The sequence below is a fragment of the Sylvia atricapilla genome, chromosome 8 (genome assembly GCF_009819655.1).
Source record: "Sylvia atricapilla isolate bSylAtr1 chromosome 8, bSylAtr1.pri, whole genome shotgun sequence".
Lineage (NCBI taxonomy): Eukaryota > Metazoa > Chordata > Aves > Passeriformes > Sylviidae > Sylvia > Sylvia atricapilla.
This window is the reverse complement of record NC_089147.1, coordinates 3,825,843-3,929,924: the sequence shown is the minus strand read 5'-3', so window position 1 is coordinate 3,929,924 and position 104,082 is coordinate 3,825,843. Positions and strand designations below refer to the sequence as shown.

The following is a 104,082-nucleotide window of genomic DNA, read 5'->3' as shown; positions in this document are numbered from 1 at the left end:
CATGGGCAGGGACACCTTCCACTGTCCCAGGCTGCTCCAAGCCCCAGTGTCCAGCCTGGCCTTGGACATTCCAGGGATCCAGGGGCAGCCACAGCTGCTCTGGGCACCCTGTGCCAGCCCTGCCCACCCTCACAGGCAATAATTCTTTCCTAATATCCCATCTAACCCTGTCCTCTGGCAGTGGAAAGCCATTCCCTGTGTCCTGTCTCTCCAGGCCCCTGTCCAAAGTCCCTCTCCAGCTCTCCTGGAGCCCCTTTAGGTGCTGGAAAGGGGCTCTGAGCTCTCCTCAGGGTCTCTGAGCTCTCCTCAGAGTCACCATCTGAATTAAGGAATAAAGGTTAGGCAAAGTATTTTACCTCCTCTGCCTCTATTTTCTTCTCTTTCCCATGCTCTGGTTAAAATGGTTTAATTACAGAAGCCAGGAGAATTTTTCCACTGGGCAAAAGAAGGGAGAATGGATCTCAGGTTCAGAAATGAGGGGAGGAATCACAGCTGCCTTTTCAGAGAGTGCTGTGTTTGAACTGCAATCTCCTGCTTTCCCTGGCAGTGAAAATCCCCCTCAGTAGAGGGTGGGAAAGACTGCTGCTGAAAAAGGCTCAGTGAGATGCTGACTTCAGTCTCTCAGCAGAACATTCAGACTTTTATGCAAAAAAAAAAAAAAACCCAACCAAAATGAGCGTGCTTTGAAACTGCTGAATGCAAATCCTCACCAACTTTGGCTTTTACCCAGGCGAAATGGGGAGAAACTTTTCCTTTCAGTCTGGTCATTGTTCTTTAGCCTGGGTGACTTGTCATCTGATTTTTTGTTTTTTCTTCAGAAACATCAAAATCAAGATCTTTTGGGCTGTCTGTACCTTATATTCTAATATAAATTCTTCGCTGGAATAATAAGCTGGCAGAACTCTGTCTTGGGACAAAGCCCATGCAGCCCACAAGCAGAGTTGCCTTTACAGTCTTTGAGCCAACTGTAAAAAGAGAGAAGAAAATAAAAAAAAAAAAAAATTGAATGGAAACACCCATTTTAAATAAAAATAGTATTTTAATTGAGTAAGAGATTATTCACATGATTCCACTTTCAGAGTGGATCAAAAGCATATTTAAAAATTACAGAATTTGAATTAAATAGTCAAAGGCTGATTATATCACCTTTTTGAAAAAATCTGTAGAAAATCACTGTGTAACAAAATTGTCCTCTGAGTTTAAGCAGACAGTAATTCAGGAAGTTATTGTGGATCGACTGTCAAAGTCTCCTTCCCTGAAAAATGTTTATTCCATATTTGGCTGCTTTTCACTCTTTGTCTGATTTCAGTCTCACAAAACCAAGAACAGAAAGTTGAGGGATGTTGTCTGGGACTTGGACAAGAAAAATAGATGCCAGAGCGTTTTTCGATCTGCTCCAGTTAGAAATGAAATGGATTGTTCTCTAATTTTTGGTTTTTTAATTAATGCATCTGAACAGTTTCAACTTTATGGGAAAACACCAAGCCAGAAGTATTCAAAATATTGCCAAGATCCCACAGGGGAATTCACGTTGGGGTGTCCTATTTACTGTTCTCCTGGAGGAGCTGGAATTTCCTGACTTTTCTTTACCCTCCCCACCAAGAGGTAGAGGACAAGGCTGAAATGTGTCTGGCAGATCCCAGCCAGGATGGGAACACAAATATGTGCTCCAGGGAGTGTTTAAAAGCAAAAATATCACAATTCACCAGGAAAGTGTCACCAGTACATTGAGTGCAGAGTTTTTTTCAATGGCACAGGGTGCCCAGAGCAGCTGTGGCTGTCCCTGGATCCCTGGAATTGTCCAAAACCAGGTTGGACTTTGGTGTTGGAGCCACCTGGGACAGTGGAAGGTGTCCCTGGCCATGGCAGGGGGTGGCACTGGATCTTTAAGATCCCTTCCAACTCAAACCATCCTGTGATTCTCTATCTAGAACTGTCAAATGGAGGAAGATTTGTGTGGGAATATCCCTGAATTCAAACACTCCTGGTGTGGATACAAAAACACAGCGAATCAATAACTCCCCCAGAACACACTCAAGGGGATAAACAGTAATTAAACTTGCTTTTCTTCAAGATCCCTGGTCATATTTTAGAAGGTAAATCCATGGTGGCTTCATTGCACAATATATCCAAGGAAGGCAGAGGGTTTTTTTACGTTAGAAAATGTATTTTGCTCAACCTGGGTATTCTCAGGGTAAAGATTACCCTGGATCTGTTTGTTGTACTTTCTGCTGTACAGGCTGGTCTCTGGTGGCTTCCTGAGGAGTATGTTTTGTGAAACAAAAAGCTTTTTCTTTAAACAAACTGTGGCATGGCTTTTCATCCAGCTGACAAAACAAAACACAGAATGTTTTCGGCAGAGTGTGGGAGTGGGTTTGGGGGGCTTCTGTTTACATGCAAGAATTACTTGAGGCAATGAATCAAATTGCTGGCAGCTTGTGTTGTCAGGACCCCACAATTTCTTTTTCTTTGTGTAATAATATTTACTCTCAAAGGACCTCCAACTACAGCCTCAAAATGTCAGTGTAGCAGATAAATTTCACTTACAAGATACAACAGACACTTCCTTTTTTCTTTTACCACGTGGCTGTGGTTTCTGCTTCAGATTCCTTTCCTTTGTTCATTTTTCTCCATCAACTTCCATGAGGTTATTCCTCATATCTATCAGCATGGAAAACATGCACATTCTGAGACAGAAATATTATTAAAGGGCTTTTGCAAATCTCAACCCCGGCTCGTTTATTTTGTTTAAATAAGAACAGATTTTGCTGAATTTTGCTAGCATTTCTTGGTAATAACCCATGGTACATTAATAAAATAGGGTTTGCTGCTTGCAGTCAGTGTAGGCTTTCCAGAGGTTGTCCCAGTAACAAAAAGCACATCCAGAGATGTTCTTTAAGTGAAGTAATGAAAAATAAGAAAGTTCAGCCCAGCAGAAAGGTTTCAGTGGCATTCCTCAATGTGTACAGGTTTGAATCCTGATCATGGTTGGTTCCCCTCAAAAAAGGAACCAAAACCTTCCTCAGTTTGACCCCTGCAGCCTCTGAGGGGCCCAGCAGAAGATGCTGCTGCCTGTGGAGACCAAGCCCATGGTGTGACACAGCATCCTGTGGTGTCACAGTGCTGCAACCAGTGACGTATGTGCCACTGATTTCATCTGGATTTTCGTCAGAAAGAAGTAAAATTACTCCAATTTTCTGATTAGAAAACAAAAATGAAGATGATTAACCTTGAACTCTAACAAAAAAAGCTGATTATAAAGTGCCTTGTGGGGTCCAGGCAAGCTAAATAAAGTCTTTATGTTGCAACCAAGGAAACACATTCAGTTTTTAAAATGGTAGAACCTGTGTTGTTGTTATTGCTATTATTGTTATCCCTGAAGGAAAGAGGGAACAAAAAGTAGAAAAGAACATTATTTCTTAATGTTCTCATGTGTCCTGAGTCACAGGTTTTTTTCTTCTTGGGTTAGAGCTTTAATAAGAGGATAATTTCCAAGTTGGCTGCGTGTCAGGGGTATAATCTTTATCCTGATTATTAGAACAATTAACACTTGGAAAGCTGTGATTATATTATGTGCTGTTCCACAGTAACTACTGCAGGAATTCCCAAAGAAAATATCCTCAAAACCCCTCTGTTCTGTTTAGCTAACTCATGTTCTATTTAATTAACTTAGAGCGAAACCATGGACTCAAAACTCAGGCCATTGTGGCTGTAGTTCTGGTCCCAAACAGTTGAAAACTTCAAGTACTTTATTTGCAGTTATTTGTGATTTTGTGGTGACTTAAATAAACAATTTCTCAGTTATAAGGTCTCAGTCTGTAGCACTGTCCGGCATGAGGAGGAGTGGTATCAAGCCTTAAAGTGCTTTTCATTAGAACAGAGATTTCAGTTCGGATTTTTATTTAAATTTTCCATTTTTTCTTAAAAAAAAGATGTAGAAGTCACACAGTGCTTGGGTAACACCTTGGAAATCAGTGAAACTGGTCCTATATTCAAAATCAACACAAACTGCTGTTTCTCTGCTTGTTTCCAGCTGTAAAATGCAAGCTCTGCATAAAAAGTAGATCCACAGATCATTTTGTTGGGGGTTTTGACAGTTCAACCATAGCAAGCAGACAGGAGATTTCAGGAGGGTGTGTACAAATGTTGATTTCTTCATTTTTTTTAAATTCATGTACTCTTCCTCTAATTTTTAAACCTAACTTTGAAATTTCCAACCATCTGACTTTATTGCTTTTGTTCTTCACTTAAGCTAAAATTTAGAGAAGGATATGGCATTTTATATAGAAAATAGATGGAAATGTATCTTCTGAGATTTTATGTACAATACAAACCCCAAAATAATATGATGTAACTGATTATGGGAATTGGTATTTAAAAGGCAGTAGAAGTGGCAACAAGAGGTTGGGATAAATAAGGAAGAGTTGGAGGAAATAAGAAGAGAAGGGCAGGAGCAAAATGAGCTCTCTCATAATCTTAGGCTTTGGGAACATTCCCAAGCCTGAATCTCCAGCTGACACAAATCTATGGCTGCACTTTGATATCAGCTCCTCAATGTCAACATTGATAACTCAGGATTTCCCTCCCAGACTCTCAGCACGTCCCTCCACCATCTCCACCACCTTCCAGGAGGTTGCCTTGAGGAACTGGGAGGGAGAAATGATAAAAATTAGGGTTTGGGCTTTAAAGGTTTTAAGCCCCTTGGCTTTAAAGGATTTAAGTCCCTTGGCTCCCTGAGGAGCTGTAGAGTCACTTGATTTATATATTTGTCCCACTTTCTTCAGGAATAGTGTCCAACCCAATGGGATGGCACCTGGAATTGTACATTTCACCTCTCTGCACGTTTCACTTCACCCATACAATCACTATTTGACAAAATTCCTGCCTGTTTTCTTCCAAACTATCAGTGTCAGCCTCATTCTGCTTCCTTGGGCTTAGCAAAAGTAAAGAGTAACTTTCCTTGGAATAATGAACCAAAATAATATCAGATTTCATAAAGACGGTTCCAGTCCTGCCATCCAGAAAATGATAGCTTTATGTAACTGGGCAAAGGCTGGGTTTTGAGTAGAAACCATAATAAATGCATTAAATGAAACCATGTGGTGCTAATTGATTCAAGACCTGCTCTATTTTCCTGTGTTGGCACTTCCTCCTCCTTTAGCTCAGCATACATTTGGTATTTCCTGAGAGTCTCAGGTGTTAGGATAGAAAATGCATTTTTTATTTTATTTATATAGTGTTTGTCGTGGTAAAAGCACAGAAATGTGTTGGTTTAGGGTCAAAGCCTGAGCAGAACCTTGTGAAAATAAACGAATGCAAAGGCTTGGCTTTCCAGGGACTCTACCTGAGTAACACAATTACCTGCAGCAATAATGGGGTAAATAATGAGGCCAATCCATGGAGTTTGGTCACTGTTTGCCTTGAGCTGGCAGAGGGCTGGAGATCAGGAGAACCAGGAGAAGCATCCAGCACTCCCAGGAGCCAGCCCAGAGAACAGCCTGTGCCAGCCATGGGAGATTCTCTTACAGCTCACCTGGTAATGAATATTTTCTTTAGGGCTCTGTCCGCTGTATTTATTTAATGTGTAAGAGTCTCCACTTTCTTTTAAAAAGAGGTTCATTCCTAGCCTATTTGGCTGGGAAGGGAAAAATGTAAATGAAGCAGGAAACAGGGAAATGCAAGTTTCAGAAAAATCACTGACGTTTTATTTTAATTAATCTCATATTTCGTGGGTTTGGACTTGGCATTTTTCAATACATGGCATTAGCAGCAGTTCACATGCTTTATACAATTTTTTTTTTCATTTAATTAAATGGGAATGATCTGAAAGTATAGAATTTCTTATGTGACCAAATGGTTTTTAGAGATTTTAGAGATTTTCTTTTGCCTTGTAGACACACCACGGTCCAAGAACAAAGAACCTTGTGCAGGAGTGCTCAGTAAAACTGACATTTGTGGGCTCCTGAACAGAATGAATGTCCTAAGGATGGTTTGGCTGAACCCCACCATTTGCAGAATGGTGCAGAGCAGAGCCCAGGTCTGATCAGAACTGGTGATGAGCGAGATAAGGAAGGAGGCAAACCCTGGGAGACAGGAGCTCGTTCTTTGTCCTTATCAGTGAACTCAGCTGTGGTAAATTCACACATGGCCTCCTGAAGGTGTTCCCTTCTGCTGGTGGGCCACGATGGGCCACCATTGACTCAACTGCACTGCTGTGATATCAGCTGGGTCACCTTCAAAGGCATCAAAGTCTCCTGAGGTGTCTGATCCACACCATTCCATCATCCAGGGGAACCTCCCTGCCCCAGAGGAGGCACCTGGGCATTCCCATTTAACCTGAGTGATCTAAACCAAACGGATGTGGTGCCTTAAGTTTGAGCTTTCATGGTTTTCAGGTTCTGTGGTGCCCAGGGCTCAGCTCTGAGCTCACAGTCAGTGTCACTCAGCTCTGCACACAGCAGGGACACAAAACAAATCCTTCTCCTGCTGCACACCAAGGACAACTTTCAGCCCCAAAGCACAAACAAGGGTGGGCTGGAGGGAGGGACAAGAAGGATGGGACCTCACAGCCTGGAGCTGGAATTGGGCAATTAAACCTCAATATGGAAATGGACCAAAACTTATAAAAATGTGAGACCTCGTGACTGGTTAGACATTTTGTGACCATTTTGGGTCCACCCTGGGTGTAGCCCTGGCCAGGCTCTTGTCCTGCCCAAGGTGTTCCCTTAAAGGCCTTTTAATAAATACCTACTTTATTCTCTGGCTCTGTCCAGTCTCTGTTCCAGCTCAGCCTTCCCCAGGCATCAGATGCTCCTGGGCCTTTTCTGCCCACTGCTTCTTTAGGCTTTTCCCCACCACCCTGCAACCATGGCTTTGACCAGCACTCATCAAAATTTCACCAAGTCTCATCACAAGGCTTACAGCTGGTGAGATCTTTCTATTCTCATACTTTCCTTCTTCTACATTTTCCCAAGTGATGTTTTTTATGCTTTTATTTCGTCAGATTCCTTTGGATAACAACAACCCAAACACCTCTGTGCCTGTTTTCCTACAAACCAAATTTTTCTACAATAAACCCTCCATTTTCAAACACTGATCATTCAGTGTCATCTCAATCCACACCAAGGGATCTACTGCCAGGAACCTGGGTTATTCTTCTCTTCTGGGGTGAGGTAACAACCCTGCAGTTGTTAACGCCTCTCTGCCATTCTGTGTTAGCCCAACAAGCAGGGCCATGAGAATCTGAATAACTTCAAGGATATTTGGGAAGGGTGGAAAAGAATCCACAGGGATAAATGCAGTGTTTGAGAGACCCTACTTGAGTACTTTTGCTGCCCAAATCTCTCTTGCTCTTTTAAAAAAAGCTCGAAACACAGTTTGTAATTTTGGAGAATAACCTTTTTTTATGGAATCACGGAATGGTTTGGGATGTGAGGGACATTAAAGCTCATCTTGTTCCAACCCCCTGCCATGAGCAGGCAAAACACCCACTAGATCAGGTTCTCAGGACAATATCCAACCTGGCCTTGGACACTTCCAGGGATGGGGAATTGTATAAGTGGACTTTCTGTATAGCTGGACTGGAAAAAACCTCACTACAAACAGTAATTTTTGTCTATTGTTCTTGTATAGAAAAAACTTGTTATTTTCACTAGGGAGGTAGATGATGAGTACAAAGAGATCAAACCTTCTTTTACATTATTATGACCAATTAAAATATTCTCTTTATTATATTAGAGCTTCATTCTGGCAATTAAAAAGAGCCCCAGAACAGCAAACATTTCTTTCAGTGATTTTATTAAATAAGATGCTAGAAAAGACCATTTGGGTCATCAACCCCCATCCCATTAAATGCAAGGTTGCCATGTAAATGGATGCTCAGTTTAGAAGGGTCCCTAAAACCCCATCTGAGGTGACTTATCCCCTACAGCCCACAGCACTTATCCCAGAAACACATCCAGGAGCTCAGCTCAAAGGTCCTGTTATGAAGTAACAGGAGAGAAACGAAGAGTGATTTAGGAAATTCCCAGTTCTTTTCATTCCCTGCAAGAGCAACAGTATTGATGTTGGATAAAACTCCCAAATGGGTATGTAAATGTCCATAAATTTTGAGTAAATGCTTGATTTTTTTTTTTTCCTTTTTTAATCTACTTTTCATTTTTCCTCTGGACAAGCAACTTGTGATATTCCAGTCTTTTCTTATTTATGCATCTGGAAAGGCCTCGTGGATGAAACACCAAGATCCCAAGGCCCCTATAAAACTTTGATGAGACATTTATTTTCTTCCAGGAGTGAGAAGATTGAACATTTCACCCCAAAGTGACTAAAACTAGGCCACTCCAGCCTTGTGACTCACACAGCCAAGACAGCAGCCCACGCTTGGAGCTTGGATTTGCTGGTCAGAACAAATTCCTGGTGTGAGAAATGCCCCTCCAGCAGCAGCCAAGCCCCTTCCCAGCCTCCAGCTGCTTCCCAGCAGGTGTGTTGGATGCACATCTGTTTGCCCAGGTCCTGCTGAGCTGTGACCTGCCAGGGGTGGAACAAACACTGGAGAAAAGCCTCCTCCAGCTGGGACTGGCTGCTCCTGCAAAAGCGGCATTTGTGCTCATGGAGAAGAAAGGAAATGTCTTTTCACCAAAAAGGAGCACCCAGAGGAGGCCCAGTGCTTTGGGGAACGGGTGTTGTTCTCTCCACGGGTGATTTTGGTGTTGTCCCACCCTCTCCAGCCTTCCCACACTCCCTGCAGGGCACACCTGTGTGGTAAATGTAATGGATAAATCCATGTATCAAAGATTTGGTCTATTAAAAAGCTACTCCAGGGCATCTCTGAGATTCCAAGCTGTGAAACCACAACATTTGCAACAGAAATGACATAGCTGGGCTGGAGATGGCCCATTTATCAATGATGGGCCTCCACTTCAAGGCTGCTCAACATCTGATATCAATCTTCGTGGGGGATCCAGAGGATGACCAAATCAGCACCCCAAAGATGAGATCCAAGAAGACTATCAACGTCTTTTCATACATATGGGAACCCCTTTCAAGACCTCACTTGGAAATAAAGAGATACATGAATATTTGGACTTTCAGTGGACTTAGCCTCAGGACAAATAAACTAAAAAAACCTTACATAAAACCTTAAAAAGACCTTGTAAAAACCTTACACCGAGACCCAGTGTGTGTGGTTGAGGTTGGACGGTACCATTGTTACTGTCACTCTGCCCACCCAGCATTCGATCGATGTTGTCCCATTTTATTGTGGCTTTTTAATTTGGTGGGGTTTTTTTTGGTTTTTTTTGTTTTTTGGGGGTTTTTTTTTTGGGGGGGGGGGGGGTTTGGGGTTTTTTGTTTTGTTTTGTTTTGTTTTGTTTTAATTTGCTAAATAAATTCTGTTATTTTGAATTGGCTTCTTATCATTTATAACACCTGGATGGATGTCCATGCTGATGAGAATGTGGTGGCACCATCTCCTGCCCAACATGAGGCTTGTGAGCAGCCAGGCTTTGACTCTGCTGAGTGTCAGCTCATCTTCATGCTGGAGCAAAGGGAAAGCAATTCTCTTCCCAAATATATTCAATAAAATACAAAACCAAAATCACAGATGCTGGGAATTGGTGCTGCTGCTTCTTACAGTCATATTCAAATCAACTTTAAACGTGTAAAATGATTTCTCAACTGCAATGAACAGCACTGCATGTACATTTTGGGCATCTGCATTTCCTATTGTGACTCACCTAGAGATGCTTTTCTTGAATAATATTCTCAGGGCTTTGCATCTCAATGTGTGCATTTTCCTTATCCTTAAGATGGAGTAATTTGAGAGTTTGCAGTTCAGGGGGAAAAAAAATATTTATACTTCAGTATTCTTCCTAATGGGTTTTAAAATGCTTGTGTCCATGGGCAGTGTCCCTGGTCATGGTGGGGGTTTGGAACTTGATGGTTTTTCTGGTCTTTTCCACTCTGTGATTCCATGAAAAAAACTTTGGCATTATGCAAGTGTTTGCAGCTACCTGACCTGCAAACCTGAGCCCTTTGTGCTCCTCTGCTCATTAAAACTGGGCTGGTGTGGAAACACTTCAAGGAAAACCAGGAACCAGCCCAGCTTATTCTGGGAAACGGTTTCAATGGCAAAGCAGAAAATCTGCAGCATGTGTGTGGAAATTGGTTGCTTTGGGGAAAAGCAGGATAAATATGTTAGGAAACCCAGGCCTGGATGGGGCTAAATACCAATGTGCATGTTTCTAAGTATATATAATAATTTTAATTAAAAATATCTAATGAATAAATAATAATAAAAAAAATCGGTATTTTCTTGGTTCTTGGACTTAATGACAACCAGCTTTTGGCTACCCTCACAAAGCTTTGTGAACAGCTCCATGTATCAAAACAATCTCAGGATATTGTTCAAGCTACTTATTCTAATCAGTTACATTCCACATATCCCCTTTTGCCTTGTCCTTCTAAAGCAACCAGAAAGAAAACACTGGATTGGTTCCTAGCAGCAGAGGAATTTCTCCCCATGCCTGGATTCAAACTTGACCAAATTCTCTCTACTGTCCTTCAGTCTTCTCACCTGGAGCCTCGTGTGGGGTAGGTTGGATTGCCTAAATTACCTTTTATTTTTAATCCCAGGTTATCTCATGAGACAAGGAACTTTTGGTGTTATTTTTGCTCCCAGGGGAACATTAGTTTAGGTGTAAAAGCTGGTTTGCCTCCTGAGGTTTGCCAGTCTTTAAGGGAAGGCAAGGAGAGCCCAGGATTGCTGTTAGAGGCTTCCTTGAGGTTTGAGGAGGATATGGACATGAAAAGGTCCTTAAACCTCCTGAATCCCAAGGAAGCAGGGGACAGCTGCAAGATCTTCTTCCTTTCCTTCAGGTTTGATGACTACAACCACGAGCTGGGTGTATTATTGTCTGTGGGAGAAATCCAGCCTTCCTGGAAGCAAAGAAAATACAGAAGATACGCAAAATGAAGAATACGTGGATCTTTAAAAAAAAGTAGTCCTTGGAGCAGTCACAGAATTTTGAACACCCGTTTAAATTTTAAAGAATTAAAATGTCTGAGATACCAGCAGTGAACAGTGAGCAAACATCTCCTCTTGGCTTCTTCTCTTTGCAGCTGGAGGACCAAATCACTCTGGCACAAGCCTCAATCTCCCTGAGGTGAATCAGCCTCACCCTCAGCAGGGCTGCACCTGGAGCCTTTCATCCCTCTCTGCCCTGAGTTCTTCAGCTCTCCACAACATCAGTTCCTCAGCTGAAGTGTTAAAATTCCCAATTTCCTGGCTCTGGCAGCTTTTAACTTCAGCAAACCTTGTCTCCTGCAGTGCTGGGCACCTACAGCTCCTTCCTCCTGGGGTTTTATCAGCTCACAAACCATTCACTTCTGCTAGTCCGAGTGCTTTGAACCTCCTGGATTCAGAAGCTCAGGGGTTTGATTTCTTGCTGAATTGTTCTGTTTTAAACACCTGCCTCAGCTCCTGCTGTGCTGCCTTCACCTCCCAGCCTGTAATTCCAGAGCAAGAGGAACCTCCTGGGGTGTTCATTGGGTAATATTCACTTCTGCAGCACGTACAGAAGAAAGGGAAACTATTGAGAGCAGCCCAATGTAAATGCATAAATTCTTCTCAAATGCAGCAGGACAAAAGCTCAGGCATGGTTACAATGACAGGACTGCTCTGCAGCACCACCTGCTGAAGGAAAAAATGTTATGATCCAGTTTTAGGAAGGCAATTCCATGATTCTACCACTGGAAATGGCCAGGCATTCTGCTCATTTGGCTTTGGACTGGGGACAAATATTCCAGGATTCATCCTGAGTTGTATGACACAGCACTGTCAAGGACTGACTCATATTTGCCAGTTTGGTAGGTGTTATTTACATTTTTTTTTTCTATCCAAGAAACTTTTTTTTTTTTTTTTTTTTTTTTTTTTTTTTTTAAATGGATTAATAGTACTACTGAAGCTAAAAAAAAAAAAAAAAAAAAAAAAAAAAAAAAAAAAAAAAAAGCTTTAGCAGTGCTTGGTTTGGTAATATCACTGTTAATGATTCAATGAATGGTGAGTATGCCACTGTCACATGAGGAATTTTCAGTGGGGATGAATTGTCCATGTGTCCTTCTCCTGATATACCCTGTCACGGGATAACTGAATATTGCACTGAAATTGTAAACTCAGAGGGGCTGGGCCTGTGTTTGCCACCCACAGCAAGGAAGAAGGATTTTTATTCGGTACCTTCAAAATTGCACTGAGGCTCGAGAAAGGATTTACATTCAGCAGATCAGAGGGAGTTTAAGTTCCCCCAGTTATGGTTGGCTCCTGCAGGAGAAAGAAGTGGGATTATGATGCCAGTGGCTCTGTGTGAGGAGCACCAATGCTGGGAGGGTGGATTTGGTGACCTGAGAGGTTTTTTTCCAACGTGAACAATGCCATGATTCTGCACTGTCTAACTCCCCCAGTTAGGTTTTGCATTAATTGAGTCATGCACGAGTTACACTGTGTTAAGTGTGTGTTTATGTTCCATAGCACGAGAACCAATTTCTCTCCACCATTTGCTGCAATTCTGGTGACATCTCTGGGGATTTTGCCCACCAGACACACACACTATCAGACATTCTCCTTCTTTTCCTCCTTTTCCCACCTTCCAGGTGTCCTCTGGTGCAGCTGTGATGCAGGACAAGGAGCTGGCTCTGGCTGTGGCACTGGATTTCCAGCTGCAGCTGAATTTCCAGCTATGCTCTGCCCTCTCGTGGTGTGCTGCTGGCCCACTCACGCTTATTTCTTGCTGCTCTTACATCACAGGAAAATAAAAAATGCCCTGAGAGCTGCAGCTGGAGAGTTGGGGTGGCCAAGGGCTGCACCCCACCCCGCCTCTGTCAGCAGCAGCACACCCCAGCACCTAAAATCAACGAGTTTTCCTCCAGAGAGAGCCCAAAATAAATTTTTGCCACCTGTTATACATCCTGCTCTTTTATGGGTCCTCTCATCTAAAGCCTGCACTCAGGGACAGATGATACCTGACAAACCTCTAATGCCAGTCCTTTCCTCTTTTTTAGCCAGAAATGCAGCTTTTAGCCTCTCTTTCATACTCTTAATCCAGTCAAGAACCTCTTGTTCTTTTTTCAGACCTTCCCTTCAACAATTGTTCTATTCCCTTTCACAGTGTTTGCTCCTTCCCCAGCTTAGATGAAGCATTTGAGTCTTGCACAAGCCAGGCAGAGGAACTGAGGAACCCACATTTCTATGGATGCCATCCCTGATGCTGAATTTAAACCTCTCAGTGCAATAAACAACAAAAGCAAAGGCTGCACTGAGTTCAGCTGATGCCTTTCCAGTCAAGCCAACACATTTTCCCAGGTGATACGATTATTTTCCTTTCCTAAAGACTTTTCAGATGGTTAAAAAAAAAAAAAATCCACCTTTTCATCTTACAGCCACACATTCACTTTCTGCTCATTTCTCTGTTTTATTTCTTCTGGGTTTTTTGGCTGCCTTGCTTGGCTTTACTTTCTTCCATGAAATTTTGCATCATCAATTTGTTCTCAGCATTCCAGGGCTTCACTAGACACAGCTGCAGGACTTTTTTCTTCTTTTTCCCCCTTTCTCTATTCCTTTCCTGTAGCTGTTTAAGGAGCCTTTGACTCCTTGCCCTGTAGGAGTGCCCAGCTTGTATTGATGGGCAGAAGTTTCCATTGCTTTCTATCTCTGATTTCAACAGTCTACAGGAGGAAATATGTGTCCACCCAATTCCCCACCCAGGCAGTGCAGCACCAGCCCCAAATCCGTGGTCTCTGAGACACCCAATGTGTTCAACAACCAGGATGTACTGGCTTTAGCTTCTTTAAAAGCCAAACTCCAAGTTATTTGCAAGTCATCCGTGGCTTAGGTCTCTGTAGCCTAAATTAAATGAAGCTTTGGGAGCTGCTCTGAGGCTGTTCACGTACTGTAATGTTCTGAGTAGCAGCAGAGCCTTTTTCCCTTTCCTCATTCCCATTCATTCATGGAGGAAGAAATCATTTAAGTGTGTGAGACTGAGGAAATAACTGGAGATCTGCCCCATTTTCCTCAAGGAAGGTGCTCTGTGCAGCTGCCCAGTGTCACGCAGCAACTGCTCCTTCAGTGACTAAACTGCAATTTGAAGCTCCTGGAGTTGTACTTTTAGCATTTTTTCAGTAGATCTTCCACACCTCTGCCAGTGCCGCTGAGGCACCATCACATCAGCACCTGCTGGAAGGGGAAGTTTTTCACCCAGCAAAGGGAAGTTCAGAAATGATGAGGGTGAGGGAAAAGTGTCTCTCCTCTGAACTGCAGTGATTATTATTTGTGCCTCTTTCAGATCTTATTTTCTGCTAATTGTGCCTTAATATATACACAGCAGGTTTCTAATTTTAATGGCAGCTTCCAGCCTGGCAGCCCATTAAACCCCTGCCATGCTGGCAATCATTTGGAGGGTCTTTCTATTGATTGGGGCAGTGCAGAGTTTTCACAGGAGCTGCGACTTAAAAGCATCTGTCCCCAGCAGGACACGGATGAGTTCAGCAGAGGTGAGCAGCTCTCAGCTCAGCTGCTGGTGACATCTTCCCCTGCATCAGGTGGGGGTCAGTGTCTTCTCCCAAGTAACAAGGGAGAGGCCTCATCTTGCACCAGGGGAGGTTTAGATTGGACTTTTGGGGAAAATTCTTCATGGAAAAGGCTGTCACAGCCACCCAGGGCAGTGGTGGAGTCCCCATCCCTGCAGGGATTGAAAAGCTCTGTAGATGTGACCCTTGGGGACATGGTTCAGTGTGGCCTTGGCAGTACTGGGGTCACTGACTCAATGATCTGAGGTCTTTCCCAACCTAAATGATCCTGTGATTCCGCCGTGCTGAGGCTGTGCCAAGCCAGCACTTCTCCACATGCTCACCAGCTCCTGAGCTGCACTGGAAATTTAATTCCTGTGAGCATCTGAAAAGAAGTAGAAATCATTTTTTTTTTTTTCCCTTTTGCATCTGCCTCTTCTTTTTCCAGAGGAGAAAAAACCCGTGTTCATGGCATAAAGCAGCTTTGGCCACAAGATGGTACTGCAAGACAGGAATTCCTGTTGGAAACACGCTGCTCATGGAATTAAGGTTGGAAAAGACCTCCGAGATCTCAGACTGCCAAAGCCACCACTTGGCCATGTCCCCAAGCTCCACACCCACAGGTCTTTTAAATCCCTCTAAAGTGGTGACTTCACTGCACTGCACAGCCTGGTCCATGCTTGACAATCCTTTCAGTGAAGAAATTTCTCCTAAAATCCACCCTGAACCTCCCCTGATACAAATTGAGGCTGTGTCCTCTCGTTTCCCCTCGGCTGTGTGAGGGACATCAAGCAGGAATGACTTTTTATGACTCTGCTGCGCCTTGTCTTTAACAAAAGAGCATTTTGGCTTAATTGGAAAATGGATTAATTTCTTGGCAGAAAGGTACATTGAGAACTGCAACAACTTCACCATTTCTCCTCAGTTTGCTAAGCTGAAGCCCAGGGTCTGCAGCCTGGACTCAGGAGATAACAACACTCCCTTTGCCATGTCAACCAGAGCCTGTTTTCCTTCGCAGGAGATCCTTTGTTTTTATTGTACTTCTTCCAGCCAGCCAAGATGCTTGGCCCAAACACTCAAGGTCTTACAGAAAACACATTTCACATTCCTCTGCAGTAGCAGCGAGAACATTTGGAAACAACCCTTTCCTCAGTGCCTTTGCACTCAGGAAAGCTGCATCTTTGATTAGTTTTGTTCAGCAGAGATAAGAGCAAAAGCACAGTATGAGACACTGATTTTCTGAGGTCTCTGCAAGGAGCCACTGCTATGCCTTGGCACAGAACACCAAAAATGAAAACATATTGTCTGATATTAATTCCATCTTCTTGGTAAATTGCTCTTTCGGGGATGTGGGTCACCTCAGCACTACAGTGACTAATAACAACAAAATTGAGTATTTTCACAGCTAGAATTGTCAGCAGAAAGGTAAAGGGAACTGGAAGAACTTGGGTGAGCCTTGTCCTGTGTAGGGATTTGCTGTGAAGCCACTCACTGGCTGTGGTTGAAGAAGAGGGGCTCCGACACCCAGCACTGCCACATCATTTGAGGAAATGCTCTTTTGTTTCATTCTGAGTCACCAGATCAAAGATCAGAGCTAGAAAGTGAGATCCTTACCTCCAAAATGACTGCTTGACCAGTATTTGCTGCTGTTTGATTCTTAGTCATGCCACAAGCCAAGACCAAAAGGTGGCAATGTGCTAAAATCAGGAGATTCTGTTTTGGAGCTCACGAAGGAGATGGAGACATAAAAGCAGCCTCATTGAAGACTTCACTTCCAGAAGGACCACAAGCACAAAACAGAGTGTGTGAGTTCAGTTAATGACAAGGACAGATGCATTAATTAGCTTTTAGGGCTGGTAAAATAATATCATTAGGCCATTGCTGTAGTTGACAACTAAATGGAAATATTTGACCGTGGCAGACCAGGTTAGGAAACATCTGTACAGAGTTATCCTGACCACACAGTGTTGATTCCAAATCAAAGCACAGCTGGGTGAACTCTTTGGTGTAAATAAGTTGTTGATTAATTTTTTTTACATCTGTAAATGGTGCCAAATTCATTCTGTTTCATGGTCCCATGACACTTTTTGTTTTTACTGCTGAAGTAGTCCATTCTCAGCTCTCCAACCATTTCTGGTCTGTGAGCATTTCTGAACTAGAACTAATCTGTTCTGGTTGTCTAAAATACTTCACTAAATTACTTATTTTAGGCTTTTCAAACCCCAGACTGAATCCTTTTTTTAAGCAGCACATTACCAGTTGGCAAAGAACCTAAGAACGGTCTCCTGTTGCAAAACATCTCACATGTCACCAATCATATTCCCGTGTGAAATGCTCAGGATCCATCAAGTTTTCAGCATTAATTCTCAGTTTAGAAACACATGAAGTGAATAATATGTCCCCATGGGGCGGGGGGGGGGGTGGATAGGGAAGAGTTCCTTTTAATATTTGTAAATGTACTTGTGAATCTGTCAGTAAAGCTGCATGTGGGGTCCAGCATCAAGGTTGAAAGGACACAGGAAGCCAATCAGAGAGGATTCTCTGGGGTTTTGATAGCTGTGAGCTGGACAGGAGCTGCCTTTGACCCACTCAACACACATTCAGGGAGGAAACTGTTTAGCCCATGAGAGGAAATGATCAATAGGTATCATTTATATTTGTCTCTTAAAAAAAAAAATCTCTTACTTAGGTGAAATTTCTGCCTGCAGAAGGCTGCAGATTGTAGCTGACAGTGACCCAACCAGGTGTGCTTGAAATCAGAAATGGAATTACTGCACATCTGTTGAAAAATCTGATCTTTTTTTGTCAAATAAGAACTTTCAGGTAGTCCCAAGTTTCTCCCCAACTTCCAAAACGTTGTGGTTTTTTTCCTCAAGTCTGCATATCTCAACTTCTTTAACAAAATATAGATGTTTTTCCTGAGGAGGGAAACACATAACCTAACTCCTCAGGCAACACATTCATTCTGTAAGGTGCTGAGAATCCTGCTCATTTATGATTTTAAAAGCAAAATTTCATATGACTATTAAAATGCATATTCCTTCACAAGGGAGGAGAGTAATCCTGCAGAATTCAGCAGAAATATCCATAAAGCCCTCCATGGCCAGGAATGGACTTTTATGGAAAGTGGTTTCCTGGGAAAATGCATGAGTGATATGAATAAATTAAATTATACATATTCATACTCACATGAGCAAAATATGGAAGGCAATGAATTTGTTAGGCTAAACACCAAATTGGCCTGTTTAGGCTTCAGCCATCCAATCTTACCTGGACTATAAAATTTTCTTTTACAAGAACCGTGGCTAGGAAACTCCATTTATCTTGAAGATATAAATGAGATTTGGAAATTTATATGAATGCACTTTATCTTCCTTTCAGAACTGAGGAAACACACTCAGTGTTAGTGAAGACCATTTGTAAACAGGCTGACAAAAAGAAACAGAAATTTAGGTTGAATTCAATTAAAAATTTTAATGAGTAAATGACACTGATTGCTTGAAAAAAAGAAATGAGTGAATAACATATCTTGAAAATGAGAGATTATAAGTGTAATCGTAGGAAACTGATGCTAAATCTGTGTTGCAGCATCTCAGAGAAGGTTACACTTCAACACCCCTGTGGGAGAGTGTGAGACATCATTGTCCTAATGCTTGTCCACTCCTTTGCTGGGGTGAAAGAAGTTGCAATAATCTGAATTAAAGCAAGATGCTTTCCATTCTCTGAAGGAAGGAAAACGTGGTCGAGCTGTTGAGACATGTGCTGGCTGAAGGTGAGACTCTCAGCTCATCCATCGGCTGCTCTTTGGAATGGGAAAAAAAGAAAAAAAAGTAAAATATCCACGCACAAAAATAGAATTTAAAAAAATAAAAACTCCTTTGAGCACTGTAGTCGCGGCAAGAAATTTACACCTTATGTCCTCTTCCATAAAAAAGCATCATCAAAAAGAACTTGTGCCAGTTTTGTATTAAAAGGCCTATAGAAATCTCTTAAAATTGCCTTGGTGGTTGGCAGCATGGGGCCCAGGCTTCTGTCTTCAGGTCTTCGGGTGTTGGATGCAGGACTCTTGGTAATCAGAGCTTCTTGTTTCTCACTCAGAGGTCCTGTGGAAAAAAAAAATACAGAACATTATCTTCAAATATTCCCCCCAAAAATGCCCATCCCAAAGAAATCTACTGACAAAATCGGAAGGTTTGCCATGGGGAGAAAAATATGATTTTTTTTTATTAGCAGCCACAATGTTTCAGAATATTGAATTATAGACTTAGATCAGTGAAATAAATCACTGCTGGTAAATATGGGAATAATACATGTTCCTCTCCCATTAGTTAATCATCTCTCTAAAAAGCAACATGAATCACTCTTGGAGGAAAATACCTGTTTTCAGAAAAAAAAAAAAAAAACACCAAAAAAAAAACCAAAACACCAATGACTGAAGACAACTTCTCATCCATTGTGGAGCTGCAGGTATTTTAAGCTGTTATTTCATTCCATGGCATGGGTTGACTAATCCCCAACAGAAACCCTACGAGCTTCACTTCAGCCCTCAAGAAACAAAACCTTGTTTTGTTCATTTTTGGAGGCTGGCAGTGGGATCCAAGTGGACACAGGTGTAGTGATGCCCCCACTGTGGGAATAAATGTGCATCAGCAGGATAAAAACCTACGGAGTTTTCCAGCACAAACCATATTCAGGAAGCAGATGCCAAGCTTTTCATCTGTTCAGCCTGCTACATCCAAGCTTTCTCATCATCTAGACCAATCTTTGGACCAGACAGACGATTTTTCAGCCACATTTTCATTCTCTCGCTACTGTCAAATCAACATTGGGCAACGTTTTGTCTGCCGGCGTTTCTCCGAGGATTAGCAACAGATGTCTCAATCAACACAGTAAAAACACAATTTCCCTTTCTCCTGGGCTACAAACACAACCTTTCATCATGCTCAGATTTAGGTTCTGGGCTGGTAGCACCTCAGTTTGTTAAAATTGTGGGGGATAACTTTCATCTCTGTGAGCCCATGGCAAACAAGCCCTGAGTGCCTTCAGAAGCAGGGCTGGCTTCTGGATGGGAAGATAAATCCCTGCATTCTGAGTGGTCTGCATTTTTTTTTCCTTTATATACTCTTACTAAGATCTTCTAACACCAGGCATTTGAGAATTTAATTTTGCTTGACTCCAGGCAATGAGATTTAATGCATACTTCCAGCTAAATTCCTTTGCTTCTCTTTTTGTCTCTTAATAAAGCAAAAACCAACCTAAAAGGAGGAGGATCATAATGATTTTGCACACAGAAACCAGCCAGCAAGCACCTACCCAGATCCAGGAACTGGAACACCATGTGCATGGTGTACCTCATGTTTGATGCATGGTCCTCCAGGCGAAGAACAAGGATCTGATCTTTGTTAAAAACTGTCAGCCAGTCCAGGAGATACACAACATAGAGCCCTACCTGTAACCTCACCTGTAAGCACAAAAAAACCTCAAATTAGTTCACCTGACAACACTTCTAGCTGTAAAAAACAACAAAAAAACCCACATCATCCCTGTCATCTGGGCAAAAAAATCCCCAAAATGTGCTTTTAAGGAATGACAGAAAGAAAGTTATGTGAATTTTTTTCAATCTTCCTCTTGTTTTCTGAGCAGCTTGAAGAAATCTTTGCCAACAGCTTTTCTGCTGGTGAGAGATGCCATTTTACCAAGCTGCAGCAGCCACAGGTCTGTGTAAAAGCGTTGCACAGACACAGTTACCTGCAGAAGGATGCTCAGGCACCTCAGATCCAAGCTGCTCCACGCTTGGAGCCTCCATGGACACACTGAGGGCTCTCAGCCCCCGGATGAACAGCAGTTCAAGGGAAAATGCTCAGCCCTGTCACCTTCTCCAGACCCTAAGGCTGCTTATTGCAGTTTGATTTCACCTTGGGGACATAGTTTAGGGGTGGGTTTGGCAGTGCCGTGTTTAAACTTGAACTCAATGACCTTAAAGGTCTTGTCCAACCTAAATGATTCCATGATTTCTGGCTGCTCCAGGTCACTGCCATGAGCAGGACAAACATTCTGCCTCTCTATCAGGTGTCGGATTGGGGTGCATTTTGCTGCCTCCTCTGATTGCAATAATTAGGTTGAGATCTCAGCTGCAGCAGCGTTGATGGTGCCTTGTGTGAGTACCCAGAGAGCCAGACTCTGTCAGACCAGAGAGGGGGAAAGGCAGATCTCAGCCTCTCCTGCCCTTATCTCTGTTTTTCTTCCCTCCTCAATTTTACATAACAAGTTGAAAGATAAAAAAGAGTAGCCTTGGTGTTCTTAAAAAGTCCAGCCTCCGACTGTGCTTATAAATATTTTTCTAAATCCCTTCAGGCTCAGAGGAGAGGAACATGAATCCCAAGTCTTAAGCATCTTTCATAAAAGCGACTTAACATCTTCAGCTCACATTACCACAGAACCCACAAAGGCAGACAACAGCCCCTTTCACATCTGACACTGCCCCATGACCTATCCTGATGCCTAAATTCCACTAAAAACCCCATATTTTGAATTATTGCTGAATTATTACAATCCTGTGTCATTCTGGTGGCTGCTTGTCAGTCGCTGTATTTAGCAGATTTCTTTATCGATGTGCTACACCAGAATCTGAACCCTCTTATTTGATTAAGACAGCAGGCTAAGATGGGCTAATTCTGGCAGGGCAGCACTCCAGCCCTCAGTCAGTGCCTCACTGCACTCAGCACTGGGGCAAACCTGTGGTTAAATTTTTTTTTCTTATTCCAGGCTCTTGTAAATAGTTTCTCCACCTTCCTTGTACACGCCTTCAGGTGCTGGGATCACCCTGGTCACTGTGCCTTATTCTCTGGGTAATGTTCTTTCCACTGATTCCGGGTGCCAAACACTCCTTTCACCCCCCATAGCATCCATCAGCAGCCATGGGACACCCCTCTGCTTTCAGAAACACGTTAACAAATAGCAAACCCCTTTTTTTCCTGGCACAGTCACAGAATTAGCAACCTAATGAGCTTGTCAGGGGTAACAATCCTCACTCCTTCAACGCACAGCAAACCACGAACACAACAGATTTAGCAACTCGGCTGAAGAAGCAGCTAAAAAAGGCCATTGAGGAGCACAGTTGGCATGTGGGTTTTATTACAAGCACCTGCTTGTGGCTCTGTGGAAGGGAAGAGGCCTCCTCTGCTCGTTTCCAAAAGCATCTTCTTCAACAGGGCTGCTGAAGACAACAAATGGGGATGGGTTCTGCACCCTGAGGATGAACATCAGAGGAAAATCTTTCCTTCTGGTTCTCTCTCTGCCTTTCTCTGCCGCACTGGAAGGAATACATTTGTGCAAGCAGATGGCTGGAAAATTCTGTGATGCTGCCCAGCAGCAACTGGTGTGTGAGCAAGTCCTGGGGGCTGCAGTCAGGGATGAGCAGCTCCAGTCTCCCTGGTGAGTGAGAGCAGTGTCCTGTTGGCTCTGCTGCTTCAGCCCAGAGGCAAAGGAGGGAACTATTCCCTCTGAATCCTTTACAGCCTGAGCAAATAAAAGAGGATTGAACGGCAAACTGACCAGATGTGATACTTCAAGTCAATCTCTTCCGTATTATTCTATGCCCTCGAGCAAAATCTGAAGTCAGTTCTATGCTAAAACTGTGAATTTTGGAATCCTAAGCCTGTAATACTTACTTATCCATTCCCCTGCCAGCAGTTTCTGTGTTTTCTTGTTTAATTTTTTGGCATGCACAATTAAAAAAAAAAAAGAAAAAAAAGAAAAAGATTTTATCTAGTTATTGATAGCCTTTTCTTACAAAAGAACCCATAATTTATTCTGATTTGGAGGCAATTTGGTGCTACAGAGATTTTTGCCAGAGCTACTTTTTTGGAGACATCTGCACAAAGCTTGCACATTAAATTGTAATCCTCGCTCAATGTGCTCTCCATGCACTCACACAATGGGAAGGCTGTGTCATCCCCGTTGGCATTCACCAGGGAACAGGCTGAGGAGACAGCTGAGCCCCCACACCACCTTTTACATGCTTACATACATATTTACATCCTCCATACATTTATTTACATTTACAAACGAAGAGAGAAGAGGGGCAAGTTTTGATTTCTCGCCGCTCCCCCAGAGGGGATTTTGGCGCCTGAAGCGCCTTCCCAGCAGGTCAGCAGCACCAAGGAGGCACCAGTGGCTGGGCATACGTACAGGCATGGCGTTGTTGAGGGTGTTGTTGTAGACACAGGCTCGCAGGGAGAAATCCAGCACGCAGCCCTCAAAGAGCTGCAGCGACTCCGCCACCTTCTCGTGGAAATCCTCCGCCGATTTGTTGGCGCTGGCGAAGTACAGATAGTCAGAGTACAACCTGAGAGAGGGGAGAAAACGTGGCAGTGAGGGGGATGAGGTGTGTTGGGGGATGCATTTCCCACACCCAGCAAGTGTTTTCCATGTAGGGGAAAGTTTAAGACTTGCCCCTTAAGGTAAAGAACCCAGAAAGTTCAGTACCCTCCTGACAAGAATTGGTTCAGGGCCAAGAGAGAAACATCTACTGGATTTTGTCACTGTTCTTCAAACTCTGTATCTCTCTCTCTATTGGCTGCAAGACAGCTTATGCCTCCTAAAACATTCAGTATTTAACAGAGAGCACAAAGGGAAGTAAAGGCTCTTTGGGGTGTCTTAGCAAGGTGTTACAGGTTTCTCAGACGCCTGTGTGTGGCTTTATTATTTGTTTTCTGTAATGTCTGCAATGATGGCATTTTTGCTTATTAAATCTTCTGATTTACACAACACCTCTGAGGAGCAGTCTCACTCAAATTAATTATACATTTTTTAAAAATTATCTATATATATATAATTTTATATGTTATATAAAACATTGTATGTTTTAGATATACATATATATAATGTGTATATAAACATTATATATATATGTATATATACATTATATATATATATATAGACACTTCTCTGAAAAGGCTGATCCCTCAGAGATTGATATATTAGAACGTGGCTTACTCAGTATCACTGAGAGGATGGAAGAATGTTTGTTTACACCACAAATTTGGAAATTCCAGTTATTTGCCAGAATCCAAGGGAAGGGGACGTGTGTTAACAGCATCCCACCCTCAGCCTGGTGCCCAGTGATGCTTTTTCCAGCCGTTTTTATGAGTTTTTAGCTCACTGCAGAACCCTCTCCAGGGGATTTTGAGATTTTGAACAGGGGATTTTTCAAGGTCCTCATCCCTGAGGACCTGACCCTCGAAATCGTGTGAGCCAATGTTTTCTCCTGAAGGCAAATTTTTAGATTTTAAGGTCATGTTCTCTGTAAACAGAACTGGTCTGAGTTCTGCCCCCCTGCACCTGGTGTTCCATGGACAGGAACAGTCCTTGTCTCTAAAGTTTAGAGCTGATTTTAGGAACTTTAGCTGGGCTAGAGAGAGTAATTCTTACATTATTACCAAGCTGGCTACCATCACGAGTAAGAAAGAATCCAGATTTCCTGTTTCTTTTACAGAAAGCTTCACCTCCAATCCTATACTTCCATCCAAAACTTCCAATTTACAGCATTCTACCTGTTGATGTTCTATTTTTTTTTTTAAGATGAAGCAGGAGTTTCTCTAAGTTACAAAGCATCATCCTCTCATTGCACACTTTTAGCACAAGGTTTACAATTACTTGAAGTCACTTAAAAAAGATAATGTAAATTCATCAAATTCCTTTGGGAATGTGGTGAAACAACTCAAAACCTACAGCCAAGGAAAATATCAATTTTAGCATTAGCCCCTGAAACCTTGATTAGGCTTTTGCAAGATAAACATGTTTTATAGAGACAAAGGAAATGCTCAGGCATGATAAATATTAGATCTGCTGAACATGATATTTTAACTTCCATTCATAATTAGGCTTAGAATGACCAGAACCACAATACCACAGGATATTGAAGACAATTTTGTATCACTCGAGGAGTCACTTCCCCAAGTGTGTTTGCAGCACAGATTTGATGCCTCCATAGTACCCACCTCCCAACAAATTCCTGAAATCCTGCATATTTTTCAGCCCTTTTTCAAAACACCACAGGTGTTTAAGAAATAAAAAACACCAATCTATTTAAGTCTCGCTTATCACTGCAGTAAACTTTTGTATTGCATTTACTTTATTTCCTCCTTCAACTTCCCTAGATTTCCTTGGGTACTTAAAACCACCTCATTTGGAAAGGCCTTAATCCAGCAAAGCACTTTAGCACAGGAATAGCCCCTCTGCAGTCATTATTTATGTCAGTGTTTTGCAAGAACAAGATTTTAATTCTCATGTGAAACAAATGAAGACTCTCTGTTCATTTAAAAAAAAATGAAGAAAGGGAAAAAGCTGAAGGACCAGACCAGCTGAGTTCACCTAAACTAGACACACAACAGCATCTTCTGCCTGCAGGAAATGTGGATATCAGGACTCAGCTTGTCCCAGGGATGTTGGGACTGAGTAGTGAAAGGTTTCCTCCTGGGAAAAATCAGCCAGCTGGCCTCAGGTACAGCATGGGCCAGGCTGAAGTGGCATTAAAAGGTTTAATATTTGGTATTTTTAACCATCCATCAAAAGATATGCATCATTTTTTCAAACTTGGTGGCATCTTATGAAAAACTACATTTTTGAAGACAAGTTCTCCCTCTGCAGGGCAGTTGAGATTTTCTTTCCATTTTTCTTTTTTTTTCCCCATCTGCTTTTAATTCTGGGGACATCTGCCTTTGCTGATCAGGATTTCAGTTGTTTTACCTGAAGTCCCTGCCTTCAACCTCTGTCCATCCCAATGGAATAATGACATCAGTTGACAACAACCATCTCAAAAAAAAGATGTCATTCAAATATTCCCTGCTGGGGTCAGCCCAGACTTTGTGCAGGTTAGATCAGAGCCTGTGCCAGCTCCCTGCGCACTCCAAGGAACCTGTCCCACTGCCTGGCATCACCAAAGGATGCCTGAGCTGTCCCTTCTGCTTTTGCTCCTGCAGCTCAGATGAGCCATCAGGAACGCAGGGAATTGCCAACAAAAAGGAACCAATTTGTCATAAACACAGTCAAGGAGGTGAAGCTGACTTTTCCCTGTCACCCCTGCTAAACTGGCAAAGAGCTACAGCCCCATTACAGAGGGTGGTTAAGGCAATCAGGGAGTTTGTCACTAATTTACATGAGGAAGCCACTCCAGCCACTCTCTCGCATAAAATTACCATCTGTTAACTCCTGGGGTCAGGAGACATCGCTGAGGCTGAGAGCTGCATTTCCTGACACAGGAGCTGGGAAACAGCTCCCAGCCCTGCTCTCACCACAGCCATGGCCTGCCAGCAGGGGAGCTCCTTGGGGAGCAGCACCCCAGCTCTGGAAGCTGCTGGGCCATGGGAACGGGCTGCCTGCACCAGCAGCACAGGTCTGCTCTTCTCCCAGAGCCACCAGAGACTGGTCCTCACCATCATCTGCATCCCCATCACCATCTTCATCCTCACCATCATCTGTATCCCCACCATCACCTGCATCCTCATTATCATCTTCATCCCCACCATCATCTTCATCCTCACCATCACCTGCATCCTCTTCCTTCCCTGAGTTTTTCTGCCCTTAAGCACTGACTCTGCCACAATTATTCTGAATATCCCCTATGGAGCTACAGCAAGAATGAATTCACAATCTCTCTCTCTCTGATCTTTGTGGCCTCTGCCTCCATCCCCTCCACCCTCCCCATCACCCTCATCACCATCACCCTGCTTCAAGAGGACACAGTGGGAAGGAATGTCCCAGAAATCTGAAGGAAGACTGGAGAGAAAAAGTGACATTCAAGTGGAAAGCTGGACATTCCTGACTCTGCACAGCCATTTAAATCAGCCCATACCGTGGCAAAAGCCAAGCCCACTCCCTGCAAACAAAGCCAGGAAGACCAAGGATGAACTCCTGCAGCTGTTGGCTGCGCAAGCTACAAATGCCCAGTGGAACTTCACATGATTATCTCACCAAGCAGTTTAAAGAGTTTTTAAAAATTGTATCATTTTCTGACTCCAGAGCTATTTAATCATTCTTAATCACTATTATGTAATCAGTTTGAACTGCAAACCCCATGAAAACATAGATTTCACTACTTAAAAGAAATGAAACATTTCCCAGGACCACTTCTACTGAGATCTGAAGACGCAGTGCCCTCCTAGTCTAAGAGCCCTGCTGAGAATCAGGGTATATCAGCTCAGGTAATGGCATTAGATTGCATTTGGAAAACTATAAATTCTCTTTTTTTTAAAGTAGCTCAGGAGTCCAGGCATGGCACTCATGGCATTCACACTCACATGTTTCTCTTTAAAACATTATCACTCTTACCTGTGCCAAAATACACAGAATAAAACCCCTCTGATCACAACCAAGTAGCTCTCAAACACCACGTGAGTATTTACTTGAATCCAACCGAGTGAGAACTAAAAATATTATGATGACAAGAAATTTTTCGTCCTCACCTTTCAACAGGGTCCCTCAGCATGATGATGAGTTTGGCATTGGGTTGGAAGGCATGGATAAAATCCTGGATTAAGAAGGGAGGTTCTCCTTCAGTACTGTTGTCATAGAAGAAAATCCAAGCATTGTTGTCCCACATTGTCGAGGCACTGGCCTCCCCTGGAAATGAAAAGCATCTCTGATAGTGACTCATTCCATTCTTCATGTTGGAGTGGAAACTGGCTGAATTTTTAAGTGCTATCAAGGCAGATCAAGATTGACTCCATGAATTTCAACACACCTTAGTTCTTGCAGACTGCTCTGGCTAAAGCCCCCAGAGCTGCAGCAATCCCACTGCCCTGTGCCTTTGGGAATGCAGAGGTGGGTAAAGGCAGGTTTTATTCAATTCCACCTGAAATATTGCTCTCCATAACCACACTGCTTCCTGCTGGTGGCTAACACATGCAAATTGCTTTAATTAGGGCTGGAATGGACTGCTCAGGGGTTTGGCACATTTTCCAGTGAGGAATCACGGAATCACAGAATGATCTGGGCTGGAAGGGACCTTAAAGATCATCTTTTTCCCATCCCTGCATGGACAGGAACACCTTCCACTAGGCCAGGTGGCTCCAAGCTCCATCCAGCCTGGCCTTGAGGAGGCAGGACTTTGTCCCTGCTAAAGCCTTGAAATGCTCTTTGCAGCACCCACGGGTTGGCCTTAACGCTCCCAAACCTCAGGGCAGTAGCTTGCTAAAAAATTGTAAAATTTCCCACAGAAAAATGTGGAAACCACCACCCCTGGTGATCAACAGTATGGAAAATATAACCAGGAGAATCAGTGAGCTTATAGGAAATATTTAAAAAGCAGCTGAGATGTGTCACTGAGGTTTGAAGTATGATTTTTTTATATAATTATTCATGTAGAACAAGTCAACTATTTACTCACAGAGAAAGGGTTTATAGAATAACCAGTACATTTTGATAAAATACCAGATTCTGATATCTTTAGTGTCTGAAGAAGCTCAGAACGCAATGCTACAGCAAGTAGCATCTTTACATTCAGTAAAAACTCTGCTGGAGTGAGGTTCAGCTGCTAAATAAATGATCTGATATGTTGTTTGGAATTTTGCAACCTTCTCTGTCTTTTTAAGTAATCGTGGTATTTATGTGACACAGTACTGTTCAATAAAACATGTACAGAAGCTTCTTGGGGACTTACACTCTGTGACAGTCTAATGAAAGCTAATTCTTGCTAATGAGCTTTTTCAAATCAAAGGGAAGGAGATTAAAAAATAATAATGTTGTAGGCTTATAGACTTGTACATTATTTCCCTATTTTTTTCTTCCTTCCTCTGCTGGGAAAGCCCAATAAAGATTTAAAAAGATGGACAAAACACGACATGAGAAAGGTACTGGCTCCAAACTTCAGCTGAACATAATGTGATTCATTAATAAAGTCTGGGAGTTGTTAGGAAACACATTAATCTTCTGTCACGTTCATTTTGCCTCTTTTCAGGAGGAGGAGATCAGCTCCATTGGCTGTAGCTGGGTGTCCACAACAGCTCTGCTCTTCCATTCTAAATTAATTAGCCAAAGCACTGCCTAATCACCAGCGGGCTTCGACTTGTCAATTAAAACTCAATTAGCCCAGCTCCCACGCTGGGTGAGGCAGAAACACAAAGGATTAAACAGAGGCCAGGAGCTGAGACAGCCCAGCCACAGAAACCTCCCCAGAGCCACCAGGACGTGGGGAAATGCCAAGGGGACGAGCACCTGCAGGCAGGGCTTTGCTGGAAAGGGCATTCCAGGGATGGGAGTGACCTTGGGAAGACTCTGCTCCATGTCCCTGACAGGCACAGCCCAGCTGGAAGGGCTCCCTCCAAAATGTTTGCCTTAATCATGCCAAGGTAATTAAAGTCTATGACCTCATCAAGCCACCTATTCCTCTCTGGAGATCTGATCATCCTTCACAGTTCTCTGCTCTGCTCCCTGCTCACCTTGGATGTTCTGATGGATTTATCCCAATTAGGGATCCCAAAAGTGGCCAAACCTGCAAACACTGCCCTACACTTCTGCACTGCAAAAAAACCACCTGAAAAACAACGCAGTGCATTTACACATAAATGGGCAGATTCTCTCAACATCAGAGCCCACATTCCACAGAAACTGTGTATTCCACCACCCAAAATCTGCAGGCAGGACAAAAGTCAGGGAAAAATCCCATAATCATAAAGGCTGGAGAAGACCTCCAAGATTGTCGAGTCCAACCCAAGACCACAGGCACAAAACCAAATCATGCTAAAGCATTAACAGGGCTCGAGGTGCTGCTCCATCTCAGCAAAACCTGGGGTCAGGAGGGTAAATCTTCCCACAAGATGACTGTCATGGATTTAATGAGGGAGAAAAAAAAATATATATAATAAATATAATAATCATTCTGGTCCCTGCTGAGTATTATAATCTTAATTTCCGGAAGCAGGCAAACAAAAATTTTCCTGACAATTTGACAGTGTTTGGTTTTGGTTTATAACACAGGTTTAATACCTGCAAAGAGAATAAGCCATACTAAACATGAGATAAATAAATCACCAACAATTAATTATGTTTAATTACGCCAGTGCAACTGAATTATCTTTTTTTTTCTTATGGACTTAAAGATCATATGAATTATGAAATTGCCTAAAGAATGATGCATAATCTCCTCATTCAGTCATTAATGGATTAACACCATACTGTGTTTTCACAAGTCATTCCTCTGAATTTATCTTATTAATGATTCCATATAAACAAGTCCTGCTCAGAACACCTTGGGCTGGATCAGCCCTGTCCCCTTGGGTTCATCTCTAAACAGATGTTGGGGTGTTCTTTTGTTTTGAAAATGCAGTTATTACCCACTAGGTTTAATATCCAAAGAAGCCTAACTTTTCAAAATAATATAACGTGATGAACTACTAAAATATTTACAGTTTTAATTTGATTTTTTTTTCTTTGCAGTCATCTGAAATAAGAAAAGGAAGATTATGAGTAAACCTGATATTCATACAAATTCATTTTAGGCTAGATGGCTTTGTTTTGTTTTTCACCAAGGTCATAAAAGACTGCCTTAACGAGTATAATCATTCAAGACTTTTCCTGTAAACTTAATAAGAAAACCCAGCAGAACCTTAATGAAACAAGAAATGAGACCACAGGAAAAAGAAACACAAAGTGAACTCTGCAAAAAGCTGCAACAGGAGGTGGGTAATCAAAAATGTACGTTGCCAATTAGATTAGTGAATTTAATTAGTATAAGCACTTCACCCATGAAAGGACAGGAGATATTATTATAAGTAGCAGGAAAATCTGCAGATGTCCTTGATGGCAGCATTTCTTAAGAACCCTCATCTTGCAAATGCTGCTCAGTATTGCAAATGTTTAATAAAGTGAATGATGGACCTAAATGGAGGCTGGGAAAGTATTGAACAAATGTGACTCAGACAAAGGCTCTGGTTTAACCAGCCTAAGGCATCATCACCATCTCATCCAGCAACAGGTTAAAATTTAAGGTTATAATGAGACCAAACCCTCAATAATTCTGAGAGCAGGCAGCAAAAATCTCTTGTCTCTATTTTCTGTAGAATTGTGACTTCAAACCTACTTGAAAAATCTCTTTTTGACAGGGAACTGTCACTTGCACAACTGCTTTTTGCAAGGAATGTGTCTGGTTTCTCTGTGAAATAGGACTGGTAAAATTCCCATCCCCTTAGTTTTCTGGATTTAGCAGACAGCAAAAGCAGAATTTAGAAGCTTTTGATGTTCCTCATGGGCACTGCAAACCAGCACACCATGGAGCAGAGTGGATGAGCCCAGTGGACTGACCACTGTGTGTCATGGAAAGTAATCCAGGCATCCCTCCCTAGAGCCCAGTGCCCACCATGGACTTCCATAAAGTACAATAAAACAGCACCACTAGGCTATTTTTAGTGGTAATTAGGTAATTTAATACCAATCAATTATATCAATTTCTTCTGTTGGAGCTTGAGAAGAGTCACTGGGAGCTTTTGCTAGAACATCTCCCACCAGCTCCAGGATTTCTGCAGCACCCCATGTGTGTCATAACACCACAGCTACTGATTTATCCCAGACATTGCTCCAGCATTTGGAACTGAAGCCACAATCCCAGCACTACAGGCAATCCCCTCATAATTGTACTTAAACTGGATGTGGCACCGGGGGGACATGAATTAGTGCACCCTGGAAGTGCTGGGGGAATGGATGGACATGATGATCTTAGAGGGCTTTTCCAACCTAAATGATTCTATGAAAACAAAATGAAAACTGTGCTTGAAGGAGTCACCAAGGTCACTCTCATCCTTGGAAAAGAACCAACAAAAACCCCACATTAATTAAATGCTGATGTTCATCAGATACACAGCACTCGCTCAGGAATTTTCTAAAGCTAATCACAGCTTCTTAACAAAGAAAGGAGGAAAAGAAAGCCTGCAGGAAAAGAAAGCCAAGAGCTTCCAGAGAAGAGCAATGTCAGGGGCTCTGTGCTGAGAACCAGCCACAAAATCCCTCTCTGGTGCCTCAGCTCTGAGCGCTGCCCATGTGGAGCTACAGGGAATTTGGGGGCTGTTTTTGCCCTACCAATGATGATGTTGTTCCTCTCGCCCCTCTCCTTCACTGCATCACTCTGCAGCACGCTCTGGATCTGATGTGCTGCCAGGTCGAACAGATCCAGGTAATCCTCCACCGGGTATCGGTCGTGAAATCCATCCCTCAGCCGGATGATTCCTGAAAAAAACCCAGCAAAAAAAGAGAGCATTAAATCAGCAATTACAGCAACAACAGGGCAAGACTAACCACTGGTGCAAACCAGGGTGGTTTCACAGATGTGGCTGGCCCCAAGCCAGCCAACATCAGCACGAGATCAGACCGACCAAGTGCAACCCTCAGAAAAAAGTGCCAAGAATGGAGTGGCTGAGATCTGAGATACTGAATGATTACACCATAAATTCACAGTGATAGGAAATTTTTTAAGTGCTCTGTTTGGTAGTCCCTGCATGAATGAGCTTGGATTTATCTTCTTCTAAATTTAGCTTTTGGAAGGAATATAGAAGATAAGATTCTACTTCCATTTGCACCCATGTAAATTGCAGTAATATTGGACTCCCACTAGATTTACTGTTTTGAGATTGAGCACAGGCTCTGATGCCAAATATGCAAATCAACACACACTGGGAAATCATTCATGGTTTTTTTCCTTTCGCAGGTATGCAAATAAAGCTCCATGCTAGTATCTTATTTTTCTCCTCTCCTTCCCTACACTCCAGGCTGAGTTCAGTATCACCTTCCCCCTGCGTTTCTCAGCATCTTGAGCCACATCCTGTGATTTTTATACTCCTTTTCCCACCTCTGTTTCCAAATCTAGTCTCACTTCTCCATTTGCTGTACATGCTCCCCACACAGGACTTCTCGGCTCTCCCTTTCTTGTTCCCACAAGGCCAATAATTATCAATTATGTGAGAGGAAAGCTCAGCAAGGGAGGTCTTTTGTCCATTGCCTCTGATTTTCCCCTTCGGGAAAGTGGGATTTAATGAGGGTAGAAGAAAGTTCAACAGCGTATTTTGACTTGTTTTGAGGGGGGGAAAACGTGCAAGTGTGGTGCTACAGACAGCCTTGGTTTGTTGCCACCCCACTCCTGGGAACAGAAACAGTGGCAAGGAGCCAGGAAGGAGAGAGAGAGACAGTAAAGCTGAGACAAAGTCCCGTGGAGCATCCACCATCCCAGCAGAAGGGGAAAGGAGTGATTTGTGAAATGGGGCCTCCCCAGAGGGCTGTTTAACTTCAGCTGAAATTAGTCAGTCTCATAAAAATCCACTGAATCAGAGGATGCCATTGAACAAAGAGACTTTCTTGTCCAGCTTAAGTGTTACAAACCAAACCAAGTTAATAGCCAGGAGCATGGGAGTCACAACCACTCACTGGCTGTCTCGGTTTCTCTTGTGAGTGTGTTTGTCATATTCTCTGTTTCTGTTTTTTTTAGTTCTTAAATAGTAACCATTAGGTAATGTACTTTTAAGGCAGAATTAAAGGACTGAGCAAGGAATAAACTTGATCTTTCATTCCCAGTGGCAGACAGCTGAGATGATCAGAAGGTCATCCCTACAGATCCCTGTCCCATGAGACCATGAGCTCTGCAATGTTTCCTCATTCTCCAGCTTTACAAAACGACTTCAAAAAAACTGAATTATTCAAAGAATGTTCTCTTCAAGCATCAGCACTTTGTCCCCAGTGGCTGACCACAAGACTCTGCAAGTGGAGGGTTTGTGAATGCCAGCACAGAGATAGGAATTCACCCTTGTTCTGAAGTTAGATGCACTCCAGCCTGATTTTTTCCATTCTTCTGCCTGTTTGGTAGGTCAGGTTCAGAGCTTTAGTGAGCTCAGTCTTGCTGAAGTGAAGTTGGGTGCATTACCTCCTCCAAAATTTATTCCAAACCTTTATGTTGAGGTTACTGTAAGTGGAGGGGACTATTCGGTGTAAAACATTTTAATTTAAGGTATCAGTTGGGTTCAGTCTTTCCTGCCAGCACTACCATGGAACACAAAACCCTCCACAGATTTTGCTGACAGTCTCTTGTTTTCATCACTTCATCTGAGCATGAGAAAAAGTTGTGGCTGCCCCTGGATCCCTGGAAGTGTCCAAGGCCAGGATGGACACTGGGGCTTGGGATGGTGGAAGGTGTCCCTGCAATGGCAGGGGGTGGAACTGGATGGGCTTTAAGGTCCCTTCCAACCCCAAATATTTTATAATTCTCATGTTTTGTCTTCAGTCAGGTGCTGACTGTGATGAACAAGTCCCTTCTCATGGGTCTTCAAAGAGCACCATAATGATTTTCGTTTGACTTGGTTTCACTCCTCAATTTACACTGGTGCCTCCAATGTTCCTCAAACAGGACTAAATCACCTCAAAAGCAAAGCTGTATTTATGTCACATTGGTTTACATCCTAGTTTATAAGAAAATATTCAGAAAATTTCCGAAGTATTTATTTTGGCAACTTTCTTATGGCATTTGTGAAGGAAGAAAATTGAAAATTGAAAATTTAACAGCAAAATCATGAAATCCCATATCTGTGGTCGAGAGCTCCTCACCAAGAAGCAAGGAACAAAACCCTGTCTGCAGGAACACAAAGGTTCTTCTGGGATCCAGGGCACAAGGAAACAAGATGAAAATTACAAGACCACATGTAGGAGAAATAAAGAATTTGAGGTATGATTTCAAAATAAAGGACAGAAGCAAAACTGCTGGTGTCCCAATGCTTCAGGAAGTGTTCTTTCTTGCCTTCAGCCACAGAAATTCATTATTTTCCCATTCCAAGGAAGCTTAGAAAGGCATGAAAAGAAAGTAGTGATCAAACTCCTCCCTCCAGTGGCAATTTTTCTGGTTCCAAAGCCTGTGTCTGCCATAAAGCAACAGCAAATGAGGAACAGAAATTAAGATGTCACTAAAATATGCAGAATCTTCCTCTTGGAAAGAGTATAATCACTGAAAAGTCTTTGATCTTTGGTACCAAAGTCACACAAAGTGAGAGCATGCCAGCACTTAACAGCCAGACCCAAGAAGAGGAAAATCCAGTGGCTGGGTGGAACACAGAAGGCACAATGCTCATCCACATGTAGAGGAGAGCGGTTAGGAAATTAAAATGGGTCCTCTGCAGCTCATCTAATGTCTGACTACAAGATTGACCTTCCTGAAAATCCAGAGAGAGATATGAAGGAGAAAAACACTTCAGATGGATAAAATTCTGTGCTCAGCTCCGTGGCCCCAAGACACCCTTTGGAAGTGCAATCACGAGGGGTGGATGCCTTTTGCTCCAGTTGGCCACAACCCCAGCTATTCAAGTCTGCCTTCAGAGACGGAAATGCTGATATCAGCCAGGAAAAGTATCAAAAATATGTGCAGGGCCCTCAGTGTGAGAGAGATCCCTCATGCAGAGCATCTCCACTGATCAGTGTTGGCCAGAACTGTGCCACTAATGAAGCTCCTGCCACAGCTGTATTTATTGAACCATAAGGAATGAAATTTTAAATAGTGACCCATCATTTATTGATGTCAGAAAGGCTTCACAGACTTTTGCAGTACAAAACTATCACTGCTGCTCTTCAACTCCCCCATGACTACATAACAGTTTCTTTTCTTGCTTTTATAAATTTTTTAAGGTCGCTTCTATGCACTGTTTTTGTTTTTCCTCAGATTTTCCAAACCGCAGCAAATAAACCAAACAAAATGTGCATTTTCTCAGGAAGTTTAACCCAAAACACCATTGAACAAAAGCAGGTTGAGCATCCACCACCTGGATTTCTGAAACCCATCAACCTCCAGTGGTTTCTCGGCAAGCCAATGTGGAGCAAATCTCTAAAGCTGATCCCAAATAATGACAAAGTTTAAAGACAGAAAATCTTCCTGGATAGCAAAAATGACCTTTTCACTCACCAAAAAGTTTTCCTGGTCCACCAGAGGGGCTTCTGGACGGCTGAGAAGCCATTTTTCAGCAAGTCAATATGGAGCAAATCTATAAACTCTATCCCAAATACTGACAAAGTTTTAATAGAGACAACCTTCCTGCATAGCCAAAATGGTATTTTGACTCACTGAAGCGTTTCCTGGTCCACCAGTGGGGCTCCTGGATGGCCAAGAAGCCATTTTTCAGCAAGTCAATATGGAGCAAATCTATAAACTCTATCCCAAATGCTTACAAAGTTTTGAGAGACAACCTGCCTGGGTAGCAAAAAGGACATTTTGACTCACCGAAGCGTTTCCTGGTCCACCAGTGGGGCTCCTTGATGGCGGAGAAGCGGACATCGGGGTGCAGCCTGAGGCGGTCGTACAGGTCCGTGGTGCCACACTTGGGCTGCCCGATGATGTAGAAGTGAGGGAGGCAGCGCAGGCGGTAGTGCTTGTCCTTGTAGTGGTACAGGTGGTTCCAGAACACCTTCCTGAGGTAATCAAAAATGATCCGAAAGCGCTTGGAGTACAGGGCGTAGGAGTTGGTGGCGTAGGGATCCGTGGTTGTGTTCCCTCGGTACTCTTCGTACCAACAAGGGTTCTTGCTGTTTGGGAGGAATTTGTTAGGAATTACCGAAAACATCTGCAACATAAAGAACAACAATTTCAGTCAAGGCAGCAAGCGATCAACAGTTATACTTTTCCTACTTAGCACAGTGAGAAAACAAAAACACTGCCTGGGTGTTTCTTACCTACAAAGTTGACCCCATTTATTGCTTCTGATGGCATCAGGACCAAATCCTGTGCAACCCACTGAACTAGGAGACAACTATTTAAAAGTCTTTTTATTGTAAGGCCAGAAAAGGCCTCAATAATCCCCCAACTCCTCTGCAACCCCAGGAACTGATTTTTAAAGTCAAACACCTAATACTCAAATCAAATCACCTCCCAGTTTTTAACTCTGAAATACAAGGTTTGCAATGATTTTCAGGAAGGCACCCTGGCAAGCAGTTATTAGAAAGACTCATTTTCTCATTTATCATTTCAGGTGACAGGTAAATCTAAGTCACAATGATTTTGCATGAGAGAAGGTAAAAGTTCAGTGATGTTGTACAGCTATCAGAAGACTGCCTGATTTTTTGCTTCAGGTGTCAAGACCATTTTTAGAAGCCATCCATCCTGCCTGTGACTCAGAGGGGTGTGACCTACAATATCAACTTCTCCGCTGCTGCGAATCAGGAGACTCTAGATGTAAATCACTGTATGAACATCCAAGCAGTCGCACTTTTTTATGTCTAGGCAAAAGATGGATCCAGAAGCCTTGAAATAAGGATGTAAAAAGCAGTTCAAGGCACGCCTCAATTCATACTTACATGTGGCTCTTGCTTCCTCAGCTCTTCTAAATCAGGGCGCTGCCTTGTTATAAACTCTATCTTTGAAGTAATGGTGTCAATAATTAATTTAATGCTTGGATAATCCTTTACATATGAAATATTCATTTTTGAAGGCTGGTAATAGTCTTTCATGTCACTAAGGCTTTCATTGTCCATTAGGCTGGGATTGCTAGCAAAAGCTCCATAATGGAAGGGAGATGGGATCAGCAACAGGCCATGCTTGGCTCCAGTCAGCATGTAGGATACCATCACCAGAGTCATTATGATCAACCCAAACATCAAACTGCAGAGCTTCCCCTTCCTCAGGCAGAAAAACCCATTCCAGCTCTCACAGTGATCAGTCCTCACTTCCAGAACCGCGAGCCACTTCATCTGCTTCCTGTCAGTGTACAAAGGGATTCTGTTTTCTCCTCTGCACACAGGACACTTCTGGTTATTGTGATCGGGTCCACGGCATCTGAAACACTGTCTGTGCAGGTCATTTGGTAATAAATGTATGCAGCAATTAACGCAATACCTCATATTACTACCGTTAAACTCCTACATTAATGAGCCAAGCACAGCCAAAAAAATGTTTCTGAAGCATGTGAGTCATCTTCTGCAAGTCTGAAATTATTTCATTCCTGGAGTGGTTCTACAACTACTCAGCAATGCAAAAGGACAGATTCAAAACAGAATAAAAAAGTGACATGTGTCACGGAAAGAAAAAGAAGCCCAAATCACCACCAACACACAAAAATAGATGTACTCTGGATGTGGTTCCCAAGAATTTGGCTCAGTAAGAGGAATGTGGCGAAGTAAGGATCAGCTACAAAACTGGCTCAAGTTTTTCCCATTGAACAAAATGAGAAGGAAGAAAAATTGTTACGTAGTGTGAAAATATGCAAAAAATAAAAATAAGTCATTGTCCACTGCTTTACACTGGAATAGGCAAATACAGGTAGAAATTTCCAGGTTCCCTTAAAACAAGCAGGTTCCAAACCGCACTGCTGCTGCTGGAAGCTTCATCTTCCCAGAGGTGGTTCCGCAGAGATGCATTGTCCAACCTAGAGAAACAAAACCAGATATTTATATACACCCAGACATCACATCCACATCATCCACATCCACAGCAGAGCACAGCCCAGCACGAGACATTTCAGATTTCTATTTGAAACACGCCTGCCGTTTGCCAAGTCTGTTAATTACAGCACTCAGGATATTAAACCCAGGAAACGTTTGGCTCCAGGTTCACAGTGAGCTGCCCCTGATTTTCCATCACCCATCTGCTCACATCTATGACTGGTTGCTACCACAGGTAACACTACACGACTCAATAACCCACTCAACAGATCTTAATCTGCACCTGAAATATGGGAGCATTTCTGGACAGTATCCAGTGACACAGGCTTCAATAATTACACTCTATCTGCTCCTGGGGACCTTAAATTAACAGTCCTGAAGTGGGGTAGGACCCTGTATGAGGCAGGGATAAAGTAATAGTCTCCTTTCAAACATGGGAGATAAAAAGCCAAACAAACAAACTAACAAACAAAAAATATATATAAAGCCACTAGTAAAACATTCAGCAAAGTGAAGGGATTAAAAAACAGACACAAGGAAAAGGCTAATGACAGGATCTCAGGTTTCTCGACCAAATGATCTTATTACTCACCAAATCAGAGAAGTATAATCATTACTATTATGAGTCCCACAAATTGACTATTTTGCCTTTAGCTCTATCAACACCTATTGTTAATGCTTAAACAACACTGCCATAATTCTAGATAATAACTCCTGGATCATTCCTACAAAAGTGCCCTGATCAAATGGGGCAGTAACTTTAGATCCCACATTTATCATCATCCTTCTGGCTGCATTCTTGTATGAGACAAAGTAAAAATAATTTGTATTCTGATGTTTCTCCCACTGAACACAGTCACATATTGGAGGATTTCTGCAATCAGAGCAAGTAGGCTGTGTCTCAGGGACTCAAGAATAATTAGATAAATATTGAACAAAAGCATTTGCAAAATGCTTTTCTTCCCCCCCAAAAAAGTTCATTTCCTTAATGAGTTTATTCTCTAAGCCAGATGAGGCAGACAGAAATTGCAGCATAATCACTATGTTTAAACCAAAGGGAAAGAAATCAGTGCAAGACTTCTCAAAGAGACCAGTCTTAAAAACTTCTCCAAAGGAGCAAAGCTGTGATGATTTTGACAGAAGTTTGAACAGCTAGAGATATAAAACCAGATTAAATGTGGGTCGCTTTAAACCTAGAAAGTGTGTGCTTTCTTATGCATAAAATATCCCCCCAGTTACTGTCCAAAAGAAAAAGAGGAACTATGGAAAGGAGCCAAGATTGGAAAGACCTTGATGGTTGTCCAAACACCACCAATGGTGGTGAGAAAGAAGACAAGAAAGGGAAGTCCTGACAAGAAGTGAGAAGTTTCCACTTCCCAAGTAAATATTTCAGGTAGAAATAAGACCCTGATCAAAATTTTCAAAGAGGAAACAAACATCAGCATCTGAGAGAGGAAGTAATGAAAACAGAGATGGCTCAAAAAAATAAAATACTATAAAAAAGAGAGGAGAGAGATAAGGACCATCATCACAAATGATAAAAAAAGAAAGTGGAAAAAAGCCCCTGTCAAAAAACAAGCATGAAAAGGCTACAGGTTAAAGCAGTACCTAGAAAAGATCTGGTAACCAAAACCCACCCTACAGCCACCTCTTCAATTACATTTATCATGCTCTACACATTTGTTTTCATGCAATCCTGCCACCCTGAATTCCTCCTCTTTGACATCCACCTCAGAACCCTCCCAGACCTCTGCTCTCCAGCTCCTTGCTGTTCATTTTCATAGACCAGTTACTATGCACTGGCTATTTAAAAACAAAGAAAACAATCCAATTTATCTTCCACTCCTCTTCTAATAGGGATCTGCAACCTGCTCAGTGACACTGACTGAACAGATTTATCTGAGATAGCCTTATGGGATCAATTCCAGGTTTGTGTATTTGACATCTATTCTCAATTTTTAAAAATGAGCTATCAGAAATACATTAATGAATACAGACCACAGGACCTTAGAAAAACCACATAACCTTCTCTGTCCTATCCTACGTCCATTTGTGTGTTAAAAAAAATGGACTGGAATTTATTGAACCCTTCCCAGATGCAGACACTTCTCATAAAAATCTGCTACAAATATTACAAAGCCAAGGAAAAACCATGTACATCTTTGGCAGGTGAGGAAAATGGTTTATCAGGAAGCTGATACAAGGGGGAGAAAACCAGAAATATGTTTAGGCTATAGTAAAACTGAGATATTAATCACAACAGTCATGAGGAGAAATTTAAAGTTCCACCAGCAACCATAACTCTGCCAGCTCATGCACAAGCACTGCATCAGGCTGCTTAATTAGATGATCAGTTTGATGACCTATCACAGGACAATGACAGATCACTCAGCTAATAAAATAGAGACATTGATCTCATTTTTTTTTTTAATAACTGCTAGTTGCCAACACACCATGGTACATGGTTTTCCACTGTCACGTTCATGAAATAAAAAAAAATAATTGTAATAAACACATAAAAGGACATAAATCCCTAGTGCCACTCCCTTCTCTCTCCCAAGAAGCTTTTGATAGAAGCTCATTCTCTAAGATTTTACCATGGCATGAAGGATGCTCCCCAGAAGGGCAGGATCTTCCCCCATTCACCCCATGAAATCAAGACATCTACAGTGCCTTGTTCTTTCCAACATTCCCAGCAGCCACAACCACAGCCACCAGCACACGTCACCTCTTTGTATTCCACTCCTGAGAGCAGAAGGATGTGGATTGCAGGCAGAGGGAAGGTTATGAGGCTTGAGCTGGCAATAAACCATGTGTGCCTCCTTATATTTTAGCTGCAAAGCTGCTGGCTGTTCACTGGCAGAAAATTACTCTCTTTACACAACAAGCAGTGTCTTTGTATATTGAATAATGTAGCATGTAATTTCCCCTTGTTGAAGGGAACGGTGAATTATTTATGGCCACGTCCATACTGCATTTGTCTGCTGTACATTAACGCGTGCCAGCCCTAACCACAGAGCACAAATCAGCAGCAACCTTTGCAAGCTCCTTGGCCAAAAGCAACCCTCCTCATAAAAATAAGGATCTCTGGGAATAGGCTAAGGAGGAAACATGGATGGACAAGATGACACACAGCGGAATGGGGAGGGGGGGATAAAGGAAAAGCTTTCTTAGATTTCAATATATTCCCACTGAAGCCAGAGGGACTTTGCTCCAAACTGAAGCAGGCTCAAGCTAACAAAGGTATTTATATGCAACAGAGAGCTTAATAGCAACCAGGTGAGACCTTTTAATGCCACTTTCCCTGAGCAATTCCTGCACTCTAACTCCAGTGAGCTGTGGGCTCAGGATGCAGGAGAGGAGGTTGGCAGGTAACACTGGCAGGAACCAGAAAAGCAAACAGCAAAAAGCTGAGCTGCCTGCTCGAGCCTCACACCAAAGCAATGAAAATACAGCATCCACCAGGCCCTGCCCATCTCACAGACAGGGTAAAAAGAGACATTCCCCTCAAAAGCAAACATGCAAGATTTTTCATCGTCCACGTGGGTTTTGTTGACTGTATAGAAAATATTGGAAATTCCGTATTATTCCTATTAAATAAACATTTCATAAAATTCCTCCCCCTCCTCTTTTAAGGATTGTAAGGGAAGATTGCAAGCGAATTGGCTACAGAATCTCAAAATCATGAAATTACTGAGACTGGAAAAGCTCATGTCCCCAAGTGCCACACCTACACAGCTTTTAAATCCCTGGGGTGATGGTGACTTCACCACTGCCCTGGGCAGTTCCAGTGCTCAACAACACTTTTGATGAAGAAATCTTCCCTAATATCCAACCTAAACCTCCACTGATGCAACTTGAGGCCATTTCCTCTTGTCCTAATGCTTGTCCCTTGGGAGAAGAGACCAACAGGCTATAAAATGCAATTACTTTCATATGCTCAGTCATGTAGCTAAAATTCTCCTCCTCTACGAATAAGATAAAACAGATTGAAAAGATTTTACACATAGATACCTATGTATATGACCTGTTTTCCAGGTCACCAGTTCCTTAATATTTCATATGCTTCCCTTTCTTTCAAAGCTCTTTAAAATAAAGATAAATCAAACTTTTGCTGGCACTCTTCAGGCTAAATTTTGCAGTAGCCTTGTTACTTCTAATCACAGTCAGCTTCTCCTCCCACCACATGAAAAGGTGGCTGTTAACCTCTTATAAACACATTTCAGGTACACCAGGAGCACATTTCTCATCCTGTAGTATAAATGTTCCCCTGAATTCATGTCAGTGGAGCTACAGCACTTTGTTTCCTCCCTTCACACAATATAATTGAACATTACAGCTAAATCAGTCCTGATGGGCAGATCACAACCTAAAATATTAATGTCTAAGGCAAGTGAGAAAATTCTCCACCAGCTCTCGGATTAGATGGGATGAAGCCTTATTGAAAAGCTACAGATGCTATAAAATTAAGGATAAACACTTTTATCCAAAAAAACCCAACCAAACAAACAAACAAAAGATTAGGCAAAACATGATACTGCTGAATCATCTGGCCAGTAACATCACATTGCTCCTCATTCAATATATCTCATGCCATTCTTAGAGTAACAGCCATGTTATTTTATCCATAAAATGGAAATTTTATCCCTAGTCTCCTAATTGTTTCCACTAATCTGGATAAATATTCCTACTGCCTAAGTGCCTTCCCCACCAAATCAGGAAGGTTTGTTTAAATCAAGTTCTCAGTTTGCACTGCTGATGTTTTTTAAAATCTCAGAGCAAAGCTGATCCCACGCCCTCCACAAACACTCCAGAAATGAACTTCCCTGTGGAAATGTTTCCCTCTGAAGAGCTCCTGTGAAGACAAGGCTGTCATTAGTCACCGAGAGATGTAGGTCTGGAACTGAAGGGCTGCCCACAGTCCTACCATGATAAACTTTCCATGACTCACATCAAGAGGAATGGAAACATGAAAGGGCAGAGTGAGGCTGCTGGAGTGAAATCCTCCTCACATTTTCATATGGAAAAAAAAAGCCCAATAATATTTAGTAGCAATGCAACACAACCATGCAATTCCTTTTCCATTCCTCCGTCACCCAGTGCAACACTGTCCATGCACAACAGCAATTCCTCAGCCCATGCAGGAGAGAAATTTATGACCTCTGGACACAAAAAAACTACAAAACCTTACAATTACAGAAATCTTTTAGCTATCAAGTTTACTGGAAATGGTTCAGAATTGAAGCAGACTACAGGCAGCACGAAAACAACTCGAAGTATTTGTACAAGGGTAGTGAAGTATTTGTACAGCAGGAGGAAGTTCATCCCGTGAGTGGGTAGGTTGTACCATTTCAATAAATAATACCCCAGTAGAAGTAATAAAATCTAAACTAAATTTTAAAAGAAAGAATATTATGCAAGGAAAAGAGAGAAATAATTGTAGGATTTCTCTCTCCTGCTCATTGGACACATTTGGCTCCTCAAGTCAACAGTTTTGGAAATAAACTTTGCCTGAACTCACATCTATTTACCTCAGAGAAATCAGAAGATGCCAGAAAGATGATACGTCAATAAAAAGAGGATCATGAATCACTGACCTCTGCAGACTTCTGGCAGAAAAAAAAAGGGAAAAAAAACCCGAACCAAAACAACAAAAACAAGCAAAAAGCAATTGCAGTGATTTAGAAAAGCCACAGGACTCATTACAAAGCTCAGCCACCTCCTGCAGACTGAAGTTATGTAAAGCTCCCTTATTTACTTAAATCCCCTAATTTTTAAAGAATCATCAATAAACGCAACTCCCAGGATGCTGGATAAACCCATGGAACCACTTTCAAGGTGATCAGCTGGAAAAAAGGTACATCCTAAAAGCAAGAAGAGATGGCCACGGCCCACAGTTACACACTCAACCTGTTGAACAACTGCTGAACATTGTTCAAGTCTAAAATTTTCTTTAAAGAATTCATTTCTTGGCCTTTTAAAGCCAAAGAAAACCTCCTCTATCACCACCGAATCAGCAATTTTGCCTAAAAAACAACGGTGGCTTCTTCCATAACCCAGCTGGTTTCTTTCTCAGAATCTAATCCAAACACAATCTGCTTCTTCCTCATCCATACACTTCCAAACAAAATGTGAGAATGCAAAAAAATTCAGTGCTCCACTTGCGAAAAAAGATCAGCAAACTCCCCTAAAATCAGAGTAACAGTCGTCATTTCAATCACATAAGGATGACTCCTATTATTTGGGCTGCAACACTCAGGAAATAGTTACTGAGCTTGAATCACCACTCAATTAGGGCATAAACACTGCCTGAATAAACAGATTCTTGAAAGCAAGGAAAAAAGAGTGGGGATTGGGAGTTCCCTGACCTCGATCAGTGACAGCAGGGTCACTGACAGCTCTCCCCCAGAAACCTGTTAGTGCACCTGAAGTCATGTGCAAGTTCCTGGAAATTACCAAGGTCCAGTTCCTTACACTCCTCTAACATGCCCCAGCCACATGTTCTGGTGTGTTACTGTTTGGTCTGCCTTGAGAATGTGAAAATAACACAATTCAGTATTATCCATTTTTAAATTAAAGCATTTTTCAGCAGGGGAAAAAAAAAAAAAAAAAAAACAAAACAACCCACTACTTGTACTTAATGACTTCAGTGTTACTTCTTTCTGTTCTGATTTCAATCAGTCTAAATCAGATTCATTACTTATTTTTTGGGCTACTTGCAGAATAAAAATTGCAGGCAGGAAAATAAAATAGAACTAAAAATCAGCAATTTCTCCGTAAATACAGGTCCCAAAAACCCTGGAAGAAAAAAAAGCCCCAGCAAGCATCCGCCCAACCTGTGGCAGCACACGCCTGGAGCTTCTGTGTCAGGGCAGAGCTCCCATCAGTGTGTTTAAATCCTCCCTCTTGTACAAACAAGGAGCAGAGTGCTGTTCTCATACATTTCTGAGGATGTTTGGAGCAGAATTTTGCCTGCAGTACACACTGGCTTCTCAACTCCTGATCAAAACTTGCTGCCTACGATGTGCAACAGCTCCAGCAATTCATCTTTTCCCTTCCCTTAGTTCCTATTCATCTCACATAGCGCCTCGCTACAGAATCACTGACAGGTTTATATTGAATATGAAAGAGTTGCACACTGTAGAAAAAACCTGTGTCTTTACATAAATTACTCCAGTGCATTTCTTCTCACAAAAAGCCGCTTTAATCCACTTTCAGAAATCGTTCTGCACGGTGGAAGTTTTGTGTCTTTATTTTCAATCCTCACAGTGACTGTGAGCAACCTCCCAACAGACCCCACAGGGTCCTGGGGGTCCTCCCATGAAAACAAGGATAAACCAGTGCACCCATCCCGTGGGGCTCACAGATTCCCTTCCAAAAATCTGGAGCCAGATTAGAAAGTTCGGACATTCAGAACACAACCAAAAATTGCATCTATTAAAAAAAAAAAAATCCAGGCAGTCCCTCATTAAAATGATCAATTCACCAAGAGCCAGAATAAGGTACTGATGCCATTGGGAGTTAATTTTTGCCATTTCCTAAGAAAAAGTGCATCTACTTTAAAGTCCAGAGAAAACCCAATGCCAAAATAAGATAAAATACAGATGCAGAAGGTCAAACAATTCCTGCAATGATTTGATATTCATGAGAATCATTCAGTCTAAATTTGCCCTATGTACTTTCTTTTATTATATGGAAAAAAAAAATAAGCAAAGAGCTCCCTGGAAAGGCACAGGGATCACCTGAAATACAACTTCAGGTGCAGAAAGTCAGTGTGATAAAGCTGGTCTTGCTATAAATGTCTGTGTTGCATTTTTAATAAGACCAAACAGCTCCTGAAGTTTTTATATCCAAGACAGGACACCACGATAATTTACAATAATAGAAATTCTTACCTGCCTGCTCTTTCAAGGAATACATCCCACTCTCATCCCACAAATCAGCCAAATTCCTGTTCTGCGTGCGAGTGCAGCAGGGAACCACAGAGCACGAAGGCTGAATCTGTTATGAAGCTCTTTCACTGCAGTTATTTTTATCGAACAAACTGAAGAGGTTTGGGGGTTGGCAAGAGGGAAAAAAATATCATCTCTAAATACAGCTCTCATAAGCCCTGCAGTCAGGCTGTAATCAGAAATAAGTGAGTGTTTATCTTCAGAAAACGCCCAAGGCAAAGAATTGGTCTGGTATTGACAGAGCTCACGTCTCAAACCCAGCTGTTTTGTAGTTACCTGTTTCTTCCTATCCAACGTGAATCTTGTTTAATTTCAGGCTCCCAAGGCTGTTTCATTGACTCTCTGAAAAGATTCTGCTGGCAATTTACTCAAAAAAGCTCTTCTGGAGCAACTTACTCGATAGAGACACAAGGTTTTGCCTCCATGGAGAGCTCAGTTAGGTGAGCACAGTGATTTCATCCCTCTACCTGAACACGAGAAGTTGTGGATTCTCCATCCCTGCAAGTGTTCAGGGCCAGGTTGGAGGGGGCTTGGAGCAACCTGGGATAGTAGAATCACTTCATTGTGCAAAAGAAAATAAATGTTCAGTCAGTGCACCAGCTGACTGTTACCCAGGGGAGAGGTGGAGAGCTGCTGCAGCACAGTTGGATTTGCAGGAAGGGATCTGTCAGAGCTGAAGGGTTATTTTTAAGCCCAGCTCTTTGTCTCTTGCATTGATTACTGGTCTAGAACCAGCACGTGGGGAAAAAACGTTCTGAGAGTATTTCCAACGTCCTGCCAAACGTTTTCAGCCTTGACATGCTGCAAAATAGTGGGCATAACTCACAGTTATGAGTTTCTCTGATTACCATCTTGTTCCTTTTACACATTTGATTTTCCTGGACTTTAGCAGCTGCTCCCTCAGGTTGATTTAATGTGAGGAACACATTCCATCCACCACCTGATCTCTAACACTTTCTGCCACTTTCTGCAAGGGGTATGCAGCACAAATTGCTAGATCTTGTGGGTTGTGAGAGATCAGCTGCTAATTTAAGGCTGCCTTTGAGGGATGAATAACATTGTATGGAATAAATAGCATTTGCATCACGTAATGCCTGTTTATCTCATGCTGTGGTAAAATGGTTTTGGCATGCAATAATGCAACCAAATGGTATCTACTGGAATTCATCTGATACACCTTCACACTTCATATACAAGCAGTTTTTCTGAAAGTGGATCCATTCTATGTGAGGCTTAACTTTGCTTTAAGCAGAATACAGTTATGGCAATTCTAGAGCAACGTAAATGCTCACAGCTGCTCATTTGATTTTTAGTGGCTGGGAAGGGATTTTCCTCCACCCCCAAGCTGAATTTTCTCCATAAACTTTACTATCTTAACAGAGTCATCTGAATTCTTTTTGTTGTGACTCATATATGGTACCTTCTCTGTGAGACATGCATTGAAATGGATGGAAAAACGTATCTCATCTGTACATAAGTACCATGTAAGTGCTTTTTCATGAATAGGGCATTTCATCTTTCATCTAGTGCTGAGTGGGTGAAAGGAAACATACACAGCTGCATCCTGAAAAGACAAACTCAGCATTAGAGTCTGTCATTAAAGTTTCTTGTAAATTCAAACAAAAATTACTCAACTCAAACTATTCATTGATGCCAAATCACAACTGGGGCTTTGTTTCAGCACTTTAAAAAAAACACCAACTCTGTTCCAAGCTTACTAGTAACTTTTCTAAATGTTCAACAACTTTAATTTTTTAAGCAGTGACACATCAGATAAACCTCAGCCCATTAACCAAGAAACCACTTTGTTTATTACAGAGCGAAGCAGACTCAGAGCCCAAAGTGGAAAACCCAAGAAAGCCCTAAGCATTCTCAAGAAATTTCTAATTAGTTATCTCTAAAATATCACCAGATAAAACTCTTGCCAGTAACTGCTGGCTACACCTAATTAAGCAACACCTTTTTGATATAATACCATTATACTTCTTCCAGCTTCCTAGAAAAGTGTTTATTCTGCAAAAGTCAAGCAATATTTACTTCCAAAGTCTCCTACCTCTGTTCCTAAGTGTTTCATCAAGGACTTGGGCTCCATCACTCACTCCTCTGTAGTCTGTGCTTTTTAACTACACAAAAAGTGCAATAAATTTTTATTAAACGGTTTATAAGATCCCATTGCTCTGAAGACATTTCTGCAGCTCTGTACCCTGGGTTTTGTGGCCTATGTGTGGTTGGCAGAGCACACACTTGATTTGGAACCTAAAGCCATTTGATAATGGATTAAACTCTCATGATTGTCCTCCCCTATCTTCACGTCATCACATCTAAAGAACAATGCTTCTATCACAAGCTTCAAAGGAATTAAAATAACTTACTGATTTCCACAAGTGGAGGGGAGAGGATGTGCTGCACTCTGTTACCAGCCCCCCAAAAATATCAAAGCTCTTGATGCTGTTCTCATAACAGGGCAAAATCCAGCCCAGGAATCTTGCAACTGCACAAAGCCCCCAGTTTATTACAGTCACAACGAAAGGGAAAAAAGCTCCATGCTACGTATGGAACTCAGTGAGTGAATATTGTCATATCCAGGACAATAATAAGAAAATCTGTTCCTCAGCCACTGAACCATCGACTCCCTTGACTTGACTCTCTATTCCTGCAGGTTTCTCCCGTGTCTGGCTTCAGTGTGCTTGTTTTCCACTTGGAAAGAACACAACCACAAATACCTTTTCATGCCTTACACTGCACTTAGCTGGCCTTCAGATTGTAAACAAACAAGATAAAAATCTGAGAATGTTCTTAACTCAATCTCCATGAAAAGAAACCAAGGGGAAAAAGAAATTAGAAAAGCAAACCAAAACCCCAACTCTGCATAATGATGAATGTACCAAGTGAAATTTGGCATGCACTCCCTCACACCCTGCCTCTTCTGCAACATTTTCTGCAATATAAAGACAACATTTAGCTTAGCAAACTAGATGGTCTTTATTTGTGGGCAGAGGAAACCCAAGGCAAATGCTCCGAGAGACTTCTTTTTTCCAATGGCTATGTTAATTACTTAACTTCTGTTATTGGGAAACTGTCCCAAACTAACCTTCCACTCTAACTCTGCTTCAACTGCAGAGAGGTCAAAATTCACTTTTTACGATTTTGAAGTGAGAAACTGAGAAGACAAAGCCTGCCCTTAATGCAGCTTTGAGACAGCCCAAGTGCCTTATTCAGATCCTTACTGATCCCTACCTGAACACCTTTTGGGAGCTACACAGGGATGCCTGGGACCAGGATGCTCCAAGTTCTGCTCTCTGGGACAGAGCATCTCCTGAGACAGCCCAGAGTTCTAAGGAGAAAGGGAGCACCATTGCTCCCAAATGCTCTGCTCCAGCCAGAAAGCTCTAACTCCCATGAAAAATCCCCATGTCCCCGGAGGCAGCAGAGCACAAAAAGTGAGCAGTGGGAGGTAAAATGAGGTTTTATTTTTAAACAGCAGTGCTTGTTGATGTATTTGGTTCCAGACAAATAGAGGAGGACACAGAGTCGCTACAGGACATTGCAGCTGAAATGGCACCAACACGAGTTCTGAGCTCGGGTTCCACTGCCTGAAATAAACCCTTCACTGAGGCAAAGCACACAAGGAATATGAAGTGACATAAATTCCATCAACTGCAGTTGGCAGCCAGATTTTCAAGAACAGATGCATGACTGTTAATGATAACCCAAAAAGCTCAGTTTCTAATGCAGAAAGATTGAAACTGTGTTAACATTATAAAACTGCAAAGAACCAGAAGCATCTCCAGAACACACCCCACAAAATACTTTGCAGGAACTTTAGCAGAATTAACATATCTAACAAAAAAAATCTCCAGCAAAAACGCCTCCCAAGTTTTGAAACGCATTTCCATCTGTTAAATTCCTCTGTTGCTGATGGTGTTTACCTTGAGTTAAAGGTATGAATCTTTGATTTCACGAGATTAATGTAATAACTTGGTTTAGGCTGTTAATGCATTCAAAGCTCTCAAACACACAGGAGAATAAGATGGCATCAGGAGCATACAGATACATTTGGAGGGGATGTTTTTTAATGTGAAATAAATTAGAAATTCCCTAATCTCTTTCTGCAGCAAGGACTACACTGACATAAAACCATCCTTAGGCTGGAAGAGATGCTTCCAAGCCCATTTATTCCTTCTAAGCACTGCTAAATAACCTAAATAAGAACATCAAGGAAAACCCTTAAAGCCTTATCAGGTAAGTGAGGACTCAAACCTTGAGGAGCACAAGGTTCATTTCTCAAAAGTGACACCTGGCCACAATGAAACAATGATAAATAAAATACACATATTATATCCAGATAGCTGTAGGGCAAAAGGCTTTATTGGCCAGAAGAGCTCAGCCCAACCAATGCATGAAGTTGCAAGAGGAAACACTTCTGTTGGTGCCTCAGATCCAGAGAAATGTGAAAAACAGCTCTGTCCTCAGCTGTCCTATCACTAATCCTACTGAATTACTTTTTAGTGGGCACCAAAAGGAGCTGTATGGTATTGGGAATAAGGCACTGTAGAAGCTGCCCTGTGCTCAGCCTCCTCTTAACACTTTCCACCCTAGAGAACGGTGTTTAAAAAGCACAGCAGGTGCCACCACAAGCTGCATCAATCATTGTCTCCCGCAAAGATCACTCCCCACCCACAGCTGAAGACAGCAACGTGCCAGCAGCAAAATGCCAAGAAATGCCACGTACTCCATCAAATCTTTGGGAATGTGACTCAGCAGCTGGGCTGGAGCAGTTCTGGACACTGCAACCTCTCCACCCTGTTTTATGTCCTCTACAGGAGAGGTCCAAAGAGGAACTCTGCCCACACCCAGCAGCTCGGGTCCCCACACCCCAGAAACCCTGGTGCCCACACTCCACAGCTCTGGCCTTCAACACCAACAGCTCCAGTGTGAATTCAGCAGCCTGAGCAGAGAATTGTTAAGGCCGGAAAAAAACCTTAAGATCACTGAGTCCAACCATCAACCTCAAGCTGCCACCTTCACCACCAGGTTGTGACCACCACTCCACCCTGTCCCCCAGCTGGGAGAGGCCAAACTGGTTGGTTTGGTTGAGTTTTTGCATCGTGAACTGCTGTGGTGCCCCTGCCATGACAACCTCCACCCTCTGGCCAAAGAATTGTCCCAGGAGCTCCTCTCTCTGCTGCTGCTGGCAAGGGGCAGGTGGCATCTGGAATGTGGTGATCCATCCCCTGGTGCTTCTCCTCTGTGCTACAGGAGATCAGCATCCTCTCTGCCGAGCTCCAAAACAGAGTCCACAAGGGAAGGCACCCAGGGATGGGTTCTCTGGCCCTCCTGGATAAAAAGGAAAGGCTAGACAAGGCTTGGAACAGCCTGGAGTAGTGGGAGGGCTGGAATGAGAGGAGCTTTAAAGTCCCTTCCAACCCAAACCACTCCGTGACTCTACAGTTTTTCCATGTGAACAACCAAGTCCTGCTCCTTTCATAGCAGTTACTTCACCAGTGTGTGGAAAATTAGGCATTCTAGAACACCATCCTAGGTGCAGGAGAGAAGTCTCACCGCTGATCATTTGATTTAATTTGCAGTTTTCCTGCATGTTTAAATCCCGGAAAATGCCTTCAGCATCCAAACCATTTCTAATCAAAGTAAGTGACTGGAGAAGTTCAGAATAATCTATGAACTCAAGAAATTCGCAGTTCTTCTCATTAAGTGAAAAAGTAAATCATATGCTGATAACACACCTCAGTTTCTTTATTGCATGGCTCAGTGGTTTAAATTACACTTTGAGAAGAATAGCAAATCAGAATGAAACCTAACAATTATATGAGTTTCTTTCTTTGCGTATGAAAACTTGCGTTTGATGTTGCTCTTACTATTCCTCCTTTAGGTTGCTTATACAGGGCCAACAAAACTGATATGGAAAAGACAAAATCTTTTATCCAAACAGGGACATTTAAACACAACGTGTATTATTTTATCAGTGTTTTTACAGAGACACTTCTGCCCAAGGTGAAAATAAATTAAAAGAGAAAATTGTTGTAACCATTCGTGCCATACACAGAGGCCTCGGGCCAGAGTGCACTCTAATGTATTTTGGGGTTTGGTTATGGTCCAGAAAGGGCACGTAACTCCCAACATCAGATCTCAGAGTGTTTTTCAAAGGTGCCTCTCCATCTCTGGGTGACAAAATGACAGAGCTCTGACATGTGTCACCTGTAATATCATTTGGAATAAAATGGTAGAAGTCCAAGAAAAACCAGATCTCCTAACTCACCATTCACAATCCCATTACCTGGGAACTGAGGGATTTTGAATGAAATTCAGATATGTGTCACACCAGCTAGAAAGCCACCAGCAATCCAATTTCTAAATAAACCATCTAAGGCAGACAGCATTGACTCTGACTTTCCCCCAGTAACCATATTAAACAGAACGAATTTCAGCCTTTCATAAGCTCAATAGACAGAGAAAGTGAATTTTCCCAGCTTCCCAAGCTGTAATCATGCTCCCCATCCCAGAGCTGTGCCAGAATCTCCCCGCACAACAGTGGCAGGGAGCATTGTTCGGGGCCAAAGCTGGCAGATGGCACTTTCAGGAGCAAGACCTGCAGTAGGAAATGAAACCCTCCCTGTCATAAACAACTCTCAGTTAAGAACTGGAGCCCTAATTAATATAATTGGCTTCATAGGAGGTGCTAAAACACTAATTTTCTGCATTTTGAAGGCAACACTGTTTCTATTAGTTAGGGAGTGTTTTGCTCACCTCTATTTTTGCTCAAGCACTGAGGAAAAACGGAGGGGGAAATGTGTCATGTACTCTGCCTCCAGCTAGAGAATGCCATGCTAGAGTACATTTTTCACCTCAGATGAAAAATGAAGGCAGGTAGCCTTTCAGCACAGCTGCTCCTGAGGACTGAAATGGAAGATTATTTGGAGAGCAACTCTCACATCATTCACTCAGAGCTGTGGATTTACATCCTCCAACCTGCATGAGATCCACAGAGTGAGTAGGACTCCATCCCAAGCTGAAATCTGAGGGAGAGGACATATTTAAAATGCAAAAACAAACAGCAGTACTACCACTGAGGGGAAAAAAAAAATCACTAATCATTATCCTTCAGGAAAGGACTCAATTTTCAGCCTTTCTGCTTCAAGTCCAGAAAATTAAACTTCCTCTTTTTAATGGTGCTGCCTTTGAGTACAGGCCAAAAAAATGAAAGGGCATGAGGGTTGTGTTAAGAGGGAGTAGAAAAAAGGCCTGCATCTCTCAGTTTGGCATCTCTGGTAATGGGAGGGAAAACCCACAGTGGAAGAGGACACACCCAGGACAAGGAGCCTTTGGCTGCCTCTCACTGGGGAGGAATTGTCACCTCCTCCAGCACCCCAACACTGGCCATGCCCATCCAAGCCAGGAAATCCAGCTTTGCATTGGGTACCAAGTGTTGTTTTTTCCACTTCAGAGACACATCCCCATCTCCCTTTGCTCCACTTCTCCTTGAAGCCTTTAAACCCCGAGGATGAGCTGCACCACTCTAGAAGCACTCCAGAAGCAGATGTTGGTCTCTGATTTCAGAAGTATTCCCCCTCCCTCTCCACAAGGACTTCTACCTTCTGTATGAGTTTAAAACTCCTCTCACTGCTTTTAACTTGGCTGATGAGTATCTGTGTGAGCCATTGGCTGACATGTCTTTAATGATAGAACAGTTCATAAAAATAAAACCATCCTATCCGCAAAATGTACATTCCCGCTTCTGAGAATGGAGTAAGCCTATTAATTATTCTTAAAGACTGAATCTCAAAATGGCACTGCCGACATTTAACACTCATAAAAAATGAAAGTCTGTCTGATCTGTGAGAAATGAGTTTATATGATCAATTTTAAGATGAAAATATTTATCAAGGAAGACAGTTGCCAATTAGGAACACAAACAGAAACAAAGCCACTTCGAGTAAGTTGCCCTTTTTTTTTTTAATCTTTTCCATGCCAAGGGCAAGCTTCTCCCCAGAACAGTGGTGCACAAAATAAGTGACATCTGGTGGCTTTATGCTGTAATAGAATAAGGCACATCATTTCAACACTGTTAACCAAATCAATTTTTAAATTTACTGCTTCTTAGCAAAGCTTTTTAGATGTTTTATTTATTTATTTTCACACAGATACTTCTGAGGCCCCTGGGCATCACAGTCCCTCTCGCAGGGTGACAACTGCTGTTACTTAATTAAAGTGGGGCTGTCATATTCACCTCAGAAAGAACACAACTCCACAAAGCAATTTGGAAGGCACAGGAAAAGAGCACTAAGATTCAGCTGGGCGGCACCAGTGAGAATCACAGAGCTAGGCTATAAGAAACAGCTCTGCAGACTTTTGTGAAGGAAATCCCTCAACTGCTCCAATTATTCACATGCTCAACGTAATTAATATCAACTCAGGTCTCTCTGAATTGTCTTTCACTGGATTTTAACTGCACCCAAAAGAAACAGCTGCATTTTTCATTCTGAGTTTAGCAGCATCCTGGTGGCTACAACTTTTACAAATTTGAAACAACTTTTCCCCTTTTCATGCTTTATTGATCCTCAGCAATGGCCACATCTAATCCAGCCAAGCCTCCTGCACCTAAACCTGCACTCCAGACATAAAGCAATTACAACTCCCCTTCGAACTCCTCCAGCCAGAAATACACTTCTCTTGTAGAAAGCCAGAAGCCTCTCCTAGATAATTAATAGAAGTACTGTCAGCCAGCCTCAATTAAAATTACAAAATTGCTGGCACTGCAGTATCAAGGCTTGCAACACCAATTTCTGCAGTAATAAGTATTTAGGGGGGGGGGGGGGAAATCTGTAAGCACTATTTAACAGAAATGAGATGAAAGATAAACAGACTCTAAATATTTATCAGCAGAGGAAGTCCAAAAATATACCAGTAAAAATGGAGCGGATGGCAGCTAAATCCAGACCATTGAGGGTTCCTCGAAGGATGTGCAAGGAGGAACTTCATTTTCAGCTTGACATGGCTAAATCAAATTAATTCCTTCCTCCTATTCAATTGCTGCATAGAAACCCCTCATGCCAGAAGGACAAAGCTAAAAATGTCCCTAAACCCATGTCTGAATGCTGCACTTGCACTCTGCAGCAGTGCAATAAATAAAGAGTTCGACTTCGGGGCTTTTCCATCACTTTTAAGGCCTGAATATCCTTAAGAGGAATGTCCACCTGCACGGTTGGCTTCCCTCAGCACCGAAAAGGGGCTCCACATCTGCAGGATCTCCATAAAAAGAGGCCTTTGGGACAGCACAGCTACTGATGGATTATTTCAAAGAGAAATATTATTTCCTGCTCACATTCCCTCATCCCCACCAGACTTTATCTTCACCTCGAGACCTCATGGCTGAGCTAAATAACATATGCACAGAAAAGCACAGCTGAATGGCTTTAGCTCCAGCTGATAGTGTATAGGGTTAAAATTAATTTCTGCAGCTGCAAAGCTGGGGAATAGAACCTCAGCTTCACTGCAACCAGGATGTGGCTTTCATGCTATTGTTTTAACCAAATCAAGTATAACTTTGCCTGGGTAATCAGGGGGAAGAGAGGATTAGGACAATTTGTACTTAGGCCTATTTATCTTAGATATAAAGCTATTCTCTACTAGGATGGGTGAAACTGTACCTAATCATCATCTGATAGGTGATATAATTGTAACGATTGTTGGTAGCTGAACGTGATTATTACCTTAAACCAGAATCATAAGAATCACAAGGGAAGATATTTACCAAAATTCATGTTTGGGTGTATACAACAGAACAATGGGAGACCTAATGATTAACACAGAGTTGTATAACTAAAGGGTATAAGACTGTACACCATTTGAGCCCTCGTTGGAGTTGGATTTGAGTCTGTGCCCCGACTCCCAGAGCTCTCAATAAAGCACCTCATAATCATTCAGTGATTATGTGTTTTCCTCACTAACATTTTGGAGACCCAGATGAGACCCTGTGAGCACTGCTGAGGACCTCCCGTCCCGATCACGCTCCAGCCGGCACCGAGGGATTCTTGGGGAGCCCATTGAGGCAGGACCCCTTGCTGCTCACAATGTCCCCTGGAGAAGAGGTAAGGTGCTTTATTCTGGTCTGGTCTGGTGCCTGCCTGTCAGACGCGGCGAAAGCTGCGCGTGGTTGGGATAAGGAATTCCTGGTATTGCCTAGGCGCCGTCTGTTAGATAGGGTGGAAGCCCTGCAGGTTCGGCATTGGTGGTCTTATGTACTGTAACATATGGAGAAGCTGAAAGGGTTAAAAGAGGGGGTTATGGGCAGCAATGCCCCCTTACCTGCTTCTCCTTTGGGGTGCTTGGCAGCACATTGGAAACAGGGCAATTTTGGGCAAGAGTTACCTAAAGCTAAGTTGATTGATTATTGTAATACTTGGTGGTCTAGTATGTCTTGCAGAATGGGAAAACGTAGCTGGAGAACGGGTTGTTGCAATCGAATATGATTTTACAGTTATTGCTGTATTGTAAACAAGAGGGGAGATGGGATGAAGTTCTGTATGGTGATTTGTTTTATTTACAGGAAAATCCAGAGTGGCGGCTGAGTGTGGGTTAAAAACAGTGATCCTTGAAAACAATCAGTGCTGGCTTGTGTCCAGGATAAGTGTTGTGTAGAACTCTTGGTTTTGAGTGCAGGTTTGGGGAAGTGGGGTGGGGGGAGAAGATTTAGAAGCTGATTTGTTAGTGGGACCCACTGTTCCCACCAGTGCCCCCCCTCGACATTGAATTCCACTTCGCTTGGTTTCACCCCACCTGATCCTCCCACCTTTCCCTGCTTACACCTACCCAATATGCTTCTCCTTAGCGCTATCTCCTTCCCCTGCTGACACCTGCTCCTGTCCCCCTGAACCCTCGTCTGTCGTCTTCACCTGCCCCTCCTTCCCCGGGAAATAACCAAGATGTAGCTGTGATACAGAGACATGGGGAGGGTGCAGAAGGAGCAGATAGTAGTGGGAGTGATGAAGATAAACCAGTAACCCCAGTATCTCATTGGACCCGGTCAAAATTGGCCGCTGCCTGGCCTAAGGCAGGAGGGGCAAGAGTTAAGAAAGTTGGACAAACTACTTGAGGTGGCTTAGAAAGTTTATAACAATAGAGAAAAAGAGGTTGCTAAGAAACAGGGGCAGAGTCTTTTGGCAGTTTTACAAGGACAGGGGTGAGGATGTGGTAGAACTGGTCAGGGCGGTATAAGAAGTGGTTTTGGCAGAAGCCATGAAAAACTAATAATAGATCAATGCGCTTATTGGAAAGTCATTAGAAACAAGAGTGCCCAAACCCATTTAGGCAGAATGCTCATCCCCAGGTGGACAGCGTAGCCGGAGTCATGGTCTTATGTGAGGGAAAGCCAGGATTGAAGGAGTCCATGGTGACTTTGTGCTTAGAAGGAAAGAAGGTTACCCTTCTTACATACACATTCTGCATTGAACTGTATGGAAGGGCAAATTGGGAATAAGTCAACTGTAATCATTGGAGCCACAGGGAGGGAAGAATCACTGCCGTTCCTGCAACCCCTAGATTTGAGCTTTGGAAATAATGTTTTAACACATGAATTCTTGTATTTGAGCACCCAACTCTGCTCTTAGGGTGTGATTTATGGGCGGCACTTGATGCAGTAATTACTTTTGAGAATGGTGAACTTCTAATGAGGATACCCAAGTCCAAAACAGGAAAGATTTTAATTATAAAAGAAAAACCTATTCCTAATATTCTTACGGAAGAAAAACCTATTCCTAATATTCCTAAGGAAGTAGAAGATGCAGTAATTTCCTCTGCATGGGAAATGGATGTATCTGGAAAATCCAAATTGGCACAGCCAGTACATGTAGAATTGAAAAAAGGAGAAAATGCTGGATCAAACAGTATCCTATAAAACAGAAGCAAGGCAGGGAATAGCAAAGACCATTGATAAATTCTTAAAGTATCAAATTCTAGAAGAATGTGAATCAGAATACAATACTCCAGTTCTCCCAGTAAAGAAACCCAATGGTGAGTATAGACTCGTACAGGATTTGGGGGGCATAAATGAGATAACCAAAGATATTCATCCAGTGGTGGCCAATCCTTATACATTGTTAGCATCTGTAAAGGAGATATATAAACGGTTTACTGTAATTGATTTAAAGATGCCTTTTTCTGCATACTCTTTGACCAAGATAGTAGGAAACTATTTGCCTTTGAGTGGGAACATCCTGGAAGTGGAAGAAAGACCCAGGTCACCTGGACCCGGTTACCGGTGGGTTACAAGAACTCCCCAACCCTATTTGGGAGTCAGCTGGCAAACGAGCTGGAAAGCTGGACTAAAGAAGGACAGGTACCAAGAGACCAGTACGTATTGCTCCAATATGTAGATGATATTCTGATTGCTACTGAAGAAGAGGCAACCTGCATAAAGGTAACAACTGAGATTTTAAATTCCTTGGGAATGGGAGGATATAAGGTGTCCAGAGAAAAAGCCCAAATTGCCCAACAGACTGTTATCTACCTGGGACGTGAAATCTCACAAGGGCAAAGAAGGCTGGGTACTAATCATGTTCAAGCTATTTGTGATATTCCAGTGTCCCAGAATCTAGATGAGCTGTGAATTTTCCTTGGAATGATCAGGTGGTGTCACCTGTGGATCATGGATTGATTGCAAAACCCTTATATGAGGCCCAGAAGACGCAGCCCTTCGTCTGGGGCAAACCACAAAGGAGGCCTTCCAGAAATTAAAGGAAGCATTGATGACTGCTCCTGCATTAGGGTTACCTGATCTGTCCAAAGACTTTCAACTGTATGTGCATGAGAGGCAGCACCTGGCACTGGGAGTCCTGACCCAACGATTGGGAAGTTGGAAAAGGCCGGTGGGTTACTTTTCCAAACAAATCGACAACGTAAGTGCCGTGTGGCCTTCATGTCTGCGGGCAGTGGCAGCTACTGTGCTACTGGTACAAGAAGCCAGGAAGCTCACGATGGGAAGACACATTGATGTCTGTGTGCCACACATGATAACCACGGTCCTGGAGCAGAAAGGGGGCCACTGGCTCTCTCCAAGTCGGATGATGAAATTCCAGGTTACCCTGACCGAGCAGGATGAAGTGATACTAAAAACAACTAACCTTTTGAATCCAGCCTTGTTTCTAGGTGCTACAGCTGAGGAAGGTCCGCTGGGACATGACTGCATAGAAGTGATTAAGTATTCCTATTCAACAAGAGCAGACCTGAAGAATACTCCTCTGGAGTAACCAGAATGGGAACTCTTCACGGATGGAAGCCGCTTTGTGGAAAATGGAATGAGATACACTGGATATGTGGTAACCATAATTAACACAGTAGTGGAAGCAAAAGCATTACCACCAAATACGTCTGCCCAGAGAGCAGAGCTGGTTGCATTAACCAGAGCACTAGAACTGAGTGAGGGGAAAACAGTCAACATATGGACTGACTCAAAATATGCCTTTTGAGTAGTGCATGTACATGGAGCATTATGGAAGGAGAGAGGACTACTGTCCTTCCAAAGGACACATATTAAACACCAAGATGCAGTCCTGCAACTGATAAATGCGGTACAAAAACCTGAACAAGTAGCGATCATGCACTGCAAAGCGCATCAGTCAGGCAGCTCCAAAATTTGTGAGGGGAATCAAAAGCAGATTGGACAGCCCGTCAGGTGGCATGGGAAGTGCAGAAAACAATGGCATTGATTCCGTCAAAATTTAACATCTCTCAACTCAATTTACCTCCTAAGCCAAAATACACAACAGAAGATGACAGACTGGCACATCTGCTGAAGGCACAGAAGAACACAGAAGGGTGGTATGTAACCACACGAGGGTAAATAGTGATACCCCCCTTGGTAATGAGAGAAATCTTACAAATAAGACATAATGAGTGTCATTGGGGTGCAGAGGCATTGGTAAAATCATTGAAACTACATGTAATCTCAGTATAGATGCAAACAATGGCAAAATCAGTAATGTCAAAATGTGAGATCTGCTTAAAGAACAACCCAGTGGCCAGACAACAGGCACAGCTAGGAAGAATCTGGATGGGGATAGAACCAGGAGATTACTGGCAGGTGGATTTTGTAGAACTGAACCCGAGGATATAAGTATTTGATAGTAGGGGTTGACACATTTTCTGGATAGCCAGACGCCCTTCCCTGTCACACAAATCAAGCAAAGGAAACAGTTGAGTGGTTATTACAGGAGATTATTCCCAGGTTTGGGGTGCCCATAGGGATATCGTCAGATTGAGGCCCCCATTTTATAGCCATAGTGGTGCAGGAGGTGAGTAGATTATTGGGAATATCTTAGGACCTCCATACCCCATGGAGACCCCAGTCGAGTGGACAAGTAGAGAAGATAAACCAGACACTGAAGGGGCAGCTTAGCAAAATATGTCAGGAAGCCAAATGTAACCACAGATGTAGCACATGATATTAGCCAGTTGAGACAAACAGAACATGAGGCACAAGAGGAACAAGAAGATTTAGCTACTACCTGGTTAGACAAAATTTTTAAAGGATTAGAATTAAATGTTAGTTCATGGATGAAGCCTATCCTTGAGAGTTTGATAATTTTACTAATCATATTTCTAGCGATTTGGTTAGTTTATAGGATCCTAAAAGGAGAAATACAAAGAAGGACATCCTGGAACAGAACAATAATGAAGGTGCTGACACAAGACAAGACTGCACCTCCAGCACCTTTGATCTGTAATAACTTCCACAACGAAGCCCATGCCAGTCACGGATTTGAAGCTGAACATCCAGTATAGACTCTGAAGATGAATGGACTGTATTAAATGAAAGCATTTACACTTAGTAGATTTAGAGTGAAATACTTTCAAAGGGGAGAATGATAGTGTATATATTAATATTAAAATTAATTTCTGCAGCTGCAAAGCTGGGGAATAGAACCTCAGCTTCACTGCAACCAGGATGTGGCTTTCATGCTGTTGTTTTAACCAAATCAAGTATAAGTTTGCCTGGGTAATCAGGGGGAAAAGAGGATTAGGACAATTTGTACTTAGGCCTATTTATCTTAGAAATAAAGCTATTCTCTACTAGGTTGGGTGAAACTGTACCTAATCATCATCTGATAGGTGATATAACTGTAACGATTGTTGGTAGCTGAACGTGATTATTACCTTAAACCAGAATCGTGAGAATCACAAGGGAAGATATTTACCAAAATTCATGTTTAGGTGTATACAACAGAACAATGGGAGGCTTAATGATTAACAAAGAGTTGTAGAACAAAAGGGTATAAGACTATATACTTTTTGATTCCTCATTGGAGTTGGATTTGGGTCTCTACCCCAACTCCCAGAGCTCTTCAATAAAGCACCACATATAATCATTCCGTGATTATGTGTTTCCTACACTAACACAGCCACTCATCAAGAAGAAAACTTTTAAAGATCCCATTTCAATTCATTTTTTTTTTAAATGCTGGCATGCTGAAGTCAGCAGGAAGACATTTCAGTGACTTTAATGAAGCCAGGGGTTCATCCAGAGAATTGCTGTTTGGAACGAACAGAGCGTTTATATTATCTCATTTGAAACCTTCCAAGTTTTTTGTTAAATGCAACTTAATGATATTTGCTATTTCAGAATTATTTGCTATCTTTGAAAATACAGAAAGGAGGGTATTAAAGTTCTGCACTGTAAAATGTTTAGTGATGATGGATGGGATAGTCTTGTTTCAGTAACAGGCATGTTTTTAATGCATAAATATTAATTGTCATAAAGTGCCTGCTCATTTTGCAGTTTTGGAAAGCTTTAGAATGTAGAAATTGTAACAGTCCAAAAATGATACTGTTGGTATTTACATATTTATCAGCATTTTCACGGCACATTTTTAGGGCTTTTTTTTTTTTTTCATTTATTGTCCAATGTACCAGCACAGCAAGACAAAAAAAAAAATGGAAAACTGGAGAGATGACTACACCCACTTAATGGGTATCATTACAGGAAAAGACTATCAAAACTCAGCAGAGGCTTTTTATGCATTCCCCTGTATTACACCAGAATGAGTTATTGCAACATTCTAACTCTGATGCTAAACCAGAAGAATGCTCAATTTTTACAGCTCTAGCAGGAACGAGCAGCAGGTGAGTGGAATCCATCTGAGAGAGTTATTGACTTCAGGGAAAAGCTGCTCCTTGACTAAAAGCTCTGGAGGGTTACCCAGGTTTTCCAGCCTTGCCACGCTCCTTGGTGAGTAGAGGGCTCTGAATTCCTCCAAAACAACTGGGAAACTGTTCCCACTCCCACGAGATTCTGGTCACCCCCACATCAGGGAAACCCAAAACGTGAATTACTCCTGATCTAGCCTAATGCCAGGTAAATCCACGTGGGATTTCCACGGATACCAACCTAGATTACATTTACTCTGCTGTGTATTTTTGATTTTGCTCATCTCCTCAGCAATGCTCAAAAATCTCTAAAGGGTTAAAAATTTCCCTATTTAAAATCACTTGATGTCAGACAAATTTTTATTTCCTTTTTTTCTTGGTGAGAGAGAGGATCAGCTCAGATTCCACTCTTCCCTTCTGCTCACCTCTCACATCTCATTTCTTGTTTTAAAGATGGTATAAATAGCTTTGCAAAGTAATTCTAATACTGAATGTCAAGTGCAATAGTGGTTTCACTCTGATTTATCCTTATCTGATCCTCAGGCAAGTTAATCCTCAACCTGAGAAACTGTTTTCAGAGCTTTATAATTGATGAAACTTTTCATCTAAATTATTTACTTTACGAACGGCTCCGATGAGTCGCTCAGGGCATAAAGCTGTAGTACTCGATGCTGGAGTGCTCAAGAACATGTTTTTGTCTTCTTAAATTAAGAGCCCATCACTACAACTCGTGCTGCAGTTTTTATTGGCAGTCTTTAATGCGCAGCAGGGTTTTTATCTGAATTTTTATCACTTGCAATAGATGCAGTTACAACCCAGATGTCTTGGTGTTATCCCAGCCTGGAGCTCCAGGGAGACACAAAGCAGGGAGAGAATCTCTGATCCTGAATCTGACAGTGTGAACCAGTATTCCTTCCCTGGAATCACCTGGGCACAGGCTCAAAGCCTGGTGGACACATTCAAAACCTGCTCCTCTTCCATTGGAACAAAATCCTTTCCAGAAGGAGCCCCAGGAAATGTCCTCAGGCTTCAGCAATCCCAAGGATGAGCTGTACAGCAGCAGCCCTAAAAATGCACTGTAGGAAGGGGTGGAAGACAAGAGCAGGAGTCCAGTCACCAGCCTAGCACAGTGAAATACAGCCACAAAATGATGAACTTAAAAATCCGAGATTCATTATCCATTTAATTTACTTAACATTACCAATATCTGTTTAACATTATCTAATATCTACAGAGCTAAGCAAAAAATATAAATTGCAGCTAAAAAGTAGCCAAAATCAAAGAGGCTGGGAAGGAATATCTGATAAGGTATTGCATGGGCTTGCGAGGAAGTGTTGGTTTTAAGAGCTGCTGTAGAATTTTCAGGAGATGAAGCTCCCCTGTGAGGAGCTGGGCCTGCAGGCAAACCCATCTCATTATGTGATACATTCTCCTAATAAACGATTAAACCATCCTTCTCCATTCCTTCCTATTTCTAGCTTTACACAGACAAACCTCCTGGCTGCACCAGTCAAAGAGTCTTTTTTCTTTGGATTAATAAACTCTGGCACTCAGACCATTACATCCCAATTTAGGTACAGCAAGGTTGACACTGGGCTCTTACATTTCCTCCAAATTATGGGCAAAACCTTCCAGAATCCTGATTTCTGCTACTTTTTTTTTCCCTGAGTTCTCTCCTATTTGTTGGTATCTCACTACTCATTCAGTGCCAGTTCTAAAGCATTTTAATTAAGTGGTTTTTCTCCACACTGTTCTAAGACCTGAAATTGGGCAAACCATCCAATATTACAAACTCACATCCATGTGCTGCCCACCCTCAGAGCACTCTTTCAACGCTACAAGGCTTCTTCCATCTCCTAACTACACATGCCGCACATAAATCCTTTTTTTTTCCTTTGTATCTTGCAGAGTTTTTCATTTTTCAAAGCAGTCTTATCTTGTTTCCTCTGTATGACTTTGAACTTTACATTTTATCTTCACTCTTGTCTGACCTCAGAGTTCTTCCCAGCTCAAGCTCACCTGTAACTCAACGACTTAGTTGAAAGGAATGACCTTCCCTCTATTTCATGCAACCCTGAAAAGTTACAAATCTAACTTAAACTTGTCGAATTTAAGCCAAACACCAATAAATGCAAAAGCAAAGTAAAATATAATAATACAAAAGCCTTTTTCACTCTCATCAGTTTTTCTAATTTTATGGGTAGATAGCAGGGTACATTCACCCACACTGAAAATCAAGGTTTTTCTGCAGGAAAAAAAAAATCTCCTCATGAAACTTATTTTTTCCTACTGGAAGGCGTGAAGCAAATGGAAAATGTCAGTTTGAGTATTTTGCTATTTAGGTACAGATCTGCACCTTTTACAGTGAGGAACAACCCACCGTAGATGCAGATTTGGCCTAAAACTCCATTTATTTATAAAATGCTGTGCTTCTTTGGTGAGTAAATGATGGCATAGTAAGTTTTAGAACGTTAAGTGTGTATTTGGTGCCGCTTGGTGTATAAACAAATAAAAGCCTGGGTTGCTTCCTTGCCACTCCATCCCACCAGATCTCCACAGGGTTGGGTTCATTTCCAAGGAAACCCATGGCACAGGAGGCAGCCACGTGCCCTCCACCATCCCCAACACTGCAGGGGCTGTGGCTGCTTTCAGCAAACCAACAGAGGAAGGTTCATACCACCAGGAGCTCCAAAAAGCTTTCTAGAGTTGAGGAGGACCACCTCATTTCTGGCCAGGTCAGAAGAAAATCAGCAGCCAGGCGCCAAGGTTTGGGAAAGAAGCCTTTCAGGCAGCTCAGGCTGTTGTGGGAATTGGAGGAAGATGGATCTGGGAATGAGAAGAGGCAATGGGTTGGGGTTGGAGGGTTGATGTAGGAGAGGAGCTCTAGGCCAGAGTGATCAGAGGGCTGGAGCATCAATCCTGTGAGGAAAGGCTGAGAGTGGGGGTGTTCAGCCTGGGAAGGTTCCAGGGAGAGCTCAGAGCCCTTCCAGTGCCTGAAGGGGCTCCAGGAGAGCTGGAGAGAGACTCTGGACAAGGGCTGGAGGGACAGGACACAGGGATTGGCTTCAAACTGAGAAAGGGCAGGGTTAGATGGGATATTGGGCAGGAATTGTTCTTAGTGAGGGTGGGCAGGGCTGGCACAGGGTGCCCAGAGCAGCTGTGGCTGCCCCTGGATCCCTGGAAATGGCCAAGGCCAGGCTGGCTGGGTTTGGGGCAAACTGGGACAGTGGAAGGTGTCAGGGTTGGAACTGGATGAGCTTCAAATCCCCTTCCCACACAAACCAGTCTGAGATTCTCTCTTGTGACCTCTGGCGTGCTGCCACCAGACGGGACAGAGGCAGTGGGACAGTGTGCCAAGGGTCCCTCACTCCTGTTCACACCCAGCACCTCAACAGATCTCTCACCCTCACCACAGCTGCCTTGTCACTGCCATCAGCCCCCAGTGCCCATCAGGACAACATTTTTCCTTCTGTTTCCTCTTACAAGGCATCACCTGCTTATCTTCCCTCGGAGGACGCTCCTTAAAACTAAAGCTTACAAGCCACGTTCACCAGCTGCTGGAAACCAGGTGTAACTTAAATGAATAAATATTCCATGGCAAAGCTACATTAACTGCTCGCCCCTAAAGTGCTGTTTAGTGGCATGTCAGGCCCAGCTGTGTAATCAAAGGATTACAGTGCTCCCATTGCAAGGCTCTCCACCTCCTCGGGAGCTTCCCTGCCTCCCTCGCCTGTAAAAACCCAACCCAGGCACCAGGACAGAATTGTGATCGTGCCTTTGAGCTTGGGAAACGCAACCCAACAGGCCGTGGGGACAGACACAACACGTTTCCTGTCAGATACACGGGCAGCCACACAAATTTTTAAGAGAACGGGACAGCAAAGCTCTGGATCATCAGTTTGTTTCAGTGAAATCGCAGTGTAAGTGGAGGGAATTGGGTGCAATTCAGGCTGCTGTGAAATAAGATCTTGCAGGAGGTTACAGGTCCCTTCCCCTGAATAGCTGCATTTAGACTCCAGATCTGACACCACACTTGGTCAGCAAGAAAAATAGGGCACTTCACAAAAAGACATAAACAAATAAGGAATACTAATTGTGGGGGGAAGCAGGGAAAAGGATGCTCTCTTATTGGAAGTCAACCATGTTTTTCCACAGCACTTTGGATTCTCCCAGCTGAGCAATGTAACTCCAGCCAAGGAGTGTGGTGGGAATTTAGAATTACCCCTCCCTGTGCGAGGGGTGGAGGAAAACAGGCGGGTTGAAGGGGAAAATGGGAGTCTAAAGACAGCAATTAACGAGCCCCGTTCAAATCAGGGTACATCTTCTGCAAACCCTCTGAGGTGTCTGAAGCAGTGTTCCACATCAGGCAAGTACCCAGAGTAGCACTGAGTAATTTAAGAGCACACTTCCTTGGGATTTATGACTGTGGGATATACATTAACTGTGGAATATACATTAACTGTGGGAGCAATTAGGAGGGAGAGGGTGATATCAGTATCTGTTCGTGTCATGGCTTTTCTTCACCTAAGTGATGCATCTGTGCTGGAAGAGAAGCACAGTTGGGTGTTCCAAGTTCCTAAATCCACATGTCATTTAGGTGAGATCAGCCCTCTGCTGCCAGCTCACCTCTGGAGAAATTCCATCAGCACCCAGTGGTGACACAACCCTGAGTTACAGCTCATGAGATTTCCCTCCACGGACATGTAGGGAAGAACTCAGTGTAGGAAAAGTAGTTTATAATAGGAAGGATTCCCTTCCTAGTCAGCAGAGGAATTCCATAAGAAATCCTTGTTGGCCAGCAATAACTCATCAACTTTGGCAGAGTTTGCTGCCATCCCCCAAACCATTTAATCTTCAATATAAACCAATTCTTTGAGAGGTGCTTCAGCACCAGGCCACAGCCCATCCTTAAAAACACTTTCAGGAACACTGAAATCACCTGGGCTGCCAACGAGAGCTTTGACCACTGAAACTCTCCCTTCTCACAGAGCTCCTGCCACAGGTTGCTTAAAATAATGTTAAAATATAAAATGAGCAGTGCTTTATTTGCATCTCTGTGATTATGCCTACATAATCCTATCCTTGTTAATGGTGCTGGTGGATTACACACCTTCATCCTTCAACCACATGAAATAATTCCAATATGAGAATCTGCTTCACCCTTCTCATTTATATGATTTCCAGATATGTACTTTTAGTTTAGCAATGAAGATAAAAATCCATTACTGCCTTCCATTGCATTAGTGGAATTAAGTGTTTTGCAATGTAAATCTCCACTGTTTGATCATTACAAACCACCAAATAAAACACTCTGAATTTGAGATTAGTCCTCCTATGACAAAATCTGAACCATAAAACTATTTTGCTATTGATTTCAGAACTGCACAGTGGCTGCAACTCACAAACACAGGATCTAAGTGCTCTTTAAAAAAAAAAAAAAAAAAAAAAAAAAAAAAAAAAAAAAAAAAAAAAGGAAGAAAGAATAGTGTAGAATCACTACAAAATCTTCATACAAGTAGTTTCCTCCTTTCTGCATTCAAATTGATTTTCTTTTTTCTGGCATGTGAGGAGCCAGATGAATCTTTTGACTCAATGCCCAAGAGTGAAATGGCACCAGCAGCAGCAGAGAAGCTCTAAGGGCATGAGACGTGTGACAACATTTTAATCACTGACAAAAAGAGGCTTCAAGGCAGCTACTCCATTAGTGCTTGCTGGTTTTAAGTGAGATTTATTGTTTATGAGTGACTGCACATACAAAACATATCTATGTCTATAAATAGCACAGATAAATATATATATATATATATATGGTTCATGTACATTTGGGGATGTTTTATGGGTGGAAATTTCCCTCTCTGCCAAAGATCAAGCAGTCCCCAGTTAGTATCAAGTGCAGTGCTGTTCAATCAGGTGTTTGTTTATCCAAACGAGCACATATGATTTTCAGTTCAACCTTAAAAATATTTACTTTTCATGAACAGTTCCAGCAAACTTTGAGATTTAATCTGTGATGTGCCCAGCTGGCCACTCTGGTCTTTTTTTTTTAAGTCTCAAAACACAAAAGAACATGTTTGTTCTACAGGAGATGATGATGATGGGTTTTTGGTCTGGCTAAACAAATCAAGAAGTGAAACCATTCTGATGTCATATGTAAGGAAGTCAGTGTGAAGGGGACTTAAGGCCAGAGAATGATATGATATGATAAATTTTTTTAAAAAATTCCAAATCTTAAAGGCTTGGTAGGTATTCAGATGCACCATCCAAACAATACTCTCACATATCCCATTAACCTACAAATCTGTCTGTGCCTAAGGCAGTCAGATCACTGCAGAGTACGGCTGTAGTATTACAATGAAGCAGCAGAGGAAAAAATTAAAAAAAAAAAAAAAAAAAGAGAGAAGAAGAAAAAGAGAAGCCCATATATGAGACCGCCAAAGTTCAGCTGGTGAATTGTTGCTTAACAGACTCTGACCATAATAACCCGTCACTGAACCTTGCCTGCATTCTCAGCAGCTATGAAGCTATTTTTAACAGCCAACAGCTTGCGTTTAAGAAATACCCCTCTTCACCCAAAAACCTTCACAGCGAATGGCAACATCCACGCCCGGCTCGCTCCTAGGTGGGATGCGCTGCCGGGATTTGAATGGCTCTTTCAGGAAAGCCCCTTTGCAAGTGTCAGCTCCCCCAAAGCCCCCAGCGCAGCGCCATCCGCGGGGACCTGCCCAGCGCGGCCAGTGACAGCATCCGCGCCACCTTTGTCCCCGCGGGGTCCCGCGGAGCACAGACCCGCTCCGGGCGGGTTCTCCCCGCCGTGCCCCGCTCCCGTCGCGGCTCCAGGGGATGCCCTGGCAGCTCCCGGGGTGCCCCAGCCCGCCGGGGAGCGGGGACAGTCCCGTGTGCCCCGGCTGGAGCCGCGCGTCCCCCGAGCCCAGCCGTGCCCGGCGGTGCCCCCGCGGCCGCCGCTGCCCAACTTCCCGCAAAGTCCCGCCGCCTCCAAACTTGGGGAGCAGCGGCCCGGCTACCCCCAGCCTTCCCGCAGCGTCCCATCCCATCTCATCCCATCCCAATCCCATCCTCTCCCATCCCATCCTAATCCCATCCCCGCGCTCCTACCTCCGCCGCCTCGGCTCCGCTCTGCCCCGCGCTCGCCGCCTCCGCCGGCTCTGCCCTGGGGAAGGGGGGCGGAGGACGAGGAGGAGGAGGAGAGGAGGAGGAGGAGGAGGAGGAGGAAGGGGGAGGGAGCAGCCCCGCCGCTCCCCGGCCGCGCTGCGCAGCCCGGGAGGCGGAGTGCGGCCGCTCGGCGCTGCCCCGCGGCTCCGGGGGCCGTGCGCATCCCCCGCGGCTCCGGGGGCTGTGCGGATCCCCCGCGGCTCCGGGGGCTGTGCGGATCCCCCGCGGCTCCGGGGGCCGTGCGGATCCCCCCGCGGCTCCGGGGGCTGTGCGGATCCCCCCGCGCACGGGCTGCGGGGATGGAGAGCGAGCAGCGCGGGGGATGCGCCGCCGAACCGCCCGGGCGGGGATGACGGGCATCCCCCGCGGCATCCCGGGCCCTAAGAACCTGCCGGGGATGGATGGAGAGAATCGAGGAGGAGATGGGCCCCCGAGGGGAATTGGGGCTGTCCCTTGCGAGCGGCGGAGCCGGCATCCCGAATCCGGGCGGGCAGGCAAAGGTCAGCCCGAGGAGACTCCGGGCTCCGATGCTGCCGAGGCTCCGAGGCCGGAGCGAGTCAGACCTTCCCTGCTGCACACCTGGCAGGCTGCAGGCAGCATCCAGTGCCCTGTTCCAGCCTTGGAATGGCCACAGCACAAACGTGGCTAAGGAGTCAAAAATCTTCTACTCACTTGAATGCGAAGTTTGTTCTCAAACAAGAGATACTACCAAAAAAAACCCTCAAAAAAACATATATATGTGTGTGTATCTCTCTCTATCTCTCTCTCTATATATATATATATATGTATACATATATATATACATATATGTATGTATGTATGTATATATGTGTGTGTGTGTATAAATTTAATATACATAAAAACTGTTAAACTGTCAGAGGGCAAGCTGAGATTACATTTTAGGAAGGAATTCTTCCCTGTGAGGGTGAGGAGGCTCTGGCACAGAGAAGTTGTGGCTGCCCCTGGATCCCTGAGGCCAGGTTTGGCTTGGAGCACCCAGGGATAGTGGAAGGTGTCCCTGCCCATGGCACAGGGAGGGGTGCAGCAAGATGGTCTTTAAGGTGCCTCCCACCCCAAGCTGTTCTATGGTTCTGTGATGATAAATATATGGTTAAATGTATAGTCTGGTTATTAAGTCTGTGATACACACACATCCTTTCTGAGATGCAGCACACGTCATTTCCCTCAAAGGTTTAATGCAACACTTGCAAAGCCAATATTATCAAAAGGAGGACTCTTCATATTTCCCTCCTCACACTGTTAAGCCAAAATCCACGAGTTTAATACTCAGCAATATAATTTCTAAGTGCTTGGAGTGATGAAGCACGAGCTGAGCATGAAAGAGCAGTGAATTCTCTATTTTAGTACTTCCTTTTGTGATCAAGCCCATCTTTGGTTTTAACTTTCAGAAGCATCTAAAGCTCACACAGCTCTGTGGGAATCTGTTTTGCAGTGAAACCATATGTACCTTAAGAGTAAAATGCAAAGCAGAAGTTTACAAATTACACAGCTCTGATTGGGAGCCAAACAAATTAAAAGATTTCAAGCAGGTGATTGTGCACCTGTAAGATGATATAAAAACTTTGAAAAGATTTTAAAAGCCACACAGGCACACATTTCCTACAGCACCACGTATGTATCTCTGTTCAGATCATATCTGAATCTCACCTGGTTTTTAGGGGAAAAAAAACACCCAGAATAAAGACCCTGATGAGGTGAAACCTGTGATTTATAAAATACTCACACATATTCAGTGTTTCTGTTCTGAGTTAAATATGCTGCCCTCCAAGGCCTTTTTTGGCCTCATGGGATGCTCTGAATAGCAATTATCCTTAGCTGGATTTCTGTGTAATTACACTCCCTTCCTTTTTCTGTATTTTTAAATAACAAAAAAAAAAAAAAAAATCAAAGAAGCTGTCATGAAAACAAGATCTTCATTCCCTGGGGAAGTCTCTGTTTACATTGTTTCTCACCAAGCAGAAGCTGGAGTAGAAATCTTGGTGGTGTTTTCCACGTGGTAGCTCAAACTTCCAGGCACTCCCTGAAGGTTGAGTCTGCCCATCTCACAGACATTTACAGACTGTGTTCAGCTTTACCTGGAGAGATGGGGATGAAAACACAGACTTTAATGGCACAATAAATCCTTCTCCAGGAATGGTGTTACCAGGAAAAAAATATCACAGAATGAAAGAATGGTTTGGGTTGGAGGGACTTTAAAACCCATCCAGTCCCAGCCCCTGCCATGGGGACACCTTCCACTGTCCCAGGCTGCTCCAAGTCCTATCCAACCCTTTCTTAAACACTTCCAGGGATGAGACAGCCACAGATTCTCTGGGCATCCTCTGCCAGGGCCTCACCACCCCCACAGGGAAGAATTTTTTTCTAATACCCTGTCTAACCCTGCCTTTTGTCGGTTTGAATCCATTACCCTTTGTCCTGTCACTACATGCTCTCGTAATGATTGCCAGAGGAAGAAAAATCAGAATAAACAGCCCAAAAATCTAAAAGCAAAGACTGACCTTTAATTCTCATGATTCAGAGTTCAAAGAGGAAGGAAATGAAGAAGTTTCAATATAGAAATTATAGTAGAGCTATCTCTGACTGGATTGGTTTTCATAAAAAGAAAGGTCCTGACCTCCACCTCTGTAAATCTGATTTCTGCTTGTTGCCATGCTTACTCTGCAACATACGAAGAATCATCCCACTTTTAAAACAAGTTTGTACATATTTCTTAGCTCTGAGCAGGCTTATGTGGTGAAAAAGATGGGAGAGTCCTTTAGCAGTGTTGAAGAGCAGGCCCACAATTAGTGGTGCAAACCTGTGAATTTAAAAGGTGGGGTTTTTTAACCATGTGAGTCCTTCCTCCTTGCTGCTGGCTGTGGTTTGGGGCAGAAATCTGGTGGACAGGTCCAGTGGTTGTGTTTGCCAGCAGCAGAGCTGTGCATCTATAGCCAGATTTAACTCTGGGATAAATAAATCAGATTGTGTCCTCAGAGCACCGCTGTAATGGGATGCTAATCCTGGGAAACGGGCTGCTTTTCCTCCACGTGCCTATTCCAGCAGCAGCAGCTCTAGGTTATTCTCACAGAGAGGGCTTAGAAATGCAGATGTTTCTGCTTTGTGCTTCCTCTCTCCCAAACTCATAAAGCAGAGGAAGGAGTTCATTGCCCTCAAGGACCGAGGAGGATTTTGCTTCCCACCCCGGCTGCTTTTGGGGAGCCCTTTTCCCATGACCTCCATCCCCAGGCAGCTCTTCCCAAAGCCCTTCGCAAGGGACGCTGCTGCAGGGTGCCAGCACAACAGTAATATCCTTACAACAAATCCTAATTCCACCAGAAACAGACGTGGGCAGTGATAGGAAAAGACCAAAACTTCCCCAAAACCCCCTCTGTGCCCCGAGCTGCCGGGAGCAAAGGGACCTGCCACCTTACCTAAGGCAGCTGCCTGAGAGGACACTTTTTTCCCCAAGGGAAAACAGTGATATGGTGGAGCTGGAAGCAAACAACTTCCTGGAGCGGGGACCTGTAAATCCAGCCGGGAGTTTCCGTGCAGTGAGCCTGGAGAACCAGCAGGTGATATGGATGTTGTATTTAAGAGCTTTAAGACTGGGCGCTGAGCCGCTCGGCTGAGCAGAGCAGCAGCTCAGACGAATTCCAAGCGGATTTCCCAGCCCGCTTCTCCCTGACACGGGCTGGCCTTAGGATGAGCAGCCACAACCCTCCAGCATCCCCAGAGATTATTTCAGCTCTTCTCCCAACTCCAAGGCTGCGAGTTGGCGCTCTGAGAAAATTGCAGGAAGACTCGCTATTCTTAGTCGTCTGTTCTCCCATTAAAATATTGGTGTAATTCTCACCGGAATTAATGGAATGTGTATATTTTAAAGAAATGCATTATTACTCTCATTTTGCCCCTGGTATCCTGGCAACAGGCACATTCACATCACTAATTTCATATCTTGTACATCCTTCAGCTCTGAGTGAAGGGTATGTCAACCTTCAGATACTCTGAATGCCTTCTTTGCTGTTTTCCCAGCTTGGGTTGGGAATTATTCTTCTTGGCATGCACATCCTTGGAACGCCTCTGGGAATTCATGCTCAGCCCTTAATTGAAGACAATGCCTTTGACCCTGGAACAGACAAAAAGTTAAAACTGAAACTTGATCAGGTAAATGTGGCAGAATCTGGTTTCATACAAATGATCTGTTAGATTTTAATGGTGGAAGCCAAGAGCCTTTTGCCTGATGCCATCCTTTCATCCTGAGCTGTGTGTCCTTCAGCATCCTAAAGATTTCCCTTTAACTGGTGATCTTTGTACCCTCCAAGTATTTGTTGAAGGGTATCATTCCCCTCTTAGCCATCATTTAGCCAAGCCATGCATATTAAGTTCTTTTAATCTTCACCCATAACTCAGTCTCTTCCGACCTTTCATCATTTTTATTACTCTTCTTATGAATTTCTTCCAATTTGTCTGCATCTCTCTGGCAATGAGGCACCCAGGATTTACAGCCTTGTTTTAGATACGCTCTCCCTGCAGCAATGCAGATGATGTTACCTCCTGCTACTTTCATCCACCACGGTCTAAACAATACTCTGGAGTTGTGAGGTAGCTGGGAATCAATTAAAATGGAATTTAAATGGTTCAGTGCTCAGAGTTACTATAATTCTTTTGTGGCACTGCGTGCAATGAGAAGCCTTGGAGCCTGTGAATACCTGCTGCTTCTGGAAGCACGTGTTTGTGATTCCCAGGGCAGGCAGAGCTTTGAAACCCACTCCGTGCACAGCTCTGTGAGTCTCTCTGAAGGGATATGAAGGAGTTAAGATGCAGAAGACAGATGGAGATGGGTTCAGATTGGCACCAGGAACAGCTCATGTGTGCTGCTGGCTGAGGGCTCCACTCTGCTCCCCCTGGAACTCCCGGAGAGGTGACAGCACCCAAGGACTCATCACAGCAGCAGCAAAACTGAAGGAGGCAGCAGCCAAGAGCTTGACATTAGGTTGCTTCAAGCTCTGTTTAAATGGTTTGCTTTAATAAAAAAAAAATAAAAAAAAAAAGGCTTTAGAAATCTGCAATGCTTTTGAGCTTTGATTAATGAAGAGAGATAGCTGAGCAGCAGGTTAAATGATGAAAGATGCTCTAAGACTTCTCAGATCTGCTAAAATGATCAGGTGGCTTCTCTGTCCTCACCACATGTGGTTTTGATTCAAGGCACTCACTGGAGTCAAGAGGATCTCTGCTCCTGGTTCCTCTTTTCCCACCTGAACAACCCCGTGGTTTCACATTGCTCTGGTGGATAAGGAGGGAAGGCTGTTACTCCTGGAGGTATTTAGTTCCTCTCTCAGAACATTTTTTCCTTTTCTGTCCCACACACAAACTGTAGCTCTCCAGATCTGTTTTGTGTTGTCACATTTGGTCTCTGAGCCACTGGCAGGGAATTGAAGGTGCACTTTACGTGTGCACCCTCCAATACCCTGAATTTTCACTGTCATGTCGTTTATTACTCCTCCTCCAGCTCCTGAATTCAAAATGAAGCATTTAAAATTTGATCAGGGATGTGTTCTAATGATTGCTTGGATTATATGTGTGTCCTGTTTCCTTAAGTGATTTCTACCCTTTTGTCTACCTCCAGAAAAAAACCCAGATTAACTACATTTTATAGGCTCTTTTCCCTACATATCCCAGTCTTTCCTCTTTCCCATATGTTGCTCTTCACTCCTGAAGTTCCTTGCAAACCCCAGCCTTCAACAGTGGCTCAAAAATAATTAAAACAGCTTGTGACATGAAGCACACTTACATACAAGTCATGTGCATGCACATATCAATCTGTCCTTAAAAATTATTTGCATTCTGGACAAACATCTCATAGTGCTGGGGGAAAAACAACAACAACAACAACAATGAACAAACAACTAAAAACCAAACAAACTGTTTCTTTTAGCCATAATTTATAAATGTTTCAAGTAGCAAGGCTGATTTGTTAATGCTGAGTTTGTGGGGTCTACTTGAATAGACGTGGCCTGTAACATCCTGATTTTTTCCTTCAGGAGCAGAGGATGGGCCCTGCCCCTGTACAACTGCAAAAAGATTAATTTCCAAGCCTGCTTTTGCTATATTAGCCTTCATTTTAGATACCCAAATAAAGTAATTTAACTTGTTAGATGTTCTGTGAAAAATACCAAGATAGACCAACTGTCTTTACCTTCAAAGTTATGAAAACCATTATTAAAAAGATCAATCACCCAACCTCCTTGCTGACATAATGATAAATGTTTCCTGTGAGTGTTATTCTATCTTCTAATTTCAGAAAAATTAATATACCTTTTTTCTGCCTTTTTTTCCTCCCTTTTTGCTAGCTCAGGCCTTGTTACAAAGCCATTTTAATTTGCAATCATTCTTCCAGTGCACCTGCAATGATAGAGCTGATAAACACTTTCTTAGATGATAATTTTTAATGACTACCACGATTGCAAATCAAATTTTTGCTTCAGGAAGAATGCCAAAGATGGCAGAAAACTGAGAGACAGAAGAAATAGCATGGGAGGGCTGAATTTCATACAGTAATTATATCGAGCAATTTAGTCCAGTGGAAGATGTTGGGGGTTGGATGAGGATGAGCTTTAAGGCCCCTTCCAACTCAAAACATTGTGTGGTTCTGTGATTAGCAATTCTTACTGCATTTTATTTTTCTGCTAAGTTCCTACTCACACAGTTAAAACACTGCCACGCTTGAATCCATCAAAAATCTCTCAGTTTCTCCTTTTTTTCCCAGTGCCTAAAAGCTGAAACATAAGAGCAGGGTTTCTGCAGATTGCTGATATCTTGCTGAATCAGGCAGTTTGGGGCAAAGCCAATTCCTGTGACTCCTGTGGTCTCGCATGAGGAATTGCTTCTGTTGGAGAAGCGTTGACCATTTAATATACGGTGCTCATGACTCACCATATATTCCCAGAGCACTTGGAGGTATTTCCATGCTGTCTCTGTATTTTTACAACCTAAACATATTCCCCTGGAGATTTATGCAGCTTTACATTCTTTTCCCTCATACACTTTTCCAGGAGTTTTATGGGGGAGCAGAGAGGGAGCCTAAGCAGCGCGGGCAGCTCGCTTAATTTAGCACAGTCCTGTCCTTTCCAGTTCACCCACCTGCAAAATGGGAATAATAATAAGCACTTAAGGGAGAATATTCACATGTCTAGCTTGAGACCTTTAATGTTCATCTCCCCAGAGTCTCAGCAGAAAGAAACAGCTTCTAATTCAGATGCTTTGAATGGGTTTCTAATGGAGCTTGCTCCTCTTCTGGCAGCCAGGGAGACCAAGTTCTCAGCTCCAGCACCCCTCCATCAGGCAATGGGTGGCATGCCAGAAGCCAGACACCGTGAACATCCTCTTTCATGCCTCATCCTGCAACCACTTCCACGCTCAGCTTCCCTCTGGTGGAGCAGTGTCTGATTAACTCTGGTTTTCCACATCTGCAAAGTGGAGTGGGTTGTGGGATGGACACCCTGCAGAGCCCCAGTGATCACTGAGGGTGAAGAAATGAGCATTTCAACACCATTTTGTGTGTGTTAAACCCAGTGGAGGCACTATGAATTATCAATATGGCCAGTCATTAGTATTCATTAGGGCTCAGAGCAAACTACTGCGACTCAAATCTTCCTGTTGTAGTCTCTGGGTTGTAATTGTGTGACACTGAGCAAGTCACTTCTCTTGTCCTCATTTTTCCTTGTCATTAAGACCTCTGCATCATCCCTGAGTGTGATGTGAACCTTAATAAGGCTTGAAAAGGGCTTTGAGAACTTGTGGTGAAGAGGGAAATATTAATGTCAAGCACTGCTGTAAGAGCAGATGAGACGGAGCAAGAGCCTCAATCCCGATCCAAAGGGCTCAGAGTGGTGCCATGGAGCACTTCAATGCCTTGTGGATCCTGCCCAGGAATACTGAGGACAGAGAGGCACACCAAGCCAGTTCTGCTCACAGGCAGAGCCAAGAAGCACCACCAGGGAGTTGAGATTTGGAAAAACCCATCCCTCTCTCGCTTTTCTTTGGCTTGCACAGGCAAGCTGCCCATTGGTATGCACGAATGGATGTTTAGGCTTCTAAACACCCACTCCTGGACACAGAAATGCAATTTGGGACTGTGTTTAGCATGGAAAGACTGGCACAGAAATCAATCTTTATTTCAGAAAATCTTCTCTTCAGTGTTTAGCCTTGGTGTTGATTATATGAATTAGATCCCTATTACAAATGAGCCTCATGTCCCAGAAACTAATGTGCTGTGCTCAAGAAGCAAGACTTTCTGCATTTCATCATCATTCTGTTCCTTAATGATTCGACTTTCCTGGCAATGATGAGAAATGTTTATTTCCCTGGAGTATTTCTGGATGGTGAAATTATGGTGTTATTTGTGGGCAGTGGATGCTGCATTAACCCGCCAAGGCTGCATTGCCATCTTCAATCATTCTGTTTGGAGAGCTGGCCACCTTCTTTCACACCTCTGGTTTCCACAGTACCCTTTGGCCACTTTTTCATCTATTCAATCCACTTTTATACTGGAGACAGTGGCTGCCAGCTTCTGCCTGCTTGGAGGCATAGGAGCAAGACAAAGTGACAAAGTGACAGTGAGATAAACACTACTCAGAGGCCTTAGTCTGCATTTTGAGGACTGCTGTAAATCAGAATGATGGAGAGAGACAGATTAGTGGTGCCAACGTAGAGAGGTGAATGTGCCTGCTGGGATCTACATATTCCTGTAAAATGCATCTACTTTTCATTTATAGCCAGTGATACGAACACTGTCATAATGTTGTGGAAAAGAAGGATGTGTTGACAGCAAGGTCAGGCTCTTGTGCAGTTCTTCAGGCTCTGCAGGAGTCATTGATGGAGTTAATGCAGGTTCCTACAGTGCTACAGCCACATTTTCTTATTTCCATCTCCAGTTAGAAGCAGAGCAATACGTTATTCTACGTGATCATATAAAAGGAATTCTTCATTTCATGTCTTGTAACTTCTGTCACCAGGTGTTGGCTGACACTCTCCATCCTGTTGTAAAATCCAGCTGCCTTTCCCATACTGAAAACCCAAACACCTGTGGTGCCTTGTCAAGCCTCTAAAGGGGGGAAATGATGCCTTAAGTTTTAGCTTTCATGTTTTTCAGATTCTGTGCTGCCTAAGGGTGTAATTCTGAGCCTCATATTAAGTGCTAGTAGGCTCTCTTCACAGAGCAGGCAGACAAAACAAATCCTTCTCCTGCTGCACACCAAGGACAACTTTCAGCCCCAAAGCACAAACAAGGGTGAGCTGAAGGGAGGAACAAGAAGGATGAGACCTCACAGCCTGGAGCTGGAATTGGACAATTAAACCCCAATATGCAAATGGCCCAAAACATATAAAAGTGTGAGACCTTGTGATCATTTTGGGTCCACCTTGGACTCTTTTCAGGCTCTTGTCCTGCCCAAGGTGTATCCTAGAGGCCTTTTAATAAATATCTGCTTTATTCTCTTAGTTCTGTTCAGTCTCTGTTCCAAGTCAGCCTTCCCAAGGCATCACCTAAGATGAGATGAGTTACATACCCACACATAGATGTGATGTTTGAGGCAATGGCACCATTAGTTAAAGCAAAATATCAGTGAATTTGACTCCCTCACCAAAAGATTGCACTTAAGAAAGTTACATCAATGCAAAGTCAGGCCTGAAATCTGCCATCTGCCAAAGCAGGGAACCCTGAAGTTTAATGCACCATTGGAGCCAGTGCTTGGCTGCTCTGCAGGTACCATCTGTAGTTTTTTACATTGCTGTTTATTCTGATAAATTTATGCTGTAGTGTGTTAAAATGTCCCAAAACTATGAAAGCAAATGAGCAGTGTGACAGGGCTCAGCCCTGTAAAGACAATAACTTGGACATGATCAAATATTTCAGACTTGAAAATCTCAAGGCTTAACCTCATGTAAACCCTTGGTTTTACCATTCGAAATCTCTGCTTAGTACTGGAAATCTTGCAGTACTGATTCCCTCTGACTATACTCCCAGCACACTGGAATTTCCTCTCGTGTTGTACTAACATAGAGCTCTTTGCTCAGAATTGATTATTCTCCCTGCTGCAGCACAGACAGTCACTGCCATCAGTGGCTCCTGTTGGAGCTTTTAGGCCAACACAGGTGAAAAAAAAAAATAGGAAAAAAAAGCTTTGGTGCTCAGCTCCATGTGCTCCCAATCTCAAATTCACCCTACATATGAGCAAAGGATGATGTTTTGGAAATGTACAGGCATGCAAAAATCACCATATTTGATGATTTACTCACAGGTGACTTTTTCTTTCATGCAAAGGGATGCAACTTAAAAGAGACCAAAGTTCCCTGTGGTTGATTCATTCAGCTTTTTGGATGGGAAGATGCAGAACTGCGTAGAATGGCAGTGTAGCCCCACTGCCTTTTTTTTTTTTTTTCTCCCCTCTCTTCTAGTTCAGAAAAGAAATGTCAGTCTGACCCATCTGCTGGAATCTGAGCAGAGCCCCAAAAGACCCACACACAGCCTGGAAGACAAGTGCCCATATGGTGTCTGCATTCATTCATTGCAGGGCTGGTAGGCAGCAGAAATACCTCAGGGAAGAATTGGGGATGAGAAGATATTTTTAATAAACCAGACTGCAGTGATCTATAATGGGAAATAATCACCGAGCCTTTTCCACAAATATCTAAATTTCTGTCTCTCCTACTTTCCCTTCCAGTGCTGGCAGAGAAAAAAAACCAGAAAAGAAAGATTTCCTGCACTGTAAAACACTCCAAATTTCCCAGTTACTGGTGTTCTACTGTATCAAGGTTACTGTTAACATTATTAATATTCATTTTCATTTACACCACTGCAAAGCCATTAATGCGATAAGAATGTTATTATCTTTATAGCAATAAGTATTTATTAAAAGCATGTACAGTGAAAATTGTTAATAAGATGAAGCAATGCAAAGTAGAATGCAATGAATCCCTTAGGAAGAATAATAAAGATTTCTGGCTCTTTTTATTCTTCCCAACAACTTCACAGTACTAAAAAAAAAAAAAAAAAAAAAAAAAAAAAAAAAAAAAAGCAAGATAACAAGGCAGTCTCGAAGTCACTTATCAGAATTTGCAAGGGCTCTGAGTGTTTATCCTCAGTGAAAGCTGGAAGGATCCATTTCTGGAAAATTATTGTTGCCTGCCCTTTTAACAAGAAACTGTCTTGCTGGTTTTGTTTAATTAGACTGTTGCTGTCAATTACTCCCAGCAAATAACACAAAGTATTGCCCAGTGAACTTGGGAAGGCACTCAGCAGCCACCAGGGTGTTGTGAGCTCCCTCTGCACTCCCTGCACATCTCTGGGAGGTGATAAAATTCCCCATTTCTGTCCATTTTCCCCTTCCTCCAAGGAAATAAAAATAACCCATCATTGTTGCAGCCTCACTGATTGATACATTAGCCCTTCCATCACAAGGTGAAATATTTAGTCCCCAAGGCTTCACGTTTGCTGAGCTTTCCTGTTGTCCTGGCAAAGGCTTCCTCCCAGGGGGTGCAGCGGGATGCTCCACTCCGACTTCCACTCACCCCCTGGACCTCTGCCCTGGCCAAGTGGGGCACTCCTCTTCCTCTCCCTGCTGCCACATCCCTCTAGTTCCAATTCCACAATCAACTTTTATTCTTGCTCCTCTTCTCTTCTTCTGCCAGGAGAAGTTGTGGTTGGATTTATGCTCCGCCGCTGACCCCAGCTGCCGGGCTGGCAGCTCCATGAAGGTAGAGCATTCCCAGACCCCAGGAACACAGAGAGCCAGCTCTTCCTCCGTATTCTGTGTTCCCTGCAGCTCTGCTGGACACTTCCTCAGGCAACAAGGCACCTCTCCACTGGCCGCAGCTGAGGCTGGCAAGTGCTGCTGCCGAAAAAATGACAATCTATTTTTTCTTTTTCAACTGGTCGCCAGCTGAGCGAAGGCTGCTGGTGCTTTCTGCTTTGGGGAGCTGAAAAGGTGACCTCTGATTAACTTTCTGGGCCAACAACCTCTTCCATTCACTGTGCTGTAGCCAAGGACCACAGCTCGCTTATTAACTGCTCCAAAAGTCCTCTCCCTTATGCAAAGTCTCCCTCTTTTCATCCCAGTGCTGGGCCAAAAAAGTGACAGGACAAGTGTTGCTGACATGTATGGTCTTAATGCAATTGGATGCAATTCTGACCAAAGTATCTGAATTCCAAGAAGATACAACCAGAAAAGTTCCACCACCAAGCTTGGGTTTGTTTTTGGGTTTTTTTCAGAGTGCAATATTTCCATAGGGAACCCTTTTCAGCAGAGTGGAAGGCATTGTGCTCTTTCCAATTGCCATCCACAAGAAAGATTGTTCCCCCTCAGATTTGAATGTTGGGGTTGATTGACTGTGGGGAGGATTTTCCATGCTGTACATTCAGTATAATCTATACCTGGACTCCAAACTTTACTTTCAAGTTGTTCAAAGATAAAGAAACGCCACAAGAGCAGAGTATAATGTTAATTAGCTTCAGTTTCCCTTCTGTCTGGTTGGCCCAGCACTGTCCACTGATTTTATTTGTGGATGGACTGGAGATATGTTCACATATTTATAACTCCCCTGCCATGGCAGGGACACCTCCCACTGTCCCAGGTTCCTCCAAGCCCCAATGTCCAACCTGGCCTTGGACACTTCCAGGGATCCAGGGGCAGCCACAGCTTCTGTGAGCCCCCTGTGCCACAGCCTCACCACCCTCACAGAGAAGAATTTCTTCCTATGAACAAGATAAAACAGAGGTGAAAAATCATAGCAAAAATGGTGCATTTATTGTATGTCCCAGATGCCTTCACTTTTTCCTTTCTCTTTGAATTCTTTTCCCTCAGCTTTGATCCATCCTGGCAGAATCAACAATCTTTTGTAAAATGTTCTTTTCAGTCCAAGTCCTTTCTGTGATAACAACAAAAACAGTACAAAAAGAAGATTTGGATTATGCTTATGTGTGACTAGACTACTGATCTCACAGCCCGGGAAATAAAAAATAAGATGAAATGTGATTTTTAAATCTGAGCAGGAGGAGGGGATCAGGATGAAACCAAGCACAAGTCAGTTGGGAGTGTGATTCTACAAAGAATCCGCTCCAGAAAATCAACTTGAAGTGTTTGTATGACACAAATTCTGTTTCTTGTACTCACTAGGGACCTAGTTTTCTCCGGGGAATATTTTCAGGCTTTAATTCACCTTAGTCCCATTACCTACACATTATGGAGAGACAGCAAGTGCACTCCGGCTTGCGAGGGAAGATTCCTGTCTTGAACACCTCCATTCCTCCTCTTCCTTCCCCAAAACCCAGCTTTGAACCCACTTGTTTGATGGAGGACTTTTCTGTGGGGATGGCGGAGGACTCACAGCTGGTCCTTCTGTGCACCTCAGTGTTTCTTTGGTGAAGAAAACCTCGTTATTCCTGTCACAAGGTCTTTGTATCCCAGCTCCAGCTGCTCGGGCCGCTGGCTGCCCACAGCAGTCATAAGGCTGGTCTGAGGGGACACGTCCGACAGCGCGCCGGGAATTCGCTTCTTCCTTTTCCTACTCTAAAGCATTCTTCCTTCCCCAGCCTGCCTGGAGATTCTAATTAGCGGCCTAATTACCACCCCCATAGCACACCCTGGCTGACCTTTGCTGGCTCCTGTTCCCAGCAATATAATTTTGGGCCTTCCCTTGTCAACGTAATTTTGGGCCTCAGGTCTGCGGGGCTTGTGGCGCTTCCTCGGCGCACCGCGCTCCGCTCAAGGCTGATTTTTATTCCCCTACTCCAACAAAACGGAACGGCGAAAGCGCTGTAAATTTTCAGCCTCGAGAGGCTCTTCATTAAGCAGCAAATAACTCTCTGCACCTACTTGATGTTGCCCTGCTGTCGGCTGTTTGTCACACGGCGCTTCCCCCTGCTCAGCCGGCCGTGGCCCGTTCCGCTCAGCTGACAGAGCCGCTGCCGGCCAAAAGAATGCACATTACAGCCGGTTTGCTGAGCCTCTGGCTTCAGTACAGAAGCAACAGCATCATTTTTATCCTCATTTGTCTCAAAAGGTTTGTGCTATCTCACTGTCCTTATCAGAGATCAGCGTTTCACAGGGCTGGATCCTGGTGCTGTCCCCTACAGGGAATGGCTCTTTACGGCTCCAGCCCGGCCGCTGTCGCTGATGGTGCTTCCACACAAAGAGGTGCTGTCCAAAATAATGAGCTGCATTTAATGCCTCTGTCCCTGACACTGCCCCACCAGGGTGCCTCTGCAGCCCAGCTGCCCCCAAGTCTTGGGAAAAATCTGGGCTCCCACCCGTCTGCAAATCCTGCCTTGCCCTGGGGTTAAGTGGTGGCTCAGCTCCCTGAGAGGTGCCGTGGTGATTTTCAAGGCACAGTGCATCTAAAAGCCAAGCACCACCCTGGGAAAGATGTCATAAAACAAATACTCCTTTCCTGCTGAAATGCATTATTAAAGCCTCCACCCCATAAATCCCAAGTAGATAACACTCTCCGTGGCACCTTGTAAAATAAGCAATTTTCTGCTGCCGAGGAAATAAATCCTTTTTCTCATTCCTATCTAAACTCCACCAACACGGTGACAGACACAACACTGCATCTGAGTTGGGTTTTGACAGCCTCATACATTTCTAACCCTGTCAGCAAAGAATAAATGTTTGAGGCTTTTCACTTTAAAGAGCTCTGGAGCAAAATGGACTTTCTGGGACCGGCTTCACCCTTTGTGTCTGCCAGCCATAAAGTTTCCCTCCATTTCCAGCACTGCTTCATTGCAGGGCTGAGGTAGAACTGAAGTGCTGAGATCAAATCTGCACTTACTTCAGAGAGGAAGTGAGACAGGGAGTATAAAGACATTGTAGATTCCCAAATATTTGGGGTTTTCACTCCAAAATATATCATGATGAAGCTCACTGTGTCACACCCACTGGGTGCTGCTGGGGCAGAAACAGAGAATGTCTGGGGCTGTATCCAACAGTCCTTGCTAGGACAGACATGGAGCAGCAGTCGGACCAGGCTGGATTTACAGCAGCAGTGTTTGAGGTGACACATGAATTGGGACTCCATTTTCTAGTTTCCTGGTGAATCTGTCCATGTTTCATTTCAGTAAGATGTTACCTTCGGTTTTTCTTCTAGTTTGTTTGGGGTTTTTCAGCTCTAAAATCACAATACTGCTAATTCAGTGATTATTGCACCAGCAAATGATAGCATTTTGTTCTGGTTTAGAATGAGGAGTGATTAAAGAATTCCAGCATTCACCTACAAAATGAAACTGCTGTTTTCTAAACAGCTCTAATCAGCTACTGAGGACACTGTCCCATTTTCATCCATTATGAACCATGCAGGTGTACAGGTTTATTTCCTTGTATGAAAGGTCTATGGGATCATTCATTTCAGAAACTTATGTAATGTCTTATCTTCATTTCTAGCGCAATCAGGGGAGTTAACTTAGTAGCTCATTGTTATTTTTCTGCTCTTTGGTGCACAGAGTGTATCTCCTGTGTATTGAGCAGCTCCAGCAGGGTGTTCAATATCAACAGACTTTACCAAGATCCATATGTGTCCATAGATTTTAGATACTGACTTTGTCTTTTTCTTTTATTCTTTTAAAGCTGAAGCTAAATTCAGTAATTTTTTTATCTACATTATCATATATACAGGGATCAGCCTGAAGCCAAACTAAATTTTCTTCATATTATGAGTAAAAAACCAGCTTGTTCTCCAGCTCAGCACAGATCACTCAGCATAAATCCCTTGTGTTAAAGCCTCTGCTCCTCATTATCAATACAGAATTCCCAATAAGAAGGAAAAAATACTTTCCTTTTCATCCTCATCCTCACAATTCACTCAAGATGCAGACTGAGATTTGAAAACACATTGTCACTCAATCCTACCATGAAAAGCAATTAAAATTCCTTCATAGAGAAACCATCTTTGGGTTGGGTTTGTTTTGGGGTTTGGGTTGGGTTTTTTTTTTTCAGTCTGCTATTATAAATAATAGCAAGGAAAAATAAAGTTTTTAATTTGTGCAAGTGCCTTGACAAAGTTGTCCTTCATCCTTGTGTAAATATTGCTCCTGTAACACTGCCAAGGAATGGCCTTGAGTGTCTGCAGCCAAAAAAAAAAAAAAAAAAAAAATCAGACCTGCTCCCATCTGAGCCCCTGAGACCTACGTGTAACTCATGTTTGTGGCTGCTGTTCCAGCTCTTCAGAAATTGCCTCTGGGCCTCTCCTGACTGGGAACACAGACTGCTGTTCCTTGACTTCTGTGTAGCATTTCAGGAGCAGTCATGGCAAGCTTTGTAAGGAAAAAAATACTTCTATTAGACAAAATGAAAAGGCTGGAGAGAAAGGCCAAGGTCTCCAAGAAGGAATTCCTTTCCTAATGTTCAGACTTGCATGCCTGGATGCTTATATGTTCTTCCAGAGTAATCCAATAAAAGATAAACTTTCTCCTCCTAAAAGCCTTTGCTCCACTTAAACCCTGGACCATGGTGGCTGAAATTCCACGGCTAACTCCAAAGATGATAGTGGAGATAAGGAGAAGGGAATCTGTTTATCTAAAGAGGGACAGAATGAACAGAAGTGGCAGAGCTCTGTTGCACAATCTGGCCTGTGTTCCACATTTCAGTTCAGTGGGGAAGGGAGGGTAGTTCCAGGCAGGACTCAGTCAGAGGTGGTGTTTGTAGGACGAGTCTCAGCTCTGAAGCTCCCATTGAATCTCCAGCTCCCAAACACCATTTGATAGGAAAAGCTGCCCCTTGGGCACAAGGCTTCTCCCAGAGCCTCTGGAAACTGCAGGGTTCCATTAATTCTGATGGAAAGTGATATGGGAATAAACCCAAGTTGCACATTTTCCAACAACACAGGCTGGAGCTTGCAAACCTGCAGGTGTTTTATGGTGCTGACATTTCATAACCCACGAGCTTGCAGATTTGGAGACAAAATTACAATTAAACAAAAAAGTTCAATTTAAAAATCCCATAGGATGAGCTCCTTGATTTTGATGAAGTGTCCAGACTAGACTTTTTAGTCCAAGATGGTGCTCACTTACATTCCAACGAAAAATTCATGAATCCACATGCAGGGTGAAGTGCCGAAGAACCACCTGAACCACCTGTTCTCCTGAAAAGTAAAATCAGCTCCTCTTATGTCAGGACAGGAGAGAATAGGTGTAAACTTCCAGAGGGCAGGGATGGATGGAAGATTGGGCAGGAATTGTTCCCTGAGAGGGTGGGCAGGGCTGGCACAGGGTGCCCAGAGAAGCTGTGGCTGCCCCTGGATCCCTGGAAATGTCCAAAGCCATGTTGGACATTGGGGCTTGGAGCACCCTGGGACAGTGGAAAGTGTCCCTGCCCACGGCAGGGAGTGGAACTGGATGAGCTTTAAGGTCTCTTCCTGCCCAGACTCTCCGGGGGTTCTATTCTATGATTATTCACTATTTTGGGGCTGTTTTCAAGACTTTCTTTATGCATGTACCTTCCTCCTACCAAACCCTCAACACTGGCACAGCAGTTCTCTTCACCCAAATGGTTTTCTACACAGTATTTTGCCATTGAAGACATTTGCTAAAATCTGGTATGGCTTTAGTAAAAAATCTGTGCTGACAGGTTTAAAGTGTGGGAAAGGCCTTAACTCCAAGTTATCAGTAGACGTCACTGTGGCCAACCAATTGAAATAGTTAAATTATTCTGGGTTTTAAGGTCAGGAAATGGTGAAACTGTAGCAGGAAAGCATATTTTACATAATGCAGAATCTCAGTCCTGAACCAAAGTACTGAAAATAGCCTGGAGGAGATCAACACCTTTCATCCAGTTCCAAGAGAGTCTGGAAACATTCACATTTAAATTTGTCAACCACCCTTTAACCTTTTCTCCCTTTTCTTTCCATCTACCGTGGTCTCTCCACATGCACCTCCTTCCTGTTTATTGGGTATTTTTCCACTAATAAAATAAGGGGAAACCTCTTTGAGGACTTCCCCCAGGCTCAGCCTCTTTAGGGTCCTCTTTGGGATCCTCTCCCTCCAGGGCTGCTCAGTTCAAAGGGAAGTCAATAGTCCAAAAAAAGTACCTGGGTGTGAAAATATTTCTCTGCAAAACAAGAGTGTATCAGCCACACCTGTGGATCACAGATAGCCTGGGAGAAGGGAAAGTTATTCTTTCATAGTGCTTTCCAAATTAAAAAAAGAAAAAAGAATATGAGCAATACATTCTTGACAATTGCGTGGTATTCGCTGTCTCAAAATATTTAATTTTCATTTTAAGAAAGGGCTTAATTTTCTTAATGAAATCATTACATCCTGAGTACCTTGGTTTACAATTAGAAAATCAGAAGAAAGTGAAGAGTAGAAGTTTTGTCTTGTCTTTTGCTGTGTTCCAGGTGAATGTAGAGTGTGCCACAACCACAGAGAAACAGCCAGACTGGGACAGCAGCTCTGCCCCATCTTCATCCCCTGGCACCACCAGAGGCAGTAACTGGTCTGAGCACAGGAAACAAGCTGCCAAACAGCACAGAAAGTGGAATAAATTCTAATTTTCTCCATCAAGAGTGCTCTGTCAAGCTAACAGAAGTAAAAATTCATTAAAAAGTGGCACAGCATTCGAGTGCTGAGCTGTACCTGGATGCACAAGAGGCATCATTTTGGGAAAGAGGTTTCATCTCCTGCACAGCCCCTGCTCTCACACAATCACCTTTTTAAGCATGCTGATGTTGTTGCTCTCCTTAATACATTTTAATTCCACTCCTAATGTTTTTGCATGCTCATGGTGCATAGCCAGGGACGTTGCCCTGAAGAAAGGAAAGGGGTGCAAGAAGCCAAACCAGTGACAGGAGGGGGAGTGTGGTTTTCTTGTAGAATCAAGGAAAATATAACGATGCCACACAGCGTGTAATTACCACAGCTCCCTCTTTGTGCTACTTGTCTCTGCAGGCTGGATTCCTCCAGCAGGTAAAGAAGCAAGAGAAGAGAAGGGGGAGAGGAGGAAAGGGCTCTGGTACTGCCACTTTTCCCCATCACTTGGAAGACTATGACCTCAGTGGGAGGCCAGCAGGTTCAGAGAGTTGTGGGGCTGGACTTGGAGGGAGATGGGAAAATTCAGCCCTGTTTTGTTACCTCTCCCCACAGGACAAAATGCTTGGCCTGAGAAATGCAGGAAGAAGAAGCTAGAGCCAAAAGTGCCTCCATCAATCCATCCATTCCTCCATCCATCCATCCATCCACCCATCCATCCATCCATCCATCCATCCATCCATCCATCCATCCATCCCTCCATCCATCCATCCATCCATCCCTCCATCCATCCCTCCATCCATCCCTCCATCCATCCCTCCATCCATCCATCCTGTCAGAGGGACATTCCCAGGAGGGGATCAGCACAGAGAGCTGGAGCAAGGAAGGGCTTTCAGTGAGGGTCCTTGGCACTGCAGCTGATTTGGGATGCAGAAGGAAATCCTCCTCTGTCTTCCCCAAACAGACACTGGGAGGTCACTCCAGGGTCAGCACTGGCTTGTCTGCACTGGAGCAGAGTGCACCCTCTGCCAGCCTACCTGTAATTAAAGACCTGCAGTTTCCTACACATGTATTCTTAAAACATCTGTAAGCATAATTACAGCAAGCACTTAAACAGCTCAATATGAGGCGGGCGTTCTTTTTCACCGGGAGATTGCTTTTAATGACTCTGTGTACAGCAGAGTTTGCAGATAAGGCCAGAAGTGCACCCAATTATCTCTCTGCTGGCACTGCTTGCGCTTAAACTCACATTTTCAGGCGTTTTGGTTTGCTTCATGAGGGCTTCCATTCCTGTTAATGCTCAGTTCTCCCTGCACCGCTTTAAAAATTAAAGATCCAGCCCCAAGCCTGAGCTCTGGTTATCCACTTACCCTTGGAAGATGCTGTAAAGCCCAGCCCCATTTCCTTATGTCTTCCCTCTTCACTTTGACATGTGCTGATAGCACTCAACCACCACAGGTTGCGGTGTCAGTAATGTGGCAAAGGGTGTTTAGAAGGGGATTGAAGGTGTTTCCTGCCCATGTTATAGCTGCTGTGTCCACAGTGTCCAGCTTTATCCAAGACTCCCAGTAAAGCAGAGGTGTGGGGAGCTATTTGATGTGTGAACCACAGTTCTCACCTGGGGGATTTTACAGTCTGGAAAAAGAGATTAAGGAACCAAATTAAGAATATCTAAAAATCTGAGCTGTTTTCCAGGGGATTTACTGTTGACTATTTCCATTTTCTCTTTCCTGCTTGCCTGAAGAGTCACTCATCTCCATTTTTCACCCCAAATGAAAACATTGTAAAGATTTACTGGATAAACTGGGAGATCCCACAAGGGTGGGAGGGTCTTTGTTGTGAAAGGCACTGCAAGGCTTGAAAGTAAAAAGCAGAACTGTGGAGGTTTACACCATACACAAAATCTGTAACTTTTTTTTTTTTAGCATGGTATGCAGACAGAAAGAAAAAAAGCAGCTGCCTAAATAAAGAACTGGCTTACAAAGAAAACATTTTATGAACAAGTTGTTGTCTTGCAGCAAGAGGTCAAATCTGGGTCAAGGAAGAACACACAGAGGGACTTAAAAGTCAGAGATCATAGAACTGTAGAATATCCTGAGCTGGAAGGGACACACAAGGATCATCAAGTCCTGGTTCTGCACAGGGGAGAGTGGATGTTGATCTGCTTGGGTGTAGAGAAGGAGAAATCAAGATACCAGTGCTTGCAAAGCCAAATAGGAATACCCAGAGAGGTCAGAAGAGGAGGACGCAGAGGAGGAAAGCTCTCACAACTTGTGGAGGTTCTTCCCTCCTATTTACCTGCAAGGTGGTGAGTGCTGGGGAATGAAACACTGGTGCTGCTGCTTTCCAAACACAGCAGCACTGGAGCTTTGGGTTGGATTTGTGTGAGTTTTGTCTCTCTTGATAACAACATTCCCCCAGAGATGATCCCGGGTGATTGCACACACTTCCTGGGATGAGTCCTCTCTTGTGTGACCTTTCCTGTGTCACGGCCGGACTCCCCTCACCCCAGACACCAATTGCTCAATCCAGGACGTATTTTCCAGCCCATGGGAAAGCAGCCCATGTCCAACTGGCTTCATCCTGTCACAAATGTGACCTGTGGGGCTCGCAGATGACGTAGCTCCCACTTCCCCATTGACTCACAGACCTCTTTCCCCATCTGCCATGAGCAGACCAAGCCACCAGCTCTGTTTGGAGCAAGGCACATGCCAGAGCCATCTCCACCAGGGGAAGACACGCTTGGGTTGGGCCATGAGAAACCTCCCCAAGGCCTCCCTGCAGCTTAAACTTTGTCTGGAAAAATTCCATGGAGGCAGATCCAAGGGATGATAAGGCAGAGACCAAGGGACTGTTGCTCTCACAGTGTGTGCTCACACTGTGACCTGCTGTGTTTGCTTGGTTCTCACCCACCAAAGCCTGAAAATGTATTTTAAAAATTCATTTCTTCCCTTAAGTTTTGAATGCCGGAATTGCACCCTCACAGCCCCGTTGATCGTATTTCTACACAGCATTCCAAGCAGTAAATGCAGGAGTATTTTAATTGGCTGAAAGATTTGGACTGTCAGGAATGACACTCGTCTGTGTCTGATGCTCAGCTATATTCCAGTGTGTTCTTCTGATCAATAGAATAGGCACAGACTATTTTTTGTACAAATTAAACGGGGAGGCGTTCTCACCCAATTAACATTTGCCTGTCAGACCAGTGAGTGATAGAAAGTTCATTAATTCCTCTAAACACTTGTAGTTGCATTTTGTGTGGATTCTGTTTGGAGGAGGGTGGTTATGAAGACAAGTCTTGGTCAAGTATTGTAAAAGAAGAGAATAAATACTGTATAAATAAGACACACGTAATGTTTCACTGTATTCCTGCACGATCTGAGTTTTGTTGTGGTTCCAACTAAAGCAAAATAGAATTTTGCAAAAGAAGCTGAAGTGTTTATTCCTTTCCTGCTATAATTAGAGGCAGAAGCTATTTCAAGAGCAGCTTTTCTTTTTACTAATTCATTAAACATGAATTTTCCCTGAAAACATTTCTCTATGTCAAGTGGCCCTAATAAACAGGATATTGTACAGCTATGAGTCCGGTTCCTGCTCACAGGGAAGAAGTTCAACAGTTTCAACAAAGGGCTGGGCTTCAAGTGGTCTGGATGTCCTTCTGTGCCTGCTTTTGTCATCCTGTGTGACCTTAGATAAGGCAGTCTCTGAAACTCAGCTGTGCTCTGTGAAAAATGAAGATAACTCTCTCCTCCTTCACAGGGAAGAGATGAGCTTTAACCAAGCAGACTGAGTAGGTATCAGCCTGAAAAACAGCAAAGGCACAGTGGTGACTTTTTTCCAAGGATCTAAAGAGAACGGTCCTTTGCGGATGCTTTTTCCTCCACGAATCACATTTTTAAAGGCCTTTTCACTACTATTGAAAATCAACTTGGTTCGACTTGCAGGGTTTTGTTCAGCTTTATGTGAAGAAATATTTAGCAGCCATCAATCTTTCCCAGCTACCTTTGATGTAGGAGCTGCAGCCATCCAGGGAGTTGCTGCCTGCATTCTGATATAGCAGGAGAAATTCTCGGTTTTACTGGGAATCTCAGGATTTCATCATTAGACAAGACAACATTAGAAAATTAGATATATTTATGTCTAAGGCTTTTGTCCTTTGGTCTATCCTCACTGGTGTCACCTGATAAAACACTGACTCTTTGGGTTAAGCAATGGGATAGGTGTGATGGCCTTGGCAGGGGGTTGGAATGAGATGAGCTTTAGGTCCCTCCCAGTCCAAACCATTCTGATTCCATGATACCAGGCTCAGCTAAATTCAGGTTTGAGTCACTTTTTTTCCTTAGGAATGGGTCTCAGATGAGCTTTGCTAGCGTGTTTGCAGAAACCTAGATAAGGATGCCTTTAAAAAGGGAAGCAGGAGAACGAGAACTAATTGGGAACAATTGCTTGAGAACTCTGCTCAATCCAGGGTAGCTGTAGCTGCAAGAGATTTGTTTGTTATTGTACAACAGTGTATTACAAAATCATCCTTCCTGTTACAAAACTATCCTACCCAAAATTATAATAAACTGATTCTAGATAACTTGGAGCAGATGTGCAAACTCAGTGGGATATTTTATTTAAAAAAATAAATCAGTATGGACTGTGAATTAAAAATGTTATCAGAAAGGAAATCATATCGCTGTATGTGATATTGCAGTGAACCATTAGATTGTGTCAGCCCAGTAAATTATTCCAGCCGGGAAGTGATTAATAGAGCTCACAAATTTACAGATCAGCTACATCAGTGCTGGCTGGTCAGAGGGTGAGCTCTGACACCAGCTGCCACCAGGCAGGATGTAACTGATTCCCCCAGCAGTCAAACACAATAAAGATCTGAACTTGGGAACCTCTGTCCTTTTGGCAGAGTTGCAGTCATTCCTCTTCCTGACTGCTCCGGAGAGATTTTATCCATGACCACAGGTTTCACATTAAGCATTGGAAGTTATTGGATTAGAGCAGTGCAGTAGGAAAGGTCACACACTGAGTGGACTCCAAGCAGCTCAGGCTTTGTTGTGTGCCCACATCAGGAGGGATAATCAGATAATCACCCTGAGTGCTGCTTTGCCACTGATTTCTGTCCTGGCACTTCACAGCTATCTGTGCAGCTCAGTGCAGTGTTTCAGTGCTCTTGAGAAAGCATTTCAATGAGCCCTTTCTCTGAAGTTCATCTAATATTTCCATCCAGTTTTCCTTTGGGTGAAATATTCGGTGGCTGCAGAGGTATTCTTGGAAAGCCAAAGGGGAAAGTAAATTTAATTTGACTGTTTCTTAGTTACCTGACCTTTCATATTCTGTGGCATTGGGATTTTCCAATAGTCTAGAATCTTAATTAGCTTCTTCTCTCATACTACTCTTTTTTTCCTTCTCATATTCTCCTAAACTCCCTTCAGTTGCTTCCTGAATTGAGGAAAAAAAAAACAAATAAAATGGGGTGGGTTCTTCGGATGGGATATCTCCTGGTGACATTGCTGACTTTAATCCAGTCTAGTACTGAAGTTAAATGAAGAATAGTGAAAATTCAGCTGAAAACCCATAAGTATCATGGTTTTTCCATGTACTTCCTTTCAAATTCTTCAACGGGCAGGGATGGCCTGCACACTTGTTCCCTATTATTATTATTATAATAGGTGCAGATCATAAGGACCAGGATTTTTATTTCTATCTTTGTGTGAATAATCACTTTTCAACCACTCCAATTTCTGTTGTAGCTGGGACTTAAACTCCACAGAGGGTAAAATTCATTAATTTTTTACTTAACTGTGCCTTTTATCCTGCTGGTTTTCAGAAGCTTTTTGCTCCTTCTTGAGATAGTTTCTTCCTATGAAGCAGATTTTTTTTTAAACCATCTTAGAAATTAAACTCCATTTCCAACTCTAGACAGTTTTGTTTCATATGCTAAACTGTCACAATCAAAGGCAGAATCTCTGCTGAACAGGTCTGGGAACATCTGGCTCATTTCTTTTGACTTTTGAGGCTAATTATCTCAGAGCAGCTTGGGCTTGGTAAGTATAAAATTCAGCTGCCTGGCCGCAGCAGCATGGGAGAGGTTGGGGTGGTTTGGTTTTGTTTTTCTCCCCCTTTGTAACTGTTTTCCCCACAGCCTTAAATCATGCTGAAATGAAAAGAGCACAAATATGTACCCAGGGAGCAGCCCACATGTGCTGGCACTGGGAGACACCACCACAGGAATTTCTTGCTGTGTGTCACAAGAGCTGGACGATCTGTGCAGAAATCAGGGACTCTGGGGGCCTTGGGAGTTGGGAACAGCAATGGAAAAGCTGCTCTCATGGGGACACTCTGCCCCTGAGCCAGTCCTGAGGTGTTAACCCAGGGCTGGGAACCTCCTGGTGCTGCAGAAAGTGCTGACTGAGTGGAGCTGCTCCAGGGGTCTGCCCTGTGCTGGGTGGAGCACCCAGGCTGGTCCAGCATCTGTCACATCTTCTTCTGCACTGATAGTGGCCAAGGGATCTTGGAAAAACCAGGTCTGACCCCTGGTTTTCCGAGGCCCTGGTTTTCCAAGACCCCTTGCTGTCTTGGACTGTGTCATCCAAGGCCAGATGTGTAAAGAGTGGTCACAAGGATCTCACTCTCTCTGGTTTTCACTCCCTGTCCATAACAATGAGGGCAAGGAGCTCCCTGACCAGAGGATTTGAAAATCCTGTGCCACTGAGGCAGCACAGTTTGAGCTGTGGGTAAACACTGAAGTACAAAAGGAGGTAAAAATAAATTTCTTTGTTAAACTGGGGGACGAATGCCGGGGTGTCCAGTTTTGCCTGGTGTCATTTTTTTTAGGGGAACGTTGCTTCACTTGGCAGCACTGCTCCCAAAAAGTTCAAAGGGAATGAATTGAAAATATGTCAGCTTGGAAGAGACAAGACTTACTTTTTCCCCCAAAAGGATCAGAAGTGCTGAAGGAACTGATATTCTTCCTTTGTCACGTACAGAGAGTCCCACCCTGCCCCAGGATCAAACCCACAGCCCAGCCTCTTCTCCCCTCAGCTTTCTCTCTGTCAGGTAGTGTCTAAATTCCCACACTGAGGAAGGAAAAAAAAGGGAAATAACAACAGTGAATCACAGCAAACAAACCAATTTTTCCATCCAGCTTGGAAAAAGCTGATGAAGGAGACGGATGTTATTTCTGCTTTCACACCGGGGTGCACATGTGAAGATGAGGAGCAAGTGGCAGGGAATGCACAGGTGATGGGAAGGAAATCCTGAAGGAGGAAAGGATTTGCTCCCTATGGGCAATCCAAGTAATGTGAGGATCAGTCAGGACAGGGGTTTCCCAATTTCAGCCACGTTTTCCAGAAATAAGTCCATGTCTCAGGCACAGGCACATGCCAGACACACTCCAGGCAGCAGACACTTTCCTGCACTTCTTGATTTATACATCCCAAATTGTACCCTGGGAACTAGAAAAGGCTTCCTGCCATGGAAGTAAAAAATACTCAATTCCAGTGAAGAAAGAACTTAGTTGAAAAGCCAGTTTTCTTTGTAAGTGACAGATGGTGCTTGGTTGTAGAGGGTGAGGGGAGTCATCCATTAAGGCAACTTCTCTTGCTGAATTCCATGTTTTAATTATGCAAATGCACTCAGACATCGCAGCATAGATGTGATCTGCAGGAGAAACGATTATGTCTTTACTATTTTTTGTAATGTTCACCATTGCTCCTGGAAACATTAAAAAGCCTGAGTCAGAAGCACTTTTCAGGAGTGCAGACGTAGGCTGGAGGAGAGGACATGCTCCTGGTGGCATCCAGCACATCAAGGCCTCGTGTTGCCTTCAGCTTGTCCATGGAATGTGCTCTCCTGGTGATGGATGGCACTGGAGCACACACACATCGAGCTTTTAACCCCAGGACCTCCCTGGCAGTGTCGTGTGATCCCATCTCTGGAATTCAGAGTATTTATGAATTCAGTGTTTTTATGAATTCAGAGTATTCTGGGGACACGTAAGCAGCCACTGAGGCAAGGGCAGATGGCTCTGCCACATCTCCAGAGGCAGTTCCCAGGCTTTGTTCCCAACCTGGGAGCAGGAGTCACAGCTCCTCCATCCCTCCCTCTTCCCCAAGTTCCGTGGCATCCTCCTGTTTGCACAGCACATCGTTCCAAGCTGGAATGTGCTTCCCTGGGTCTACATCAAGGCCTTCCCTCACCCACACAAGCACATGGAGCTCTGCTGCTGGTCCTGCTGCTGCCCAGAGAGCTCTTCCCTGACAGCTGCAGCTCCAGAGGCAGGGAGAACTTCCAGGGAGGGGTTGGCCATCAGCACTTTTGCTTTCCCATGGTCCTTTCCCTATTCCAAGCCCCACAGGTGCTCTGTGCTGAGTGTCTGGGCAGCCAAGCTCAGAGAAGGCTGAAGAAAAACAGACAGGAGACCTGTGGGGTTTCAAACCACCTCAGTGTCCACTCCAAATGATGATCACTGAGGCTTTTACCGTGAAATAATTTCCAAAGTCCGATGTCTCAAATTAGAGGACTCTCAAAGTTTGAGTATAAGCCTCTAAGAGGACCCAAGTCAATAAAAGAAATCACTGCTCACTGTATAAAGAATACAAAAACTAAAATTTGGGTATAGGCCTCTAAGAGGTCTCAGGTCAATAAAAGAAATCACTGCTCACTGTATTACAAATACTAATTCAGCCCATGAGCAAGCCCGTGGAATGTTACGTTGCTAATTTCATAAAACCATCATCATTGTTGCCACAGGGGATCTGCTTAGCAAACAGAGCAATGCTCTGTCACTGTTTGCCACTTGCCACTGTCCCAGATTTTCCACTACAACTACAATTTTCCACTACAAAAATTCGAGGAGGGCAGTGAAAGCGGGCACTGGTCCACCACAACTGCGGGATGAGTGTAAAGGAAAATCAGCACAGTGGCTCACGTGCTGCAGCTGAAGCCTGTGGCTTACCCAGCTCAGCCTCTCAGGTATCACAGAGAAATCAGGAGATCAAACACCAAGATGGATATGATAATTTTCTCTAAAAAATCATCTGGGGATAACCAGAAGAATTATCTGTGTGGAAGGCTAGGATAAGATCAAATGGATATGTATGTGTATATTTATATATATGTATATATATATGTGCCTTGAATACATTTAAGTGTGGAATTAGAAGGTCTCTAATCACTACACTGAATTTTAGAAACCCTCCATCAAACATAATGCTGGGAGAAGGAACCTAAGCTGTTTTAAGATGGATCTTGGCAGCTTTCTGGGTGGGATTTGGTAACAGAGCAGAAGGAATCTTAAATTAGAAATTAAAGGTTTTAAGAGATGGTTTTGCCCACAGGGAGATGAAAGGATATTTGCTGAGTAGTTGTCAATGGATTTTGATTGAATCATATTTAGGCTATTCAAAAGTTCTGTTCTTCTGAGCTCTGGTTGCTTGAACAACCACGAGAACCTTTGGATTGGAGGAGGTTTTCCTGTGTTCCTACAAATGCGCAGGGGCTGGTCCCACTCTGAGCTGGGATTTTTGGAGAGGTGTGACGAACCCACCTGGGTTCAGAAATATTTTCAGGGTGCAGATGATGTGGATGGTCAAACCATCAGCTCTCAGCTCAGGAAGGAGCATCCCTCCAGCTGCACCTGGCAGGGAATGGCTGGGAGTGAGGGAGGGATCCCCACCCTGAGCACCAAAGAGGAGCTCACCACCCACTTCCCACCTATCCTGGAATCTGGCCATGTCCCCTTCCTTTGGCACTGTCAGAATTTTAGTGGCTTTAACTTTTTTTTCCTACTGGTCATTCAAATTTATTTCACGAGGCCTTAAAATGCTCACAGAAAGTGCAATTTCCAGTTCCTCTACATCCCACTGAAAGAGAAATTCCTTCCAGCAGATTGTCCAATGAAAGAGAAATTTTGTTTAATTAGAGCAAATTTATGATGCGTTTTATTTAGAAGAACCCCTCGCTTTTATTTGGTATTCACCATTTACTGTTATACTGATCTTGCAAGAAATAAGCAGAGTTTGCAGGACCTCAGCATTTTAACTGTCTGTTTTTCTCTAGTCAGGACTATGCCAAGAGGCTTAAAATTTCTGAGGGACACAAGACACAAAGAAAACTAAGGAATATTACATTGTAAAAATAAAATAAAATAAAATAAAATAAAATAAAATAAAATAAAATAAAATAAAATAAAATAAAATAAAATAAAATAAAATAAAATAAAATAATAAACCAGCAGATATTTTAGCCATTATTTGCTCCTTTTCTATTGGAGCTATTAGTCTCTGCAAAGCTGAGCCATCATGCTAATAAGTTTCTGGGTGAGGACTCAGCAAATCTGACATGAAAAATGCTGCAGGATCATTTCCCTACCAAAAGAAAAAAAAAAAAAAAAAAAAGAAAAAAAACTTTTTAAAAAGGGTGCTTAAAATAAATTTTTTTTAAAGCCACAGGAAAGTCAGACCTGCCCTCAATGAGGTTTGACTGAAATCTATTAATGGAATTTCCATAGACTTTGTTCGGGCTGCTGAAATTTCATGGCAGGAGTTACTGCTCCTTTCAGATTCCAGCCTTCTTAATAACCCCAAGTTATTAAACTTTCAGAAAGAACAGCCTTTCACTTATTTTTACAGCTTGCACTCTTCAAGCTTGACAAAGATGAAACCGTAATGAAAATTACAAACTGCAGGTATAAAACTCACCAACATCATTAAACTGTTATATTTTTATAAGATAAAATGTAATTGGGACATTTATTCTTTTCTAGGACCTTAAATTGCCTGCACATTTTTTTTTTTATTTAATATAAAAGTAAATGAAGTTGTACCTTGAATAAAAAAAAATCATGTGGGGCAGAACATGCTCAGTATTAGGAGATCAACATTTAGGGGTAGAAGGAGAGTGTTAATTATCCTGCCATTGAAAAAAGACTTGTTTTCAATACCCAGAATGGAAAGAAATGACCTTGAGGAGCATCAAAGGAATCAGGAAAATATGAAAATAATTAACATTTTGATGTGCATAACTGGGAATTTTGCATTCTTCTTCTTTAATCTGTATTTAATCCATTTACGCTGAAAGGCTCCTTCGTGTTCTCTTCCTGCCAACTTCAATCTCTTAACGCAACTCCTACAACTGTTTTACTGCTTTTATTCCGGAGCCATATGAAACCCAGTGATGTGAGCCCTGTAGGATTTATAGGTGTCTTCCTAGAAGTCTTCAGAGATGTGCATTTTTTGGTACGATATTAAACAGTTGTCACTTCCACTTCCAATAAAATGATTTGTGCTTCCAGGGTATATTTCAATTTTCACAACAGAGGCTTATTTTGGCTCTTGAGTTTTGAATACAACATGCCAGAAACCCTGTGTTTTCATAATACTAATTAAAAAAAACCATACATTTTAAACATTTTTCAGCAGCCGAGTGTGAAATGTTGAAGGAATCTGTTAACATATTGATTGCTTTGAGCGGTGCTTTAAATTAGCTTTCTGTTCCTCTCCATATGGTTTTCCATTAAATTTAAATAAATTAAAGTTCAATTATCTGGAAGAGAGGTGCAGAGTCTTCCCCAGGTTGATGGATGAATTACCACTCAACCCTCCCTGTCAGGAATTCATCAGCCTTTGGGTATTGTGGACCTCACCCCTTCTCTTTCAGGCAAGATTTCAGCACAGGTGCCAAGCACACTTCCAGAAACAACCCTGCAACTGGAAATTTCTTTCTCTCTGAACTCTTACGTGAGTCATGCCTGTGAGAAAAAAAGAAAATCAAAAAGCCAACCCAGAAGTTCATCAGCTGGAGAGGCTCCGTGTTGGCAACCACAACAAGTTCCAGCCTGCAGGGATGCAGCAGACATAAACAGGAGGATATGGCACAGATGGCGTCTTTCATTCTGAAAAAAAATATTTTTAAAAAAATAAAACTTAACTTGTATCTGCCTGTTGCATGCTCAGCATGCAGAGGTGGGTGAAGAAGGGAGAATATCTCAACTATTTACACAATTGGGACAAAAACAATTTATTTCTGTCCAGGGGAGAGCTGAGAATCCCAGAATGGTTTGGGTTGGAAGGGACCTTAAATCTCATCCAGTGCCACCCCATCCATGGCAGGGACACCTCCCACTGTCCCAGGCTGCTCCAACCTGCCCTTGGGCACTGCCAGGGATCCAGGGGCAGCCACAGCTGCTCTGGGCACCATGTGCCATCTCATCTCACTGTACAATATTTCCTCCTTCCATCAAACCTAAATCAATCCTCTTTTAGGATAAAAAGTGGAAGCATAGTAACTTAAAAGTAAAATAAAAGTAGAGAAGGTGTTCTGCAAGCAGTTCAGGATGTCTGGAGGACACAGAGTGAGCCTGGGACATTCTCCTTCAAAGCTTGGTCTGCCACCTCTGTTCCCCATGTCCTTGCCCATCCCTCCAGCTTCAGCCCACAGCAGAACCACCCTGGCACCAGCCCGAGGGTTTGAGTTCATGGGAGAGACAGAAACATCATTCCAAATCTGCTGCTCTCATTCTCATTCTCTCTCTTACGCAGGAGAGCATGAAACATCCATCTCAGAGCTTCTGTCAGTAGCAGAGATGATCCCAGAAGGCAAAATCTCCTCATTACAGCCTCGAAAGTCTCATTTACCTCAGAAAAAATTGCAGCTGTGAAGGGCATTATCAGGAACCAAAAATAACCCAATGGAAAAACGTGATCTGTGAGAAACCCTGCCCTGAGGAGCTGGGGAACAAACCCTGTTTGCAGCAGACTGGGCACCCAGGGTGGTGGTGAGCCCTGAAACTGCTGGAGTGGCTACTGGGACATACTGGAAGGGATCTGGGACATACTGGGATGGAGCTGGGCCACACTGCCTGCTGTGTGTAATAGGAAGGGGTGAGCTAGAAAGGCTTGGCTGTCTTTTAAAATGATCAGAAAACCACAAAAATAGCAGCAAAACAGGCCTGGCAGCAATTTTCACTTAGTGGTTACCTCTATGGTATAGCTTTGTGGTTATGGAAAATAAAAAGGAGGAAAATGGAAATTTTGCACACTCTTGTGTGTCTATGGAGTGTTGTCCAGAGTTATTGTAGATACAGACACATCTCTACTGCTCACATCTGGCAGTACATCCCTCCTATCACTCCATTTTTTATACATCACAGCGTATCAGCCCTTTGTATGAGCACAGTGACATTTCTGAGTGCGCACAGAGGTGTGCCTTCTCACCCTCACACTCGTGAAATGTCCATTTCCCTCTTCCCTCTGCCTAAATTGGGACCCTCAAAAACTTCCCTCACCTCCACCTCCTCGAGCCTCACCTCCAGTGGCCCCAGCCTGGTTATTCCTTTCACTGAGCGTGCCATTCATCCCCACCAGCCACTAACCAGTTTTACTGTGTGAAAATACACTAAATGACTGAATTATTTGTTTCCAAACAACTTGCTGTGCAATCTCTCGTTTGACAGGAGCCCTTGGTGCCTTGCAATTTGCTCTGCACACGTGGCAGCTCCCAGGGAGCCCTCAGCAGACAGAGGTCAGGGAACAAAACACCCTTTTTAGTGAGCCTTGGCATGTTCCCCCACAAAAAAAACCATGGAGGCTCTTGTCTATTGTGTCAGGGCTCTGGAGTTGAGTAAGAGGGAAATTATTCATAGTAATGGCCCAATCCAGTTGATGCTGTCCTTGTTTTTTTTTTTTAATTCCCAGAGTATGCATTTGTTCGAAGAGATAAGACAATCAGAGTTTTAAACTGGCTTTTATAGGACTATTAAATTTCCCAATAGCACCATAAAAATTAGTAAAATCAACTGCTGCTATTCTAGCAAAAAATAAACAGACCTGGCATTAAGGGCTTTTTTTATTCTGTTGCTTCTGCTGTTTCTGTACCAGCAGCTACACATGGGTTTTGTTCCCTGGGATTTATCTCACTTGCAGGAACAGGGGAGAATTAGGTAAGTAACACTCAGATTGGCCAAAACAGAGCATTGCTAAGGCTGTGGCACAACTGCTTCTGTGGGAGGCGTCTCTGCTCATGGCAGGGGTTGGAATGAGATGAATTTCCAGCCTAAACCATTCTGGGATTCTGGGATTCTGCCCATCACAGCTACATGGATATAACTTGTGAAGGGGGGATTTATCCAGCTGAGGTTTTAATGTCAAAGAATCTTTCTTCAGCTGGATTCACTCTTGTTCCCAAATATTTGGGTGGATATGGATGCTGCGTGGAGATGGATGCTGCTCGTCTTGTGTACTCCTGAAAATGAAATTTTCCATTCCTGTAATGTAGTGCTTGAAGCCTAACTCAGTCATACAAAAACAGCTCCGAGGTAGGAGCTGTCTAAATCATGCATTGAAAATTCCCCATTACATTACTGGGAGAAAAAAAAAATCTTTTCACGTTTCCTCTTTCAAGCTGCTTTAATCACTTTAAATCTTTTTAAATGACTGTTATCAGTCATTTCATTTCCCTTCTTCCACTGAAACCTTACTGCTTTCCACTTCTGAGATGTTTTCAACCTGTACTTGGAACAGAACTTACTCCCTCCAGTGTAATTTTCATTTTAACCTTCCCTCAATGGCCTAGAAATAATAGATTGCTAAGATGGCTTTAATAGATTAGAAATTTAAACCTTGTAGAGATAACCACCTGGATGATGTTACAACTTGAAGGCAAGGCAAAGAATAACAAACCCTAAAAGTTACTGAACTAAGACTTATGTTGTAAGGCTGCTGAAATGCTGGCCATTGTTATGGCTCTGTTAAATTAAATAAAATTAAGTAACGTTCCCTGGTGTTATGGTTCCACTGCTATTCAAAATCCTCTGCTCTGGAATTGCTTTCTTGAGTGGTAACTAGGAGGGAAGTGATTACTGATGGAGGGAAAACAAACACTTTTAATATTCCCTTGTTGTTTTCTCAATGGTCTTTTCTTCCCTGTGGATCTCTTAAAGTACTTGGGTGCCCTCTCCATGAATTTCTGGATACTGGAGGAGCTTTCAGCTGAAATCTTCAGGTTAATAATGTGCCTTCATCCTTTGGGGTGGTGAATATAAACCACAGCAACCTGGTTAAAAATCCTGACAGCTTAGGGAACAACCAGAAAGTCTTTGTGGATGGTGGAAGCAATGGGGTTTTCTTGCCTTTGTGGTACCCAAAATTCTGGATTTTATGGGATTTTTTTCTAGAGAACTGCTGATTTTAACTCATAACATCTCATGTGAGCAGGTGTCCACCCTTGCTGTCTGTGGTAGGCTCTTAGGAAGCTGATTGATATTCATGGAATCCCAGAATGGTTTGGATTAGAAGGGACCTTAAATCCCATCCAGTGCCACCCCTACCATGGGCAGGGACACCTTCCACCTCCCAGGTGGCTCCAAGGCCCTGCCCAACCTGGCCTTGAACATTGGATGAAGCATCCACAGCCTCTCTGAGCAACCCAATGGACTTCCAATGGGTTCTTTGTGGTGCAAAATACCTTCTAAAAATACTCTGTAATTTCAGGGCTTGTGCTGGAACCTCGTGGTGTTCAAACATTCCCTCAGTGTGTGATTTTCACTGCTGCAACCAACAGCTACAAAGGCCCAGCAACAGCCTCCAGTACTGAGCACATAAATACAGAGTATTTATCTCCAAACCATTTATTTTTAGCCTGCTTTTCTCAGATTCTAGCTGGGAGATGCTGCATTGTGCTCCCTGTGCTTTCCTTATTTATCAGAATCACAGAAAATATCACTCCATTCAGTTGGTGTCCTCCTCCCATGTAAATGCTTTAGCATGAATATACTCAAGTTCCTCTCCATTTCCACCACGTGATATCTTTGACAATCTCTTTCCAAGATTTCTCACCTCCATCAGCAGTTTTCAAATGTCACTTTCCAACTCAGGGAAACAGCATTGGTCTAAAGAGAATTAAAGAGAGAAGTACACTTCAAGTATTTTTGCTTCAGGTTTTTCAAGAACCAACAACTTTGAGGTCAGTAGCAGCTCTTCCTTCCAAACTTCCTACCTGACACAAGATTAACAAACAATATTCCACTAATTAATCTCAAAGGAACTGCCTGGAAAGCACAAACCAGTTGTGCACAGCTTTTAAAGCAATCACAACCCACACCAGAACCGTTGTTTATCAGGGCGTGTTCCCATTTTCCCAGCTCTCTTCTCCACTGACCTCAGGTGCAAAAAAATGTTCTGACTGCTGCATCTGTTAATTTTGCACACTTAAAGAGACCTGTGTGAGGGTTGGTTTTTTGTTGGTTTTTTTTTTGGTTTTTTTGGGTTTTGTTGGGGTTTTTTTTTTTTTTTTTCCCTGACCCTGGAAGAGACAGCAACCAGAGTAGGATGACTGAGAGTCTTCCCA

The 104,082-nt window shown here is 43.2% G+C and overlaps 2 protein-coding genes across 3 annotated transcripts; both read right to left on the bottom strand.

Annotated features, from left to right (window-relative positions):
• Positions 1-18,010: 18,010 nt before the first annotated feature.
• CHST15 (carbohydrate sulfotransferase 15) lies at positions 18,011-69,223 on the bottom strand. 2 transcript variants are annotated; one of them, XM_066323447.1, is made up of 8 exons: positions 69,168-69,223; positions 36,862-37,928; positions 35,792-36,131; positions 31,627-31,773; positions 27,021-27,177; positions 22,747-22,903; positions 19,870-20,017; positions 18,011-18,659 (listed from the first exon to the last, which is right to left on the bottom strand). In XM_066323447.1, the coding sequence occupies exons 2-8, from the start codon at positions 37,402-37,404 to the stop codon at positions 18,469-18,471; spliced, it is 1,683 nt and encodes a 560-aa protein (XP_066179544.1). In that variant the 5' UTR covers positions 37,405-37,928; positions 69,168-69,223; the 3' UTR covers positions 18,011-18,468. The 2 variants fall into 2 exon arrangements, with proteins under 2 accessions (XP_066179544.1, XP_066179545.1); XM_066323448.1 differs by lacking the exon at positions 69,168-69,223 and adding an exon at positions 45,840-45,882.
• LOC136364460 (cuticle collagen 2C-like) lies at positions 69,144-69,596 on the bottom strand. Its single transcript, XM_066324431.1, has one exon. It carries the CDS (start codon positions 69,594-69,596, stop codon positions 69,144-69,146), a length of 453 nt encoding a protein of 150 aa, XP_066180528.1.
• Positions 69,597-104,082: the final 34,486 nt, after the last annotated feature.

Coding starts and splice junctions, on each gene's coding strand:
- LOC136364460 (XM_066324431.1), bottom strand. CDS start 69,596: ATGCCGCGGGGGATGCCCGTCATCCCCGCCCGGGCGGTTCGGCGGCGC.
- CHST15 (XM_066323447.1), bottom strand. CDS start 37,404: ATGAGGTATTGCGTTAATTGCTGCATACATTTATTACCAAATGACCTG. Junction 27,178..31,626: donor GAGGAACAACATCATCATTG/GTAGGGCAAAAA, acceptor TTTCATTTCCAG/GGGAGGCCAGTGCCTCGACA. Junction 18,660..19,869: donor GTTCCAGTTCCTGGATCTGG/GTAGGTGCTTGC, acceptor TTTTTTCCACAG/GACCTCTGAGTGAGAAACAA.